The sequence below is a fragment of the Hippopotamus amphibius genome, chromosome 1, assembly GCF_030028045.1.
Source record: "Hippopotamus amphibius kiboko isolate mHipAmp2 chromosome 1, mHipAmp2.hap2, whole genome shotgun sequence".
In the NCBI taxonomy this organism is placed as follows: Eukaryota; Metazoa; Chordata; class Mammalia; order Artiodactyla; family Hippopotamidae; genus Hippopotamus; species Hippopotamus amphibius.
Genome location: NC_080186.1, coordinates 213304707 through 213448132, shown reverse-complemented (window position 1 = coordinate 213448132; position 143426 = coordinate 213304707). Strand labels below are relative to the sequence as shown.

Genomic DNA, 143426 nt, shown 5'->3' with positions numbered 1-143426 from the left:
CCAACAGGCACATGAAAAGATGTTCAACATCACTAAGCATCAGGGAAATGCAAATCAAAACCACGAGATTCATCTCATCTATTAAATGGCTATCATCAAGAAGACGAGACAATAGGTGCTGGAGAGGATGTGGAGGAAAGAGAACCCTTATACACTGTTTGAATGTAAGTTGGTCTAACCACTATGGAAAACGGTATGGATTTTCCTCAAAAACTTAAAAATAGATCTACCCTAAGGTTCACCAACTCCACTTCTCAGTATATACCAAAAGAAATGAAAATAAGATTTCAAAGCAATATATGCACTCCCAGGTTTACTGCAGCATTATTCACAATAGCCAAGATATGGAAACAACTTAAATGCCCAATGGATGCATGGATTAAAAAGTTGTGGTATATACACACAATGCAATATTATTCAGCCACGAGAAAGGAGGATCTCCTGCCATTTGCCACAACATGATTGGCCCCTGAGCATAAGATGCTGAGATAAGTCAGATAAAGAAAGACAAACACTGTGTGATATCACTTATATGTGGAGCCTAAAAAAGTCAAACTTTTGAAAACCAGAGTAAAATGGTGGTTACCAGACGATGGGGAGTGAGGGGATGAGATTGCTGCTGTTTAAGGGTACAAACTGGCAATGAGAAGTAAATAAGTCATAGAGATCCAATGCGTGGTACAGTGAATGTACACAATATTGTACTACAATCATCAAACTTGCTGAGACTAAAAATTATCCCAACCACTAAAAAGAAATGATAGTTATGTGATGTGATAGAGGTGCCAAATATCACTGCAACAGCAATCACATTACAACATACAAATGTATTAAATGAACACCTTGTATACCCTAAATTCACACAATGTTATATGTCAAATATATTCAACTTAAAAAAGCAAAGTGAAGTAGTGAAAATCAGGAAGCACTTGAGAGAGGCTAACCAAATGCCAGATACACACCATGGGAATGGACTAGCAGGTAGGGTGCCCTCTTCCCCAAGTCGCAACCTGGGACTTTTGAATGTTTATACTCAACTTTAGCACAGTGACTCAAACTCCCATGAGAGTGCCATTCAGGTTTGTAAGGTCCTCCTTTGCATTTTATTAACACCTCTAGGAGTCTGAGCAGCCATCACTCACCAATGAAGATCCATTCATCCCATTGCCTGTCCATCCACCTCCTGGCTTCTCACTGAAATCAAGTGTCCTGAGGGCATGGGAGGTGTGACTGGGCAAGAGAAGAGGCGCATCACTGTGGGAGAAAGACTGTGCCTGGTAGACTCCCACCGGGCACGGGGAGAGTTCCTGGGGCAGCAGGAGAGTGCTGAGAGAACCAGGAGACAGCCCCGGGGCCTGGAGACAGGGGCAGAGAGGGAGGTAAAGCACATTTCCCTCCACCCAGGAAAGAAAGGAAGCTCTTCCCTCTTCCCTCTCAGGTTATTATTCCTATATAATATTATCAGAATTAATTAAAGATACAAATTACAGGGACTTCCTAGGTAGCGCAGTGGTTAAGAATCCGCCTGCCAATGCAGGGGACACAGGTTCAATCCCTTCTCCAGGAAGATCCCACATGCTGCGGAGCAACTAAGCCCATGTGCCACAACTACTGAGCCTATGTGCTGCAACTATTGAAGCCCACACGCCTAGAGCCCATGCTCTGCAATAAGAGAAGCAATGAGGAGCCTGCGTACCACAATGAAGAGCAGCTCCTGCTAGACGCAACTAGAGAAAGCCTGCGTGCAGCAACGAAGATCCAACGCAGTCAATAAATTTATTTATTTAAAAAAAAAGAATCAAGTACATCTTTGTGAAGTAGTCTTGCAGAAAAACAAAAACAAAAGTAATAAATCTGAATCTGATCAATTTTTTAAAAAAGATACAAATTGCAAAATCTTAAGTTTATAAGTTCAATTTAAAAATATCATTACTTGGGGAAAGGGTGGAGGGATAAATTAGGAGGTTGGGATTAACATATACACACTACCATATATAAAAGAGATAACCAAAAAGGACCTACTGTATATCACAGGGAACTCTGCTCAATATTCTATGATAGGGCTTCCTAGGTGGCACAGGGGTTAAGAATCCGCCTGCCAATGCAAGGGACACGGGTTCGATCCCTGCTCCAGGAAGATCCCACATGCCGGGGAGCAACTAAGCCCGTGCACCACAACTATTGAGCCTGCGCTTTAGAGCCCGTGGGCCACAACTGTTGAGCCCATGTGCTGCAACTACTGAAGCCCGTGCTCTGCAACAAGAGAAGCCATGGCAATGAGGAGCCCGTGCACCACAGCAAAGAGTAGCCCCCACTCACCACAACTAAAAGAAAGCCTGTGCACAGCAAAAAAAGACCTAACACAGCCAATTAAATAAATAAATAAATAAATTTATTTTAAAAAATTCTTTAAAATATTCTATGATAACCTACAAGGGAAAAGAATCTGAAAAAGAATATATACATATATACACATATATTTATAACTGAATCACTGTGCTATACACCTGAAACTAACACATTGTAAGTTAACTACACTTCAATTTTTTAAAAAGCTTACTACTCTGCCACACTCTTATCAATATGCAAATCTCCTTAATACTCTATAGCAAAATTTATAATCATTTTTAAACTTTTGATTGTCTAGTCCCATTTGCAAACTTAATTAAATTTCCTTAAGCATTTAAAATTGCATTTATAGGGGCTTCCCTGGTAGCACAGTGGTTAAGAATCCACCTGCCAATGCAGGGGACACAGGTTCAATCCCTGTTCTGGGAAGATCCCACATGGCTCGGAGAAACTAAGCCTGTGCGCCACAACTACTGAGCTACGCTCTAGAGCCCGTGAGCCACAACTACTGAGCCCATGTGCCACAACTACTGAAGCCCTTGCACCTAGAGCCCGTGCTCCACAAGAAGCAAATGCAATGAGAAGCCCCACTCGCCTCATCTACAGAAAGTCCACGTGCAGCAACGAAGACCCAACGCAGCCAATAAATAAAAATAAATTTAAAAAATAAAATAAAATTGCATTTATAAATTTAATACATTAATCTATAACATAATACTACAGTAATGTGCAATATACTATAAATAGGTTTAAATTTCACTTATAAATTTAATTTTTCTGTCATTTGTCTGACAAAACCTACCTAAGTAATTCTTGTAAATATAACAAACTTATGAATACTGTGGATCATAAGGTATCTTAACCACCTATTATTCATATTCAACCAAATCCTCCCATACCTTTTAACTTAAAATTACAAGTCTAAAAGCAAATACTCAAATATACATTTTTTATTGAAATCACAAGTTCAATTTATTAAATTCTCTAATATTCCAAATTCTCTTAAATATTTCAAGTACTTTAAATACCACATAGTCAAAGGTAATTTCCAAACACCACACAAAAATATTGGGATAATGGGTTCAACATCTCTATGTTTCAGTTTTCTCAGGAATAAAAGACCCTTACCCGATAAGGAAACTACACTGTTTCAAGAAGTTTGGGGTGAATTCAGTGGGCTGAGGTTGTTTATTAGCCGAAGATTTGGGGCTCTGGACACTGAAGGGGATTTTTCTCATGACCCCCAAGGGAAAGCTGAGCCTTCCTATAGACCCAATGTTATTAGGGACCCCAAGTGTATGCCCTCCAAACCGGGGTGCCTCGTATCCCACTCCCCTAGACTCATGTATAAATGACCTCGTTCTCAAGCTTCCTCACCTCTAAACCAGATTCTCTTTTTGTTGGAAGAATCTACAGTAGCCATAAATTGTGTTCTCTGTGTATAAAAGCGTCCCTCATAAGGGAAAAAACAAAACCAACAAAATACAGCCCAGTGACAACACTCATAGAATTTTTTTTTTTTTTTATTTTGGAGGAGTCTGGGAAATGCATCCTCAAATCCACATCAACGGCTGACAGTTGTTCTAGAGCACAGCCCATTTCTACGACAGAAGGGACGGTCACTGCACCTTGGTGCAGTCCTCTCTGGCTCCGGGGCCATCACGTATAGCAGGCTGCAGCATCACCAAACAGCCTCAACCCCTCTGAGGCAATAAGCTCAGAGTCCACCCTCTGCCTGAACGGAAGGATTGGGGGAAAAGGAAATATGAGCAGGAGGTGTGTCGGTGTCTCACAGTGCTACCCCACCACATTCGGAATATCCTCAAATGTTGGTGATCTAAAGAGTAGGATCATCTTTGGGTTTCTGGGGCCCACGTGGAAGAACAAAATAGCCACCAGGGATACTGTTTGGGAAAGTCTGACTTAATCAAGGAATGAAACGGGAGTTGCTCTAGAGGCGTGGTGTTGGCCAGAGGAAGAGAGAAAGGATTCCAAGGCTGGTAGAGCAGAGGGGTGCCAGGGTCTGGAGTGGTGGGGTTTGCCCCACTCCCAGACAGCAGGAGAAGATGGAGGAGCCTCTGACGGGGCATCCGTGGGTGGCTGTGGACTGGACACTTAGCCCACACCCTGAGAGCTCTGGGGAGCCAAGCCTGCAGGGACAGACAGGCCTACTGTGAGGAGCATTACTGCAGCCACCAAGAAATAGCGCCTCCGTGCGGTGGAGGACCAGATCCCCACAGGAAGATCCAGTGGCTAAAGAGCAATGGTAGAGGGGGTGACCAGCAAGGCTAAGGCCCCAAGTCTCATCCTCTGAAGCCATATATGCCCAGGGAACCTGAATGATGGGATGGGAGTGAGGAAGGAGCCCCAGGAAGAACCGACGTTGGAGGTCAGCTGGCGGAGAGGGCAGGGGGCCAGAGTGAGAGCAGTGGCATCTGCTCAGCCCCAGCAGAGCGGAGCAGATAGAAGAAAAGCCAGGGAAGGGAGGACACGAGGGGCAGGGCCAAAGGGATCTGCGCTCGGAGGAGAGCAGTGGGCCACAGGGAGAGCAGGACCACCTCCACCACCCACACTTCCAACTCCAGACGGTGTTTCTGGTGACGCTGTCCATCCAACTCCATTCACCAGAGGCAGAAGCAGGCAGCCCCAGACCCACATGCAGAAATGGGGAACCTGCAAAGCTTATATACTATCCTAAAGCAAAACTCCTGCACATGTGCTGTTTCTATAAGAAGGAATGGAATACAAGTCAAGAACGTGTCAAACAAACCAATGAGCAGTTTAAGTGGGTTTAGCAGAATATTGCCTAAAAGAAGTATAGATGATTAAATGATATAATGAGAGCAATTACAATGGAAACAAAACAAACAGCCTTGATTTGAACTCCCAAATCACACCACCAAGGCTGGACCCCAACTCCGTTTCTTGAACCACTGCAAATCAGACGGGGATTATTCAGCTCCTACTGTTTAAATTTGTTCTTAAAATTAAAAACTGCCTGTGTTGAGACCAGGCCCCACCCGTCACGCTAGAAATTCCACACAATAGCCCTTGAGCAGAGGCCTCCAGATGGGTGGCTGGATGGTGGGGCTGGGTCGCAGTCCTGCTCTGGGGGGTAACCCTCAGAAGTCACAGTGGTGAACTAACACACACGTTTCCCCTCCATGAAGTTTAACCTGCAAACTTATACACGATAAAGCACAACGGGAATCACTGTCGGGAACATGTGTATCCACAAAGAAGACGTGTCCTACTAAGTGCGAACAGCTGTTGCCACGTTTCGGGTTTTTGTCTAAGTGCTTGTTCATTAATTGCTTATTTTATAGCATCCGGTAAACAGTAGCAGACATTCTAAAGTGTAAGAAAAATTTATGGAAGGAAATTTTTCATTGAAAATTTTCTCCATTAGCTTATTTTTTTTAATGTGGAATGTATTTTTCATTGTATGTATAATATTTTATGCCACATAAACAGTTTTATCCACTTCACAAATGAAGTCCCTCCTTGTTTGACAGAAAGTAAATCAGATTTGCCCAGTTGGTACAAGATTAATCACTGGGACTTCCTAGGTGGCGCAGTGGTTGAGAATCTGCCTGCCAATGCAGGGGACACAGGTTCAACCTCTGCTCCAGGAAGATCCCACATGCCGTGGAGCAACCAAGCCCGTGTGCCACAACTGTTGAGCCTGTGCTCCAGAGCCTGTAAGCCACAATTATTGAGCCCATGTGCCGCAACTATTAAAGCCCACATGCCTAGAGCCCATGCTCTGCAACAAAAGAAGACATTGCAATAAGGAACCCCCACACCACAATGAAGAGTAGCCCCCGCCCTCAGCAACTAGAGAAAGCCCATGTGCAGCAACAAAGACCCAATGCAGTCAATAAATAAATAAATAAATTTATGGAAAAAAAAGGTTAATCATTGATTTTGCTATGGTGGTAGGCATATGATGGGTATATTCATTCCATACACTGGATAAGATAAATATACACATATGATTCTTTAACAAAAATACATAAAAATCCATGGAATATAAAAATATTTTGTCCAAAAATAAAGTTGACATAGACATATTAAAATTAACTTTAAAAAAAAGCCCCCCACCAGGGACTTCCTACGTGGTGCAGGGGTTAAGAATCCACCTGCCAATGGAGGGGACACAAGTTCAATCTCTGCTCCAGGAAAATTCCCACATGCCACAGAGCAACTAAGCCCTTGTGCCACAACTATTGAGCCTATGTGACGCAACTACTGAAGCCCACGCAGCTAGAGCCTGTGCTCTGCAACAACAGAAGCCACCACAATGAAGAGCAGCCCCTGCTCACTGCAAATAGCAAAAGCCCATGTGCAGCAACGAAGACCCAATGCAGCCAATAAGTAAATAAATATATATTTTTTAAGAATATCCAAAAGTCTTTCTGATTAAATTAGGCAAGGAAGTTGCCATGAACTGAAACAAAAATTACAGGCATAATTATTACTCTTGGTAGAGACTTTATAATATAAAATTAACTAAGTTTATGGTTCTGAACTGAGTAGATACAAATCCTTTCACTTTTAATGAGTTATTCTCACGAATCCACTCCCCTCCCACACCTCTTGCACCAGAATTCTGAGGATTGAGGTTTGAGAGAACTAACATCTCGCAAGTCCCTTCTCACTCTGTGTTTCCGTGAGCTCCTGGAGAATGAGGACTGTGCAATATTTATCTCCATACTCTTCCCTCCACTCCCCTCCAGGGGCCTTCACTAAAGTGTTTGTTGAATTGGAAAAGCCAGCAACTACATCTAGCAGTTGGCTTCAAAGTCCTGTCTTTCTCCATATAAACCACTAGGTGGCAGCAATCCTCTAAAAATACCCCTATTCTGAACTGCTCTTTTTATTTTTTACTTCTTTGTACTTTGAAATTTTATTTATTAAAATATTAGAAACACTTAAGAGCAAATTATCTGAGTTTTTGTTGCTGTTGTTTGTTTACTTGAGGTGCAAATATATAATTCATTTTTTAAAAACTCTTTATTGGAATATAATTGCTTTACAATTTTGTACCAGCTTTTGAGGTACACCAAAGTGAATCAGCTGTATTTATACATGTATCCCCATATCCCCTCCCTCCCGCGACTCCCTCCCACCGTCCCTGTCCTGGCCCTCTAAGGCATCACCCATCATCGAGTTGATCTCCCTTTGTTATACAGCAACTTCCCATTAGCTATCTATTTTACAGTTGGTAGTGTATATATGTCTATGCTACTCTCTCACTTCGTCCCAGTTTCCCCTTGGATCCCCACCCCCCGCCCCCCCAATCCTGCGTCCTCCAGTCCATTCCCTGCACCTGCATCCTTATTCTTGCCCTGTCACTGGATTCATCAGTTTTTTTTTTTTTTAATTCCGTATATATGAGTTAGCATACAGTATTTGTTTTGCTCTTTCTGGCTTACTTCACTCTGTATGACAGTCTCTAGGTCTATCCACCTCATTACATATAGCTCCATTTCATTCCTTTTTATGGCTAATATTCCATTGTATATATATGCCACATCTTCTTTATCCATTCATCTGTTGCTGGGCATTTAGGTTGCTTCCATGTCCTGGCTATTGTAAATAGTGCTGCAATGAACATTATGGTATATGTTTCTTTGGGGATTATGGTTTTCTCTGGGTATATGCCCAGGAGTGGGATTACTGGATCATATGGTAGTTCTATTTGTAGTTTTTTAAGGAACCTCCAAACTGTTTTCCATAGTGGCTGTACCAACTTACATTCCCACCAACAGTGCAGGAGAGTTCCCTTTTCTCCACACCCTCTCCAACATTTACTGTTTCCAGATTTTGTGATGATGGCCATTCTGACTGGTGTGAGGTGATACCTCATTGTGGCTTTGACTTGCATTTCTCTGATGATGAGTGATGTTGAGCATCTTTTCATGTGTTTGTTGGCCATCTGTATGTCTTCTTTGGAGAAATGTCTATTTAGGTCTTCTGCCCATTTGTGGATTGTGTTATTTGCTTTTTTGGTATCAAGCTGCATGAGCTGCTTGTATATTTTGGAGATTAATCCCTTGTCTGTTGCTTCATTGGCAAGTATTTTCTACCATTCCGAGGGTTATCTTCTTGTCTTGTTCATGGTTTCTTTCGCTGTGCAAAAGCTTTTAAGTTTCTTTAGGTCCCATTTGTTTACTCTTGATTTTATTTCCATTATTCTAGCAGGTGGGTCAAAAAGGACCTTGCTTTGATGTATGTCATAGAGTGTTCTGCTATGTTTTCCTCTAGGAGTTTGATAGTGTCTGGCCTTACATGTAGGTCTTTTATTTTTTATTATTTTTTTTATTTTTTGGGGGGTACACCAGGTTCAATCATCTGTTTTTATACACATATCCCCGTATTCCCTCCCTTCCTTGACTCCCCCCGCCCTCGAGTCCCCCCCCACCCTCCCCGCCCCAGTCCTCTAAGGCATCTTCCATCCTCGAGTTGGGCTCCCTTTGTTATACAACAACTTCCCACTGACTATTTTACAGTTGGTAGTATATATATGTCTGTGCTACTCTCTCACTTCGTCTCAGTTTCCCCTTCACCCCCCGCCCCCTCCCATACCTCGAGTTCTCCAGTCCATTCTCTGTATCTGCGTCCTTGTTCTTGTCACTGAGTTCATCAGTACCATTTTTAGATTCCGTATATGTGAGTTAGCATACAATATTTGTCCTTCTCTTTCTGACTTACTTCACTCTGTATGACAGATTGTAGTTCTATCCACCTCATTACATATAGCTCCATCTCATCCCTTTTTATAGCTGAGTAATATTCCATTGTATATATATGCCACATCTTCTGTATCCATTCATTTGTTGATGGGCATTTAGGTTGCTTCCATGTCCTGGCTATTGTAAAGAGTGCTGCAATAAACATGATGGTACAAGTTTCTTTTGGGATTATGGTTTTCTTTGGGTATATGCCCAGGAGTGGGATTACTGGATCATATGGTAGTTCTATTTGTAGTTTTTTAAGGAACCTCCAAACTGTTTTCCATAGTGGCTGTACCAACTTACATTCCCACCAACAGTGCAGGAGAGTTCCCTTTTCTCCACACCCTCTCCAACATTTGTTGTTTCCAGATTTTGTGATGATGGCCATTCTGACTGGTGTGAGGTGATACCTCATTGTGGCTTTGACTTGCATTTCTCTGATGATGAGTGATGTTGAGCATCTTTTCATGTGTTTGTTGGCCATCTGTATGTCTTCTTTGGAGAAATGTCTATTTAGGTCTTCTGCCCATTTGTGGATTGTGTTATTTGCTTTTTTGGTATCAAGCTGCATGAGCTGCTTGTATATTTTGGAGATAAATCCTTTGTCTGTTGCTTCATTGGCAAGTATTTTCTCCCATTCCGAGGGTTGTCTTCTTGTCTTGTTTATGGTTTCTTTCGCTGTGCAAAAGCTTTTAAGTTTCTTTAGGTCCCATTTGTTTACTCTTGATTTTATTTCCATGATTCTAGCAGGTGGGTCAAAAAGGACCTTGCTTTGATGTATGTCATAGAGTGTTCTGCTATGTTTTCCTCTAGGAGTTCGATAGTGTCTGGCCTTACATTTAGGTCTTGAATCCATTCTGAGTTTATTTTTGTGTATGGCGTTAGGAACTGTTCTAATTTCATTCTTTTACATGCTGCTGTCCAATATTCCCAGCACCACTTATTGAAAGGCTGTCTTTTTTCCATTGTATATTCTTCTCTACTTTGTCAAAGATAAGGTACCCATATGTGCTTGGGTTTACCTCTGAGTTCTCTATTCTGTTCCATTGATCTTCCTTTCTATTTTTGTGCCAGTACCATACTGTCTTGATCACTGTGGCCTTGTAGTATAGGAACTGCTCTTTTTTAACTAAGACAACTCCTGAAGTTCATTGAAAGTAAAATAACAACTCCTATAGTTTATTTAAAAATTTTACTCTACCCCTAGCACTATGTTAACTGCTAATAGTTCAGTGCTTAAGAACTCTTATTTACCAAAACATACAACTAAACAAAAAACAGGGAACTCCCTGGTGGTCCAGTGGTTAGGACTTGGCCTGGAAGCCACTCAGTGAGGCCAAAAAAAAAAAAAAGGAAAAAAAAAAGCATGAAACAATCTAAATTTGAATTATCGCAGTTTAGGCTCGCAATGAGCACTGAAGCCTCATTTTCTTTGGTTTCCTTTAGGAATTGCCTAGAGACTTTTCCCATGTCCTTCAGCCTAAACTCACATGAGTGTCTTCTCTGGTGAGCCAAGCAAAGAGCCGTTTATCCAGCCGTTCATTACTCATTCGTTCAGTCCCTCATTCATTCATCAAACACCCAACAAACAATTACCACGTGCCAGGCACTGTGCTAGGCTCTGTGAGGGCTACAAAAAAAATACACACATCCTGTTGGCTTCAGTTCAGGTCTCTGTATGAGTGAAAGTCATTTTCATCCTAGGACTGATCATAACTGTAAGTATAATTTATTTTAGAATTAGATAAACCTGAAAGCCAACTCTAGATTCCCTTGCTCTTAGACTATCTATAACACATTTGTCTGCTTGAAGAAACCCCACTTACTTAATCCTGAGAGTTCTTAGCTGGGTCAAAAGAGCCTTGTCCTAAATGTCCCACCAGGAAGGATCTTCCAAGGAGCAGAGGGCAGCATCCCAGGCCAGGACAGGTGGCTTGACAGAAACTGACTGAGTCAAAAACTATTCAGCCTACACAGTGTTTTCATTGTTGTTTGGTTGGTTGTTGGTTTTGTTAACCTGAGCAAACATTTAAACACGGAAAGAGCTCACATAAAAATCTGGATTTCCAGCTTCTCTCAAAACATCAAAAGCTCTGGCCACACCATCAGCATTCCTGCCCCGGAGCCTCAGTGAGGGCCATGTCTTCCAAGCCCCACTCAGCCCTCTTCATTCATTAGGCTCCTGCCTGGCTGCTGCAGGTGACCAAGTCTGAGGCCCTGGACTTGCCACGTCCAAGGCAGTCTTCGAGGCCGGCTGGGAGTACGGGGGAGGGTCAGACTCTGGCCCCTGGCTGACAACTTGTCCAGTCGCTTGTCCCCAGTCCCACAGCTACTGAACCGCTCAGGTTGGGCTCTAATCCAGGTGTCCTAACTCCTTGTTCCCAGTAGGGTTCCACAGAAAACAGAAGGCGCTCAAATTCATAACTGAGAAGAGACTAATAAAGGGGCTATTTCAGAAGGTGGGGGCAGGCTTCAGGAAGCCGAAAGAGAGAGTACAGTGTCCCTTCCTCTGTTCTCCGCCCCCTCCACCCACCAAGCAAGAGAGGGGAGCTGCTCGCACCCCACCCTACCTCCCGTGACAGAGCAAGTGGAAAGAGTGGTCACCACGTCTGGAGAGAGTGGGGCACAGTGAGCGCAGCCAACGGGACCTTGGGTAGCGGGGTGTGGCCACGCCCAGCGCCTGCAGAACCCCATGCAGGAGCCAAGGAGATAAGCAGCCCACCCTCAGTCTCCTCCCTGTCCCCAGTCACTCTGACTTGGCCAGAGCCAACGTGCCAGGGGGTCCACTGATGCGGCTCTCCAGACAGAAAGCAGAGGAAGGGCAGGGGGACGTGGGCCCCCCTCCTGACCCAGGACAAAGAGGAGACCCCCTACTCTTACTCCACCTTAATTCAGCTCCACCACACGGCCCTCCGCCCCCAGGCGTCAGACCGAAATATCACACACCAACAAAGACAGGGAGGAAAAAGACTAGTAATAACAGTAATAGCTTGACTAGAGAGCATTCCAGACAGCTTGTACCCAGTACCTCTAATCCTGACAACTACCTGCAAGGACGGAGGTGGGGGGGAGAAGGGGGGTAGGGAGCGAGGAGTCCCTTTTTGTAACTGAAGAAACCAGGCACAGAGTGGTAAAGGGACTTGGCAAAGGACACCTACGTCATAAATGGCAGAGGCGAGATTCAAACCCGGTGTCACTGGCTCTGCAACCTGAAATTTTATATAGTTACAGAAACTATTCATCCGTTGTGCAGAAAAGAGTTAACAGAGCAGGTCTGAGATTTCTATCCTAAGAGCCTGCTTGTGCTTGCAGTTTTGATCATGAAGAGATGTTGAATGATAGTTTTTTATATATATATATATATACATCTACTACAAGGACTATTTGGTTATTCTGCTTTATTCTGTTTATACAGTGAATTATATTTTTAGGTATCTTTTAATATTAAACCATTCCTTTAAAAAAAAAAAAAGCCTGCTTGCCAAGTTGGCCATTGGTTGGCACCTGAGAGCTTGGGTTTGGGGAGGGCTGCCTCCATTCCCAGAACAGATACGTGTGGCCCATATGGTACAACGTGGCTTATGCCGAACACCTGCTTTCGCTCTGGGCACCTGGAGCTTTAGTGCCTGCTGGGCAGTGTGCTTACATGCCCGGCCCCCAGGAAACATCTAGATGCTGAATCTCTAATGAGCTTCCCTGGTGGACATTTCACATGTGTTGTGGCCACTCCTTGCTGGAGGGAATTACACATAGTCCTCTGGGAGAGGAATCTTGGACGCTTGCCCCTGGTTTCCTCAAGATTTTGCCCCATGCACCTTTTTCCTGGGCTGATCCTGCCTTGTGTCCTTTGCTGTAATAAATCATCACCGTGAGCTGGACTGCATGCTGAGCTCTGTGAGTCCTCTAGCAAGTCGCATCAGGCACCTGTCACCAGCAGCTGAGTGAGGCTGTGGGGCTGGTAGAGTGCAAGACCAAATGAAGTGCTATTTCTGCATCATTCGGGAAGAAATAACAAGAAAGCGTGAACCAAAGGTAAGAAAAGCTGAGGCTAATAACTACAAATTGCTTGTAGAACCGGAAGAGCAGACTCCAAGTGGAGACCACGGAGATCAGACACAAACGGCGAGGGGCAGAGACTTCGTGGGGTGGCTTATCTGGCTAGCCCTGCACCTGGAGAAGTTTAAGGCAGAGGCTACGACTCCCAATATCTGCCCTATCCTCCTTTCATAGGCCTATTTTACCTGGAACATAGATGCTCAGAGTAAGTTTACCTGTCCCAGATGTCCTTATAATTGGGTGTGGTCATATGACTAAGTTCTGGCCAATGGCACATAAGCAAAGAAAGAAAATATATGGTAGCCTGGGAATCTTCTTTTAAAGACAGTTGATGTTCCCCTCTTTATTTTCTCCCGCCTCCTCTGGAATATGGATGTAATGGCCAGAGCTCCAGAAGCCAACTCTGATTGAGGAGAAAGCTTTGGGAATGGAAGTGTCATAGCAGAGAACAAGATGGAATTGATACTGTAAAGTCACACATTGGCCCTAAAATTTCTACATCTGGGCTTTCTGAAAATGGAGATTTTTGAGCTGTTTATCTGGGGCTTTTCTCTTACTCCCAGTTGACTTTAATTCTCCCCAACACAGAAGATATTCAGGATGGGCAAGTGTTTATAAACTTACGCATCCAAAGCCATAAAATCACCAGATTTTATATCTGAATGGTCATTAGGGACCATCTTTTTCAATCTCCCCATTTTATAGCTGGAGAAACGGAGACCCAGTCACCTCTGATGTGTCAGAGTTCCATGGCAAGTTAGGAGCAGAGCTGGGACTAGATCCCAGGTGTGGGGACCTGCAGGCCCAGGTTTTCCCTTCTGCTACGAGAACCGCCTCAGCTAGGCCAGGTCAGAGGTGAGGTCTGAAAAGTTGCTCCCCTCCCGGGCACTCCAACAGAAAGTGCTAACAGAATGTACATGACAAAATTCCAGAGGTCGGACTTCCTGGGTAGTGCAGTGAGTAAGAATCCGCCTGCCAATGCAGGGGACACGGGTTTGATCCCTGCCCCAGGAAGATCCTACGTGCCGGGGAGCAACTAGGCCCGTGAGCCACAACTATTGAGCCTGCGCTCTAGAGCCCGTGAGCCACGACTATTGAGCCCATGTGCCACAACTACTGAAGCCCACACGCCTAGAGCCCGTTCTCTGTGATGGGAGGGGCTGCTGCGGTGGGAGGCCCGCACACCACAATGAAGAGTAGCCCCCACTTGCCGCAACTAGAGAGGGCCTGTGTGCAGCAACGAAGACCCAATGCAGCCAATAAAATAAATTAATTAATTTAAAAAAATGCCAGAGGTCTCCTGGGAGGCCACCCCACCTCCTGTTTTGATGGAGAAGACCCAGCAGTGGGAGGTGGGCATATCCTGGGACTTTGGAGGCCGCAGCTTTTCTTCTCCACACCTTCCTGTCACCCTCAGCAGACTTCATACCTTCCTCTCTCCTTGGAGCTCGAATTCAAGGCTACCGGGAAGGCCTCTGACCCATAGGGTGCATATGGAGCAGGACCCAGCCTGGACTTGAGCCCCACCTGTGCCTCCTTGGCCAGCTGCCTTTATGAAGCACACAAAACCAGCAACGTTATGCAGCTGACCCTTGAAAAACACAGGTTTAAACCGTGTAGGTCCACTGATACATGGGCTTTTTTCAATAAATACGTACTGCAGTACTATGCAGTCTGTGGTTGGTTGAATCTGCAGGTGAAGAACCACGCAATAGGCAGGGTCGACTGCAAAGTTATACTGGATTTTCCATCTGCGAGAGAGTCAGCAGCCCCAACCTCCGCGTTGTTCAAGGGTCAACTGCACAGAGGCCCTGGTCAACCTCAGGCGTGAGAAAGCTCAGTGGGCTCCATCTTGCTTCCCAAAGCCCACTTGGCCTTGCTTACATCAGGGGAACTTACGTTCCTACTGAAAAACACTGTGGCAGGTGCGTCTGGTGTCCATCTCTCTCAGCATTCCTCACTCACTGATGTCAAACTGCCAGCACCTGCAGCACTGTGTTTCAGAGCCTTCTCTGGTGCTGCCACCACTTTTTCCACCCATCGCAGGCTGGGGGTGCAGGGGAATTAAGAGCCCCAGGAACAGGGTCCAACCAGCCCCTCACCTTGGGGGGAATGCCCCTGAGGTGTGTGTTCTCTGTCACCCCCACACGATGAAGCTCCAGTCGCCTCAGTGGTAGTTGCCTTCCTGTCCCTTCCTCGCTCTCCACTCCCCCACCTGGGGTTCCTTCCTCTCCAAATAAACAAGCTGTACTCAAATCCTTAACTCAGTGTCTGCTTCGGGATAAACCAACCAGAAGTAAACCTCCCTCCGCACGAGCGCACTCAGATGTTACTTGACCCAGAGTTAGGGAACCTGAGGCTTGAATGGATGCCCGGTGCTCACGAGCGGGCACACACACACATGTAGAATGTGACTCTGGAGCAGTCATCCGGAAGACATCCACACGCCTCAGCCACTTCGCTGGGCTCCACTGCCCCTCCATGAATAGCCCAGAGGTCCAGGAAATAAAAGGAACACTAGAACAATCAGGGCATAGTGGTACTGGATCTCAATCATCTTTTTAACCCCACCCACCATCCACCATCACATCCAGCCCACAGACCTCAGTGAGTGCTCATTAAATATCTGTTAATCACAGAAGCAGTGAGAAACAGGCAACTTCTGCCACACAACACCCCATCCCCAACTCACAACTATATCATCTCTCTGGGCACCAAGGGTGATTCCCCCACCCCAATCTGTCTGCACATAACAGTGCAGAAACTGCGCTTGGTGTTTTCAAGCTATTCTTCTGCATCTTCAGAAGCGTGTGCCAGGAACATGCTCTTGAAACAGCCTGCTTGTTCATATGCACATTTCCATTTTAGCAGGCGCAGCTGTCACTCCTGCTGGAGGCCTGCTGGTCTCACCCTTGCCACCTGCCCAGGGGGGAAATTTAATTCACAGAAACTTAGAGTGCCTCCTAATTCAGGGATCCTCTCAAGAGCTTCCCTGACAGTTGTCATCTAGCTATTTCATGAATATGTCAAGTGACAGGGAACTCACTACCTATAAGCTTTTGACCTGATAGGCTACATGAGGTAGACTATCCTTTCACTGGAGCATTCTAATTATAATAGTTTTGAAAAACAGACATTCATTAAACATTCACTATATGCCAGGTGCTATTAAAAGTGCTTTACCAGACTTTCCCAGTGGTCCAGTGGTTAAGACTCCATGCTTCCACTGCAGGAGGCACAGGTACGATCCCTGGTCAGGGAAGTTCTGCGTGTTGTGTAGTGTGACCAAATAAATAATAAATAAATAAAAGTGCTTTGCCTATGTGAACTCATTTAATCACCACAGCGACCCCATAAAATAGCTGCTATTGTTATCATCTCCACTTCGCAGCACAGAGACGTTAATAGCTTGCCCACAATCACAGAGCTGGCAATCAGCAGAATGAGGTTTCAAACCAAGGAAGTCTCACCCCAGAGTCCTCCTGTATTGCCTTTTTTTAACTCGGGTTAGAAATCTCCCACCATATAACTAAGCCCTTTTAGGTCCAGATCTTTGTGAGATTGTGATGAAAGCCAAGCACCCTCCCCCTCCCTTTGCTAATGTGCGTATGAACACATTTTGCATATAATTTCAGGGAGTCAACCCACCCCAGCCCATGGCACACAGGCTAAGGACCACCGCTAACACACCAACACAGAAAATTTTGCATTTGCATCTATTTGAAAGTCATTTGAGGAGCTTTTCTACATCCAATGGGCTTCCTCATGTTTCTCCAGACTAAATTCTCCCAGTTCCATATGAATGTTCAACCCCCCCATCTCAGTAACCAAAGAAAAATTTAAATAATAATGAGATTTAAACAATAATGAGTGATATTATGTACTTTTAAAACAAGCAACAATACAGAAAGACTTGAAAATCATGTGCTTGTGGGTTGTACTCATTTGCTGCTGCTGACATTGGACCTGTATCCACTACCTTTAGAAAGAAATTTGGCAACATACAGGAAGGAGTGCTGAAAACGCCCACAAGCTTTAGACTTGACAGTTCACTCCCAGAATCTATTCCAAGACAATGATTTATGTGGAAATAAGAGCCATATGCAGAAAGATATTTACAGCAAACTTACCTCTAAGAGCAAAAAGAGAAAAAAGGAAAAACTTAATGCCCTAAACAATGGGAAATTATAAGTATTAACATAATGGAACATATCAAACAATGGAAAGCATTATAAAATTATATTCAGAGAAAAAAATGCGACAAAGAATGCCCTGATTGTCGTTAATTATGGAGTGATAAGGCAGGAATGTCCAGAGAGTTTTAATTAGCTTTTTCAGTGTCTCACTCTTAAAAGGTGAGAGACCAAATGATGAGAATAAAAGCAGCTCACAGGGATGAGAGAGAGAGGGGCCATGAAGGGATCAAAGGAACACTTAAAAGAAAAAAACTATAAATAATAGCCTCCTTCGGAATTCCCTGGCTGTCCAGTGGTTAGGGCTCCACGTTTTGACTGCTGAGGTCCTGGGTTCAATCCCTGGTTGGGGAACTAAGATCCCACAAGCTGTGTGGCATGGCCAAATAATAATGATAATAATAATACCCTCTGTGAAATATGAAAAGATACATGCTATCGTCCAAATATTTGCATCCTCCCTAAATTCATATTTTGAAATCCTAACCTCCAAAGATGATAGTATTAGGAGGTTGGGTCTTTAGAAGATGTTTATATCATGAGAGTGGGGCCCTCATCAACAAGATTAGTGCCTTATAAGGAAAGGCTACAGAGAGAGCCCAGCTTCTTCCACCATGTGAGGACACAGGGAGAAGGTGCTGATATGAGCCAGGAAAAGGGCCCTCACCAGAAGGCAACCAGGCTCGCACCTTGATCTTGGACTTGCCAGCCTCCAGAAGTGTGAGCAACAAATTTCTGTGGCTTATAAGCCACCCACTAAGTGGTTTTTTGTTATAGCAGCCAGAAGAGACTAAGACAATATGCATCTGTGAGACAAGAACAGAATGCTATTTTCAGGGAGGGAAAGGAATAATCAGAAAACAGCAAAGAACTCTTGGGAGTTAGGATTCTGATAGCTAAAATTATAAATTCAACAGAAACTCTGAAAGATAAAATAAAGGAACTCTCCAACAAAGGGAACAGAATAAGTAGACAGAAAAATGGGAGACAAAAGGTGACTAGTCTGGAAGACTCAGCATCTACCTAATAGAAGTCCAGAAAGAGAGATCAGAGACAACTTCCAGGACAGGGAGTTTAATTAGCCAAGCCAAAGACATATACCCTACCCACAGCTGGTCATGGAGGGGAGGATCTGGCCCCTCTGAGTTCTTTAAAGAAAGGGCACTGCCTCCACTACAACTATACCCAGGAGTATGGTCTCCAGGAGAAAAAGTAGTAAGGTGCTATTAGGAAGCAAGGTTTAGATAATGGACAGCCCAAAACTACAAACATCACTACACAGGAACATATGTTGACTCCTAGCAAGCAGACATTCTTCTCTAACTGCTGATAGAACACTTTAGAATCCTATCAAATGCAAGATCTCCCATTCTAGATCTTTTTTTGTATCATCATAAGAAGATTTCTTGTGTGTCCTACGTGCCAATTGCTTCATATAGGTTATCTCATTAAAGCCTTACAACAAAGCAAAAAAGAAAATACTCTTAATATCCCCATTTTACAAATGAGGAAACAACCATCCAGAGAGGTTAGGAAGCCAGTTCACCCATCTAATAATAAGGAAAGCCAGGATTTGAACCAAGTTCATCTGATCATGGAGTCTGCCCCCTCACCCATATACCACAGGACTTGATATGCCTCTCTCAAAAAGGCTTCCCAGTGCTTTCAGAGATCCAGATGGCCCACCTTACTCAGGACTCCAGAGAGGATGTAAAGCAGCTCATTAAATGGCCCAGAGCCTCAGCAGAGACATGTACCAGGAGCATGCAGCTCAGCACCTCAGCTCAAAAAGACTCTGGCATCCCTGGTCACCCACAGGAGTGCCATGAGCCTTCACCAGGCACTTTCTTTTTTTCTGAAATATAACATTGTTAGTTTCAGTTGTACAGCATGATGATTCAATTTATATTTGTATACATTGAAAAATGATCACCACAATAACTCTCATTACCATCCATCACCACACAGAGAGACAAGTGTTTCTTCTTGTGATGAGAAATTTTAAGATTTACTCTCTTAGCAACATTCAATATGCACTACATTATTATTAACTATAGTCATGAAACATTCTCCAGGATAGATCACATGCTAGGCCACAAAAAAAATCTCAGTAAATTTAAGAAAATTGAAATCATATCAAACATCTTTTCTGACCACAATGCTATGAGATTAGAAATCAACTACAACAAAAAAAAGCTGCAAAAACACAAACACGTGGAAGCTAAACAATAAACTACTAAACATTCAATGAGTTACTGAAGAAATCAGAGAGGAAATTAATAAATATCTGGAGACAAATAAAATATAGCAATCCAAAATCTATGGTATGCAGCAAAAGCAGTTCTAAGAGGGAAGTTTATAGCAATACAAGCCTACCTCAGAAAACAAGAAAAATCTCAAATAAACAATCTAATCTTACACCTAAAGGAACTAGAGAAAGAAGAACAAAAGCCAAAGTTAGAAGGAAAGAAAATCATAAAGATCGGAGCAGAAATAGATAAAACACAGACTAAAAAAATAATAGAAAAGATCAATGAAATTAAGAACTGGTCCTTTGAAAAGATAAACAAAATCAGTAAACCTTTAGCCAGACATCAATAAAGAAAGAGGGCCCAAATCAGTAACATCAGATACAAAAAAGAAGTTACAACCAATACCACAGAAATATGAAGGACCATGAGAGACTACTACGAACAATTACACACCAATAAAATGGACAACCTAGGAGAAATTAAATTCCTAGAAATGTACAATCTCCTAAGACTGAACCAGAAAGAAGTAGAAAATGTGAACAAACCGATTACAAGTAATGAAACTGAATCAGTTTTTTAAAAGAGACAGAGATAGAACAAAAAACTTCCAACAAACAGAAGTCCAGGACCAGATGGCTTCATAGGTGAATTCCACCAAACATTTAGAGAATAGTCAACACCTATCCTTCTCAAACTATTCCCAAAAGTTGCAGAGGTAAGAATGCTTCCAAATTCATTCTATGAGGCCAGCATCATCTTGATACCAAAGCCTGACAAATATATCACAGATAAAGAAAGTTACAGGGCAACATCCCTGATAAACATGGATGCAAAAATCCTCAACAAAGTATTAGCAAACAAATCCAACCATTCATTAAAGGATCATACACCATGATCAAGTGGGATTTATCCCAGAGATGCAAGGATGGTTCAATATTTGCAAATCAGTTGATGTGATACACCACATTAACTAAAGAATAAAAATCATATAATCATCTCAACAGATGCAGAAAAAGCTTTGACAAAATTCAACATTCATTTATGATTAAAACTCTCAACAAAGTATGTACAAAAGGAACATACCTCAACATAATAAAGGCCAAATATGATAAGCCCACAGCTAACATAATGCTCAACATGAAAAACTGAAAGTCTTTCCTGTAACATCAGGAACAAGTTAAGGATGCCCACCCTCACTGCTTTTATTCAACATTCCAAAACCATACCTAGTATTGGAAGTCCTAGCCATAGCAATCAAACAAGAAGAAATAAAGGCATCCAGAGACTTCCCTGACAGTCCAATGGTTAAGACTCTGCACTTCCATTGCAGGGGGCACAGGTCCAATCCCTGATTGGGGAACTAAAATCTCACATGCTGTGTGGAGTGGCCAAAAAAAAAAAAAAGGAAAAAAAGAAAGAAAGAAAGAAAGAGAGAGAGAGAAAGAGAAAGAAAGAAAGAAAGAAAGAAAGAAAGAAAGAAAGAAAGAAAGAAAGAAAGAAAGAAAGGAAAAGAGAGAAAGGAAGGCATCCAAATTGAACAGGAAGAAGTAAAACTGTCACTGTTTGCAGATGACATGATACTACACATATAAAATCCTAAAACAAAAAACCTACTAGAACTCATCAATGAAGTCAGTAAACTGTCAGGATACAAAATTAATATATACAAATCTGTTTCATTTGTACACACTAACATCGAACTATCAGAAAGAGGAATTAAGAAAACAATACCATTTACAATTACATTAAAAAGAACAAAATACCTTGGAATAAATCTAACTAAGGAGGTAAAAGACCAGTACTCAGAAAACTGTAAGATACTGCTGAAAGAGATTGAAGACCACACAAACAGATGGAAAGATATACCATGCTGATGGATTGGAACAATTAATATTGTTAAAATGAGTATACTACTCAAGACAATCTATAGATTCAGTGCAATCCCTATCAAAATATCAATGGCATTTTTTTCACAGAACTATAGAAAATAATTCTAAAATTTGTAGGAAACACAAAAGACCCCCAAATAGCAAAAACAATCTTGAGAAAGAAGAACAGAGCTGGAGATATCATGCTCTCTGATTTAAAACTATACTACAAAGCAACAGTAATCAAAACAATAAGTACTGGCAAAAAATAGACATGTAGATCAATGAATCAACAGAATATAGAGCCCAGAAATGAGCCCACACGTATATGGACAATTAATCAACAACAAAGAAGACAAGAACATAAAATGGGGGAAACACAGCCTCTTCAATAAATGATGCTGGGAAAACTGGACTGCTACATGCAAAAGAATCAAACTGGACTACTCTCACACCATGCTCAAAAATAAATTCAAGATGGATTGAGACTTAAATGTAAGACAGGAAACCATAAAACTTCTAGAAGAAAACATAGGCAGTATGTTCTTTGACATCAGTCTTAGTACTATTTTTTTTTGGATATGTCTCATTAGGGGAAGGAAACAAAAGCAAAAATAAACAAATGAGACTACATCAAACTAACAGGCTTTTGCATAGTGAATGAAACTATCAACAAAATGAAAAAGCCACCTACTGAATGGGAGAAGATATTAGCAAGTGATATATACAATAAGGGGTTAATATCCAAAATATACAAAGCACTCATACAACTCAACATCAAAAAAACAACCCAACTGAAAAATGGGCAAAGGATCTCAATAGACAATTTCCCAAGACTTACAGATGGACAATAGGTATGTGAAGAGATGCTCAACATACTAATCATCAGAGAAATGCAAATCAAATCCACAATGAGATATCACCTCACACCTGTCAGGATGGCTATTATTAAAAAGACAACAAATAACAAGTGTTGGCGAAAATGTGGAGAAAAGGTAACCTCTTGCACTGTTGGTGAAAATGTAAATTGGTGCAGCCACTATGCGAAACAGTATGGCGGTTGCTCAAAAAATTAAAAATAGGACTACCATATGGTCCAGCAATTCCTCTTCTGGGTATTTATCCAAAGGGAAAAAAAAAACCACTAATCAGAAAATATATATGCACTCCTATGTTCAATGCAGCATTATCTACAATGGCCAAGTTATGGAAGCAACCTAACTGCCCACTGATGGATGAATGAATAAAGAAGATGTGATGTATATATATACAATGGACTATTACTCAGCCATTAAAAAAAAAATTGCCATTTGTGACAACATGGATGGGCCTAGAGGGTATTATGCTAAGTGAAATAAGTCAGAGAACGACAAATATTGTATGATTTCATTTATATGTGGAATCTAAAATCAAAACAAAAGTAACAAAACAGAAACAGAGTTGTAGATAAGAGACCAAACAGGTGGTTGCCAGAGGGGGTGGGGGAAAGAAAGAAATAGGAAATTAAGTGGTATGAACTTGGGACTTCCCTGGTGGTCCAATGGTTAAGACTCTGAGCTCCCAGTGCAGGGGGCCCAGTTTCCATCCCTGGTCAGGGAACTAGATCTCGCATGCAGCAACTAAGACCCAGTGCAATCAAAATAAATAAATAATTCATTTTTTAAAAAAAGATCTTGCAAGCCACAACTAAGACCTAGCACAGCCAAGTAACAAATAAATAAATAAATAAATAAAAATATTTTTTAAAAAAAGAGGTATGAACTTCCAGTTTCAAAGTAAATGTCACAGGTATGAAATGTATAGTGTGGGTGATATAATCAAAAATTATGTAATATCTTTGTATGAGAACATAGAGTAATTAAACTTATCATGGTGATCAGTTTGAAACATTAAATCAGATAGAAATAGTAAATCACTGTGTTGTATAACAGGAACTAACATAGTGTTGTAGGTCAATTACACTTCAAAAACAAACATACAGGGACTTCCCTGCTGGTACAGTGGCTAAGAATCTGCCTGCCAATGCAGGGGACACGGGTTTGATCCCTGGTCTGGGAAGATCACACGTGCTATGGAGCTAAGCCCATGCTCCACAACTACTGAGCCTGTGCTCTAGAGCCTGTGAGCCACAACTACTGAGCCCATATGCCACAACTACTGAGCCTGCACTCTAGAGCCCGTGAGCCACAACTATTGAGCTCGAGTGCCCAACTACTGAAGCCCACGTGCCTAGAGCCTGTGCTCCACAAGAGAAGCCACTGCAATGAGAGGCTGTCGAAGAGTAGCCCCTGCTCGCCACAGCTAGAGAAAGCCTGTGCGCAGCAATGAAGACCCAACGAAGCCAATAAATAAATAAATAAATAAAATTTAACCCCCCCCCCCCCCCAAATGAACTCCTAGGAAAAAGAGACCAGATTGTGGTTACTAGAGGTGGGGTTGGGGGAGTGGTGGAGGTAGTGGAGAATTGGATGAAGGTGGTCAAAAGGTACAAATTTCCAGTTATAAGGTAAATAAGTATTAGGAATGTAGTGTACTACATGGTAAATATAATTAACACTGCTATATGTTACATATGAAAGTTGTTGAGATTAAATTCTGTTTTCAATCACAAGAAAAAAATTTTTTTCTCTCAATTTTGTATCTATGAGATGATGGATGTTTCACTAAACATTGTGATAATCATTTCATGATGTATGTAAGCCCAATCATGCTGTATACCTTAAACTTATATAGTACTGTATGTCAATTACATCTCAATAAAACTGGAAGAAAAAAAACCATAATTACCATGCTGTACATTACACCCCCATGACATTTTTTAACTGGAAGTTTGTATCTTTTGATCCCCTTCACCCATTTTACCCCTCCCACCCTCACCTCTGGTAACCACCAGTCTCGCCCCTGCTTCTCACGTCTCACTCAGGCTGCCTGCCGGTTTGCTCACACAAGGGACCAGGAAGCCCTTTTGTTTCCCAGCTGGGAAGCCAGACAAAGCAGAAGCGCGGGAAGTTCTGAGAGCCCCCAGACAGCTGACACTTCCTCCCAAGAAGCAACAGACAAGGCCCCAGGGCTTTACCAGCATGAGAGCAGCTACGCAAAGAGGACGCTGATGTCCTTGTCTGAGCCCGTGGAAGCTCCCATGGGCACAGGCTGTGGGTCGGTTGGAGACACCCCTCGGAGGACCTGCCACTGTCTTTTCTGCCTCTCTCTTCCTTGTTCCTTTCCTTCAAAATGCTGGCCTGAACAGAGCAGCTCTCAGCACTTAGGACACATCTATTCTAACTCCATCGAATGTGAGCTCTCTGTAAAAGTTCCTGAAATGGGTCCCAATCTCAGGCCACAAAGCCAGGTGTGCAGAATATACACACTTTTTCTATCAATGAATTTAAGTTGTTTGATCCCCATGCCACATATGTGGCAGAAATATAATCTCAATTTGGAATTTACCCACTGCTTAAACCTAGGATCTTGTCAAAGTCCCCCTAAGCTTCGAGGGACGGGGTCTTCAGTGTCTTCTGGTTGTCCTTGTGTCTGGATGTTCCCACATATTGTCACTTACTTTGTGCCCCTCACAACTGCAGTCTCACCATCCAAACATCTCCTATTGCCACTGGAACAAATTACCACAAACTTAGTAGCTTAAAACAACACAAATACATATTAACTCACAGTTTCTCTAGGTCAGAAGTCCAACACGGCTTTGCTGGAGCTAAAATCAGGTGTTGGCCAAGCAGGGCTTTTATCGGAGCTCTTAGGCAAGAATTGTCTTCCAAGTGCATCAGGTTTTTGGCCCAACTCAGTCTGTCCTTTGTAGTAAGGGACTGAGATCCCCATTCCCTTGCTGGCTGTCCGCCAGGGTCACCCCTAGTTCCTGAACACTCTCTCTGAGCCTTGCACACGGACCCCTCGGCACCAGCAAAGAGGCAGCAAATCCTCCTCACCTTTGGAAAGTCTCTCTCTGACTTGGCATCCGCTGCATCTCTCTGACAGACTCTGCGTTCTTCTTCTGCTTGATTCCATTGGGCCCACCTGGGTAATTCAGGCTGCTGTCCCTATTTCAGCTGATTCGTTACCTTAATTCCATCGGCCTAGTCCCTTCCCAGCTGTACTAAATTGGTGCTTGATTGACTAACCAGGAGATGGGAGAATGGCTCAGGGAAGGGGAAGGGATCTTTTCAATTTCACCTACCACACAAACCCTGTGAGGGCACCCCCGGAAAGGGATGCAGCTTGACCACCCTGCATGCCCACTGAGGCATCATTTGCCCCCACAGCCCCTGGAACATGAGACCTCATTTCAAGGTCACAGTCCTCTTAAGGCTGAAGATATGCTGCTACTGTCATGGCCATCTCACGAAGGAACTTGCTCTGCTCTGAACTGCACTGGGACGGGAAGCTCTGGTGGCCAAAGTGTCACCTCTGCCTGAACACACCACACAAGCCGCTTCCTCTTTCGGGTCTCCTGGGGCTCTTTCTAGTTCCCAGGACATAGGACATCAACCCCTCACTGTAGGAACCCCATTTCTGTACTGTCATTGCTTTCCTTCTTCCTCCCTTCCGCCAATTTTCTGTTTCCAGTGAAATCATCCTCTCACCAACCCCCCCAAATCCCAAATGCTTTGGCTACATCTAGAGTCCTATCCATTCAGGAATGGCTTTAGGCTTTTAGAACCTGAGGTCTGGGGACTTCACTGTTGGTGCAGTGGTTAAGAATCTGTCTGCCAATGCAGGGGACATGGGTTCGATCCCTGGTCCAGGAAGATACCACATGTTGCAGAGCAACGAGGCCCGTGCGCCACAGCTACTGAACCTGTGCTCTAGAACACGTCAGCCACAACTACTGAGCCTGCGTGCTGCAACTACCGAAGCCCGTGCACCTAGAGCCCGTACTCCACAACAAGAGAAGCTACTGCAGTGAAAAGACCCTTCACCACAAGGCAGAGTAGCCTCTGCTTGCCACAACGAGAGAAAGCCCTCGGGTAGCAACAAAGACCCAAGGCGGCCAAAAAAATAATAATAATCCTGCTTTCCTCTCTGTTACACTGTTACATTCCTCACCTGGGGCCAAGGGGCTTTAAACAGCTGCTTTAAAGTTCAAGTATGGAGGGCGGGGTGCAAAGGGAGGGAGAGGGACGCCAAAGCTGGGACTATTTCAAATGTTTTCCTGCCACTCTCCGGGCCTAGCCTGTTCTTTAAAATGCCCTCTGCACGTGGCCCATCCCAGGAGTCCAACCTTGGAGGCTAAGCTGGAGCCAGCATCTCCCCTGCTCCAGGCTATGCCTTCAAGTGCCCGGCCAGGAGGGGCTATGGGCAGCTTGGAGGCCTGCACCTTCTTGTGAGTCTTTTTTTTCACTCTTCAGAGCCTAATTCAGAGGTCACCTCTCTATGCGGCCTCTCCTTCCCTTCCCTACAGGTACTCACTCCCTAGTCTGGGCCCCCAGAGCTCTTTGGCTTGTTATCGACCACACGGCTGGAGTTCAGCCCAGGTTAAATCAAAACCAACCAAGATCCTCAGAGCAGACTCCCTCCACTGGTATCACAAGTCTCAGCCCCTCCCTGCCTCGGAAATGCCACCACGGCTTCCTTTAGGAGCTCCTCATCCTCTCTCTGGTCCCCTGAGTGTCTCCCCTCCGCCCCCCACCCAGGCTCCTGAGGCTCTGGCTGTCCCACTCGGCTCCGCCCAACACAATGCACAGCTGCAAGGGCTGCCCCGCAGGACGGTGCAGAGGCTGGGACTCATGACTCTGAGGATGTCATCACCACCAAAGTTCAAACCAGACACACCCTGAGAAGGGCCTGCAGGGAGACCCAGCGTGCCCAGGGATGCTGGAGGAGAGCCGGGCTTCTGCGACAGCTCGGCCTCCAGGACCTAGAGGAGGTTTCCAGGAGGGGGCAGCAAAAGGCCCTGCAACCCAACCAGGCCGCCCCTTTCCCCCACCCCACCCAACACCCATAGAGGCCTCCTCCAGGGCCCAGGGCTTCTTGGATGTCCTTTCAATGTCATGGCAACGCACTCTGACGAAGAGGGCTTGTTCTCAGGATCAGACTGGAAGAGCAGAGAGACCAAGTCACAAGAACCCTCGGCCTGGATGAATGCAATGCTGTGCCCAGGCCCCCCAGGAAGGACTGCACTAGGCTCAGCCTCTCAAGCTAACCATGCCAGAAAGTCCACGGGCAGAAGCGAACAGGCAGGGAGGAAAGTCCTTCAGATCAACATAGTTTCACTGATCTTCTGGCCAGCACTGGGCAAGGGCCAGTGGAATTTTTATTTATTTACTTACTTTTTGTTGTTGTTGATCTGTAAAATAGGTTTTATTATTCAGGAACATTTAGGAGAGTGCATAGTATCAAAAAAAATACTCACGTATTATTAAAACATTCATCTTACACTGAGCAGCTATATGACAGCTCCATTTATATCTATCACGTGCGTATATACAACCCATTACTATATTGGAAGGCTGACCTGGATCAAACATTTAAATACTGGTGATAATGTCTTGTCACTCAAGCCACAGTATGTATGTTATATTAAAGACTCCTTGAATTCTGCAAGAAGCAAGCCTTCCTGTCTATTCTGACCTCCCCACACTTATTTGACCTCTGAGGCATTTTTGCCATGAGGCACTTACTAATAATATTCCATAGAACTATGGTACCTAGGGCCCTACTTTGGTTAAAACCACAGAACAGGGCTGCAGTCACCTTAAGACTTGACCGGGGCTGGCAGATCTGCTTGCACGTGGCTACTGACAGAGACCTCAGTCCTTCGTCACAGGGGCCAGTGGAATTTTTTAAAGGAACATAATCCTGGTCTTTGCCCTCAGGGAGATTTTGCTCACTGAAGAGAACCAAGACTGTCACCTAAGTCGACGAGGCAGGACACCATTGTGGGGTGGAAGAAGGCCTAGCACACGTCAAGTCTCTGTGTAATGGAACGTGAGCCGAGCAAATAAGAAGGAAGAGGTGGGGGGCAGGAGTCACCACAGACCGTGACTCTGTTCCCTAGGGCTCCTGTAACAAAGTGCTGTCAACTGGCTGCCTTAACCCATGCTTGATGTCTCCCAGGTCTGCAGAATGGGTCTTGGAAATCAAGGATCCTTCTGAGGGCCATGAGGAAAGGATCTGCTCCAGGCCTCTCTCCTGGGCTGGCGGATGGCCATCTTCTCCCTGTGTCTCTTCACATCATCTTCCCTGTGTATGTTGCTGAGTCCAAGCTGGTTCTGCTTGCCGCACGACAGGCCAATGAATCGGAGACGAGGTGTTGAGGCAAGGAATACGACTTTATTCAGAAAGCCAGAAAACTGAGACGATGGCAGACTAACGTCTCCTAAAAAACCATCTTATTGGGCTCTGGATGCCAGTTTGTTTTACAGAATCAGAGAGGGAGGGGCTGTGAGGAAGTAAGGTGAAAGGGCACCCGTCTTACAAAAGATCTCCCGGAATGACCAGCCTTGGGTGGGCTGAACAGAGGCACTTTAGTTCAACATTTCAGGCAGAGGGGCAGTGTTCCCTGGGGCAGGCTATCGTGTATGATTACAATAACAAAAGCAACAAAAAGCAAAGGTTAAAGTCAAAGAAACAGATCTAACATGGATTCCGATTTAGCTCTACAGGGTAACATACACATATCTATGTCCAAATTTCCCCTTTTTATAAGGACACCAGTCATATTAGGGCCCACCCTTGTAACTTTATTTTAACTTGATTACCTCTGTAAAGACGCTGTCTCTAATGGGGTCACATTCTGATGTACTTGAGGTGCGGACGCCAATATGTCTTTTTTAGGGGACACAATTCAACCCATAATAGGTGGCTTCAAGGAGGACTTAAAAGACTTGAAAATGTTGCCCCTTTGAAAGATCAGGTCCCCCAGCACAGGTGGGAATTTTATGATTACTGAATAATTCCCCAGGAAAGTAATTTCAGGATTTGCAACTGTAGGAACAACAGGGCCAGAGGATACCATGTTGGGCAGGCTTTCTTCACGCATGTCCCAAGCATGGGGGCAACAGAATCCTGGCCCCAGCCGTAGGCATTGGTTGAGGCCAAGCCCTCAGATTTTCCCACCAAAGGGGAAATCTTCTGGGATCCACATGAGGACCATAGTGGAGACTGGTTTAGAGGGCAGCAAGCAGTCAGAGTAGCCTAAGGGGAAGGGAACCTTTCTCCCTGTTTCCACACCTACAAACAAACACAGGAAAAATCAGACACCTCCTGCTGCCCACTTGGATGGCTATGGGTCCAGGACACAGACAGGGTGGAGGAAGGAGAGCCACTGGGCCTGGGTCTTACATTCATGAAAGGGCTTTATTGTAGGTTTTCCAAATGTTATTTCCAAATGTTTGTTACAAGCTGAGCTGTATTCTCCAAAAATTCCTAACCCCCAGGACTAAATAAAGACCCCCAGAGGCATTATTTTACATTTTCCAGATAGAAATAGGGTCTTTATTTAGAAATAGGGTCTTTAAAGAAGTTAAAATGAGGCCATGAGGGCAAGGAAATGCTGACAGTCTGACAACAACAAGGAACTGAATTCTGCCAACAGCCTGAATCAGCCTGGAAGTGGATTCTTCCTTAGAACCTCTAGATAAGAGCCCAGCCCAGTCAACACCTTCCGTGACCTTAAACTGGAAATATAATCAAGCCTGCCTGGATTTTATGATCTACAGAACAGTAAGATAATAAATGGAATTTGTTAAAAAAAAAAAAAAAACATGAGGCCATCAGGGTGGGCCCTAATCCAATATGACTGGTGTCCTTATAAGAAAAGGACAACTGGACACAAACACACAGAGAGAAGACCATGTTACAACGTGGGGAGCAGATGGCCAATCTACAAGCCAAACAGAGAGGCCTCAAAGAAGGCAACCCTGTAGATAGACACCTTGATCTCAGACTTCCAGTCTCCATAACTGTGACACAATTTCTGCTGTTTAAGCCACCAACTTCGTGGTACTTTGTCACGGCTGCACTTGCAAACTAATACAATGTTAAATCTATATTCACGTGTTTTTAAATATTAATTTTTAAAATTAAGTATTTTTTAAAACACTATAACATTTAACCTGTTTTGTTTTTTTTTTCTCCCCCAGCATTTTTAACGTATTGGAAACTACCACCACCCCTCCTCAAAAAATAAGAGTGAACCAGAACTCTGTAGCTCTGAGCAGCCCCTGAGAGAATCCAGCAGTCCACATGGCAACTCTCTGGAGATCTGGAAGGATGGTGTGTCTGGACACAGACTTCATATCTGGCCCGAGAGCCAGCTGGCACCATTAGGCCGAGAGAGCTCTGAGCTCTCTCAGTAGCTGGCAGCATCCCAGCCTGCCTCCTCCCAACCACCCCCCCAAAACCATCTGGAAAATGAAAATAATGCCTCTGCTTCCTACCAGGCTCGAGAGACCCTGCGAGAGACAGGGAGAGATTATCTACTAAGCCCTCCACATTCCTAGAGAAGGTTGCCCTGGAGTGGGCTCTTGCTAGGCCGCCTTTGCCCTGAATAGCAGAAGACGCTCATCAAGGGTTCTCTCCAGCTGCCCAGGCCTGGCCTCTGGAGCCGCTTCTGCTTTGAGCCCACCTGACTGAAGGCGAGGCTCTGGCTCCCACCCGTCAGGGGTGTCCTCTTCCTACCCCACCCCTCTTCCCCTGCAGCCCTTCTGAGATGCAGCCACCTGAGAGGTGACTTCGGCAGAGCTAGCAAAGGCAGCTGCGTTCTTGAGTCACCTGGGGGTTTGTGAGCATGCAGAGTCTGGTTCAGCAAATCTGCCCCAAGGCCCTGAACTTCTGCCTTTCCCCCTGGTGATGCAGATGTCACAGGTCCGAGTGGAACAGCGCTAGACAATGCAGCACGAGGGAATCAGAGTCTCCAATGCGTCTGGCAGAGGTCTACACTCCCAGTCAAGCAGCATGACCCTTGTTAGGAGGGAAGCATGATGCTCTCCCTGGCAGCTCTGAGGGGGATGCAGGTCCACGTGAGCGGCTGCCCAGCCATGTTTCCTCGCACTTCAAGGTGGGCACACGACCCCCAAGTCAAGGCAGTGGTTAGCAGGTTGGCAGTCCAGCACCAGCAATTCACCCTTAAGTTAGGAACCTGGGAATCCACAGGCGGGCAGAGCTGTTTGGGGGTGCCCCTGAGAAACAACGCAGCCCCTCTCCAGATGGGCTTCTCTGCACCTTCCCTCCCTCCAGCGGGCGCCGGCCAGGCCCCATGGTGGATTCGTTCTGGGTAATTGCACTTTTCCTGGCAGGGCTTCCAGGCTCATGAAATTCATCTCTTGCCAAAGGCAGAGGATCAGCTGGCAACAGAGAATGTGGGCTGCAGCTAATTGGGTGCAATCATTTTCTTAATGACATCTTTTTCCCTCTAATTGTCAAAAGCCTGCAGCAACTCATCTTAGAAAATTTAGAAAACATTGAAAAATAGAAAGGAATAATCCTGCAATTCCATGATTCCAAAATAATCCATTTTAACGTCTTGAAAAATGTCCTTCCAATTTTTTATGTGCTTAAGCGTCATTGGTATACAGCTACACATTGGGCTCCCCAAATTCTTTGAAAGCATGATTATTTTTTCAAATGATAACATTTTATTATAGAAAAGGCATCCCAAATGTAGGATTTTGTAAACACTGGTAGGTGAACAAGCGCAACTTTGAAAGTAAATACAAAGTAAAGAGGCAAAAAAATCTACAAGCATTTTGCCTTTAAGAAAGAATGTAATGTTCTCCTACAGAGGTGATCCCATCCAGAGCATGCATGTGGCTCCACCTCACATAAAGGCATCAGGTTTACTTTCTGAACTGTGCCCAGTTTATCAGTTCCAAAATGATGGCAAGAAGTGGCATTGACTAAATCTCTAAGAGCGATTCTTAACTTTCTATTGACTGTTACTTGATAAAGGCTTCCCATCACAACTTGACAATTTAAAGCCTGTGCTCTGGGTGTTTTTACTTTCAAAAGGACCTGCTGGAACACCACCCATCCTTCTTGTGCTTATTCCACAGTATTTTCATAGACCTGGATACATTAGGTATCACACTGTTCTCTCAGAATTTAGTTCAAAATATTATCGGCTATTGCATGTCGTGCAACAAAATTCAGCTACTTTCTAGTTTTCTTACCTTTTTTTTTTACTGTCATTCTTTTAATACCTTTTCTCCACTTTGGAGAAACCATTAAGCAATCTCACCAGAAAGTCTGATTTTCAATAGCTACATAATAGTTTCCCCAGATTGATTTTCAGCAAATTGAAGGCAGACTTGTTCTTTTCCATATTCCTAGAATTTGACAAACAGTAGGTGTGCAATGAAATTTTGTTGAATAAATGAAACTTTCCTGAGTTTGTTCATTGCATAAAAGTCTATATACTTTTGCTGTCTTACGTTTACTTCTTTAAAGGTATCAGTATGCTAAAATTTGATGAATATAATTTCAGGGACTTCCCTGGTGGTCCAGTGTTAAGACTCCATGCTTCCGCTGCAGGGGGCACAGGTTCGATCCCTGGTCGGGGAACTAAGATCCCACAGGCTGTGCGGCTCAGTAGAAAAAAAAAAAAAAATTCAATCTCTTGAATCTCCGAAGGCTACAAAAAATACAGAAGCCAAGTGCACTTGCCCTCTGGAAGCAGGGCCATCCAGAACTCTTCTCTGGCCCTTTAACAAACCTTCAGTGGGATTCCCACCTCTGCTGACAAATGGGGAAAATTCTAGAAAGGAGGGACATCTTTTTGATTGGGGTGCTTAACAGATTATTCACAAAGTTAATTCAACATTGGAAGGGATAGAAGATGTCAATTCCACACAAATGTAAAAGAAATCAACAGTCTGGCCTCATGGAAACCCATGCTGGGGAAGGCTGGGGCGGATGGGAGAGGAGGGTAGCGCAGAGCAGAAAGCCATTTCTTGGCTGCAGCAAAATGCAAAATCAGGCCCCTTCCCTTTGGCCCTCCTGCTCTCTGTCTTGTCTCTCCCCTACCTGGAGAAAAGCAAACTACATTCAATCACCTTTTCAAATTCTAAAACCAGGCTTTCCTGTCCGCATCAGGGCCAGGGATTTTCTATTCCCTCTTGCACGGAGGGTATATAACCTGAGTCTTAAAGTCCATAACATCAATAGCTTCTTGGAAAGGAATAGAAATTAAAATCTAGCCTCCTCTAGCTGAACAGAGGGTAGAACAGGCCCCGTCAGTCCAGATCACCACCAGCCCAGAGGAAACGTCAGTCCATATTCCTTACTTCCTTCACTGGGATTTGCATGCCAACCTCCACACCCTGTGGGTGAGGCTGGGAGTGAGAGTTGGTGCTCACCTGCTTTCTCCCACACCTTGCACAACAGCTCAGTAACAGAATGCAGAAACTGGTGGCTCACCTCCAAGTGGATGTCATACACTCCTCCAGTGGCCCTGAAGCAGCCAGCGCTCAGGTAGCAACCCGTCCCATCATTCACTCACTCATTAACAAACATCCGCAGAGCCACGCCTGCTGTGGCCTGGAGGGGCATGCCACAGGGGACTACGGGACGAGAGGACTCGGGCTCAGGGAGCCCATTGCTCAGTCCACCCCTCTGGTTCTGGCCACCCAAAATGGTAAAGCCTTAACTACAATGACTAAGCATGTGTGTAAGAATTTACTAAAAGGGAAGATGGTATAGGGAACTGCTTAAGCCAAGACTCGGGAGCAAGACACCTGAGTTCCAGGCCTCCCACTGGCACTGAGTCTCTGTACAACCACAGATGGGCAATCACCTTTCTGAGCCTCAGTTTCCTCATCTGCAAAATAGGCTAATACTAGTACTTACCTCATAGAACTGATGGGAGTTTTAACTGAGGGGATGCACTTAGTCTGGTACCTAGCCCATATTAAGCAGTCAACAATATCAGAAATGATGAAGGTGTGACGCTGATGATGTAAGACACGGATTAACAGATAATTACATAGGGCCAACTGACCCCCAATTTCAGTGATTTCTTTCTCTGATTTTCAGGTTTTCCTCAATCTGTCAGCACACAACGTAATTCATCCTTGAACTATATGCTCCGTGAGGATTTTGCTTAAAGCAAATAGGGTGTGTTAGTTTCCTGTGACTGCTGTTATAAACAAAAACAAACAGCCACAAACTGGTGGCTTAGAACACAGAAATTAATTTTCTTGCAGTTCTGGAGGAGAGAAACCTGAAATCAAGGTGTTGTCAGGGCCCTCCACACTCTAGGCGACAATCCATTCCTTGCATCTTCCAGCTTCTGGTGACTATCAGCATTCCTTGGCTCGTAGCTGCATCAGTCCAATTTCTGCCTAGTTGCCACATCTCCTCTTCTGTGTCTGTTTTCTCCTCTGTGTCTCTTATGAGGACACTTGTTACCCACCTAGACAGTCCAGGATGATCTTCTCATCTCAAGATCTGTACCTTCATTACTTCTGCAAAGGTGACATTCACAGTTTCTGAGTAATTAAGATATGGACATATTCTTTCAGCCCACTGCTCAGAGTAACTAAGAATGTGAACTTTAGAATCAAATTGACCTGGATTCAAATACCAGCTCCACCACCACTAGCTAGTTGAGTCACCTTGATTAAATTATGTAACACTTTTGAGTCTCGGGTTTTGGAAACCATACCAGTTCCTCAGGGTTGTTTGTGAGAATTAAATAAGCTAATACGTACACTCCCTCTGTAAATGGTACTCCCTCTCATTAATGGTAGGTTTCCCTACGAGGCTGCACGCTCCCAAGAGTGGGCAGCATCTTGCTTTGCTTCCTTCACAGGTCCTTCTAGCACAAGTCTGCCAGAAGTCCATCCTCAGTGAAGATGGGGTGAGAAATTGGCTGAACAAGCGACCTAGGCAACCAACATCACCAATGACATGAGATCCTACAGATGACAGGAAGTTGGGTTCAAGTTCTCCATATCCGAAGGAGGCTGTTAGAGGGGTCCAACCTGAGCATTGCAGGGCCCAGATGGGTGGGCTTTAGGCAGAGAATGGGACCATTTGGCAGGCATGCACCTGGACTCACTCAGCCCTGTTCTTATCATTAAAAAAAATCCCTCCCCAGTGACATCATTCCTTGGAGTGGGGCAGGGAAAGCTACTCTGACAAAGCCCCAGAATTTCATAAACAGATCAGAATCCCAATTCCTAACGAGGGGCACTTTTCCAGACCAGAACTGGGAATTCTCCTACTCATGTTCCCTGTCCCAGAAAGGCCACTGGCATATGACAAACATTTCACCACATGTGAATAACCCAGGGAGCTTACTTAACGCAGATCCCTGGCCCCTCCTCCACTCCCAGACTGGCTGAATGAAACTTTAGTGGGGTGGGGCTAGGAACTAACCATTTCAAACATGCCACTTAGGTAATTCTGATTCACTTGGAGAAAATCATCCATGATCATCAAATTATAATCTAACCAACCCATCCCTAAACATGGGCTTGATCGCCAAATGCTCTGTTGAAGAACTAATAGGTCAAACTATAAAGGGTAAGAGTTTGGGAGTCAAATAGGATTGAGATTCTAACTGAGGTCCTTCACATAATAGCTGTGGGACCCTGGGAGAACTATGTCTCTGGCTCTCAGCGTCCAGTTCCGTAAAGCAGACCAATATACCTCTCAGGGCTGTGGTGTTGATTAAATCAGAATTATATAAGGTGCCAGTACATACTAGGTTGAAGCAGAGACTGCCACTGTTCACCAATCCATTTCCTCTTCTTCATTAATACACAGCTAGACTACATCTCCAAGCACCCTGACAGTCAGGCACGGCCATGTGACTAGTTGTCACCAAGGGAATGACTGTAAGTGATGTGTGCTTCCACTAGTCAGAGGCCTGAGGAACAGTTGCATCTCCTTCACGTTCTTTCATCTTGCACCAACTGGATGTAGGTGACGGGCCTAGGGAAGCGGGAATCTACGATATGGAAGAAGCCTAGGTCTCCAAATCACTGGGTAGAGGAAAGCCATCCACCAACCAGAATACCTGCCTTGGACCTTTTTTTTTTTTTTTTTTAACCAATGAGAACTAAGTCCCTATACTTCAGGGATCTATTTTTTTACAACTAATGTACAGGTGGTCAGAAAGTGTTCATCTTCTTTCTCCACCTTCAAATAATAATTACACATTACCCAGAACTGGTTCAAGAGTGTATCTCCACTCAGAATTTTTTTGTAGTACAAAACATGGGGTAGACAAATTCTAAAGACGGCCTCTCTGAGATTCCTGTCCCCTGGTAATTCATTCAATTACACACTAATCTAGATACTTCTGTGAAGGAATTCTTCAGATATAATTAAAGTTCCAACTCAATTGACCTCAAAATAAGGAGATTATCTGGGTGGGCCTGATCCAGTCACAGGAGTCCTTTAAAAGACAAAAGGAGAAGGGTGAGAGTGGAGTGTGAGAAGTCTCTGTACGCCCTTGCCGCCTTGGAGATAGAGGGCCATTTGAGAAGGAACTGAGGGTGGCCCCTGGCTGGCAGCCAGCAAGGAAACAGAGACCTCAGACCTACAGCCACAAAGAACTGGATTCTGCCAATAACTTGAAAGAGCTTGGAAGCAGATTCTTCCCAGAGGTTGCAGATAAGAGCCCTATCTAGCCAACACTTGGCTTTCTGGCCCTGTGATACCCTGAGAAAAGAACTTAACCAAGCCCACCCAGACTTCTGACCTGCAGAACTATGAATAAATTCATTTGTGTTGTCTTCAACCACTAAATCTGTGATCATCTGTATAGCTGCCACAGAAAACCAATACATTTTCTAAGTCTCTTTCCTCATCTGTTTTTTCAAGAATTCTGTGGGGACGGGGCAGAAAGTAGGTTAGGTGACATCCAGGCATCCTTCACATTTGCTCCGTCCATTCGAGGTCTCCGTTGTATATGAGGGAGCCCCACGGCCCTACGGCACTTGGAATCCGATGGGAACGTGGCACAGTCTGGGTATTTGTTGCAGCTTTACGAGCAGACGATCCACTCCCCATTTCACCAGCCCCCAAATCCAAACCTTAGAAGTGGCACTGCTGTCAAAGAAAACAAAGTTTGGGGAAGGGATGTGCCAGCCCACAGTGCTGGCCTTCGATCTCGTGGAAAAGTTCCAAGCCTGATGAATGTGGAGGATCCGGCATTTACCACTGTTCTCCAGCAGCCCTGGGTGTTATGGAGGCCTACTCTCACCACATCTCCCGGAACCCTCCTGGCCTGATGCATATACCCTTATTTCTGTGTCTCTTATCTTAAAACACCCCCCAAAAGCAGAACGTGTTCCCACACACATTATGCCCTTGACCAAGATGAATTTAATAAATTTTTAAAAATTAATTATTTATTTTATTGGCTGTGTTGGGTCTTTTTTGCTGTGCGCGGGCTTTTAGTTGCGGTGAGTGGGGGCTACTCTTCGTTATGGTGCGCGGGCTCCTCATTGTCGTGGCTTCTTGTTGCGAAGCATGGGCTCTAGGTGCATGGGCTTCAGTAGTTGCAGCACATGGGCTCAATAGTTGTGGCTCACGGGCTCTAAAGTGCAGGCTCAGTAGTTGTGGCGCACGGGCTTAGTTGCTCCACAGCCTGTAGGATCTTCCTGGAGCAGGGATCGAACCCGTGTCCCCTGCATTGGCAGGCAGATTCTCAACCACTGCGCCACCTAGGAAGCCCAATAAATTTTTTTTAAAGTAAAGAATCATCATAAGATGCTGATATACAAATGGACAGTGGCCAGACTATACATAAAAATAGAACTCTGGGCAATTCCCTGGTGGTCCAGTGGTTAGGACTCGGTGCTTTTGCTACCCATGTCTTGGGTTCGATCCCTGGTCAGGGAAATAATATCCTGCAAGCCACGCAGTGCAGCCAAAACAAACAAAAAAAGAACTCTGGCCTACAACATGCAGCAACCGGACCAGGAATCCAAACAACAACCCTTGTAGCAATGGACTCATAGTGGCCAGGACTTGATTAATAACTGATAGCTTCCCTAATTTTTGCCTCCACTTCCAATTTAGGACTAACCAGAGAAAGCTAAACAAGCACCTTCACCTAATCACATGGGATGCCTGCATCTAGCTAGCCTGCCTGCAGTTTCCTCATGGCAGCAGCTGCCAATCAGAGCATAACTGAAATCTTCCCTTTTCTCTACTATAAGGCTTTCCAACTCCTTTGCCTGCCTTTGAGTCTGCCAAGCACTAGGGTTGCTGGCTGACTCCTCTGCTACACAGCACGATCTGGAGAGCCTTTGCTTGTCCTCTTTCGGGTAGTCTTCGTTTACATACTTATTTTTCAAGCAGATTTAGGGCTTTGAGACATTGTGGGAAAACATTCAGAAATCTTGAAAATGTTACTAAAAGTAATTAAAGTATGTGGGCCGAGTGACTGGATGCAGGATGTCCTGCTTGAGCAGTGGAGGAACTAAGGGTGCTGGGCGTGGAGGCTGTGGGGGCATAGGCTACCGTGGAAACAATATTGACCCTCTCTGGGGGCGCAGCCCCTTCCTCACTTGCACACCTCATATCACCCTGTTTGGCCCCGGAGGATGGCTGGTTAGCCAGAGACGGGTAAGATTCCTCAGGGGAGGAACAAGCTAAGACAGGCATGGTCGGTCGCAGAGGGGCCAACAGGGGTGGGGCACAGACACTTACTCCTTCTGAGAGAGGTCTCCTGCCCCCAGGGCTGCTTTGCTTTCCACGGGCCAGCTCAGATCTGGACCCAGGAGGCAAACAAAGATCACTGCCCCCGATCATGTGAGGCCTTTGTTTGTTTACTTCAAAGATAACCTTGATTGTGGGAGGAAACGGGGAGCATGAGAACCTCAGGTTATCTTGCTTCTGGAATGCTGAGAGCTCAATAAAAGCAACGTGGGATGAATCAGCGAGGCTCTTGATCCTAGAGGTCTTGAGTCCGTACCCCCCCCCCCCCCCCCCCCCCCCCCCCCGGCCCAGGTCCCATCTTTCTCTTAAATCTGTGTCTGTGTTTCTTTAAGCTTGCGGCACCCATCATTCGCCCCATCGCAGAGCTGGTCTCGGCAAGACACAAAGAGATGTATTGATTGTTTTTAGTAATGTTAAATTATTCACACTAATTTCAATAATAAAAGGAAGATTTCGTATTAGGCTATAGGAGTGTTTCGTGGAAACTCAGGGTCAAGAGAGCATCTGGGCCACATGAAGATCCTAGAACCAGAGTCTGGAAAAGCCACCATAGCTCTCTGTCTTGCATCTTATCTCAGAAAGTTTTCTCTGCCTTATCTTGTTGCAAACAGAAATCTCTGCTTTTCTGGTCCACAAGGCAGAAAACGTGACCATGAATAGGGCATGTGTTTAATGGTGCTTGTCCAGGCAAGGGGGCGTTATCTGCAGGGAGATAACTCTCCTCCCTTCCTATTTTCTCTTCTGTCTCTGTCCTGATTGCAAGCTCCAGGGAAAGCAACACAGACCAGGCCCCTGGGTCTCGTGCCATCTTAGAATAGTTCACCAACTATTCTAATTCGACATTCCAGCATAAAATAACTCATCCTAGAATAGTCCCCAAGCCCACACCCAGGTGGCGAGTGGCTGTGGGCAGTTTCTGACCACGGCAGTCAGGAGCCTCTCCCTGTAACCCTTTGAGGGGAAGCGGGGATGGGAACAGCTCCAGGGAGAATGTGGGGCAGACAACCCGACAGGGGTTCACTCCATTCCCGATGGCACAGGGAGACGGCAGTTACGTGGTGTTAGATGCTGTGCCTCCCAGCATCACGAACCGACAGGGTCTAGGCACTGATTTTCCTTGGGAAGACATTCATGCATCTACGTAACTAACAGCAAGCGCCCATCCCAGCATTACGCTAGGGGCTAGGTACACAGTGGTGAAAAAACCCATCGTCTCTGCCCTCTTGGAGAGGAGGATACCACCACATACATGGAAAATTACAATACGGTGAAGAGTATAATGCTCAGTCTGTAGCTCAAACCTGCACAGGGGTGGGTCTGAGGAGGGAGCTGTTTTGAGACATGCTTCCTTAAAGAGCATGACATCTGAAGGGAATCTTGAAAATCAGGGATGTTGGTAGAAATAAAGGAGGGAAGAATGTTCCAGGCAGAAGCAAGTTGCACTGTCACAGAAGGGCATTTAGGGACACTGAAAGCAGTATAGTAAGGTTGACACGAGGAGTATTAGGGTAAGAGCACTGGGAGGTGGACTAGAGAGGGGGTCAGACACCGGGTCTGAAGGGACTTGAAAGCCATAAATATACGACGAAGGCAGCGGGCTCCTTACACGGGAGTGACCTAGATTACCAGATGTACGTCCCTGCAAGGTCGCCATGGCTGGTAAAGCACTGGGGGGTCTCTGAAAATGGAGAGACCCAGCTGTGCAAGTTGTTGCACTAACCTTGGGGCTCTACGGTGAAAGCTTGGAGATGGAGAAGAGCAAACTGATTCAAGAGATGGCACCACGTGGATCAAGAAACGGCCACGCAGTGGACGAGGTGGTGGGAGGACGATATATGAATAGTGTTATGATTTGAAATAACGAAAGGAAGACTGGGAGAGGGATTGCTCCCATCACCATTTACTCGGCAGGATCACAGGCTGAGTCATGAGCCTTCCTGCAAGCCTCATCTAAAGTCTGTTCAGCTCAGAGATTCTGTCTGAGCAAGGAGGGGCCTATGAGTCAGTCACTGTCCCTGTGGTCTTGTTCGCTTTCGTGTCTCCGAGAGACAAAAAGGAAGAGAAGAGCACTTCAGGATTATCATTAAGAAAATTCATTTAAATATACTGAAAAAGCAAAGTGGTGGGGTAAGGGGGAGAACTGAAAATCTGATTTCATCTCAACCACCAAGAAGATCTGGGATAGAAACAACCAATTAGGCAGAAATCCAATTTGGATTACAAAAAGCTAGTTCATCAGTAAGATCAGTACTGACTGTAAAAATCAGAAGCAAATGAAGAGTCAATTAAGCACGAAAGCTTCGCTGTGATAATATGCAATGGGATCCAAACTGTACTAAGTGTAACTTTCCTGCCAAAGAGAAATATCATCTTCCCTGGTGGCAAAAGTCAGAATTTTATGACATCAGCCAGAAGACCACAAAAGAATGTATCTTGGAATACAAAATGCCTCTAAGCCATCATGAGACTATGTTCTCCCCGCCTAACTAACTAACATTCATCATTTACGGAGGTACACATTTAACAAACACATTCCATTCCACAGCCGCACTCTTTCTAAGCTGACTGGTTGGACAGAGAGATACCTAAGACACAAGCTCTCCAGCATACATTTTTCCTTCTATGTTGTGAGATATTAAAACACTGTTTTACACACATCACTCTTCCTATATTAAAAACAACAAATAAGTTATCCACTGCCTTTTTTGTCCAAATAAAATTTATAAATTTTAATCTGGCTATGAAAGAAATTTTAATTAAAATGTTAAAATTTTAATTTGGTTTCAAAATAAATACATATTCATTATGGAAATTTTCAAAGAAGAAAATTAAAATCACCATAATTCCAATACCCAGAAGTAAGTTAAGACACACTGACATCATGTATGACGGGGGGAAAAGTAAACTGTAAAAATATTAGGGACTTCCCTGGTAACACAGTGGTTAAGAATCCGCCTGCCAATGCAGGAGACACGGGTTCAATCCCTGATCCAGGAAGATTCCCACATGCCTCGGAGCAACTAAGCCCATGCACCAGAACTACTGAGCCCATGTGTTGCAACTACTGAAGCCTGCACGCCACAAGATAAGCCACTGTACTGAGAAGCCCGAGCACTGCAGTGAAGAGTAGCCCCCACTCGCTGCAACCAGAGAAAGCCCATTAGCAGCAACAAAGACCCAATGCAGCCAAAATAATAAATAAATAATTTTTAAAAATATTTTTAAAATCTCCTTATTCCTCATTGTAGTAGATTATATTATTGTTCAGAAACTCAGCTGCCCCGCCCTGGAGGAGGGTAATACTTCCCTGTCTCATTGCATCAGCCTTGGCTATAACTTGAGGCATCTCTCCTTGTGGTAAGATTATACATCCCCACCCTACTGACCTCAAGAGTGGCCACAGGACTTGCTTTGATCAATGCAGTGATAACAGAAATGATGTGTACCATCTCTAGGAAGAAGCTCTGGGAGTCACCATGTGATTCTGCCATGTTCTCTCTTTCTTCCACGAGACCAGTGTAGAGGAGGAAAAATAATTTTCCCTCTACTCTTCTAAGCCCTTAGCTGAGACCTCTGCAATAAAACAGATTAACAAAAGAAAAACACATTTACTAACATGCATACCTCAGGTATATATGAGAGATACCCAAGGGAAAAATGGCCCCCCAAAGTGGCTTAGAATTCACTTAAATACCATCTTAATAGAGAAAGGAAGAAGGGGATGTAGGCCTCTTAGGGGAGAGTAAATGATTTTTAGGAAAGATGAATGGACCCTTAGAAGAACAGATGGGAGTTTGTGTTGAAGTCTGTCTGGGTGTGGAGTCAACTTCTGGTCTCTTCTGGTTGATGAAATTCCCAGGGAAGGGATCTGTGACTATTGAGTTCCTTCGGAAGGATCTGTCTGTAGGCAGGTAATGGGATTCAGAGAGAAGCCTCTCACAGCATTGCTCCTTACTTACTATAGCTCAAAACAATCAATAGGCCAAAGTGGCATATTTGGGGGTGGCATGTTTTGCTACCCTTCATTCTATACCTCATGTATACATGCGAGATGTACAAGAAAAATCAGTAACTCTCAGAAGTAGCTTGGAATTCAGGATTAAATACTATCTTCAGCTAAAGACAAAGGAAAAGTTTGGGGGAAGCCAATAGGAGGCGGTAACCAGGAAAAGCATGGTGAACTAGACTAAGGTTTACCATGCAGATTTAAGCCAAGGTCTTCTCCACGGAGAAGGGTCCAAAGTTGTAAATTCCCTGTGTCCATAATGCCTAAGCTAGTCTCAAGCAACATCTTTTAAGTTTCCCAACTCCTTGTTGCAAGTCCAAATTTCCAGAGAGGCTGATTGCTCAACTTAAATGGGAAGTCCACTCCTGAATGAATTAACTGTAGCTATGACAGTTATGTGCAAAGGAAATAGCTGCTCTTGCTACAACCATGAGAACAGTTCCCAAAATATGGAGAGAGAAATGCAGGGTTGGGGTGCCGCTGTGAAGACAAAACAACAGGTGAACACTTTGGGAGCATTTTCTCTGAGTGTGCGAGCACGCATATGTGTGCTAACCAAGTCCCTCTCCTCTCCTTGACCGAATGTTAGTCAGGCTCCTCTCTTCTTGACTAGACCTCAGCTTTAGCCTTCTACATCCATCCTGTCCTTGCCAGAACAGGATGACACAGCCTAGTCTTACGTAGCAAGACTCCCTACCCTTGATATCTGTTCAAGTTCTTCATCCCACCACTGTTTGATGTATAAGTCCTTGTGTGACTCATAAACTGGGTTCGCCTCTTGGTGGGTATCCAGCCAAAAGACACAACCAAACCAAAGATTGAGAGAAGGAAGGATGTATTATTACTTGCAGCAAGTAAGGAGAACACCAGGGATCTTTCCCAAAGCAGTGTCTCTTGAACAACAAAACTGGGTACGTTTTAAGCTAAGGAGATATGCATATTCATGAAGGGGTGTGAGCAGAGGAGAACTCAGCACAGAAGGGGGGCAAAGGTTGACAGCTTCCAGGCGCAAGTTAATAGAATTCACGAGGATCAGAAGAGGTCAACAGCATTGTTCCTTAGGTTCCAGTTAATCTGATGGTTGAGGATTCCAGGGGGTTTGAATTCTGTAAACCAACTCAAGAATGTGCTTCAGGCTAATCTTTACCTTTGAAACAGAACTGGGGGTCTTTACAACTGATATTATCTCTGATAAAGTTAGATTATCTCCTTGTCCTGGTAGTAACTGTTTTTACCTTCTTTTTTTTTCCCCTTAATATCATTAACCCCTAACCTATCCCTCTGCAAGAGCAAGCACTGTAGCCAGGCTTAGATCACAAAATGGCTTAGGCCTGAAATGGCCTCTCTTATGTTAGTAAAGTTATGTCTGATTCTTTCTCTGGGGGGCCCCTACCCTATCTGCTTACACTTGGCCTGCCTTTAGCAAGAATCTGTCCACCCTCAATGTATCCTCTTATAATTTTCCATTTACTGGACCCCATTCCTCTGCTTGTTGGCTATCAACCCTCACTTGTCCTTGTATTGAGTTGAGCCTGACCTCTCTGCCCCATGGCAAAACCCCTACTGAATTGACTTGAATAAAATTTTACCATGTTGTGTGTTTTTTTTGGCCACAATGTGCAGCATGCGGGATCTTAGTTCCTCAACCTGGGATTGAACCCGGGGCCCCCACAGTGAAAGTGCCGTGTCCTAACCCCTGGACTGCATGGGAATTCCCAAGTCTTACTGTTTTAACAAGTATCAGAATAATTTTTTTCTTTAAGAGTTCACACATGCAGGATTTAATCACACTGTATATATGGTTTTCTAAGTTATTTTTCACTTAACAACACATTGAAACACATTCAATGAAATATTTTTTCAATAGCACTATTTTAATAATGACTTATCATTTCTAAGATGCCACAAGTAAAATGTGGCCTTGAAGTCAAGATAAATTCTCTTATTATGATCTCAGAAAGATTTAAGGAAGTGCTTCTCAAATCCTCCTAGCTAGACAAAAGGTTTCTAAGACTCTTAAGTATGTCTCCTAATCTCAGCTAGATAAAAGGGCTTCTGCAAGAATAAGGGTATTAAAAAAAAAAAGAAAAAAGAATAAGGGTATTGTCACATAGCACTCTGACCTGTAGCCCAAAGTAGGCGAGGGGGGTGTACCTGAAAAGATTGGTTGGGATGGTTTTATCTAATGTAGTGAATCCCAGTAAGTCACACAATGTTTTTAAGAGAATTGAACAAATGAAAGCACCACCAGCTTGTACCAATAGGGACAGGGACAGAGACAGTTCAAAGTAAAGCCACTGGGCTCCCAACCACGTATGGGCAGGAAGCAGGCTGAGCAAACTATTCAGCTACAAATCGGGCTCTTTTTTAAGGAAAAAGAAGGATGACCAGAAGATGGAGCTAAGAACCAAGTCAGGTCCTGTTGTGGATGATGCTTCCAGGGGTGGTTCCTTGGATGTTGTCCTGTGGGTACAGAGACTGGAGAATTAAAAAGACAAGTTATCTGCCTCCCATGAACTTAAGGGCAATGTGAACAGGGACAGGATAACTACAATAGATAATCCCTTTCAAAAGGTGGGGATGAGTATATGTAAAAAACAGTGAAATCTGAACAAGGTTTGTAATTTAGTTGACAGTTAATAGTGCCAAGTGCTGGTAGGTCAAGTTAGAGGAGGACAATGGACTCAGCAAAATGAAGGTTACCAACGACTTTGAAAAGCAGTGTCTGGAAGAGGTGTGTGTGAAAGCTCTGCTGCAGCAGGTTCCATTCAAGAGTGAATAGAAGAAATGACTGCAATGGTAGAAGCATAGCTTTTAGATCTTCCTGAATCTGAATTCCTACACAAAAGCAGAGCGAGAGGAGAGCACAAGCAAGACCCCACGGACAATATTCACAACAAATAGTCGTGAACCTCAAAGCACAAAAGCTAGAAGAGCTGAGCAGTATCAGCATTTATGTTGGAAGAAGCTGGGGGGAGGGGAGGGGGCGCTGACATGTTCATAAGAGATAGAAAGTAGGACGGTGGGCAGTGGTTGCCAGGGCCTGGTGGGAAGGCAAACAAAGAGTTACTGTTCAATGGGTAGAGAGTTAGAGCTTTGCAAGATGAAAAGAACTCTTCTGGAGATTGGCTGCACAACAATGTAGACGTCTGCCAACTAAAGGTCTACAAGGATTAAATCACAAGCCGCTCTGACTGCTGACCTTCAACACCCCCTGAAAGGAGTTCAGGGTGGAGATCAGGAAGGAGGCACGGAGGGCTCTGGGAAGAACTGACAGAACAGGCCTTCAGACAGTTAGATATTTGCAGAAGATTTTATGAGCCAATTCTTGCATCTCCTCATATCTAGAAAAGCACTACAATCTTTCATGGTGATGTCTGCTCCTAATATGTCCTACTGACCTTCCCCACTACCTCTTTGGAACAGTTCCTCAGAGCTATTTGAAATGCTGTCTCCCAGGCTATAGTTCTCATTTTGCCCCAAATGAGACATACCTTACAACTCTCACACTGTGCATTTTTGTTCAGTCAACATGTACTTAACACTGCTGACTGTACACTAAAGATGTTAAAATGGTAAATTTTATAAGACACACACTATAAAAAAAATTCAGGATACTAACGTCACATACAAATGAGGATTAGAAGTATCAAGATTAAATCCCATGCAAAGGCCTTTTGTTAAAAAAAACAAAAGTATCACTCAATACTACTAAAGAAATTTTAAAAAGCCTATGTAAATGAAAGATACACTCATATGTCAATTCTTCCTAAGTTGATCTAATGACTCAATGCCATCCCAATCGAGGGAACTGGAAGGTTAATTCTAAACTTCAGAGGGAAACACAAAAGACCTAGAACAGCTAAATCTTGAAAAAGAAGAACCATGTTGGAGAAATCACACCACCTTCTTTAAAGATTTACTCCAATTCTCATATTTAATACAGTGTGTCATTATCATAAAAATAAGAAAAAGGAAGGAGGCTGCACAGGCTTTCAGCGAGAAAGAAGGCAAAAAGCTTGGGTTTTCCTGTTTGTATTTTCACTCTCTAGAACCAGAAAAGACTCTATGAAGCTTAAGAGAGAGAGAATTAACATCTGAAGACATCTTGGGAAAACAGTACCTGGAGGACTTTAATTATAAATGTATTCAACAGAAGAGAGAAAAGACAACATAGTTTTTAATTTTCAATTTTATTAAAGTACAGAGTTAGCAAGCTTTGAGTTTTCTACCTAGGAAAAGACTGGTCAACTTCAGCTGCTTCATAGAAAAATTAGCATTCAAAAAAACAAATATAAACCCATAGTTGCCTTTGTGACATAAAGGAAAAAAATAACTATTTTAAAAGTTACCAAAATTCCAACCATGTCTGAGACCATTATAAATTTCAAACAGCAGATTTACCACACATATTACATTTTCGAATTCTAACATAGCAAAACATAACCACATAATTTGGCTACATCTAATTATTTCTGAAAAGTTAAAAAAAAAAGTAACAAAGTTATGACTACAAAACTTTTGTAGTTTTTTTTTCTTTGCAAAGTAAAAAGACCTTAAATCTTTAATAAAGGAAAACAAAACGATCCTTAAATTTCTTATAAATATCTCTCAAAACATATATTACCCATCTGCTGCAAGTTTTCTTTACCTGAGAGAATTTCCCAGGATCCTTCGCCACAAAGGATTACCTTAAAGACTTCTTCCAACATTTTACTCACATAAATATGATTAAACACCTACAGAAGTGGATGTAGACAAATGCATTCTCAATCCACCCTTCCCCAAGTAGGTTTTTGCTGAAAGGATTTTGCTTTAAAAAAAAAAGAACACCTCTTTGGTAAAAGCCAAATATTTCCTCCTTTCAAAATGAACGCCTCTGCAAACGATTTACTGAGGAAAGGGAAAAAAAAAGAGAAAGAGAGGATGATCTTTAGAATGGCTGGCATTAATTCAAAAGATCTGCGTCCTTCAAAGTAGGTCCAACACTAGAGAGCGCATCCCTGCCTAAAATGCAAAACTGGATTAAAATGTCTCAGGCTCTACAAATGTATTAAAGATGGCAGGAAACACAGTTCAGGACAAAGCCAGAGGGATTTAGTAAATTAAGGAGAATACCCTACAGAGAATGCCATGAACCCAGGGGCACCGGCACTGTCCCTGACTAAGGGGGGCCCAGCGTGCTCTCTGGACACGTGGGGTCTTGGCTCAAGGTCACACTCTTCTTGGTTATAGCTAGAACCCCTTCTCACTTCCAAGAGGGGTAGGACATGAATGCACACCAAAATGAGATGCTCTTTAGAAAGGCAGTCAAAGGAGAAAAAGGCCTAGGCAGCTTAAATGCACACAGGCTCTGGAATTCCCTTTGCAGGGTAACAGGAAGCACCAACGGCAGTAAACTTCTGGCCAAAATTAAATACGCACACAACCTTAAAAAGGCAGAAGGTGACAATTTGGGGGGAATTAGCACTGCACAGAGGTCATCCATAATGGAGTCGCCTCTGAACAACTGGAAATAAACAATGGGGTGTGAGAGCTGACCATTCCTCATGAGCACCAGAACCCCCAATGCCCAGCAACCCCACCCTCCATCAGCCCACATGCACATGGCCCATCTACTTACTCTACAAAGAAGCTCCAAAGAGATCTGGTGAAGAATTCTTTCAAGCCATCTCCCAAGAAACCATGAGGACAAAAGCAAAACCAACGGATCGGTATTAAATAATTCAACCCACTAAGGACAAAGTAGGGTTTCCAAAGCCTTTGACAAAAAAGTATCAGATCTTCAGTCAGGTGACACACCTAGACATACACAGGGTCACTCCCAGAAGAATCCCTTCCCCTACTTAAGTGTTTTCACTCATGAAAATTGGGGGGTCGGGGGGAATTTCCACATCAGATGAACAGCATAGAGGAAGCATACAGTTTTAAAAAATCTTCACCTCTCATAGCTAAAGGAGTCTGACCAGCAGCTTCTGGAAATGCACTCTTTAAAATCATGTATAAAAAGTTGTAGGAAGCAAAAGTCTATTATTTTAAAAAGATTATCAGTGATTTTATCAAATGAACATCATCCTTACCAGCAACTCAAAGCAATTGGCACGTTTCCAGTTTCTTAAAACACAAAAATGTAGGTTTTTTAAACCCATGAATGCTGACTTACCACCTGAGTATTGTTTATTCAATTAATAGTCACTAAAGTTAATTTCTTATTTATATGCCCTCAGTCCTCAGAGAACCTCCACATCTTTCTTGATCATTTCGATAAACCTGCTTACATTTTCAGTTGAGAATAAAAATCAGAGTGACTGTAACTCTCCTTCCTGTGTCAGACCAGCCTTCAGAAAGGAGCATTATTAGGGCACTGAGTCTTAAGCAGCTGGAAAATGTGGGTTGGCTGTGGGGGGTGGGTGGCTAAGGAAGGAAGCCTGGCCACTGGTAATGTCCTTTCCTTTGTGTCTCCCTGAGTTTCTTTCTGCATAGAAAGGGCCCAAGGAAGGCCGGCTAAGGGCCTGGTCAGCTTGACCTTGACCTTGACCTGCCAGAAGGGCCGGTTCTAAAGTCACACAGCTGGCTGCCAGACCCCGCTAGACCCCAGCAGGAAGAAAACACAACGAAACCAGTGACTGACAGCACCTAGACTCTGGACCTGCCTCTCCTCCCGGCTTACCCGACGCCCCATGTCACTGCACCAGCCACTGCAGTGGCCTCTGCCAGGACGCTGAGACACACACAAGCCCACTTTCTCCACCCGTCCAACCCACAGAGCTCCCACTCCCACTGGCTTAACTGCGTGCTACACATGGTGGCCATTCCTTTTGTGCCTACAGAAGATCTTTGGACCACTGAGCCCAAAGAGCTCCTGGTCTGAAAAAAACCTGATAAAGTTTACAAAACAAGGCTCTCTCACACACACGAGTGCCTTTAAAAAGTGAATCTCCAATACTGTAAATAAGGCAAGTTCCTGGAGAAATCATCCGTTGTACGACCCTCGCCTCTCCCCCGCCCCCCGCCCAAATTTTTTGACAGGAGGGCAAAGGACTGAGTAGAAATGAAGAATTAGACTAATTTCCCAGGCCAGCATTCTGGCATACTGGAGTCCAGCTTAGGTGGGACTCAGTGCCTACAGCAGGGCACAGAAAGTACAGGCCAAATCTTTTCATCCTCAGACCCTCTCAGCCAGGGTGCTGAGAGGATTCTTTCCATCCGGCATGAAATACTGAGAGGTGCGTCCCCAGCGTGTCTCCACCGGGCTCTCTAACGCACTTTCCACTGCGTAAACCCTTCCCTGGGTGAGAGCATCAGCACTGAAAATGGACGTCTTGTTGGGCAGCTGCCTAGAGTCAAATCTCTCTTCGGTATCACCTTGGAAGTACGTGTTGTGGAAATTTCTGTGGCTTTTGCTTACGGCTCAAATACCTCCCCACCCACCTTTTCTCCTAAGTATATCTGGTCACTTCTACAACTTGTATAATTGGAGGCCTTACCTGGTTAGCCTGTGATCCTCACCTCAGCAAATCTACCCCCAAAATCATAATGGACGTTAACGGTGTGCTCACATTACAGATCTGGAAAACAAAAGCCCTTTTGCTTTTATCACTTCAAAGGCCTCAAATGGAAGAGAAACTGGCTGACTTCAGTAAAGGAAAGAGGGGTGCGGCAGGCTTCAGTCAAGAAGCAACGTCCCAGGTAAGGTCCTAAAGTATCATGACTATCAATCCACAAACAAGTAAGAACAACAGCAAAGGAGACACAAATATTGTCCTATAATCATGTAAGGAACACCATGAGCGAGAGTCATACTATCGCAGTAACTAGGATCAGGTAGTGATAATCTGGTAGGGGATCACGTGGGTGGTGATGACAAATTGTGCTTTTTCACATTATGACAAAGATGCTGAACCCAGAAGGGATGAGGGGACCTCCGGGAAGGGCAAGGGCAGAGTGAAGTCTGTGACTGCCAGCATCACAACTTCAAAGGGAAACATTTGGGGGCTGGGAGGAAACAGCACAAGGGTGGAGTTAAAAGCAGGTGCTTCCTCTTGTAGCCAATAAATACCAGGGAACCATGAGCAGGGGTCCCGCAGGCCGAGGTGTGGGAGAGGGGTCTGCCTTCTGCCAGGGGCTCAGGGCTCTGGATTTTCTCATGTCTCTTTACTTCAAGGATAGGAATAATAGGCCACACAATGTAAGCTTTTATCCCTGTGATAAGATGTACCCCAAACTCAGTTTTGGTAAAAAACATGCAGAAGGAAAATACCAGCCTAAGTACTATCCCAGTTTTTAGGGGTGGGACACATAGAAAATATATGATCACTCAGGATCAGCTTGGGGGAAAATTCCAGTTCTTTTGGGACAAACTGGTAGCTTCTTTTCAAATTTCAGAATCAAAAAAAGCTAATCAGGGGTTTTTTGTTTTTTTTCCCTCGAAGTTTTTTAGGCCCAGTCAAGCCAGGCAGGGGAATGCCAGCTTGTCACAAAGTACCAGTCGCTGCTCAGATTCCTGGGATGTTTGTTCAAAGGACATCACTTCCAGCCTGCAGGCCCGCTGAACCAAGGAGACTGCTCGGATCCTCACACAGAGAAGTGCGGAGCAGGTCGACAGAGGGGAGCGACCAGCGTACCCAGGTATAACAGCACGCATATCCAGCAGGAAGCCATTTTGACCCAGAAGATGGACCAGCTCCCGCTGAAGAAGGTTTCAATGTTGGCACTTTCATAGCTGCGGAAACAAAGAGACCCAGCCGTGGTCAGAGCACGGAGAGAACAGGTGGTAAGAAGGTCTCTCCCACCAAGTGTGTCACTCCTTGATTCCACTCCCTGTGGCCTCTTTTTTCCCTAGAAACTCTATTCAGATGTAATTCACACCCATTTAAAGTACATAGTTTTTATTATATTCATAGACTTGTATAACCACCACCACAATCAACCTTAGAACATTCTCATCACCCCAGGAAGAAAGCCTGCACCCTTTAGCTGCCCTCTCCTTTCCCTCCTCCTGCCAGCCCCTGGCATGCATGTATCCACTTTCTGTCTGTATGGCTTTGCCTATTCTGGACGTGTCACCATGCGTGGAATCATGTGGTCTCTCGTGACTGGCCTTTTTCACTCAGCATACTGTGTTCAGGGCGTACCCAGGCTGCAGTACGTGATGGTGCTTTACTCCTCTCTGTTGCTGAGGAATAGTCCATTGTGCAGATACAGCACCTTTTGTTTCTCCATTTGTCAGCTGATGGACATTTGGTTCCTTACACTTTTTGGCTATTACGAATGATGCTGCTACGAACATTTGTGTACAAGTCTGTGCGTGGATATATGTGTGTTTTTTTTTTTTTCCTCCTGGTCACATCATTAGGAGTGGAATTGCTGGATCATACAGTAACTCTGTGTTCAACATTTTGAGGAACTGTTTTCCAAAGAGGCTGCACCATTTTACCTACCAGGAGTGAGAGAGGGCTCCAGTTTCTCCATATCCTTGACATTTGTTATTTTCTGCCTCCATCCTTTCTTAAGCTTCCCAAGCCAAACTTTTCCAGGAGTTCTCCAGGTATCACTGGGAAGCATTAGAGGTTCTAATGCCCTCTTCCCCCTCTGGATATTTGGGAAGAATCTCCTCAGGGACACGCTCCCCATCACTCTATTTGAAACTGCTGCCCGCGCCATCCCCACGCCCACCAGGGACTCCTCATTCCTCTTCCTGTTTTTCTCCCCAGAGGCCATCACTGTCCAACTTGCGATATCCGATGTGGAGTGCCGTCTGTCTTCCCCATTAGAACATGGGCCCTGCCACCCACAGCAGTGTGGCCTGGAGGAGCCACTCACCTGCTTGTTGTATAATGAGTGTAAATGTCTATCCTAAGTTATTCTTATGTCTATCTTAGGTATGTCATAAAGTACAACACATTATGATCCAAGAGAAACTTTGAATCAGTCAAAGAAAGATCCAAAAGGAATCAAAAAGAATCTCCATATAGTGACAGGGAAGTCAGGCCCATCATGTAAGTTTAAAAGCAAAACAAAACAAAACAAAAGCCCTCAAAGGGAAATATGTGTAATCACATTTATGCTTTTAAAAATTAAATAGGCGTATAAATGCACAGAAAAGCATTGAAAGGATATATACCATATAGTTAGCAGTGGTTATGGGGTTGGCGGTAGGGGAGCCACTGTTACTTTTCATACTTCCATGTTCATTTTTTTTTTGAAAAGATGTTTCAAACTTTTGTAATGAAAGTGTTAAAAAAAAAAGTAGAAAAAAAGAGTATGTTCTCTTTGATTGCTTAAAAATTCCAAGTTCTTCCTCCATTACTATTACTATGTTTTCAAGACTGCCCATATGCCATTTACCTCCCATTTGCTTAAAGCTGCAGTAAGCATCACCAATTCCCAGCGTTAAAAGCATGCTGACAGACTGCCAGGAATTCAGACGGTTCCTGTGAAGGTGAGTACAGCAGCGCTTGGAGAAGTTAGTCGACTCCAAGAGATGTGATCTTCAGGCCATAAAGAAGAGGATGTTTTTAAAAGATTTTTTTTTTTTAACGGCTTCTAAAACATCTAAGACAACGGGCCACTCACTTGAACCAGTTGGTGACGGTCATCATCACGTAAAGGGAGGCCAAGAAGAACACAAAGTGGAAGTAGGCGTAGCTGTAGACGGTGCTGCTCTTCTCATCGTAAACGACCCGCGGGCCCTCTTTCACTTTCTGCTGCTCTGCAGTGTCTGTGAGCCACAAAGCAAGCACAAGCCCAGTGAGTGGACACTCGCATGCCTACCCGTTTTCCCAAAGCCACACTCGCTAATTTCCGTCCCAGGGGCTGTTGAGTAGAAAAGCTGTCAAAAGCTATTTGTACCCTCAGGCAATTTCATCTATGCCATAAGCCCCAAATCCCCACCTCACCCCAGAACCCTCTGTAACAGGATGAGTTACCTAATGTCACATTTATTTTAACAGAAGAGAGCCCACACAAAACTTACTATAAGCTCAGAAGAAAGTGAGAGAGCAGAGCAAGAGTTCGCAAGCCCCTGGGATGCTCCAGTTCATGAAGAAAAGTAAACTGGACGAAATTTTCCAAATTTTCATTCCTTCAAAAACTGTACTGCCTGCTTCTTGAAATCTCACTGTGTAATGTAACTTATATAAATATGAGCCAAAATATAGACTGTTCCTTGCCTGCCAGAATATCAACATAAACAAACCACAGCAACTCTTGGGGAAGAATGTATAAAGTATGTAAACAATAAACCAGCCCTGGAATAAAAGTTTCCTCTTGCCACTCAACTTATTTGCGCCTGAATTCCAAATGCCTACAGACTAGAGCTACAGGTCTGCAGGGCCACGCAGAAGGAGGCACAGAAGGAAAGTTGTCTACTTACCCTCTCCACCAGAGCCGAAGCAAAAACAACACCGGGCTACCTGCCAGGGCAAAACCAACAAAGTCAGGTGGCTTGCTTTCTGCTTCCCTAACTCCACACTGGTTGAGAATTAGAGGCCACCTATGTTCCAGATCTTCCCCGTCTCAACAATACCCCAAGCCCTGAACTGCACGCTTCATTCTTTTGAAAGGTTCTAAGTGTCTGTTCTTCCCAGACGCTCTGGGGGCTGGTGATGGGAAACACAAGGACATGGAGGTGAGCCATGCAGATCCCCTTCTAAGATGCTCCCTGAATGCTCTCTCAGCTACTGAGAGTCTCTAGATGGCAGCTCCAGGCTTTGCCCAGCTGTGAGTCGCCCTGCCCTTGAGCGAGCCCTTCCTTGGCAACCCACACGGAATAAGCGCTCACGGCAGGGGTGTAAAGGCACAGCCAACGACCCCTGGGGAACAGCTCTGATGGGTCATATCTGCTCTGAGTGCCCATGGAGTGAGCAGTGGCTCTGTTCAGCCGTCAGTGCCCTTCGACTTCACCCTCTGCCTCCTTCCACATGCGTTTCTCCCTAATAAATATCCTGCACATCAGGTCCTGCCTTGGTGGCTTCTTCTGGAAAACTCAACCTGGAACCCAAAGTGAAAGAGACAAGGTCCCTGTGCTCATGGAGCTCACTCCTGGTGCCCTGCTCCACTTGCTACTTCATGAAATCCTCTTCAGTGCCTGGAGCTGGGATCACTATCCTGTTTACATTTGAGGAAACTGCGGTCAGCAGGTTTAAAAATTGGCCTGAAGTCACAAAACTAGCTTAGCGACTGGGCTGGGACAGGAACACAGGGTGGGAACTCCAAGAGGCCACAGGCAGGATATGATATCTAGGAGATGGTGGAGCCGACAGACTCAGAAAGGGTAAAATTAAGGGACCTGAAGCCAGGAGGCCTACCCACATCTCATATTAAAATCAAGCTCTGAACTGGCTGCTTTATGGGGGCAGGAGTGCCAGGGACAGTGAGGGATGGGATGCTTTCCTTTGAAAAGTCTTTGTTTCCTTCAAAATGTTGTACCATGTTTCTGACCTACTTAAAACAATAAACAATTTTTTAAAAAAAGTCAGGTTATGAAAAATTATTACATGATTCCAAAAGGACTCTGGTAAACAGAACAAGAAATACTACCCACACCAAGACAGCCTGGGAAGTGCTGCGTCCCCGGTACCTTCTGGCTGAGAAGAGTTTTACGACAAAGGACAGAGAGCCAGGGGCAAGGACATGGGAGCTTGAGGCTTCATCCCATTTATACACCTCAAAGTCAAGCCCTTTTTCCTTCCTGCAACAGGGAAACTTGTCACAGAGGGATTGGCCTTGACAAAATCTGGGATCAAGTGATACAGTCGAAGATTCACTATTTCATTCAGTGGGCCCAAGACATGCTATGCTGGGGTCCCAGTTCTTCTGAAGCTTAAGTTACCACAAGAAATGGCTGTCTCTTTCAAAAAGTATATCCAGTGACACATGAGGCAAGGAGTTAACAAACCAACTTCCATCCTGCGTGCTCTCCTGTTCAGAGGGAAACAGTGGGGCTCTTTGCTTGGAATGAGAAGAAAAACATCCTCTTAAATCTAACTCCGAGACTTGCTGTTCTTTGCACTTTAACTGTGTACACACAATAGGGATATTGAAGGCAGAGCCGTCCAACCTCAGCAGGGGGTCACCCAGTCAGTGGTGAGAACAACTGCCTGCCTTCTAGAGCCATTCTCTTCTATAGAATAAGCAGTAACCTATTCAAACTCAGCACAGTTTTCTCCTTCTTCAAGTGACAGAGCTGGTGAATGTTACTGGCAGATTGACAACCCTTCATAATGGTCCACTATCTTCAGGTCAGGTGCAGGGAGGACCATGCCCAGAGACCCGGCTGCAGAACAAAGTGCCCATATCTGGACAGACACCAGGGCTCTTCCTCCACGCAGGGAAAGCTAGGAGAATGCAGCCAGAGGTCAGACACCAGGAGAGTCAGAGGCAGGGCCAGCAGAGAGCAGCCGAATCTTGGGCAGCGGTGGTTAGGAACACAGCACAGACTCTGGAGTCAGAGTGCACGATTTACACGCTGGCAAATCCGAAGTTTAAAGGACTTAACTTTTCTGTTCCCCCCCTCCTCTGTAAAATGGAGATAAAACCCTGCTTGGGTTTCTTTGAAGATTAAATGAAATCACAGATGTAGCACTTAGAACACAGCTAGTCTTAGCCATCACTAGAACCTCCTGTTCTTTCCACTCTTGGGGTCAGGGCTGAGTCTCTTCTGCCTGCTTCCATTGGATTAGAGCTTATGTGACCTTGGTGGATGTTCCACTGAGGGCCCAAGAAAAAGACTTTTGCACAAGAAAGAAAATGACGGACATTCTGCTAACCGAGAGGCATCTACTGACCCCCGTTTACGTCTACTGTTCACCATTCTTCACCTCACGAAATGCCCACCTGCTAAAGCTGCTGCAGTTAACAAGCTCACGTACAGACAGTGCCCAAGGGTGTGGCACAGAGCACAGGCTCGTTCCTCCCCTCCTCCTTCCAACAGCTCCCATATAACCTCATGGTAGTGTCACGTATGGAGAGCACAGAAGTACAGACTAGAGGAACGGGCTAGAAGTTAAGAAAACCCCCACGCATTCTGTTACGACAGAGGACGAGAGAAAAGAGCAGCCCGACAAGCTACCCAGGCATCTGGTAGGAGCGAGGCAGCTGGATGCCACACCAGAGGCCAAACCTGTTGGAGGAAAATCAAGGATTTATTTTAATCCTGTAGTATGTTCGGGATATTTCTTTTTCTGTAGGAAAATAGGATTCCTTCCTGAGGAGGAAAATGGGATCATGGAATGCAGACCACTGAAGATGCAAATAAACACATAAAAAGCCCTCTTGAAAAACAGGTCTTCTGAGATGAAGCAGGACAAGAAAAGGCAATGAACTTACTTCCAGTTCGGGAGCCGCGTACCGGCCCTGCAGAGCATCGGAACTCGATCTGGTCGTCGATGTCAAACTAAGAGACAAACAAATAGGTCAGCAGAGCATATTAACGAGTTGTATCATATCGAAGGAGGGAAGAGCCTCTTGGCCAAGGCTCCAATGAGCCTCATTCTAACCTACAGCTCTGTTTAAATAAAATCTACTTTAACATCCCACCTTATTCCAAAATTGGCGGACAGATTTGATAGCCAATATTTTTTTCCACCGATTGCATTAGATCATTTTATGAGAAGAGAAGTTTATGGGTAAAAAAAAAAAGTTGTTTTTTGGTCCTATTATCTTGGTTTTCACTGTTCATTTCTGCTTCTCCTCCCTCAAAGGCCAAAATTTTCAAATTTCACTTTTATCTTTCCCCTCCCTTTGACTAGTCTCACTTAGAAGGGATCAAAAGCAATGAAAAACTATAAATGATGATAAAATGCAAAGGGCATGAAAAGCAAAGGTCATCACTATTTTCAGTAATCAGCCTTTGGCAGAACAAGGTCTTCTGTTTGGAAATTCAGCATAGAGTAGCTATCAGTGTGATTTAAAAAACTTCTTCCTGCCACTTTTCCCATGCCTAGAGAGGTAAAATGTTGTAAAATCTGGCTTATGGGGGTTTAAAAAAAAGGTATTTTTCCAGGGGTTGGGGGGGAAGGACTATTTTAAGCAAATAGAAAAATATACAATATATATGAATAATCTTTACAGATTCATTTAGCAAACATTTACAGAAAGTTTGCCATGTGCCAGGCCCTATTCTAAGCACTGGGGACTCAGTGAAACACACAACAATCCCTGCCCTCCTGCAGCTCAGGCACTAGCCTGGAGGGGGGATGGGGAGGGGCGTGGCTAGTGGAGAGGAAGGAGTTAGCCGACTGGTTTCAACCAAATAAACCACAGGAGGCAACACTGCTGTCTCTGCTTATTCTCATCCTCTCTCCGGAAGAGAGACGAGATCAATGAGATGCAAATAAGCCATAAAAAGCTTTCCTCATAAAAAGGTCCTCTGGGATCCAAAAAGCATTGCTTCTTTTGTTGTCCACGCAAATCCAATGGCCTCACTTTCATTTCTGCTTTGAACAGATGGATGTTAATGGAGGCCCACTCCACTCCCACTTCCTGACGTTGAACCCGGTCTGAGGAAGGACAGGAACAATTGCCAGTGGCTGTGCCCCTGAGAAACACACACACCTTGCTCCTGCACTCACGGAAGGGCGTGCTACATTCTGCGTGTGTGAATTACGACTTAATACAGGATATCATCTCCATGGGGGAAAGGTAACTTAACTTTAGGAAGAGATCAATATCTGGAATTTTCATCTGAAAGATATTTATTCCATAAAAGGGTTAAAATAAATATGCCATGTCATAAATTCTTGGGAATAAAATGGTTCCAGAAAAGCAAAGCTTTTGATCCTGGCACCTCTGCCGCTTCACTTCTATCATCAGAGAGCACTAAAAGGAAAAGCTTTTGTTCTTACTTCTAAAAATACCTATAATCAGTTCATCATTAGTGACATGTGACTTCTATAAGTAGATGTTACCGTAAAATTAGGTCTTTATTCAGTCATGGCCTTAACCCACAAAACACTCTTCTCATAATTATTGAGAAAATATTGTTTTTACAAACTCTTTAAAAGCCTAGGAAATTCTTATTGTCTGCACTCCGCTATTACTAGGGCCCATCTGGTCTGCACAAGATAACAATTCCCGGATTATCCATAACCTCTTCCTTTCCAAGGCTAAGGCCTGAGTGACTTTAACCCCGTACTTCCTGTGGGGGCGGGAGGAGCCTGACAGCATTTGTTCGGGACAATGCTTCACTGGACAGAGAATGTCTAATCACCTTATTTGTTTACTATCTCAAGCCCTCACTCAGCAAAAGCTAGTAGCATCTTGCAGTTGTTGTGACAACCAAAAAAAAAAAAAGGAAAGAAAAAAGCCTCCCTGCTACCCCCAACCCCTCCCTACCTCTGTCATGCCTAGAACCTCGCATGTACAGGAAGAATGACTTGCAATGCAGACGCCCCTCAGCACCTGCTTCAGTTGTTTTGGAATCGGCCAAACTCCACTAGGTCACAGAAAATCTCTAGGCAACGTGCCCAGACTTTCCTATTGGAGACCACAGATTCTGCCCCTGACAAACCGATAGGGCCCTTGAGAGAACCCAGGACTATTCTCAGCCTTGGTGTAATCAAGTTCAACCATGTTCCCAGTGTACTGTATAGCTGGTGACTCAGCTCCCAGAGGAACCCAGAGCTGGTGGGAAGGGGCCCTCAACATGCCCCTGATGCCGACACAAGGAGATTTCTAGCTGGAAGGTTAGGGAGGAACAGGATTCCCAAAATATACTCCCCCCTTCTTAAATAAAGCAGTAGGTCCAGGACACCCCCAAAGAACAGATAACCCTCTTTGACGTGCCAACTTTTCTTCATTTAAACCAATCTCTCCAATGCCATCTTACCAATCTTCTACCTATTTCCATATGGTCTGCCATATTGCTGTGAATATCCCATTTTGAACTAGCAAGTTGTTTGACCTTTATTAAAGAGCCTTCATCCAGCCGACTGTTCCACCTAAGTGAAAAAGGACCTCACTCCAAGTCATCCCGGGGGGAAAAAATGACTACGAACCTGTCTCTCCCAATACTCCAGCAAAGGAGCTGTAAGGAGAAGTTTCCTGAACTGGGGGAGAAATATAGGAGTAGTCTCCACATCCCAGTTTTCCTTATATGTACAATAAGGGAACTGAACTTTTCTTGGGGGGGCAGGGAGGGGTGGCGCACAGCTTGTGGGATCTTAGTTCCAACCAAGGATCGACCCTGGGCCCTCGGCAGTGAAAGCGCAGCGTCTAATCACCGCCACCTCCGTGCAGCAGCGCTGATCCCTGAGCAATCAACTGCCATCACCAGGTGGTGTGCGCGTGCCACGCGTGACATCAACACCCCAGAGCTGCCTGGATCCCCCCCATCTCCGCTCGGTGTGGCCGCTGTTTTGTCTCCTCGTTCCCTTGGGCACTATGGGTTTGCAGTTTGATCGCCAGCATTCCGTAACGTTTGTTACTGGCATTTAGACAGATGTTAAGGAGCAGCTGTCAGCTTTGAAAGGTGTTATCTTCTGGGAATATCAGACTAGACCTTACCAACCTCAACTACAGTGCCTCTGAATTCCAAAAGGGGCAACGGTTTTATTCATCATTTCTCACTCAAGGGCGGCAGTGAAAATCTAACACGGTGGAAATTCCAAACCACAAACCAACACCGCTGGTGGCAGTTCTATCAGCACATTAAATGGCATTTTTTTCCATCTCTTCCACTGATGGGCCTATAGCAAATCTAAGCCCTATTTTATCTAAGGGCACAAACATTTTTTATCAGGTGGGATTAGGCATCAGCAACTCACAAAAACATATGATTTTATTCTATCAAATATCTTTACAGCTTTTTTCCCGCGATAATACAAACAAAAGAAACACTAGCTCATTGTAAAAAAAAAAAATCCAGAAAAAAAAAAAAGTTTTGCCTAATACCACCACTCTTACAAGCTTGGTTTATCTCCTTCCAGGAGTTTTTCTACATGTGTAAATTCAATTTTATTCTAAAAATGGAATATTCTACAAGTACATTTATAGTTTAATAACCTGCTTTCCCCTCACTAGATTTGCCAATATTTTTTTTACATACCGATACAGAAAAAATGTGAGCGACAAATCATAAAAATAGCCATGCTGCTGACATTTCTCCCCAAAGCCCAACAATAACAGACTCAGGAAGGAAAAACTTACTTAAGAAAGGAAGGGCTGAGAATCAGGATTAAAATGTGGGTGGCCTTTATGGTTTTCCTGAGAACATTCATTGATGAGGGGCCGAATCAGTGAACAAGTATGGAATTAATAAAAATGCAAGGCCAGAAAGTGGTTGCCACGGTCCTTTCTGCTGCAGCCAGGAGAGGCTGTCACTACGTCACAGACAGGCTGAGAGTCGACACTGCACGCATCTGAAAGCTTGATGCATGACTGTGAACACGTGCTTTATAAAACTCAGTTCTCCTGTCTTCGTCTACGTCTGTGTCGGCTGGTTACTCTCTATGGCATTAGGGGGTGTTAGAAGCTCTATGAGAAAACACCAACGTGCTCAGAGAGACATTCTATTTATACAAGCTATCACCCCCAGGATGGTTCAGTTTCGGCCAGAGGAAGACTGCCATTGCCTGTGACTAGTTGAAATTTTTAGATACTGAAATATGACAAATGAAACGTAAAACACAGGAGTAAAACCTAAACATGAGAGAGTTACTGTCAAAGGGAAGCTTGATTATCAGTGAAATATGTACCTGGAATAAGAAACTTATCATTCCTATCCTTTACTTTTCTCCCTTTGACATCTTTTACAGATTTTAAAGGTGGAATAAACCCCACCCCGTGCATCTGATACACAACCTGCTTATGTATCACATCTACTTTTGGAGGAATGACTTCGCCTCCTTAAGAGCAATGTGGCTTTTAGCATAAAAGAAAAGGGATGTTTCCTGTCTTTCCTGGACCAAGCACAAAATGACTGTGTATGGAGTACTTTGTACTCTTTCTATCAACAAGAGAACAAATGGTTTTCCGTTGGAGTAGAAAGTTGCCAAAACATTCTGGCACATACCACCTCTTCCTCACTTTGTGCTCCCTTACCCTCAAAAATGCTTTAGCAAGTAACACTCAACCCTCTTTTAAAGGATTCCAAGTGCCATATATATTTATTTAAATGCAAGTTAGGCAAATGAAGTCCAAACACCTAGATTTCATGCTGTGATACCACCTTTTCACTTCAGGCTACATTTTCCCTCTTCCTCAGATGGTATTTACTTGGCTGCCTCACACCGCTAAAACTTATTTAAATTTTCCTCTTGTACTTTTAAAGCCTGCAAAGATGGCTTCACGTAACTCCTGAAACTTACCATGAATATAAGATGCACGCACACAAGAGAGTGGTACCCAGTCCAGCAACCAAGTTTTTGTCCCTGTACAGGTCCTGACCAAAGTCAGGCACACAGATGGTGACGTTCTTCCCGTGTTCATCTAGAACTTGTGAAGAAAAGAGAAAGGAATCACAGCCAAATCAGAAAAGCCCGCTGTAACTCAGGGATGCATTCACTTTGGGAAAATTCAGGCAGCGCACAATAGTGAAGACTCAGTACTGGGAATTTCTCTACCATCCATCTCGACTCAGACTAGATCATTGCTACTGTCCCACCTAGGCAGCCTCTAAGGACAAGACCCTCGGGTGCCAGCTTAGTGCTAAAGGGGTCTTCAGTCCCAGGACTTTCTAAGAACCATGCTCTTTTTCAGTATTATTGAAACAACAGTAAAAAGTAAAAACTTAGATCATTTTTCAGTTGACTGGGCAGCAGATAGCATGCAGATAACTGAGAGCATCTTCTGTGTCTATCCACCCTGGAGGAGTTGTCGAGACTATTCAACAGCCTAACAGGAACCTGCAGGAACTGCCGTCTGGCCGACAGCCTCCCACCCAGGTGAGAAGTCATTTTACTGTGGTAACAGGATGGTCGTGACTTCTTTCAGGCTGTAACCTGGGAACTTCCTCAAGTGGTCTGGAGTTTTAAAAAATTATGAGAGGCTACATAACAAAGATTGCTATCATATTACCATGACTAGTCATTTCCCTTTTTTTTTTTAAGCTCTCTATTGGAATATAATTGCTTTACACTCTTGTAGTCGTTTACTTTTTATCTAACACAGAGTCTTCAATTTTGAACACTCAAGCTGGGTCTGTTTGCCAACTCTGCCCAAAAATAAGGAACATAAACATAAAATAACAGGCTAGAAACCATTTTACAAACATGCACATTCTAAGAGTTTGAAGCTGGACTAAAAGTGTTCCTGGTGCTCCCGCCTGAAACTGTAAACTTAACAGCGTGTGCTGTGGTTTAAGGAATCTTTACTCTTAGGCCAATGAAAATTTTCTTTACAAAACTGACCAAAATATGAACTTTGCTGTTTAAGCAGTACCACCCAAAATTAAAAATAAAAGTTTTTTTCTGTATTTAAGTGATACCTGCCATTAAAAAGAAAAATGTTGTAACCAAAAACCCCATTGAGTTAAAACCAGAAATTAATACATAGTCAAAACACTCATAAAAGTCTTAAATAGACTAGATTTAAATAACCTTAGAGTCAAGATGGAGCTTTTTTTAAAAAAAAAAAAAATTCTATCCAGGATAAACTATACTTAATATAAGACCTACAATTATATTCACATTGTACTATAAATAGCTATAAAGGCAATGCCCATACACAGTACATACGTATGCTAAAATTTTCAAATTATCTTTGCATTTGTTTTCTAAATTTAAAAAAGGAAAACAACTTCAATTTTCTATTCTAGAGAAAAAAGTACATGTATTTAACCTGATGTATATGAGATAAAATGTACCCAAAGATACACACTTATGTGTACATTATATATACTTCTGTGTACATGAGTATACATTTATATATCACAAAAGTGGTAACAATGATGAAATATAATGAGTTTGGAAATCAAAATAAGAAAATTTGGTCCTTTACTGGGTAAGCTCAGGGGCTCATATAATAACTTATAATAGTGCTTTCATAGTTCTCAAATATTCATTGCAACCACTCTACAAGAATAAGAGGTACCCTTTATATAGCACCTACTACATGCCAGGAACTGTACACACACACAGACACACACACACACACACACACACACACTCACTGTATTTTTCAAAACCACCCTATAAAAGAGGAATCTTATTTATCTTCTTAAAATAATTAAAATTCTTATTTTAAAGGTGAGATATCTAGGAAGAGAAAAGTAAGTAACTTTATACAAGTTACTTAAGTGGCAGAATCACTCCCATGCTCTTTCTACTCTCTCTGTTACAGTCAGAGAAATGATCACCTAAAGAAAAGTAAATTAACAACTGTCTAAAAATAATTTTAAAAAATAGAGCAAAAAAATTTCTTGAATATTTTTGATTATTTCTTGAATATTTGAGTATCTCTGAGCAGGAAAATGCAGATTAGGCCTAAAAGCAAACTCAATAGCCCTCCTTAGTTCACGTCCTGTACAGCAGACAGACTCAGGAGAAGGAAGTTTTCATGTTCATATCACGTGCTGAGGATGTTATTTAGTGAAGAAGTCCAGATCATCTATTTTGATGTATTGCATCCCTGATACTTAAATGACAGCTCATGGAGACACAGTCCTCGCTCCACAGAAGACAATATTCATCCTGCAATCACAGACTCCCTAACAAGACCAGCTTACCTACTTCTACAGGTTTGCTGGACAGAGCTGAGAATGTGAGATACGTGACGTAGCAGCTGATGAGACCCGACTGCAGTAATCCAGAGTGCGGCTGTCCTGTAGAATGACAAGAGACTGTTTTAAATCAATGATGAGAAAGCAAATGTGCCTAAAAAAATAGGTCTCCCCCAAATGATATCCCTTGAACTTGGAGCCCACCCTTAAAGGTAAGAAGAGGTACGTAATGTGTTTCTCAGATAACACTAAAATACTTTTGGGGCGGGAAGGAGTGATACACTGAACCTATCTGCTGTTTTAGAGATGCCAAGTTCTGCCAAGTTCTTTCCCAACACGTTACTTTCATAATAACTACAGCTGTACAGAAACATACTGCCTGGTCTCCCTGAGGCTCATAATGTTAGTTCTTAAATCACAAAATCTCCAAAGAAAATTTACCATCGTTATTTGTGAGATCACATAGCTTAGTGGAGTAAATGATGGATTTTATAGGGAGGGCCTGGATTCCAGATTTTACAAGGCCATCAGACACTCACAGTCCATGACAGTGGGAAAAAGCTCTTATCTGTCAATGGACAAAAAAACCTTGGGAATACCAGAGTTGGTCCAAGCCAAAGAAGAAGGCTGTGGGACTCAGCATTCATTGGGAAAAGGGTTTCAATGTTACAATATTTAAACTATTTGGATGGTTGAGAGTAACCAATATGTGATAAAAGGGATTTATCCTTAATTTTCAACCACCTGCAGACATAAGGGGTTTAATTTTACCCAGTCTTCCCCCTGATTAAATTTATTTCCAGAATTATAATTATTAAGTTATAATGACCAATAAAGGTTAAAAAAAATAGGCCCTTTTATAGTGTTGCTCTTTGGCATGGGAATCAGACTCAACAATTAATGGCATTAAACCAAATATTTCAAAATATTATAACTATTTCAAAAGGTAGGATTTAACCCAAAGAACATTTTAATCTGAATACTAATAATGTTTTAGGAAATTCTTAACTGATCAATTAAAGGAACTGGGGGAAGTTCAATTTCAATAATGAACGTCCGTCATCTCCTTCTTTTGGCTTTGAAACAACCATTAGCAAGATCAGGCTCATAGGTTTCTGTTGACTTTGCTAAGGACTGGGATCTGAGAAAAGTTAGCTCCCGGGGGCCAGCTGCTGGCTGAGCTGGGGTTGGATTTGCTGCTTCCTGACTCTGGGACCTTGCTGTCCCTGATTTGTGGTCCACAGGGGTCTCACGTGAAAGATGAGCCCCAAAACAGCTCCTTCCGGAGCCTTCTCATTCACTCAAGTTTTACAGAGATTACAGGGAAGAGCTAAATATCCGCTGAAGGCATTTTCCATTGAAAGCCTCCTTGCAGTCCGTTATTTACTAATGGCAACATCTATCTCCTTATTTATTGATTTCATTACACTCAAATCTTTGACACGAGGCAGGCATGACTATCACATTCAACCCAGTGTGGGATATGAAGAGGATACTGGAGTCCCACCATTCCTATTGCTGAGCCACCCACGGTGAATTAAGCAATGATCATACTTTCCAAAATGAGGGGGTGGGGGGTGAGTAGAACATCTGCTTAAATACATTGTAATATGAATAAGAAAGAATGGAAAAAAAACAGTGCTTACGATTCTGGACAGAGGGTGAGATGGCTACCACTGAAATAAGCAGACACAGGCCTCCGTTGACCCCCAGGAGGATTTTATTTTCCACGCAGCCATCTTTCTGTGTATAAAACACTGCCATCAAAATCAAGCCTCCCGTGGCGATGGAGTACATGATGAGGGTCACCAGGGACAGAGAGGCATACCACAGCTTGTTGCTGGCTGTGCCTGCGGTCCTGTTTCTCCAGGAAGTGGAGAAGAGGAAGGGGAGAAAACACAGGTCAATTGATTCTCCCAAAGCATCTACCATCCCTCAGGCATTATTAGCTAATGCTCCCAGGCCCCAGGCCATCGTAATGAGTTATCCAGAGGACCTATCATTTTACCAGCTAGAAGCTAGAAGGTACAGGTAAATATGCAAAAACCTCTTGGCTCAAGCTTAGAATTTTTTCTAAACACGGAAAAAATTCCGTCTTTGACATCAACTAAAGTGAATACACCACAGACTTTATTCTAGCGTCCCCATTCTGGATGTCAATTCCTCTGGGACAGGTTTTGGCGGTATTAAAAAGTGGCTCCTTGCTGGAGTTCTCTTTGGGGAGAGGAGAGGAGCAGGGAGAGAAAGACAGCGGTCAAGAGCAACTGCAGTTCTTTAATCTCCCCCCAGCTCCACCCCTAATGCGAAGAATGGGATTGCCATGTTCTGAAGGTGGGAAGATCATAGAAGAGCAGGTTTGGGGATGGAGGTTTGAATATTGGGAAGTTAACCTGAACCTGCCAAGTTGGACATGCTGACTAGACCTCCAAGTGGAGACACTGCCAGTTGGATAATATAAGCCTGGAGTTGAGGGGAAAGGTTAGGCTTGAAGATTTAACCTTGGGAATCTAAGCATAAACTGTTAAGCAAGTCCTTCTTAGACTAATAACACAGCCCAAGAGACAGCTGGACCCCACCTACACACTGTGCAGCAGTGTTCACCTTTTTCTACATTATCTGTTTTCTCTCCCTGCCATCGATTACCATTGGCTCTTTCCTTTCTCTAGTCTCATTTTCTCTTCAATCTGCTGTGTGCGCCTTCTCTGTTAGAATAACTCCGTGGTCACTGGAGCGCTTGGCTTGGTTTCAGGAATATGAGGGTCCTTATCATGTTGGCCTTTCCTCCCTGTCTTGTCTCTGGCTGCAGCAACTTCTTCACCATCGAAACACTGTAGCTGGGTTGCTTGAATACTTCCAGCTTTGGGAAGACATTAAGCGAATTGCTTCCTCTGTGAAGGTTTGTGAGAACGTGGTTACCAAGGGCAGTGGAATCCTAAGGCAGATGACGGTGACTCGGTCCATCCCCTTGCTCTGTCTTCATTTAGCGTCGATAAGCACGCTTTTCTTTGTTCTGAACAATTTCTGTAGATTGTTAAACCACCGCATTTCTCCCAACCCTTTATTAATGTTTATATAAACTAGAGAGCACATTAACCTCCTCTTTTAGATTCTTTATTATAAATCCCATTAAAATTTTTACTCTTTTCCCAGCTGATTTTATTTTTCACTTTTTTGGGGGTGGGGGGGTGGGGGGGTGGGCTGTGCGGCGCGGCTTGCAGGATCTTAGTTCCCTAACCAGGAATCGAGCCCAGGACCCTGGCAGTGAGAGCGCCGAGTCCTAACCACTGGACTACCAGGGAATTCCTCTCTTCACTTTTTTTAAATGTCAGACTTTGTCCCTTACCTGGATCATCTCCCACTAGTCTCCTTACTTACACCTATAACCCCCCTCTCATCTTTTCTCAATTTAAAATGTGCATTAGATTCTGTCCCTCTAGCGCCCTTCCATCTGCCACAACGGCCCCAGAAGCCCTTCATGATCTGGCCCAGGACCATCTCTGATTTCATCTCTTGCACCCTTCCCTCACCACCGGGGTCCAGCCACAGCGGATGTCCCTTTTTTCCTTAAACAAGCCAGCACAGTCCTGCCTTAGGGTGTCCCCAGCTTCCTTCTCCCTCACGCCTTATCATGAACGCCTTTCCTGCCTTGCTTGCCCCAACTCCCACATCCTGCTTTCTTTTTCTCCAGAGCACTTTTTACCATTGAATGTATTACTTATCTGCTTGATAATAAGTTGATTATCTAACCCCCTTCCACCCCAGAATGTAAGCTCCACAGAGCAGGGCACTGTTGTGCTCACTGCTGCCCTCCTACTGCCAAGTGCCTGGTAAAGCACAGGGGCTTAACGAATGTTGGTGTGAGGGCCGTCGACTGTTAGAGAGTAACTTGATGCAGCAATGGTGGCAGAGTGGCTGAGGCGCCTGCTGCTCCAGACTCAGCCAGTCCTCCTGATGACATCTTCAACAGACAGCCCGAATAAGTGCCGTGACTTATTTGTCATCATAATCTCGGGGCCTGGCACACAGGTAAGACTCCCAAAATTGTGAATCAATGCTCAATGAGAAGCACGTGGATGAAGATTAGAAAAGGACCAGGCAGCACGGCAGAGGGTATGGGCACAGAAGCAAGTGGGTTATCAGGTTAAGAAAGGTGGCTGGGCTCAGGCTTCAGGTGAGGGTTAGGAGTAAAAAAAAAAAAAAAAACCCAACAAATGTGAATTTAAAATCTAGAAAATGGGTCTTCATTAAAAACACCGAAATATACTGTTTATTTTCTGTGATTTCAGTCTTGATATAGAATTGACGCTTCAAGTCACAAAAACTGACCTAGAAAGTGTTAAAAACAAGACAACAGACTCAAAATGGAGTCACTTATGCTAAGCCCCACATCACCAAACCAACACAGCTTACGGTTTCAGCTCTCCCAGAAATGGAATCTTAAATCAGTCAATCAGGAATTCCCTGATCAGCACTAGTTAGGTCACCTGACTGGTATACCCCTGCCATCCCCTAAAGGTAAGTGACCTCCCAATAACCAACCTGCCTTTCTGCCTTGTACAACTTCCTTGTCCCTGCTCCCTTCTGTCTATAAAAGTCTTTTATTTTGTACAGTTTCTCTGAGCTCCTTTCTATCTGCTAGATGGGAGGGTGCCCAATTTGAATTAATTTTTTGCTCAAACTCTTAAAAAATTTTTAATATGCCTCAGTTTATCTTTTAATAAAAGAACAAAACACATTAAACATCATCCAACCAACAGCATTTTTCAGGTGTGAAAACTGAGGTCAGAGGGGCCAAGTTATGTGCCTCAAGTAAAATAGCCAGAGAGCCAGAGGCATTAAAATCTGCAGCCTCCTGGTGTCCAGGCCCACAGTCTTTATATCCCTACTGCCTTTGGGAACTTACCCTTCTCAAGATCTTTACAAAAGGAGAAAAACAAAGGAAAAGGGAAGAAAAATTTTGGTTGTTCTATGAAGAGTGATACGAGTATTATATTTTCTAGACTAACCTTGTAAGCAAGAATCTGTTAAAAAACACACCAAAAAAAGACCCCTAAATTAGACGAATTTACATAAAAATAACAATATTTGCACATTTCCTAGCTTAAACCTAATTTTAGGCAGACCAACTGACTGTGGCTCTGTGGACAAAAGGGATTTTGTTGGGATACTGGCCTCAAAGCTGGGACAACAGCAACATCAATTGTTGCAAAGCTCTTAAGTCATTCCTATTGGGTGGTTTCTGGGAAGTTTTTAAAGCAATCAAACTCTTCCAAAATGCCTGTTAAAACTTGGCATTGATAATTAGTCCCAGAAAATGGCTTCAGAATCAAAACATTCAAGTCAGAGTAAAGAAGCACAAGTATTCTCTAGAGAACATACTATTTAATGGGCAAATCAGGCACGCAGTATCAAAAATATTAATATTTTACCATGAAGTTCCTTATTCAAAGTTTATTTGCAAAAATTTTAGAAAAAGTTTAGGGTGATGTATTTATTTTGTCTAATAAAAAATTCAGAATGAAAGTACATTAAGAATCATCAGGCAATTCCCTGGTGGCCCAGTGGTTAGGATTCTGTGCTCTCACTGCCGAGGGCCCAGGTTACATCCCTGGTCTGGGAACTAAAAATCCCACAGGCCACATGGTGTGCACCCTCCTCCCCCCACCTCACCCCCTAAAAAAAAGAGACAGAGAGAAAAAAAATCAATGGAAAGAATGATATTTAATCAATTAAAATGCATTTTCAACTTATTGTGCATGTATCTCCTGCACAATTGAGAAAACGGTCACATAAAACTATAGTCAACCATTTGACTTATCTTTAGGAAAATTTTGCTGCCTCAAAACAAGATCTAGTAGAAACCCAAACATACAAGGTTACAGGGATGACTCAAAATGCAGTACAGCATGCAATAATAAACTTATATATGTACTCCTATTACTTACATAGGTACTCAGACCTAAAAATCTGTATTATCATAGAGATTAAAATTTGAGGGGACTTCCCTGGTGGTCCAGTGGTTAAGACTCTGCACTTCCAATGCAGGGGACACAGGTTCAATCCCTGGTCAGGGAACTAAGATCCCACACACATGCTGTGCATCACAGCCAAAAAAAAAAAAAAAAAGGTATTTGAAAAAATACCACAACATGCCTGTAATGCTACATGTATGACTATTCAATGTGCTGCAAACATTTTTTTATTTACTTTTTAAAATATTTTTATTTATTTGGCTGCATTGGGTCTTCATCACGGCACGTGGGATTTTCACTGTGGAGTGGGCTTCTCTAGCTGCGGCGCATGGGCTTCTCTAGTTGCGGCGCACGGGCTTCTCTAGTTGTGGTGCGCAGGCTTAGCTGCCCTTTGGCATGTGGGATCTTAGTTCCCCGACCAGAGATCGAACCCGTGTCCCCTGCATTGGAAGGTGGATTCTTAACCACTGGACCACTAGGGAAGTCTCTATAAACATTTTTAAACTGGCATTTGGGTGCTTACTCCAATATTTACCAAATAATAAAATGATTAACACTAGCTTTTCACTCAGGCATCTCATGATTTGATCTTTAAAAACCAAACCAAAACTACTTCCACTACTACCAAGCTGAGGAATATAATCAGGATGAAAAGTGTTTTGAGAGAATTTGGACAGTACATTTTGTTTTGTCCAAAATAAAAAATAAAATTCACATTCACATAGAACTTTCACATCCCCCCGCTCCCCCACACAGTATAAAATAATGTGATGCCTTCAAGGTCTACAAAATTACAAAAACCTTACTGGATATAGTAGGCAGTTATTTTCATTCATATTTTATAAGCAAAGTAAGACAGAGTACTTAAGAGCTTTGCCAAAAGTCACAAAGAGAGTCAACTTGGCCTTAGTGCTGAAGGAGCTGGACCCTCATCTAGCTGTCATTTCCTCAATGTGGCTCAGCAAGGAAGAAAACAAGCCATTAATAGTTCGGCATTTCCCATGTATTCTAGGATGTGAATTCTATTTCCAAGGCACTTAAAAAGGGTCTGTATTTTTTTTTTTAAGTCAGGGTGGCTTTCTAAGGTAGCACAACAGATCTTCCTAATGAAGGGGCCCTTTCCCTCTTAGGCAGTTGAGAAAGAACAAAAATTTCTTTTAAAAAGGAAAGAACTATTCCATGAAATATTCTTTGCAGAAAATGAACCTCCAGCTCCAAAGCACTTTTTTCCTTTTAATCTCCTAAGGATGGGAACCTAAGATAAAGCCTTCTCAAATTTTCAGCCACTAACACAAACACGGAGCCGGGGCTGTGAGGTGCCAGCAGTGGGGTCAAGTGTGGCTAAGTCTTAGAGCCCAAATGAGAGGGTACAGGGAAAAGAGAGCCAAAAAATGAAAAATGCAGTGGACAAAGGAAAGGTAGAAAGCAGAGAAAAACAGTATGGGAGAGGAGTAAATGAAGAGGTCCAAAGAGCAGGAGGGAAGGGAGAGAAACAGCAAAAATTGTTTTTGATGTAAGCAGACTGCTAATCCCTGGCAATACAACTCAGGGGAGAGCTTCTACCAACATGGGGCACTTTCTCTGAGACAGAGAGTGAGCTCACTGGAAGCTCTCCATAAAGGCACATACCAGTTCTTGTTCCATTTATGTGCAAACTCCACAAGCAAGAGGAGCTGGATGCCTATGAAGAGGAAGCCTCCAACGGCTCCCACATAGCGCCAGGCTGTAAAAAAAGACCATTGGAAAGAGATGAGGAGATTGTCCCAAGTGTTTAACTCAAAAGAGAGTAAGGACTACAGTTAATTTTTACTGCAGGCTCCCTGTACACATTTAATTCCCACAACCCTACAAGGTGGGTACTACTATTACACCCACTTTACAGATGAGAAAAACTGAGAGTCTACGTAAGCTGACCAGGTCCCATAGCCAGTAAAGGGTGTGGTTGGGATGTGAACACAGGCAACCTGGTACCACAGCATCCAAGTTTCACCTCTGTGTTATAAATAAATGCTAGATATCCGAACAGATGCAGCAATTCATAAAATCAACAACAACCCCCAATTTAAAAGTAAAATCACACACTACCAGAAAAACCAAGGATTCAAATTTTACTGGCTAGAGACCCACCAATGTCCAGTGAGGAAATGAGGTTCAAACTGGGGGCCATGGACTCAGGTTCTACTTCTAGCTGGGCCACAAAGAAGCTCAAACTGTGGATGAGCACATCACATCTCTGGGTTATCTATAAAACGACCGAGCTGTGCTAGAGGACGGATAGCTAAGTCTCATCCCATTCTAAGTATATTGTCCTAATGTATACAGGGACCTCGGTGGGGACTAGATAACTAGTTACCAGTATTTTAGGTAAAAAGACAACTTAGATACAACTTCCTTAAGGACTACATAAAACTAGGCTGGACCCTGATATGTGGCTATTTGAGGGACTACGGCTGTTCCTTACTCACAATGTGAATATTTTGACTATTTTAATTAGGAAAAGTAAATCCATTTGGGTTTGAACAGTGTTTTGAACCTCTGAAACTCAGGCTTTTTTTTCCTCCCTAGCTCATATGAAGAAGAACCCCTTGTTTCAGCTATGATTGAATGCTTCATATTAAAAAATTTTGGTAGGTTCGATCAGTAAGGAATATAATTCAATGTTATAGTGTCACATAAGGCAAGTTTAGAAATAGCCTGGAGGATGCCTTTCTTTCCTTTTTTTTTTTTTAATAAATTCATTTATTTTTATTGGCTGTGTTGGCTCTTTGTGGCTGTGCGTGGGCTTTCTCTAGTTATAGAGAGTAGGGCTACTCTCTGTTGGGGTGCGCAGGTTTCTCATTGCGGTGGCTTCTCTTGTTTTGGAGCATAGGCTCTAGGTGCACTCGAGCTTCAGTAGTTGTGACTTGCAGGCTCTAGAGTGAAGGCTCAGTAGTTGTGGCTCACGGGCTTAGCTGCTCCGCAGCATGTGGGATCTTCCGGATCAGGGATCGAATCCATGTCCCCTGCATTGGCAGGCGGATTCTTAACCACTGCGTCATGAGGGAAGCCCCATGGAGGATGCCTTTCTTACCCCAGTATAGCTGTAGCAGATTTAAAGCTGCCAAGAAGCCCTGGGTTTGTGTGCAGTGCTCAGAAAGAACAAGGTCTCTTCTCCCTGGGTCACGCTGACATGCTAAACGAGTTCTCGAACAAGTTTTAAGTGCCTCATTTTCCCTCAGGCCAATAACCTTAATTTCAATTCTTCAAGGAACAGAGCAACTAAAGGTCCTCTCATCCCTCCGAGGGAGGGAGACGTTGAGGTTGGGGAGGGACAGAAAGTAGAGAGGTGGGTGAAGTGTGGGCAGATGAGGCAGGATTTTTTTTGTTTGTTTTTTGAGTTACAAGAAAGTTAGTAATCTAAACTATCAAAAGCACCATGGACTACACTTTTGAAAAAGTGTATAAAGTGGGTAAAGACACAATAAATAGATATCCCCAATACCCCATTTGTACCATTCAGAAAGGTCTCCTGATCTGGAATGAAGAAGGCTCCTGAGCACATGGCCCCCAACAGCAGAAGTTTAAAGAACCAAAAGCTGGAGGGGAAAAAAAAAAAAAAAGAGGAAATGTATTTAAATGGTATTCAAGGAAGGACAAAAGACCTCTTAGAAGGTAAGCGTGTCAATTCACGATTCTGTTCTCTCCAAATGGAGGGGAACTAATTAAGTAACTGGATGGAGACTGCCTTTTCCCATAATTAGACAGACTCGGCCTCTGATTGTGCAAAACCATTTTGTTGCAGGGGTGAAAATGACCTGGGGGAAGGTCTTGGTATAAGAAATAAACTCTATTTCTACTGCAGGTCTCATGACCGCACCAGGTGTTACAAATAGAATCCCAGTTCTTGGGCCACTGTGTAGTGACAAGTGTTAAGTTCCACCTTCCCTAAAATCAGTGTCAACAATTTCAACTAGAGGAAAGCAGTCAGAGGGTTGGATGAGTAGAGAAGGTCCTGGAATGTTGCTCTGAATATAAGGGAGGAAGAAATGGTCCCCACGAAGACTCACCCGTTGTGAATGTAGGCTCTACAGCTTTTACTGTTGTTGATATTCAAGGTCAGGAGGCAGAATATAAAGAAGAAACAGGCCATTCCAAAACAGACTCTGTACACCGCAGAATACCCCACCAGCTTCTCACAGGTGTCACCAGCTTTAATGCCTTTACAAATATCTTCAAAAAAAGGGATCTGAAGACAAAAAGTAATTTGTTAAAACTAGGTAAAGAAGGGCTACCATGGAGTGTTCTTTCAGCCTACAAGTTAAAATCCAATGTGAAATACACCATGTGCAGAGAGAAATTAAGACTGAGAAGTCTCTCTTCCAAAGAACTTTTTCTTTCTCTAAGTCGTTTTTAAAGTTATAGTGCTTATAACATGCCACTCCGCCTTCACTTGCTCCTAATGAATTCTGAAATCCAGCATCAGAATTTTTTAAAATTATACTTATAATACATGGGTATATTTTTATTTACTTATTTATTTAGGTAGGCTGCGCTGGGTCTTAGTTGCAGCATGTGGGATCTTTAGTTGTGGCATGCAGGCTCTTTAGTTGCAGCATGCGAGCTTCTTAGTTGCAGCATGCATGTAGGATCTAGTTTCCCGCACCAGGGATTGAACCTGGGCCCCCTGCAGTGGGAGCGCAGAGTCTTACCCACTGAACCACCAGGTAAGACCCATGGGTATATTTTTCTTGAAATGCATAAATACAGAGAATAATTTCACATAAGCCATTATTTATATAGGATAAGCTCCTGACCTGGAAATGAAATCAATGGGTCAAGTAGTATCTACATCTTAAAATTTCAAGAGATAAAGTCACATCACACCTTTAAAGGCTGCATTTATATCCCACCAGTAATATTTGAGACTGCTCACGTTCCCAACCTGACCACCCAATTTAAAGGTTAAAAACCACTATCTTGTTTCAATGTCCATCTTTCTCATTACTAGTAAGGTTCACATCTTTTCTTAAATTTATGGCTACCTGTATTATTCTGTGAATTGGCAGTTAATTGGATTTTTTCTTGATCCACTGGAACTCTTTATTAACGGACCTTAATCTTCTGATAAATGTTGACAATGGTTTACTCTAGTACAATTAGAAGGTTTTAATGCACTTTACCAGAATAATTAAAATCTTACATTATGAGAATAAGCAACATGTTTCTATTAACGTCAGAAGATAAAGACTATTTTATTGAAATGTCACTGTTAGAAAAAAAAAGGAAGAAAAACTTGCTTCCTACCAACATCAAAGCCGAACACTCTTCAGAACAGAAAATAAGTTAAAAATCATATTACAGCCTTTACTCACAAGACAAAAAAAAAAACCCAGGGGAAAAAAATGACACAAAGCTAGAGGTAAAACTGAAGTATGATAATTTAGTTTCTTCTCCAGAAAAGATCCTAAAGAGACAATAACAACGGAGGTTATTGAGATTTCCATAAACAGAAGGAAGACTGAAGTTCATCTTCCTCCAGGAGGAGTCCCTCCCTCAGAAGAGACCTGCAATCCTTACTGCACCTGAATCTCAAACATGCTTTTCCACACAAGTTTCAGAGCCTCTAGCAGGAAATAAAAGCTGCACCCATGTGAGTGGTACCAGTAATAAGGAAGTAATATTGCTTTGAATCTGTAAAAGGAGGCACCTCACCACCTCACTTATTCTGTTTTATTCACATGGGATTTATTGCTCTATAGCATTCATTCAACTCTTTTTTCCCCCTCCCTCCTCTGTTCCACTCTATCAGCAAAGCTAATCCCTGCCACACACCGCCCCCCACACTCCCACTCCCACTGTAATACATGCATGTCAGCATCCCTTTCATCTACACCAGCCCATCTTTCCTGGTCAGACTCTTCTCCACCGCCCTACCCACACCCACTTCTCTCTTCCTCTCAAATCAGTTCAAGAATGCTACCGCCAGCAGGCCTGAGAGCCTATCCCATCATCCCCCACAAATCCCCCTCCCCCAAAACCCCTGTTTCCTGCCAGAGGCCCTTAGGCTCATCAGAGGGTGATTGTGTGGCACTGCACATTTCTTCCAAAATAAAAGTAGGCAGACAGCCCCCTGCTCCAAATACTGAGCCCTGCTTTATGCTCTGTGGGTGACTTAGTCATTTAGTCTTCAGTACATTGTGAATATTTTTAGGCAAAGAACCTCCACGTTGAACAAGCTGGCAGGATTTAGCAAGGAGAATTTGCTCTGATTAAATATTTGCTGTTCCAAGCTCCATCCTAGTTTTAGAAAAAGAAAACATACATCACACACAGATTCCACACTGTGGGGTGAAGGGGACGGGCCTGCTAAGGGTGTTACCTCTTAAGTCTGACTCTGGGCATCCAAGGACACCGCATCTGTGTCGGTTCTGTGCAGACTCGAGGGCAAGGGGTGTCCTCCCACCCCTCAAGAAACCAAACTCAAAGCCACAAATTATCAGTGAGAATAAACAGTTCATGTGGACTTCTAACCCTACCTCTACTAACTTGGCAAATTACACACTTTCGCTGCGCCTGAGTTTCCCTATCTGTACAAGGAAATATTACTGCCTTTCATCTCATGAAGTTGCCCTGAGAATTAAATCAGTGAATCCTTGTTTAAAATGCTCATCACAGTTCCTAATCCATGGTGGCCATGAAGTAAAACTCCTTAATTCTAACGTATTATCTATTTCATAAAAAGAACTTTTCAGGGAGGGAGCTGGGCACATTACATGAACCTCTGATTGCTGGATGCATTCTTTTTTTTTTTTTTCAATCTATCTGTCTAGCTGCGCCACGCGAAATATCTTCACTGCCAAGTGCACGATCTTTTGTTTTTAGCTGCGGCATGCAGGAACTTTAGTTGCAGCATGCAGGATCTAGTTCCCTGACCAGGGATCCAACCCGGCTCCCTGCACTGGCAGCGTGGAGTCTTAGCCACTGGCCCACCAGCTGATGAATTCTGATTTAAACAAAGGGGGAGATGAACAGCTTAGTACTCAGTAGATATTCTATTCACTTTACCAAAGGATGCATATTGAAAGATACAGTTGGGCCTCTGTATCTGCCAGTTCTGCATCCACAGATTCAACCAAGCACAAATGGAAAATATTTAAAAAATTTTTTAGGAAGTTCCAAAAAGCAAAACTTTAAGTTGTCATGTAATAGCAACTATTTACATAGTATTAGATATTATAAGCAATCTAGCGATGATTTAAAGTATATAAGAGAATGTGCCTAAATTATATGCAACGCCATTTTATATAAGGTATCTGAGAGGGTCCTAGAACCAGTCCCCCACGGATACCAATGGACAACTATACTGAGTAACTTTCAGGAATCCTTCCCTGGCACATATATACAGGCATACCTCAGAGATACTTCGGGTTTGGTTCCAGATCACTGCAACAAAGTGTTGCAATAAAGTGAGTCACAAATTTTTTGGTTTCTCAGTGCATATAAAAGTTATGTTTACACTATACTGCAGTCTGTTAAGTGTGAACAGCATTATGTGTTTTTTTAAAAAGCAGTGTATACCATAATTAAAAAATATTCTATTGCTAAAGAACACTAACCATCACCTGAGCCTTCAGTGAGTCGTGGCAGTAACATCAAATATCAGGGATCACATAACAAATATAATAATAATGAAAAAGTTGGAAATATTGTGAGAATTACCAAAGTGTGACACAGAGACATGAAGTGAGTAATGCTGTTGAGAAAATGGCACCGACAGACTTGCTCGATGCAGGGTTCCCACAAACCTTCAATTTGTAAAAAAAAAAAAAAAAAAAAAAAAAAAAAAACAAAACAAAACAAACAAAAAAACACACAGTATCTACGAAGTGCAATAAAGAAAACCACAACAAAATAAGGTCTGCCTGTGTGAGAACTGAGTTCTAAAAAACAGTACTCACTACTTGCCTTTCAGAAACCTAGTCACCACCCAAAAGAAAACATATCTGAACTCCCAAATCAGGGATGACATTTTGAAACATCAACACAAGTATTAAGCCCAAAGAGATGGAAGCTAGAAATTCCCCATATTGTCTATATAGGAGAGATGCTACTTATGCCCCCAAAACAATTTCAATCTCAGGCACATAAATATAAAGAAGCAATAGAAGAGCTATAAAAGGCCTACATGTCTAGTTGGCCAGGGGCCCACAAGCTGCAAACTCCAAAATATAGAATTTGGGAGTGGTTCTTACAGAAATGAAGAGGAAACGAAGCATCATGTTCCTGTAATTAATATTATAGGTATTATTTGGGAGAGATGAGAAAATGGCGTATTAGCAAAAGCGAATGAATCTTACAGTTCATCATATCAAACTTTTACGGCACTGAACGAAACCGAGCTGCAGAGAAAGCTTTGAGCAGCTGAGCAGGAGCAATATTATAAAACCTAGAAGAACTAGATCTGCAGGTTCTGTTTAGTATCTCTTACGTGAATTTCAGAAACCAGACCTTCTCCCCTTTCTGATATTCCACTTATTTTCAAACTTTCTAAGACCATTTCTTTTTCTCTGTAGAAAAATTCCAGTATCCATGACAGTGATGCCTGTCTGTTACCCACCCACTGGCAGGAGCTGCAAAATAGGGAACGCTAAGATCAGCTTCCATCCTCTCCTTGACGACCTCTAGCAGCCAACCAAATTTCTCAGGAAACTATTACCTTTGAGGCCCTTTTCGGGTTGTGAGGGCCAAAAAGCAATTAAAACAGTAACAATCAGTTTTCACTTCTCTTTTGTTCGGGTTTCTAAACATTTTAAAGAAAAAAGTACACTGTGTCATTATTAAAAGCCAGAAGGGGAACTAAAATTCCACGGAGCCTAGCATTATTTGACCCTGCCACCTCTGCAATCAGGAACTTAACATCCCCAAATAGTAACTCCCCAGAACCTCGGAAGCATGCAAGACAGAGACCGAGACTAGTTCTCACAGCTCCTCCTCCACCATGAGCGTTCTGTCAGGATCAAACCACCACAAATATGATTAGACAGCTAGAAAACAACTTCAACCAAACTATCTTTTTTTTTTTAGCTCTTTATTGGAATATAATTGCTTTACACTGTTGTGCCAGTTTTTGCTGTACAACAAAGTGAATCAGCTGTATTTATGCATATATCCCCACATGCCCTCCCTTCCATGACTCCTTCCCACCTTCCCTATCCAAGCCCTCTAAGTCATGACCCATCATCGAGTTGATCTCCCTGTGTAATGTAGCAGCTTCCCACTAGCTATCTACTTTACATTTTAACCAAACTTTAAACAATAAGCTTTCAATCCAAACAAAACAACTTGCAGAGAACTGACTAATAAGGCATGAAGGAGTCTTCCTCAGAAAGCAAGTGGGGATCAGCTAACGTCAACCTGCCTAGGGAATTAGGTAATATGAAGGCAGAATGTACAAACAAGAACCACGCCAGTTACTAATCTTGAAGGAGAGACAACAGTTAATCCCAGAAAAACTCATAAATCTTCCATGAGCCAAGAGCAGTGGGGATTGGGACCATGGAATAGACAGGTTCCGTGTGCTGATTTGAGGCGGCCTGTGAGGAAAGGCAAAGGAGCCCAGGACTAAGATTCCCGGTTTCTAGCTTGGCAGCTGGTTGGATGGCGGCCCAGCAGTGGATAAGAATCACAGGAGAAGAGCGGTTTCAGGATGGTGGGGCAGTAATTCACTTAACGACAGGCTGCCAGTATCAAGGAGAAATGTGGGCAGATGGCTGGGCAAGGGTGTGGTGCTCCAGAAAGATAGTAGGACCAGAGAGAAGGACTTGGTAGCGACCAGCAGAGATGGCAAAGGAGGCACTCAGTGGAGTAAATAAACTCACCTGGAGAGGAATGCAGGCGGAGGAGGGGGAGGGAGACAGAGGTGGGACTAGCCCAGAACTCTGGGGAATGCAGACATTCGGGGACTGGGAAGAAGGGGAAAAAAAACAAGGAAGAAATTGCAAAGGAACAGAACCAGAGAGAAGTTGAGGGAGGCTTATAAGAAGCAGAGTATGTCAAATACTGACAATATGATGATGACTCAGATTGGATTTGGCAACAAAGAGTCATTTGGGGGCAGTGATCAGAATATTCTCTAGAGCAGAGAGGGGCAGAAGCCAGACGGATGGCTGCAGGCTGAGGAGAGGAGACAGTCACGGGGGCTGGGTATGGTGGCAGGAAGTGAACCCAGCAGGCCTTTCACCCCTGCTTCCAAGAAATCTAACTGCAAACATGAGACCAAGCATCATTCTAAAATATATTTATTCACAATCATACAAGTAATCATAATTACATTTCTGATGCCAAAGAAATTGTAAATTACAACAGATACTGAATCCCCTTGACCACCACTGCTCGAACCCTAACCTGATTGCTTCTCAGAGGGAACCACTGTCACACTTTCATGTGTATCCTTCTAGGCCCCTTGCTTATTCCCCACTCATTAAGTCTCACAGATTGTTGCGTGTTCAACAAATAATCTATTTGCATCTTTATTAACTACTATATAGAAATCTACAACCCAGACCAACTGTAATTCGGTTTCCATAAAGAGGATTAAATGTCTAAACAAGCAGAGCCATCTAGACAGACCACTTATCAGTGGGAAGATGTGCTTATGGCCTAAGCGACCACCAAATTAGCGAACTTCTTCTTGAATGAGTGAACCTGGAACAGAGTGGTGACATATCATATGCAAATCCAACTATGCTCATGGCTGTTTTCCGTAATTATTAAAAGCCCAGGGAAATTAGAGTTTACATGTGTATTTTTCAACCCACACGATATATTACATAACTGTACCTACAGGTATCAATCACAGCAGAGGGTTTGACCATCCCATCGTTCATTCATATCTACTATGCACAGGTACTGTTCTAGATTATGGAGATTCAAGCAGCGACTAAAACAGGTTAAAAATCCATGCTAACAAGGAGCTAACTTTCTAGTGAAATGTTGTATACACAGAGCCATGTGAGCTCTGCTTTATGGATATTTCAGGCATTTTCCTGGTTTAATTTCCACTATCCATGATTTTGCCTTAGGTGGGACACAAGAACCCAGTATCCTCCAAATATGGAACGCTACCAAACCTATACCCTCAAGATTCTGAAAGCCCCCAGTCTCTTGTTCCCCAATCCTAGTTCGGAGAACCCAGCCATGCAGACATTTCCGTTTCCGGTCCAGCAACCTTCTCATTTTACACTGGACCAGGAATTGGGGACCTCCAGGAGCAAATAACTGGGGTATCCACACACTCATGTTCTCCATTCCCACTTCTTCTCAATAACCAAAATGGCTACACAGAAAAGAAGGGCTGATTATTTTTTACCTGTGAGTAATTCTTTTGTTTGTTTGGTTTTTTGGTTTGTTTTTGGTTTTTTCTGGCTGCTGCACACAGCACGCGGGATCTTAGTTCCCTGACCAGGGATTGAACCTGTGCCCCTTGGAGTGGAACCGTGGAGTCTTAACCGCTGGACAGCCAAGGAAGTCCCTACCTGTGAATGATTTACCATGTATGTCAAAAGGCCAGGAAGGGTAAGACATATTGTTAAACGTGTCACACTAAATATGTTGCTTTGCTCTTGCCTAGTCAACGTAGTACGTAGCTCACACAGCCTGGTACCTGCAACTTAAATGAGAGCTCCGGTACCCTCAGCACAAAGTTTAGGCCATTCAAGTTTCCCCTTTAGCGGGAAGGGGAGAATGACTGTCTATGACATGCATAGGGCCACTGAGGTCTATCACGGGACAGCAAAGCAAAGGACAGCCTGTGAATCAAACCCAGCTCACTCCTGTTTATGTAAATGAAGTTTTATTGGAACACTGCCACGCTCATTTGTTGGCATTTTGTTTTGGCTGCAGAGTTGAGGACCACAGGGTCCTCACAGCTGAAATGTTTACTAGCTAGCTCTTTACAGGAAATGTGTGCCCAGCCTAAGACCAGGAAGCAGAGCTGAGGAGCGGCGCTGCACTGATGAAGAGTAAATTAGCATCTCAAAGGCAAATGACAACTGGTGATGATTTATTCTACATATCAAAGGTCAAAGGAACAGCAGAGACCCACTGGCTCAACTGGTCTTGTCTTCTGAGTGTCCTCCCTTCTCCAGAGCACTCACTGCTGTCCCCAAAATGGGACTTGTGCTTTAAGTGAATTAAATCATACATCTCCCTTATGTCATTTTCAAAGCTGCAGCTTCAGGATTTTATTTGCCTACAAAAAATAGCTTTGTGGAGGGGGTGGTAGAGGACACGTCTGTGAGTTCAATGTTTTTTTGTGTAGGTCAGAAGCCCTCAGTGCAGAAATAAAACCTCACATCTGTTTTACAAACAGGGCTTGTGGAACCAAAAATAAAACCCACACTGATGAAAGCCCGCATGTTGAAAGATATTTTTAGACTTAATTTTAAGACTGTAGAAACAGCCTCTGAAATTTAAAAACCACACCCCCCAAATACCCAATGCTCCTTGTGATTAAGCTCAGTCTGCTTTAGAGGGTAACACACTTCAGCCCATTTTACAAACCTACCTCACCTCAGCTTCCAGTGCCCCATAAGGATGGGGAGAAAGCATTCCTGAGTTCTAATGTGACTCCAAAGGCCAACAGAAGGGATAGCTAAGCTGACACCACCATCTCCAATAATTGCTAATGGAATTCAGATTATTTTTAACTTTCAAACACAACCACATCCACATGTGGCCTAACGCTGGGGGTGTCTTCTGTATACACTTTCCACCTGAGGCCCAGTTCTCTAAGGACAACTGTATGTTACTTAAACCCACATCCCCTGCACCTGGCACAGTGCTTGGCACTTACATAGGCAGGAAAGGAGGGAGGGAGGAAGGAAGGAAGAGAGAGAGGAAGGAAGGGAGGGAGGGAGGAAGAAAGGAAGGAATCAATTACATGGCTTAAAAGATTTTAAAAAAGATTTTTAAAAACATGAACTCAGATTACAGTTTAACCAAGTAACACGATCACCCTTTAAATTCTGTTATCAAGTATCAAGACTCAACTATTCACAATATTTATGTTTCCTGCTCCCTCGATCTGAGGCTACGGTTGTGTGCTGTGCCATTTGTCTGTTCCCTCTGGCCCCGTTTTTATAACGACAGAGCTGTTTCCAACCGTAAGCTCTTGTCTGTCCCATTTATCTGCAGAGAGCTCCAAGGCCCCGTCTACAGGCAGTTGCTTAACAGATGCCTTTGATGATGACAGAAAAAAGGGTTAGGAAAACTTTCTCACATCTGATCATTGTCCCCCTCCTACAGCTGGATGGATCCTGAAATGGAGATCCTCTTAACATCCGACGCTCCCCCAAAAGCTTCTGGGTAACAGATCCTCCAGACCAAGGACAATAACTATTGTTTCTTGTCTTCTGGCTCCTGGCAAGCTCATTATTACTGGACAAAGCTCAAACCACTTTGTCTTTGGTTCAGACTCAAAAAGGCTCTCCGCAGGGTTTACATTAGTTCAAATCACAGCCTGTAGAACCAAACTATTTCCCACCACTGTCTTCTCTGAATTCACTGAGTGCAGGAGGCTGGGGCCTGAGCCGTGAGAGAAGCAAGGTATGGGAGGGCTGCGGGGACTTTCTCCAGGTGGTGTTATGTCTGGATGGAATTTAGACCTAAGATAAAACTGTTTGGAAACATGTGTCCCCAGAGTCACCCCAACTTAGAGGGGAGGGGACCCAGAAGATTTAAGAGGTAGAACCTCACTGCCAGCACACCCCAGGGAAACTCTGATCAGGCCACGGTGAGAATTTTCCCTTTGTGTCCTACAAAGAACTTGAAGTTCAATGGCCCAGACCCACCTTAACCTCAGATACATACCTGTTGGTACGCTGGACACATATAAGGTACAACAGCAGCACAGCGAACTCCACTGCTGTTCAGAAACGAGGACTTCTGAAAAGCATTCTATCTCCGCTGGATTAATAAAAAAATACTCCAGAATCAAATAACTGGATCAGCACTTTTTTTTTCTCTCTCTCTAATTCAACACTTTTTCTAACACAAAAACATAAAATGCCAGCTGAGAATGGAGAGTTCTGCTCCCTAGAACTTCAACGCACGATAGCAACACCCGACGCTAGGTATCAGGTTCACAGTCCTCTTAACATTCCACCAGAAAACGGCAAAATCAAAACAAAAGCCAGACCTTCCAGCTTCAGCATGAATACCTGTCATTCTATGCTGGGACAAACTACATGGTGTTTGGGATCAAAGTGGAATATTTTTCATTGCTGCTGTTTGTTTACTTTGAAAAGATGGTCACACCAAACACAACTTGAAGGCAGGTTGTATTTCACATGCAAAGCCACTGAATACATAAATACGAGATTTGTGGTTGCCCCTGTTTTCTACTTCAGGCTAACCATCGTCCCTAGAACCCAGCTTCTGGCTTTACAAAGGGAAGGAGGCAGGTGGGGGTGATAGGCTAAGAAAACCGCTGAGGGCCCGAGGTGGTACTGTTTCCCGAGGAAATATCTCTCCATTATCACCATCACGTCCAGAAGAAAGATTAGGAATCAAGAGGAAGGATAAATTTCTAAGCCTTCTCCTGCAACTTCTGTGAACATCTGAGCAACGGTCAGACCCAGTGGTACAAGCCAGAGAGGCAGCCCTGGCCGGGAAAACGCAGTCCTGGGTCCTCATCCCAGCTCTACCTGGTGTCCGGCCTTGGACAAGCTACCTCACTGCCCTGGGCCACATCCGCTCACCCGTCAAATGAGGGGGTTGGTTAGGATTATAACTTAAGATTCTTCCACTTTAAAATAATGGTTTACTCAAATTATACTCTAAAAAGAGAGTAATCTTTTCTCTGCATAACATTTACCACCACATAGGATCTGCTGTCTCTTCACTGGGCAGAAAGAACACTTATAAATGGGACCTGCATCTTTTTTTTCCATTTCTTATCTGTTTAGCTAGATCTTTTAACTGGTAACTTTGTTTCATGTATTTTTTTTAATCCCCTGTGACTAGCGTGGGAACCGGAGGGCTTTCCCAAAACCAATACTTACTCTAATGCTTTCATATTCCTAATACTGCAGGTTAAAAATAAACAGTAGAGTAGCTCTTTACCAAATTTCAGCATCTCTAACATACTGTATCGAAGCTCTGTCAACTCTAGCAACCACCAAAACATGGTTAAATGTCACTGTGAACCGACCGCAGGGTGTACTCAGGAGAGCATTTTGAAATCTAAGTTGTCTCTAAGGAAAGTAGCTTCTGTGTTCATCTATAGTCACTATGCTGTGGGGACTCCAGAATCTGAAAATGGAGTATCATGTGGGAGACACACAAGTACAAACAGCATCTTCATGGGGTCACCCGTGGCATTAGTTACCTGGAGAAAGAAGTCTGAGGGAGGTGAACGTGTGAAGCTGGGGACATGGGAACAACCCAAGTCTAAATATGACATCTGGAACGGGACATCAGGGAGCCTGGTGGGGTCGCGTCAGGACAGTCTGAATGCAGAGTGGAAACCCTACACTTTTATGACCTCTCTGCGGAAAGTATGTGTCAGCACTGGACCTAGAAAAAAGGGGGAGAATGGATCTGTCCCCAGCACTATCCTGAGAAAAGTGTGCCCCAACCGGCAGATAAATATTAGGAATAACCAAAGCCAGAAGTGAAAGTGCTGCCCCAGGGAAAGCAGGCAAAGGAGAAAGGCTCAGGCCACGGGATGACCACGTCGCTCGGGGGTGGAGGCGGATGGATAACCAGATGTGGATGTGGCCTCCGAATAAGCCTGGTTGTAAATAGTCCTTCTTCACTTCATTTTCATCCATCTACTTTCACATAATCGTATGTTAATATCGCTAATAGACATGAATTTCCCATTACCACATCTCCTCCTCCTCCTAATGGAGAGTGAAAATGACTGAGAAATACAGACCAAAGATAATGTATATATCACCTCTAGGGAATGTGTTAAGAGAGACTGGATTTTCTGAATAAATAGAGAAAAATCCTTTAAGCCCATCCTGCTACCTCTGTTCCAAGGGCCTAAATCCACAGTTGGCAGCCTCAACATCCATCCCTGTTCCCCTTCCCTGGCAAATTTTGGACTTGATGATAACTGTAGAAATTGTGATTAGAACACCTACTTAAGATTTTTTACAGGGGCAGGGGTGGGGCAGGTGATGACTGTAACTTGGGAATGTAACTGAAGGAAGGGCCAGATTTAGATCCAATCAGTGTCCCACCTCCACCTGACATTAGTCCTGAAATTGAGTGGGCCACTGAGTCCACTGGACCAAAGTGACCAGAACGATGTCTAAACAGTGACTTGGATAAAAACGCCAGATTCCAGCGTGCCAGGGGTAGAGTGGCTACGGCAGAGACAGGTTTCTCGGGCCCTGGCCTGGGGCTGTGCACACAGATCTACACAGTCCACTCGAACACACTCAGCGACCTCCCTACTACCCACCAGCAGGGGCAGGTAAGAAGCCTGGTGTCCATTCTGACATTTACAGCCTTTTCCAAACTTGTGAACTCAAAGAGTTTAAGCTTTTTCAGGAGTTTCAAATCCAAATGCTATTCTTGGGGGGGGCGAGAAGTATGGGTAAATGTAAGGGACCTTGATGTCAGTAAACATCCTGTGATGGGGCCTGTGGTGAGCTATAGCATGTTAGCCCCTTCTGCAGGCAGCCAAATGCACAGTAAAGCCAAAGGCACATTAGAAAAAAGAAAAATGTGCTGGCCAAAAAAGAGCCTGTGAGCCAATTTAACAATTCCTGGGCTAGGGGATTTCCAGGCCGAGCTGAAATCTCTGAGTGTGGCACTGGCTAACGGCTGGGGCTGGGGTGTCAGGGCTTCTGTCATCAAGGGCTGGCTTTCATCAAGTCCAGGGAGAGAATGGAATTCAGGAACTGCTTTTAAGACACTGAGGAAACTGCAGCCCTGAGCCCCCCTCACACCTCTGGGTCCTGTGAGATCTCTGCCAATGTTCCTATGAAGCCCACTCCACCCTGCAATATTATCATCCTGTGCTGAAAAGAACTGAAAAGCTCTTTTCATTCAATCATAGGAACAGTGCAATCTCCACATTCCTACTCACTCAGAGGAAAACTGACCCAAACCCACCAGCAGAAAATAATGTATAAACGTCTCCAAAATAGATTAAGGCTACAAACAAAATGTAACACCCTTTAAAACAATTAAAGGAACAAAAAAAGATTGCTATCAAAAACAAGATCCAAAAAAAAAAAACCCCAAAGATCATAGTACCTTCTCTCAATGCAAAGAAAGATTCTTCAAAATTTAAATTTCAAGCAAACACAATACAACAACAACACAAACACCAGTCTTCCACGATGTGAAAGATGTGTTTTGGTTCTGAAAAAAAACCAAAACAAACAAACAAACAAAACGCAAAGATTCCACAGTCTCAGGCACTACCTACTACCCATGTCAATGAATCAGAGCAGTGTGGGGACCAAGTGGAACACAGGATGGAGAAAACGGATCTGAGATGCTTCAGCTTAGGGACCTTTAGGGCTCTTCTTACCTTGGCCTGGCACACAGCTCCCAGGGAGGAAGCCCTGCGGGCCACATAGGAGCCCTGTCCGCCCTTTTCTAATGCAGACTTAGTCTTAAGGGCCCCTACCCCCCAAGAAACAAGAAGAGCCTTCCTTCCTCCTCCCTCCCAAAGGCCGGCACAGCTTCCCAGGATGCTCAAACCTCCAAGTGTCATCACCGGCCTCCACAGAGAAGTTACATCTTGATTTAGTGGTGCCGGTCAGGAGGCTTAAATCTCTCGCCCATTTTGTTGTTGCTATTCTACATTCTAAAATGGATTTTTAATCCCCACAGGCATCAAATATCTCAAGACTGTTCCTGCGTGAATTACACGATTATTGACAAGAATGACCTGCAGTAAAATGGATGGTATGTTCTGAGATGGGAAAAATGCTCCAGGAGAAGACCGAAATCACGCCCAATTCAACCAGCACAGCAGAACCAAAGTTCTCATGGGAAAGAGGAGTTTCCCGAGAAGAGACAGGATGAAGTCTGGCCCGGCAGCTCTTTGCAGTTCCCTCTCGCTCAAACTACATCACAGGCTGTGTTCTGAAGCCAAGGCAAAAACTGAAAATAACTGAAAAGGCACGGCCTTGTGTTCTTAACCCACACACCAAGGGCCCGCATGGCTCTGGACAGAGCCCCAGCCACTGCGCACAAAGGCGAGGATGCTGGGTGGGAGGCAATTACACACTCCCATCAGGGCCATTACAAGGATACTGCTTTCTCCTCTTCCTATCACACCCTCAACCAATCCCACAGGCCAACAAGGAGGGGGCGAGGACTACAGCAGAAGCCCAGCGTGTGTCCCCACAAGGGGACCTTTCAGTGCCCACCCTCGAGCACAGCCTGAAGGTGAGGTCAGCCTCAATTCTATAGGCTGAGAAACAAGCTGACTTTGTCACCAGCTGGCTGGCCCCCTGTGAGGCCTTAGAGATGGGAAAGGGTTGGTTTCGCCCACAGGGACCTCATTCCCTATGCAGAAAGCCCAGCCAAACCATTTTCAAATAAGTACATTCAGGGAACAGACACAGAAACATTTACAAGAGCCTCTGTGAGACGTCAGGGTTGCCCCTTCCCTCTCTCTCTCCCTTCCTCCCTCCCTCTGCTCTGACCCCAAATCACACTGCGCACACACCACTGCTGGGCTCACCTCCCTAAATATCTCGGCCTGTTTCTAAGGCAACAGCCTCCTACTCAAGAATCTATAGTGGCTTCCCATTTACCATGAGACCATGGCCAAATGCCTCACCTTAGCACTGAAATTCCTGCAAGTCATTTTACCTGCCCGTGTCTCTCCTTCCTGTCCTTCTACATGTGCCTTGTCCTTGTTCTACCTACAGAGCCTAGTCACTAAGAACTCAGTCAGCCTGGGTTCAAATCCCAACTCCACCACTTAGAGCTGGAGACCTTGGGCAAGGTACTTAAATGACTCAGTGCCTCAGTTTCCTCATCTGTAGAGCAGGGGTAATACTGCTCAGGTAAATACAGTGGTCGTGAACTGAGATGATACAGGTAAAATGCTTCTAATAAAACCTGGCACGTGGTCTCACCCGATAGATACTAGCAATCAAAATATTCACTACGGTCGCACAAGTCACCTCTTCCACGAAGCCTTCCCTAGCGACACCAGTCAACACCTTCTGTTTCATTTCGTTTCCTTCCTTCCTTTAAAAAAAGAAAAACATCTTTTGTTTCCTAAATGTTGTATGAACAGTCAGAAGTGATAGGTACTGACTGGAGTCATTAGGGACTGTTCCATGAGGCAGGTTACTTGGATGGTCATCAAATGTTAACATTATTATTATGAAAGTCATATCCTAAAATATGTCCTGTGGTTCCCAAATTATCTTTACCTCCAGTAACAATGTTTCTGATGTGCTCATCTCTAAGCAGTACTATATATTTGCAGTTTCAGATTGTGTTTCTGGGATCCAAAGCCTAACTCTACGGAGACTGAAAGCTTCTTAAGAGCACCATGGACACCCCGGCAGTTCCTACCACAGTGACACACGGGGTCCTTAAGCCAATGCTTGTTCATTTAAAAAAGAGAACATTAAGTTTTCTGAAAAGCTAAGGTAGGAAGTGGGAGATTAAACAGACCTTCAGGATAAGAGTTAAAATCTACCCTTTCAAGTATTCCTCTTCTCAAACTTCTTGTCACAAACATTCAAGATTAAACCGTTAAACAAAGTTAAGAGGAAGAGATGAGTGGCAAACACCACTGAGACGGAGGAGGACCTGGTGTAGCCGAACAAGGCAGTCCTAGCCCTTGGTCTAGGACTTGGTTCCAGTAGGACCGCCCTGACCTCGCCCCTCCTTGCTCTGCTGGGCTCCAGGAAGATGCAGTGCTGAGCGCTAAGTCTGTGGGGCAAGTGGGGGCTGGCTGGCTCGCCTTTCTTCTCCCCCTTTCCCTCCAGGGAGAGCTGCCGCCAGAGAACATGCCCGCAGCTCTTCCTGGCAACCCGTGCCCTGCAGAGGAAGCGCTCCCTGGCTCAGGTGAGGTCCCCAGGCGGGTCACGTCTCACTCACTTTGGAGTTCAGCCCACTTCCTTGCAGATACGAGTCACACTGTCTTACATCAGCTTTTGGGGGGATCAAGGTGATGTTTAGCATCTACCTGCTGACACTGCAGTCTTTTTTGTCAATTTGTTCAGAACCTGAGAGGGGATCATCAGGCCCACTATGAGGATATTCCAGAAAAAGGCCCTGTATGGGTCTCAAGCAGCATCAGGTACCAAGGATACCGTTGCAGACATTGCCCGCAAAATGGCTAGAACGAAATCCATCCCTCACCCCTGAAGACATGCACCCTACTCGCCCTAGAGCCCACTCCTTATCACCTGTGGGATTATCTAGGTTCTATCATACTTCCCATACGGGCCACATTAAGTGTTTACATAACAGCTGCCACCAGAGACACTGGCAGCCATCCTTAGGACAATGGAAAAGCACGAAAGTCTACAAGAAAAGACTACACACCTCATCAGGAACAACCATCAACAAGGCTAAGACCACACACACAATCTTCTCCACCAACAGCATCAGATGGCATCTGTCCTACATTATCCTACAGATCAAGATGGTGAGGTGTTCGCTCACTTGGAAGGAAAGCACGGAAGAAGCTTCAGGAAGGCTCAGGGAGAGCAGGTATAACCCTAAACTCCCCTGGGGTGGGTGGGCCCCACTCTCTAAACTGCATGTTTCCCACACACCCTCATCAACCGTCATCGGTCCTGGGAAGAGGACTCACGTGCTCCCTCATCTCGCTGGCCACGGTGTTGGACATCATGATGCAGCAGACGATGACGACCAGGATGAAGTAGAGCGCGTACATGAAGCGGGTGCTCCGGGACTGGCGGATCTTGGGGCAGCAGCCGCAGCAGAAGGAGCAGCCAGCATTCCCACAGCAGCAGGCAAACTAGGAAGCGAACACAAAACATCCTCTCAGAGCCGCTCTTTTACAAACCTACTGACCCCAGACCTCTGCGGGTGAGCTGCCATTCTCCCGTGGCGTCCTGCCCATAGGACATACATGAACAGTTGAGTGTGTGAACAAAGCTTTTGCCAGAATTGGTCTGACATCGTCCTTAATAAACAGAATGGCTTGGGAGCTGCCCAATAATTAAACAGAAACGGCACACTGAAGCACTGTGATCACTCTTAGACAAAACCAACTGGGGAAGAGCAAGAGAAGGAACCAAGGACTAGGAAAAGGACTAAGTGAAGTGGAAAGGACGGGAAAACCAATAAGTTGGGCCCAATAAAGGGACCTGTCAAAGTCCATGAGCCAAATCATGAACTGTATGGGCGGGGAGCGGGTTACTTGAAGCACAAAAAGCACAGGGGCCTCTTACATGTGCGTTGTTGACCAGAGCTTCACTCCCATAAGGGTAGGCTTTAGGCTAATGAGTGGGGCAGGATTGGGCTTCACTGGTCTGTGCAACTGGACATAATTTTATTTGAGAATATTAAATAAAATACAGAATAAGTTTTCAGGTTTGGGTCTGGTGTTAATTTTTTTTTCCTCCTTAAAGAGTTTGTTTTTTTAAGAGTAGTTTCAGGTTTATGACAAAATTGAGGGGAAGGCACAGAGATGTCCCATATGCTCCCTACTCCCATACATGTATCGCCTCCCCCATGATCAATATCAGTCACCAGAATGGTACATTTTTTTATTTTACCAAGGATGAACCTGCATTGGCTCATAATCACCCCAAGTCTGTGGTTTACCTAAGGGTTCACTCTCGGTGTCGTATATTCAACAGGTTTAGATAAATGTACAATGACATCCATCATTTTGGTATCAGAGTATTTTCACTACCCTAAAAGGACATTAGATCTTTAGTAAGTACAGGGTAATAGAACACAGTGCTGTTAAAAACTCAAAGTGTTCAGCCTGCCTGGGTTTGGGGCCTGGCTCTGCCGCCTACCAGCTATGAGCCATGAGCAAGAGCAAGTTACTTTTCAAGACCCAGATTCCTCATTTATTACAGTGAGGGTGGTAACAGTACAAAGTGTACTTGGTAGTCGCTTGGACAACCTAATCAGACACACCTGGTGTTTGGGGGGGATTTCTGTTTAGCAAATAGGGAATAATACTAAAGAGATTACCAAAAACTATAAATAACCACCCAAACTAGATGTATTAACTACATATAAAAGCTAAAACCTAACAATGCAATCTCTTAATAATGACTTAGGAGGAAGTTCAGAGCTTTGCATGGCTTCAAAACAAGCATCAATTAGATAGAAGGCTAGACTATAAACATCACTTACAGTAAGAAGCGATTACAGGTACAAAACCACAACAGGCTGTAATCATAATGACGTTACGACAGATCTTGGAAACATAATGCATTTCCCAAGTTATTTCATCTACTTCATGAAACCACCACTGTTGGAGCCCTTTGTCATTCTACTTGGTACTATTTCTTTACTTAAAATTTCTTCAAAAAGCAAACCAATCAAAAAATGGGCGGAAGACCTAAATAGACATATCTCCAAAGAAGACATATAGATGGCCAACAAACACATGAAAAGATGCTCAACATCACTAATTATTAGAGAAATGCAAATCAAAACTACAATGAGGTATCACCTCACACCAGTTAGAATGGGCATCATCAGAAAATCTACAAACAATAAATGCTGGAGAGGGTGTGGAGAAAAGGGAACCTTCCTACACTGTTGGTGGGAATGTAAATTGGTACAGCCACGATGGAGAACAGTATGAAGGTTCCTTAAAAAAGTAAAAATAGAGTTACCATATGATCCAGCAATCCCACTCCTGGGCACACATCCGGAGAAAACCATAATTCGAAAGGATGCATGCACCCCGATGTTCATTGCAGCACTATTTACAACAGCCAGGTCATGGAAGCAACCTAAACGTCCATCAACAGAGGAATGGCTAAAGAAGATGTGGTACATACATACAACAGAACATTACTCAGCCATAAAAAGCAATGAAATAGTACCATTTGCAGAGACATGGATCAACCTAGAGACTGTCACACAGTGAAGTCAGAAAAGCAAATATCATGTAATATTGCTTATATGTAAAGTCAAGAAAAATGGTACAGATGAACTTATTTGCAAAGCAGAAATGGAGTCACAGATGTAGAGAACAAAGTTATGGTTACCAAAGCGGGGGAGGGGGATGGTGGGATGAACTGGCAGACTGGAATTGACATACATACACTACTATGTATAAAACAGACAACTAATGAGATCCTACTGTATAGCACAGAGGACTCTACTCAATGCTTTGTGGTGACCTAAATGGGAAGGAAATCTAAAAAAGAGTGGATATGTGTATACATATAGCTGATTCACTTTGCTGTACAGCAGAAACTAACACAACATTGTAAAGCAACTATACTCCAATAAATATTAATTTTAAAATTTCCTAAGGTACATTCAGTTTTCTAAGCCATTTTTCTCAGGACTCTTCTTGCCTCATAAAGCTGGGCCACTGCTTTGCAAGACAAGCTATTCTATGGGGCTGAGCTAACAGATCCCACAAGTGGAAACCGAACACTGCTGCCTGTGTGGTGTTCTTACAGGCCACCTTCCTTTACAGTCCACTCTTCCATATTCTCTGTCCCTGATTTTATCGATCCCTTTCCACTCGTATGCCCCAATTTTTCTTTTCTCTCCCTCGCCCGCTTCCTCTTCTCCCCTCCCACTGGCTCAGCTGGCTTCTCTCCCAGCCCTGCCTCCCTCCTCCTGTGCCTGCCAAATTCCTTCCTGACTGCCTCATTCACTGGTTGCTAACTCTTTAAGCTCTATAGTCTTAGATAACCAGTTTTACTGGTATTTCAAATTCATATGTGATCAAATATTTATTCTATTTGGAAAAAGAAATATTTAGAAGCAGTTGATACACCCCATGATAGAACTCACCCACAGCGGAATCAACATTTGCACTTACTGTCTCCACAGAGGTGGAAATGCACAGATACAGACACAATGTGAGCCTAACTGGTCATTTAATGACAAATAGGGACAGAGGAAAATGTGAAGAGAAAATCATATTGGTTTAATCCTATCATTAAAGTCATGGATCACTGTATGGATCTAATTTTTTAAATTCTCCTTATTTTTCACTTTCACTCTACATATAGTGTTATGGTATTTGTATATGTGTATACATATATATATATATATATATATATATAGACGTGCACATATATACACGCACCTAGTATTAGAATCAAATAGCAGTGCTCAACTAGCCTAAAAGTTATTTATCAAAGCAAACTATGCCAGTCACCAAGGGTAACGTGCATTATCTTAAGCTGACAATGATACGGAAGTGGAAATTCAAAACAGCATCCAAACAAGCAATGTTACATTAGCATCGAGGAAAACCTCACAGCCCTGCTGACTTAACACTTCCTTCTGGAAGAGCATAATTTAGAATAAAATGCGTTTACCTTTTATTCCCTGCCACTTACAGCTTCATTACTCTGAGCATGTCCCTCCCTTAATCTTCACCTTCAAAACTGGAGAAATCAACTCCTGGCCAGCCTAACTTCTGGGACTGTCACAGTCACAAGCTTGGAGAGAAGTGTCTGTGTCTTGTTACTGCTGACTCCAGAGCACCTAAACCTTTCACTGAGCAAGTCAAGGTATAAAAAACAAAGGCAGAATGTACAACACCAAAAATGAACCTTAATGTAAACTATGGACTTTAGATGACAATGACGTGTCCATGTAGGTTCACTGCTTGTAACAAATGTACCACTCTGGTGGGGGATGTGAATAACGGGGAAAGCTGTGCGTGTAGGGGGGTCAGGGGGCATATGGGAAATCTCTGTCCTTTCCTCTCAATTTTGGTGTGAACCTGAAACATCTCTTAAAGTCTATGAAAAACAAACATAGGAACAAAACAATGCCCATCAATGGCTCAACAAATGGATGCTGAATGAATAATATAGTCATAACAGCAACAGTCCTCAAATAAAAGGGCTGACAATGCCACTCCATGGGCCAAGGGCACAAGTCATGTGCTGCACTCTGAATTTCTCACACCCGCATTGTATCACAGAGTTCATTATTAAGGGCTTTAATTTGTAGATAACTGCACACAATCTTTTTCCACAAGAAATCACTATACATTCAAGAGGGATCCAAGACAATCTTTTGGGAGGATGACGGTTGCAATTTTGTAGAAGTTCATCCTATAGGTACACTTACACAAGGGCACAGAGATTCAGATAATGAGAGGTTGCTCATTAAAAGCATAAAAACGGGCTTATTCTCCAGCTACACAGGGACTGAGCAATGAATTATGGACTATCCACACAACAGGATAGAGTTCAAAGGAATAAGTCAGGGTTATGGGCTTAATCGTGTCCCTACCCCCACCCCTCCAGTCATACGTTGGAAGTCCTAATCCCCTGCATCTCTGAACATGACTATATTTAGACAGAGGGCCCTTAAAGAGTTAGTTAAGATTAAATAAGATCACTGGAGTGGGCCCTAATCCAATATGACTGGTGTCCTTGTAAGAAGAAGCAATTAGGACACAGACACACACAGAAAGAAGACCATGTGAAGACACAGGGAGAAGACAGCCATCTACAAGCTAAGGAGAGAAGCCTCCTTCATCTCGGACTTCTAGCTCCCAGATGTGTGAGAAATTAAATTTCTGCTGTTTACACACCCAGTCTGTGGTACTTGGTTATGACAGTTCCAGTAAACTAACAGTCAGTATGCCCGGATATTTTATACTTATGCACATCTGTACGTGAGGAATATGTGTGTGGATACAAAGACCACTAACATGGATCACCTGGAGAGTGGGCCTAGATGTGGCGAGGAAAATAAGACAGCTATGTCTCACTGTTCTCTCCTGTCTGGGTTTTTACCATGTGCATGTACTAGTCTCATGATTAAAAAAAGAAAGCGGACTATTTAAGTAATTAAGTTTCAAGATATTGATAAAGAAGTATTTGCAACATGGCATTGACTTGTGTGATTTCTTTCTTTCTGAAGAAACATCCCCTCCCCAAAACATGCTGAAAAAGAAAAACTTCAAAGAGGCGTTAACACCCTCTATCTAACTTCCTTCAAAATAGCAATAGCATGAATAGCAAAGGCTTTCGGGGCAGAGTCCAAATGAAAGGATAAGCCAGCCTCTTGTTGCTACCTGGAACTGGGCCTCCCCCTTAGTGTTTTCTTCTCCTATCTAAGGGGCGCGTGTGCACACACGCACACACACACACACACATTCCACAATAAATAAATACCAGTCTCCCTCCTTGCCCTCCCCACTGGCCTTAGGCTGATTCTTCTTCTAAGGACTAATGCCAGGTACATGAGGAAATGATCACAGAAGCAAAACATGAGCTAGGGCTAGGACTGATAGTAACTTTCAGATTCTTCTTTTTGTTAAATTAAAAAGCACAACTCCTTTATTACCTAGAATTCCCTGCTGACAACACCACCAACTGGAAATAGCAAAGAATCAGGAAGAAAGCCGAAGAGATGTCACAGAATCAGCGCAAACACACACTGTATCTTGTAAGAGTTCCCCTCTCCCTCTCTCGGGTCTTATTTTCACAGTTCCAACAGGCTTGCCCACTGGTGGAAAGAGTACAGGTCTGAGAACCAGAGGGCCTGGATTCTAACTCTGTGCAGTCCTGGGTCTTGGTTTTCCTTACATGCACATTGAAGGAGCCTAGACAGATGATAGAAGGTAGGTAAACAGGTTTCATCTCGTGCTCAACTCATTGGCAATGGCGGTCTTGAGGTGGGTTCTAAGGCTGAGTGTCTCAATCCACAGGGAGAATGGAAGGACCAATGAGCACCATGTGCCAGAGGTATGGTGGCACCCAGGCTACAGCCCGGTCATCCCTGCAAGAGGTGATCTGATCCCCACCATCCATAAATTCTTAGATGTCGAAAAATGACCTGCAAGAGGCAAGCACACGGGGTTAAACCCAAACCAAGAAGAAAGAGAGAAAAGTCGATCAGAAAGAGAAGAATTAAAAAGTGGAGCAGTCAAAAGATCTTCAAGCAGCCATGGGTTCTATGAGCCTCACTCCACTGCTTCTCGGGCTTCCTTCTGCGATGCTCAGCTCCCCTGGCAGTGAGATAACACACTCATCTCAGGCATCCCATTACCACGGGTTCCCTTTGTTCCACTCAGGGAGGCAAACAAGCTGCGCAGGACACTTCTGTCGCAAGAATCACCCCAAACACGGGCCACATTTTTCAGTTTCACTGCTTTAGTCTGGGGGAATGCAGATCCCTCAGCAATGTGGAAAACATGAATTCAGTCAGACTTACTCCTTGAGAGCTCTGGACAGCCTAGTTAGCTTTAGAACATCTAAACTAAGTTCAGACTGCAAAAGGAAAGAACGCTTCAAATCTGACACCCACCTTCATTCAGTCCCTTTTCCTGACTTGGAAATGCAGGAGCCCTAGCAGAACTGAGGAAAGACTTAGGAGATTTTCTGTCAACTACAATAATTATAATATTGTCCCTTAATAAATGGTGAGGAGGCAGGGCAGCTGTGGGGAAGTTCCTAAAAAATTGAAGTTGTTGAAGCTGTTAGAAGCAGAACCCAGGTGTTCCTGTGCGAGCTGGGGGGGTTATAATATTAAGGAAACAGAAGAAAAACACACAAGACATAAAACCAGGTTCAAAATATTTTAAAAAAGTAAACAGTGCTATCTCAATTTTGGTTTCCACATCCTTCAGTAACACGCAATGCCATGTTACAACCCACTTTCCTTCCTTCTCTTTTGAGATCTTAGGATTATCTGTGAGTCACCAGCGGTCAGCAGAGAGGTAAGGAACAAATGATTCTACTTCGATAGCAGTATTTATTTAAATTCTGGACTCCACAACCAACCTTTTGCAACTCATTCTCCTCACTTCAGGCTCAGAAGCAGTTTCCCACTGAGCTTATACAGACCTTTTCCTCCATGACAACCAGGAGGCAGAGGGAGTGGTAAATAGCTACCCTTGCCACCATAGTGCCAGGCGCTGCCCTTCACCAGCAGCGATGCAAGGGCATGATGCGACGTGAAGGCTAGGAGCACAAGAACACACAATTCCTCTCCTCAGTAAAGGAGGACCTCACTGCACAAGAAATACAGGTGGCAGGTAGTCGCTAATTCACAAAATGATTGTGTTCTAGAAAACAACACATATTATACATCTGTTAGTAAGTTGGTTTGTTTGGGGCTTACAGTGGATTTCTCCCACACAAAAGAATACAGGGCAACCTAGCAATGCTTACTCAATCCATAACAATGTTAGCTAACCAAGCTAACATTTATTAATCCCTTGCTCTTTGCAAGGTACAACAACTTTTATCACTAGCTGTTGTATCAGTGGTCCCCAACCTTTTTGGCACCAACGACTGGTTTCGTGGAAGACAATTTTTCCACAGATTGGGGGGTGGGGAGAGGGATGATTTTGGGATGATTCAAGGGCATTACATTTATTGTGCACTTTATTACACTGTAATATATAATGAAATAATTGTACAAGTCACCATAATGCTGACGGGGGCGGAGCTCAGGCAGTAATGCGAGCGGTGAGAAGCGGCTGTAAATACAGACAAAGCTTCACCCACTTGCATGCCGCTCACTTCCTGCCGTGCGGCCCCGTTCCAGTCCGTGGCCTGGGGGTTGGGGACCCCTGTGTTATATCACCCCCACTTGACAAACCTGGGGAGTGGCAGAGCCAGGGTTTGAATCCGTAGGCTCTTTGCCATTCTGCTCTACTCGCTGCTGCTATATAAAGAGGCACTGGACAGACGTACTGGCCTGAAACCTTGGTTTCCTACAGAAGGGAAATCGGCTGTGTGGGAAGGAAGTGGCAAGTGAGGAAGCAGTTTTTCTCTGCTGCCCTCAGGGGTACAGGAAGTGTTCAACAAACATCTGAAGAAGGCCATCTCCCTTTGTGTGCCCCTCCTCTCTGTGGGCAACCTCTGCTCTCAGTGCATCTGGATGACTTCAAGCAGCTCAACCACTTCCATCAACAAGCTCCCCACTCCCCACCAAGTCCTACCCCACTTTCAAAGTCGTACCCTAATCCTATGGAAATAACCAGGCCAGTCATTCACTCAACTAGTGGTTATTACACTACATACCTATCTGTGCAGTGTTAATTCCTGGGAATGCAGCAATAAACAACAGACCTTGTTTCTACCCATCATACATGTAAGACTGACCCTACGGGGCCTCCCCCTATGGGGCCTTCCCAGGGCGGGCCTCTCCCCCAAACCCTCTGCTTTAGCTTCTCTCTGAAGTACCTAGATAACACTATCTAATGCACATTCCTGAGTTGTTTTGCAGATGTGAAAACCTCCACCAAACGGAAGACATTAACTACTTGCTGACCATGAGCACGTAGCCCCCAGACCTACCGGTGCCTAAGGACTGGTAATGTTAATCCTGTGACACAGCCCTGTTACTCACCATCAGCCAACCAGAGAACTGTGCACGTGCTAATCACATACCCTGTGACCCCCTTCCCTCACCCGGCCTTAAAAAAGCTCTGCTGAAACCCTCCGGGGAGTTCGGCGTTTAGTGGGGGCACAAGCCACCCGTCTCCTTGCTTGGCCCTGCAGCAAACCTTTCTCTGCTCCGAAGTGCAAAGCTGCAGTTTGCTTGGCCTCACTGTGCGTCAGGGACATGAACTTGCGCTAACATAACATGTAGTTTAGAAGAAAGGAAACCTGGATGTTCCTTTCTGTACTAGAAGGAGTACTGATCACTGCAATTGGGGTGCATTCATATTAGGGAATCCAATGCACCCAATGAAATGATTATAGAAGAAGAGTTACCACCATGGGAAGATGTCCACACTACATTATCTGAAACTAGTTAACAATACAACAGTATCGAGTACCATAGCATCTGAGGTAAGATTATATCAAGACACAGATCTTCAATAACAACAACAAAAAAACAATCTAGAAGGATATACCAGTATGTCAACGGGAGCTAACAGAGTTGTAGGATTATGAGTGACTATGCTTTTCTGTATCTTCTGAAATCTCTGCAACAAGCACATGTCTTATAATTAGAAAAAACACTTCAAGTTTCTATTTTGGAAGAGAACAAAACAACATTTCTGTTCTGCTTATAGGTGGTAAGCACTCAAGTATTTGCTAAATGAATCAGCCAGCAAGTAAATGAGATCTACGTCTGCTATGTGATTGGTAGAAAACACCCAGGGTGAACTATCACTGTGACTGAGGCATAAAACTAGAAAATTCCTATCGTGCTGTATTTTTAAGTATGGTTAAGATGGTAAATTTTGTTTTTACCTCAACTTAAAAATTCTTTAACCCTTATAATGTTTTTGGAGTTTGTTATAAATAAACCTCTACTTGCTAGAATTTGAAGCAAACAAAATGAAATGGAAAAAATTAAATGGCTACCTAAGAGCTCGAGTTGAACAAGAAGCTGTGTATTTGGCCCAGATTCAGTCTTATGTTTCCTTCATTTCGGGTTCTTAAGGTTTTTCTCTTTTGAGTTCAGTGAATCCCTTAAAACTCCAAGGGTTTCACAATCCTTTCTCCATAAGTGTAGCGATGGGTTCTGGAGGCTTGTCAGAGAGGAGTTTGGGATTGGTGGCTTCTCACACACGTTTCAACATTCTAGAACGTGCTGGCTTCAACAGCATTTCCATGAAAAGCACTGTCAAGGGTCAGTGTCCTTCCTTCATGAGCACTGAGTACCCACAGCCACTGGGACCGAATCTGAACCCGGCAAGGACAGGCCATCAACACCCACCAAGCCAGCACTGGCTTTTGGGTTACAATGAACCTGAACAAAACCGTTCCCCTTGTTGGGAGTCTCTTTCTCACGAGGTTAGGGTTACTTTCAGCACCAAAAGAATGCTGATCGAGTTCTCTGTCCTCAGACAGCAGTTGGATTCTTTGAGTCAGTCCCTCACACCACCCTCCGCTTATGCATCTTCTAAAAAATACCACACTCGATATACTTTAGCAGGTTGGTGGAGAGAATCTATAAGGTTTAAGGTTAAAAGGTAAACTGACTCCACTTTCTGGCAGTTCAACAGAAAACAAACACCGGTGGGAGATATCCTTTAGAGCAAAGTGTGTCCAACTCAGCACCATTGGGGGTCCCCTAATTCTCTGTGGGGGTTCTCCAGTGCACTGGGGCACGTTTAGCAGCATCCTTGGCCTCTGCCCGCTACATGCCAGTAGCAACCCCCTCCCCTTCTCCTTCACGAGTAGAGACCATCAGAAATGTCTCAGACAACTGCCCTCCCCCGCAACCCCCTCCCAGCCCGCCCCATGTTTCTCCGTGGAGCCAGGCTGTCTGGGTTCACACCCAAGCTCCAATACAGCCTGGTTATGCGGTCTTGGGCCAGGACTTTACCTCTCCAGGTCTCAACTACCTCACTGCTAAATGGGAATAAAAACACCTACTTCACAGTGTTGTTGTGAGAACTAAATGAGTCAGTTTAGGAAAAGCTCTCAGCACAGACTCTAACACAGGGTACCCCGTCCCTTCCCAAGAAAGCCACCTGTACTCATCATCCACATCATCATAGTCTTGTCCCTCCTCCCCAGAGAGGCACCCTCTCCTCAGTCCACCAGGTAGATATGCAAAAAGGTGAAGATGGGAGGGGTGATGGGATCAAATCATTAATATCTCACATAACAGTGCTTTCATTTTCTGCTCTAATGTGGAGGACAAATACACCTGTTGAGGAAAGAAACTTTTAGAAATAAAACTCCTGAGATGTGAACCCAGGAGAGCATCCGAGCAACGTGGGGAAAAGCCATCATGTGTATGGAAGCACTTCCCACGTGCCCTCTTTATTTCCACTAAGGAACAAACAAGGCAATCAGAACATTCATTTGCACCCACTGAAGCCACAAATACCTGCAGCAGAACCAGGCTGAGAAAATTGAGCTAAGCAAATTCTAGAAAAAAAAAAAAATGGTGTAGGAAAACAAAAGCTTGCAATTCAAAATGGAAAACTGTAGGATGATGGGAAGAGAAGTGCTCATTAGGTTTAAACCCTTTTTAAAAGTCGGTTGTAAGTCTTGTCATCAAAATGAGAGAGGGGGGAAAATCCTGCTTGTTCTACTTCATAATAGTTTATAAACAAGCAGTTAATGAAACACAAAACCCAAAATTTGCCTGATTGTGTCGTGGAGATTATGCCGCAATGAGGAAAGCTGCCAAGCCCTTTCTAAGAGGAGCTTTACGCCAGCCCAGCCCCCAGCCCCTGCCAAGCCTGGTGACAGAGGCCACAGAGCCGACTAGATCCAAGTGCGCCCTGGGAAGGGGAACAGAATGGGTTCATCTCACAGACAGTTCCAGCGGGCATGACCTCAGAGCTCTGGTGGGCCAGTAGTTTCAAGGGGTTGGCAGTGCACTCCTTTGCCCATCAAATGAGATCCCATGTGCAACTCCAACGTACAAAACATATGGATGTGGTACAACACGACAAATGTTCTTACAGATTCACACAACACATATTTACCAATGCTTACTAGTGACCAGGCACTGTTCTAGGAGCTAGTAGTACAGTCGCTGCCCTCATAAAGCTTGTGTTCTAGTCGATTTACATCAAACTCAGCATCCCCCAAATCCTGCCCAAACTGGGCCATGTCACAGCACCTCGGTGGAAAACCTCTGATCCAGTCCAGTCCCCTCATTTTCCTGACTTGAAATCTGAGGCCCAGAAAGGTTCGGTTATTTGACTCAAGGACAAACCTAGTAATGGGCATCAGTGGACCAGCAAAAAACACACCAGTTGAGACACCTCAGCCGTCTGGAGGCAGAGTGAACTAATAACTCAGCCTGTGGGTCCCACACTTCTGTATCCATAGTGCAACCAACTCACAGGCATGCAAAACCACTAAGATACGTCACCATAAGCAGTTTAAACTACACCCCTGTCGACTCCAGCAAGAAGGCAGTAAGCCTCCAAGTGTCTGGTACAATCTGAAAGGTTTCCATCACAACACAGTTAAAGTGATGGCACGTGATGGCTCACGACGAGTCAACCCTCGGGTGGCCTCAAAACTGAAGGCTCTCAAAGCTACAGGCTACGGCTGCTCAGTGCCCAAGCCCCCAACGTGCCTCCCTCCCCACTTCTGAGAAGCAAGCAGCAGGCAAGTCCCTCCCCGCATGCCCCACACAACACACGTGCAGGGTCAACTGCCGGCCCCTCTCCCTCCCTGCCACAGGAAGAGGCCACTCCTCAAGACACCTCGGACCCGTGGCAGCTGACAAGCTGAAGGTGAGACTAGCTGAAGCAGTTCTGTGCAAGGACAAACTCACACGTGCCTCCTGTCCTCGATTTTCCAGCAGTCAGGACTTTATATAATCCTATTCTGTAGGATTCCCAATACGCCCGATACAAGGTGACATTTCAAACCTGTTTTCAGGTAAATTAATAGAAAAATTGGAAACAGGATGTCAGACAACGGCCTCTGGTTTGGAAAACCCCATACCCACATGGCACCAGCCCGCGGGGGCGGGTGCAGGAAGCAGAGAGAGAAAGGCCTGCAGTCGTTCCTGGTTCTCACAGGGACCCTCCGACAGGGTCGCCCTCACCCATCTCTCCCCGTGAAAGCCTGATGGCCACATGAGAGGGCCTGGTGTCACAGCCTCTTCTCAGCGCTGAAGTAACAGTTGCACTGTTTTCCTACAGCTAAGAAAACACTTTCTCACGGTTAATTCTGCCATCCCTCAGTCCCTCAAAGCTTCAGGAAGCCTCCTTCCAGCTCTCCTCTCCGGTCTATCCCCAAGTTTACCTCCTCCTCCCACTTCTAGCTTGAAGAGGAAGGAATGAATAGGTGTTTGCCCTTCCCCCAAGCAAATATCCACAGTGAATTGCCTTTTTCAGTTGAAGAGCTGCCCAGGGACCCAGTGGCTTTTATTAGCAATCCTCCTGTTCTGCACCAGGTCCTCAGGGCAAGGCCAGCTGGCACCAAACCCTAAGTGACAGCGTTTGTGAAGTTGCTTTGATTCAGCAAAAGGCAGCCTTGATGGCAGGGGCTGGCAGAGAACTCACCCACGTGCAGCTCCCCACCCCTGCGACCGCACCCCAAACCTGAGAAACTTCCTCTGAAAGTTCTTAAAATACCTCTGCAAAAAGAACTGAGGCCACGCGTGAGGAGCCCATGAATCATATTTTTTCCATCAAAATATCAACAGAAATGAAAATACACCTCCCCCACCCCCAACCTTCAGCTTCATATTTTTAGGCCATCAGAGCACTGGCTGTGCCAGCAAGTGGGGCAGAGGGGAGTCTTAGGGAGGTTCCCCTGAGAATTCTTTAAGTCACTTCTCAAGCTGGGAGTGGTGTTCCCTCTGCCACTTAAAACTACAGAGAGCCTTTCTACCAGCCCTAGACTGTGAAGAACAGTACCCCGGCATCCCAATCAAATACCACGGACCACAGAGCTAGGCTGACACACACACTCAATGAACTGTTATTGGGCTGCAAGGTAAACAGGCCCAAGGCGTAGGCGGTTCAGGAAATGGACCTTAATTACTGTTATTTGTTCAGTCAAACCTAGTATTTCTCAAGTCAGCTGGGTGGAGTGGATGAAGGGTAGATAGAATAGAGGTTCCTTGCAGGAGTCTGGATCTGTCTTGCCCCTCCTTCCTTCCCCCCAGGGAAATCCAAGGGTCAAGGGGCCCAAGTGAGGCAGATGCCAGGCCTGGGCCAGGGCAGAGCTGACGGACAGTGCCTCTGAAGCGGGAGCCCCCGCCCTCCATGGAGAGACAGGAATCAGCCAGCCCTAGGCCTGAGCGCCCACACAGGCAGCTGTGGGGCAGGAGGGCGAGGGGTGGCAGTGAAGTCAAAGTAACTAAAAAAACCTTCCTGGACCCTGACCTGGTGGTGGTGGCAGAAGCGGGATGACCAGAAAGCTAAGAGTTGCTAGAGCGAGAAGAGCAGGTCTGGTGGGGAGGTGGTGAGAGCACAGGACCACGGACTAGAGCCTGGATGAGGGGACAAAGGACGTACAGGAAGGCCCCCAAACTGACCAGCGCAGAGCAGACCAAGGCACAGACGGCCTCACGGCAAGAGCAGAGTGCACTTGGCAAAAAGTGCCTGAGCTCCGTGGTGCCAAGTGTGGCTCCTGGTCATCACTGGGAGCCCATCAGGTCCCACCCGCACCTACTACTCAGAACTGGAACCTGCATTTAATAAGCTCCCAGGTGATCTGTGGCTCCTTCAAAGTCATACCCAAGCTCAGGGTGAGGGGTTCCCTTCTGCAGCGGCAAGGCCTCCTGTTCCACAGATCTGGAACAAGCCAATGGCAGGTGTGGGTGTGTGTTTAAGGAAGACATGCCACACCCCTAACAGCAAGTTTCCCAGCTCTCCGCTCAGGAGGACTCTACAGGGATGGCACATAGGCAACACGTTTCCAGGGGGATCAAATGCTGCTTCAATACGACAAAGGGATTACGACAGACAAGTATGTGATCCCTGAAAAGACGTCATTAAATAATTTAATATGGGAAAATGCTCACAGACACATCCCTGGGAAAAGACAGAGTAAATACACTAAAATATTAACCAGAGCTGTGACTGTAAATCATCTTTGTGTTCTTTACCTTGTCCTGGTTTTTCCAGATTTTCAACATTAGGATGAATTATTTTATTTAAATTAAAAGAAAATTATGCAAAATTTTAATAGGTGAATAAAAGAGTAGAAATCGTCTGACTCGGAAAAAAGTACAAAGCCCATTTAATTTGCTACCTTCCACATGTTATGAATTTCTGTCTAGCCTTCTATTTTATTTATAAAATTCATTCTTGGGAATTCCCTAGCAGTCCAGTGGTTAGGACTCTGAGCTTCCACTGCTGGGGGCATGGGTTCAATCCCTGGTCAGAGAACTAAGATCCTGCATATACCGTGCAGTGCGTCCAAGAAAAGAAAAGAAACCCATTCTCTTGGGGTACATTAAAAAACAAGACTACCTTGCAAAATCAAAGAATATCAGAAGGGAAGAAATACCATAAAGTGAGTTTCAAGGATAGCTTTATTTAAAATGGCCCCAACCTCACTCTCCAGGTTAAGCCCCCCTAAGACGCTGCTTTGATGTGGGGAACATCCTACTGTACCATCCTCCCTGAAGAAGAATCACACCACCCAAGCAACCAAGAAGGGACCACTGTTTTGATGTGGTTTCTCAGTGGCACGGCAAAGCTTTGCTGACCCATTGTCTCCAGCCATTATTTCTCACCATCACCAGCAAGTTCAGTGTCTACAAGGAAACTTTAGAATTTGTGATATGGTGGTCCCTGAACAGAGGTTTACTCGGTAAGAACAAAACTGGGCCACATGGGGGCCAATCCTCAAACTGTGGCCTCATCTATTCCAACCCCAGAGTTTTACACTCTGTTCCTTTTCTGGCTCCTGTGTCACACGCAGGACCAAAGGGTCTGTCACTGAAATTAAATCACAGCAGTTTTATCCCCTAATCTGCAGGCACAAAATATAATACAGTTATTTTCTTATTTTCTATATTCTTGATGCTCTGGCATCTGGGGCCTAACTGACCCAGGAGGGCTTGCTCCTCTCAGCCCTAGCTAATCCTTAGATATAACAAATAAACCCCCTATAAGTAAGCCTCTCATATGCAAACTAGACAACCCAGGGCTATATTCTGGATCACCCCCTCTATCTGGCTCTTAGGCTCCAGAAAGTAATAGCTCTCTGCCTTGACCCTCCCAGGGCCAGGTACCAGACAGCTAGAGACCACCTCTAGGCCTCAGAGCCCACTGAAACTATTCAAACCAGCCAATTCTAAAAGTGCCTACCCTGCCATGCCTTGCTTTTCCCAAGGAAGCCACAATAAAGGCTCCTGCCCATGCCTTCCCCTCACTCTTTCTGCCTCCTGACTGACCCTGGTGCTTCCCTGCGTGGCCCTGCATGGCATGGGTACCCCTTCAACAAACTATCTTTCCAATAGCAGTTATCTTTTGATCTGTTGGCTTCACCATACCCAAATAACAATAAAATCTACATTTTAAAACAATCCCCCTCCCCCAAATGGCTTCATTTTCTCAATTTCCATCTCTTAATCCCATAGATTTTCCTTAAGCCTTCACCACATGCTCCCAATTATGTATGGGCAGATGGCAAACAGAAAGAACACATCATAAATATTAATAAAAAGCTAGGAAACACAAGATGACATTTAGCTTGCTTTTTCATGAGCAAATATGCTTGGGATTTTATAGGACATATATAATAATTATATTCTGCTAAAAAATCACACCTAGTTCACATCACTAACTTTCTCATGGTGCTCAGTAAGGAACACCATGTTTTACAAAAAGTATCTCACCCCAAGAACAAGTTTGAGAGTCAATGTTTTAATCAAATTAAAACTCGTCTTACAGACTAATTTCCTGGTACCCTTTGGTATCCAGAATAACTTGAAATGAAGCATTCCAGAACAAGAAAAACAAAACACAGAAAAGGGGCTACCAGGAATAAACAGAAACCAAAACATTTAACCTTTGATAATACAATGTGTCCCACTCACCAACTAAACAGCAAGATGGGCTGGACTGGGAGGCATTTTCACCAATGTCCAGTTTTCCCAAAGAAGACCAGGGAGAAACTGGGTAAAAGTAGAGAAAATAGGGTAAAATAGGCAGCAAAAATAAAATTAACAGAAGCAACAGCTACTGACAAGCGTGTACAATCACAATTTGTTGAGCACTTATTAAGTGCAACATACACCTTACTAGATTCTTCATATACGTTAGAGAATGTAATGTTCATCATAAGCCTGTTGTTATCATCAACCTCTATTACAGATGCAAGTTGATCAAATAACAAAAGCACACCTAGTAGGTGGAAGAACTGGGATTTCTATCTCAGTCGATTTCCATGTATCTCCACTTCTTTCTATTTAATGTACAAACGTTTACTGATCAGTGTAACATTTTAATCAGAGCTTCAGAAATGTCCTTCCATTGTATCCTGATAACCAGCCAGACAGGCAGGGAGTGTAGCTTTATTCCCACTACAGAGATGAATGTAAAGCCTGCATAGGTTACCTTACTTCTGGAACTCGTTCTTTCTAACATAGTACCCTGCAAGGATGAGAGTAGTGAACAGCAAAATCCTGAATGTGCAAGGAGAGGAGACTTGTAACTGAGGAAAGAAAGACAGCAGCTTTGCTATCTCAACACTGCCTTGAAAGCACAGGGTGGTTCCATGTGCATGTGTAATATACACCTGCACACTCATATGTGTGTTTGTGCACTTACGCACATGTGCACCTAAGAAGAGCAAACAAAACTCCAGAGACAGAACAAAGCCCCAGAGCCCCAGCCCTACTTCAAAGTGTCCAAATTTTGCAGCAAATTCCACAATTTAAGAATGCAAAGAATTATATGCTGTTCTTCCATCAAAACACTAAAAATTAAAGCTGGGAGTGTCTTCTACAAAATGATCAAGGGATCAATCCAAGAAGAGGAGATAACAATTATAAATATATATGCACCCAATATAGGAGCACCTCAATACGTAAGGCAAATGCTAACAACTATGAAAGAAGAAATCGACAGTAACACAATAATAATGGGGGACTTTAACACCCCACTTACACCAATGGACAGATCATCCAGACAGAAAATTAATAAGGAAATACAAGCCTTAAGTGACACAATAAACCAGCTAGATTTAATAGATATCTATAGGACATTACATCCAAAAACAGCAGATTAAACTTTCTTCTCAAGTGCACATGGAACATTCTCCAGGATAGATCACATTTTGGGCCACAAATAAAGCCTTGGTAAATTTAAGAAAATTGAAATCATATCAAGCATCTTTTTCGACCACAGCGCTATGAGATTAGAAATCAATTACAGGAAAAAAACTGTAAAAAACACAAACACATGGAGGCTAAACAATACACTACTAAATAACCAAGAGATCACTGAAGAAATCAAAGAGGAAATCAAAAAATACCTAGAGACAAATGACAACGAAAACACAACAATCCAAAACCTATGGGATGCAGCAAAGGCAGTTCTAAGAGGAAAGTTTATAGCAATACAATCCTACCTCAAGAAATAAGAAAAATCCCAAATAAGCAATCTAATCTTACACGTAAAGAAACTAAAGAACAGCAAACAAAACCCAAAGTTAGTAAGAGGAGAGAAATCATAAAGATCAGAGCAGAAATAAATGAAATAGAAACAAAGAAAACAATAGCAAAAATCAATAAAACTAAGAGCTGGTTCTTTGAGAAGATAAACAAAATTGATACAGCTTTAGCCAGACTCATTGAGAAAAAGAGGGAAAGGACTCAAATCAATAAAATCAGAAATGAAACAGAAGTTACAACAGACACCGCAAAAATAAAAAGCACCATAAGAGACTACTACAAGCAACTATATGCCAATAAAATGGACAACCTGGAAGAAATGGACAGATTCTTAGAAAGGTATAATCTTCCAAGACTGAATCAGGAAGAAAGAGAAAATATGAACACACCAATCACAAGTAATGAAATTGAAACTGTGATTAAAAATCTCCCAACAAACAAAAGTTCAGGACCAGATGGCTTCACAGGTGAATTCTATCAAACATTTAGAGAAGAGCTAACACCCAGCCTTCTCAAACTCTTTCAAAAAATTTCAGAGAAACACTGTGAAACTCATTCTATCAGGCCACCATCACCCTGATACCAAAACCAGAAAAGATACTACAAAAAAAAGAAAATTACAGACCAATATCACTGATGAATTTAGATACAAAAATTCTCAACAAAATAGTAGTCAACAGAATCCAACATTAAAAGGATCATACACCATGATCAAGTGGGGTTTATCCCTGCCATGCAAGCATTCTTCAATATACACAAATCAATGTGATACACCATATTAATAAACTGAAGGACAAAAATCACATGATCATCTTAATAGATGCAGAAAAGCTTTTGACAAAATTCAACACCCATTTATGATAAAAACTCTCCAGAAGGTGGGCATAGAGGGAACCTACCTCAACATAAGAAAGGCCATATACAACAAACCCACAGCAAACACCATTCTCAATGGTGAAACACTGAAAGCATTCCCTCTAAGATCAGGAACAAGACAGTGATGTACACAGCAATCAGAGAAGAAAAAGAAATAAAAGGAATCCAAATTGGAAAAGAAGTAAAACTGTCACTGTTCACAGATGACATGATACTGTACATAGAAAATCCTAAAGATACCACCAGAAAACTACTTGAGCTAATCAATGAATTTGGTAAAGTTACAGGATACAAAATTAACACACAGAAATCTCTTGCATTTCTATACACTAACAATGAAAGATCTGAAAGAGAAATTAAGGAAACAATCCCATTCACCACTGCAACAAAAAGAATAAAATACCTAGGAATAAACCTAACTAAGGAGGTAAAAGACACTAATGAAAGAAATCAAAGATGACACAAACAGTTGGAGAGAGATACCATGTTCTTGGATTGTAAGAATCAACATTGTGAAAATGACTATACTACCCAAAGCAATCTACAGATTCAATGCAATCCCTATCAAATTACCAATGGCATTTTTCACAGAACTAGAACAAAAAATCCTAAAATTTGTATGGAGACACAAAAGATCCCGAATAGCCAAAGCAATCTTGAGAGAAAAAAAATGGAGCTGGAGGAATCAGACTCCCTGACTTCAGACTATACTACAAAGCTACAGTAATCAAGACAATATGGTACTGGCACAAAAACAGAAATATAGATCAATGGAACAGGATAGAAAGCCCAGAGATAAACTATGGTCAACTAATCTATCACAAAGGAGGCAAGGATACACAATGGAGAGAAGATAGCCTCTTCAATAAGTGGTGCTGGGAAAGCTGGACAGTTACATGGAAAAGACTGAAATTAGAACACTCCCTAACACCGCATGCAAAAATAAACTCAAAATGGACTAAAGACCTAAATGTAAGGCCAGACACTATAAAACTCCTAGAGGAAAACATAGGAAGAACACTCTTTGACATAAATCACAGCAAGATCTTTTTTGACCCACCTCCTAGTGTAATGGAAATAAAAACAAAAATAAATAAGTGGGACCTAATGAAACTTCAAAGCCTCTGCACAGCAAAGGAAACTATAAGCAAGATGAAAAGACAACCCTCAGAATGGAAGAAAATATTTGCAAACTTATCGACAAAGGATTAATCTCCAAAATATATATAAACAGTTCATGTACCTCAATATCAAAAAAACAATCAAAAAATGGGCAAAAGACCTAAATAGGCATTTCTCCAAAGAAGACATATAGATGGCCAAAAAACACATGAAAAGATGCTCAACATCACTAATTATTAGAGAAATGCAAATCAAAACTACAATGGGGTATCACTTCACACCAGTCAGAATGGGCATCATCAGAAAATCTACAAACAATAAATGCTGGAGAGGGTGTAGAGAAAAGGGAACCCTCTTGCACTGCTGGTGGGAATGTAAATTGGTACAGCCACTATGGAGAACAGTATGGAGGTTCCTTGAAAAACTAAAAATAGAGTTACCATATGACCCAGCAATCCCACTATTAGGCATATACCCAGAGAACATCATAATTCAAAAAGACATATGCACCCCAATGTTCACTGTAGCACTATTTACAATAGCCAGGACATGGAAGCAACCTAAATGTCCATCAACAGATGAATGGATAAAGAAGATGTGGTAAGTATATACAATGGAATATTACTCAGCAGTAAAAAGGAACAAAATTGGGACACCTGTAGAAACATGGATGGACCTAGAAACTGTCATACAGAGTGAAGTGAGTCAGAAAGAGAAAAACAAATATTGTATATTAACACATATATGCGCAGTAGAGAAAAATGGTACAAATCAATCAGTTTGCAAGGCAGAAATAGAGACACAGATGTAGAGAATAAACATACAGACAGCAAGTGGGGAAAGCGGGGGGAGCAGGGGGTTGGGGTGGGATGAATTGGGAGATTGGGATTGCCATATATACATTACAAATAAGGAAAAAAATATCAAATTGTACACTTTAAACATATGCAGTTTACTGTATGTCAATTGTATCTCAATAAAAGTTCTTAAAAAAAAAAAAAAAGCTGGGAGTGTTTTAAGCAACCAGGGAGATCCTCCTACCCAGTAATCATCCTAAATAATAATTACCTACCATTTCTTAAACAATTCCTCTCTATCAAGGCACTACATTAGGTGCTTTCGAGACATTTTTCCTCTTTTTTCTTTTTTTTTTTTTTTGCCCACTAGGCATGTGGGATCTTAGTTCCTCAACCAGGGATTGAACCCATGCCCCCTGCAGTGGAAGCTCAGAATCCTAACCACTGGACGACCAGGGAATTCCCTGATTTAATCTTCAAAATAGCCCTATGATGTAAGTATCACAATCCCCATTTTACAGATTAGGAAACCTCAGTCTCTGATTGCAAAGCCCATCAAGATTCTGAAAACTGTTGTTATATCACCACATTCCCAGGAGACCTGGAGTACACTGTTTTGAAGCCTCTTCCACCTGCCCCCATACAGAAACATAAAATCAAAAGAGACCCTAAAGCACCTAATCCACACAAGACCTGAGGCAGTCAGAAGAGCCCATTAGATCTGCATCTTCCTCACTGGCCCTCACTCAGCATCATTCTAAAGGCTTGCTATAGTATAAGAATACGATCAAGGCCTTCAGCATCCAAGTCTCATTGTGAAAGGCTTTCGGCATTGTTTATTCTTCTTATAAGTTGTGGTAGCGGTAGTAATAATTTTTTTAATAATAGAAAATTGTACTGTGTATTTTCTAGGTGCCAATTAGGGTCCTAACTTCCTAGAATAGATTCATTTCATCCTCACAATCCTGTGAGGCAGATAATGATTTACCAGTTTTTCACTGGTATTTTCGTCATCTTTTCACAAATGAGAAAGTATTACTTAATTTTTTTGCCATGAAAACGTACCACTTTTAGAATCTGAAAAAAAGTTTATAAATATGCTGACTTTGAAAGAGTGATGGAAAGAGAAAATAAGTAGAGGAAAGAAGAAGAAGAGAGAAAAAGGAAAAAAAATGTCGATTCCATTTTTTTCACAAGTGAGAAAACTGATGTGGACAGAAGTAAGGCAACTTTCCTAAGGTCCTAAGATGTGAGCTCAGCCAGCGAGGTCCTAACACTCAAACCCAAACCTCTGCGGTGCCATCTTCAGGATGGAGCAGACATCAAGAATTGCTGGCAAGGACTTCCCTGGTGGCACAGTGGTTAAGAATCCACCTGGCAATGCAGGGGACATAGGTTAGATTTCCGGTCCAGGAAGATCTCACATGCCTCGGAGCAACTAAGCCCGTGTGCCACAACTACTGAGCCTGTGCTCTAGAGCCCGTGCACCACAGCTACTGAGCCCAGGTGCTGCAACTACTGAAGCCCGTGCACCTAGAGCCTGTGCTCTGCAACAAGAGAAGCCACCACAATGAGAAGCCCATGCACTGCAACCGAGAGTAGCCCCTGCTCACCGCAACGAAGTCCCAATAAGCCAAAAAAAAAAAAAAAAAAAAAAGAATTGCTGGCATACACTCAGGATAAAATTATATTCTACAGAGAGGGATGATGTTTAAAAGTTTCTAGCAATTATTTTGGACTCTAGTTTAAAAAACAGACACTAAGCATTAAATAGAGTCAAACTGAGTTTGGCACTTGCAGCAAGCCTAAAATCTGAACTGCAATCCAAATCTTCTTTTATCATTAGCCTTCTTCTTTCAACTATTACATTAAGTGGGAAAAAAAAATTTAAGTTGCCTACATTGATTCTGCATGAAATGCCCATTTCTAAACTGTCCCATGATTCACACTTTTCCCACTGCTAACATTAGAATACTTCCCACGCTTTCCAATAGAAATAAAAAGATCATTCTGAACTCTTCCAAATGAATTACACAACAAGATACACAAGCAAAAGATAGAAAATGAAAATTATATTTAGACTTAAAGTAAATTTCATGGTAAGTTTGGAAGAATTTCTTTCCCTCAAAATACTACCTCAATACTTCACATACATAGAAACCTTTTTTTTCTTCTAATTTAACTTCTTGGGATCATCTCTTCAGAGACTGCATAAAACAAAATAGTTTTTCAACCAACCTTTGAAGTTAGCAAATAACTGAAAAGTGATCAATATAAACAAACAAGAATTTGAACTCACCTACATTAAACATTCATAGTTTAAGCCAACACTAGGCAAGAGTAAAAGTAAACAAACAACTGAAACTTGCTCCCTAATGTAGGTAGAAATCCCTTGGCCAGTGGAGCAATGCAAACAGACTTGCTTCCCCACATCAAAGCATTAATGATGACACCTGTAAGGAGGACACGAGACCAGCCACGTAAAATGCTCGGCCCATGGGCCTGGCACAAAGTAAGTGCTGAGCGTTAGCTTGTATTAAATGCTCATTCCATCAATACAAGGTTACTTACTAGCTCTACACCTTGATCACCTCATCTACAAAACAGAGACAACAGTAGTTCCAATATTATAGGATTGTCAGGACAGAAAATGCAGTAAAGCACTTAGAACAACAACGTTAGCTACCAATACTCTTCCTAGCGCCCTCCCTCAGAAAGGAAGCTGAGAGGCTTACCGGCTGGGATCTGAACCTAGTAGCTCCAAAGTAGCCAGGATCTCATTTCCTCAAACTCAAACCTGGAGCTGATGCTTAGAGAGATTTACCTGGCTGCCAGCTCTCTTCCCACTGCACAAGGTACAAGAAGGCAAGGAACCTAAGGGCTTCCTTCTTCTTGGCAGCTCAACCTGCTCCAGGATCTTGCAGCTTCAGCACCCTCAGGCCCATCAACCAAACCTCACATCTAACCAAAAAGTTATTCCCCTTTGCATTTCTGTTTGCCAACTTTTTCCAAAAGGCATTTGGTGGGGGCTAGGAGGGGGCGTTTTACAACTACCTAAACAAATAACAACAACAAAGGCAACCGCTCCCTTTTCTGCAGCACTCACTTCCAAATGCTAGGATAGACTCTTTCGTGTGGACAGTTTCTCCCAACTTGTGAGACACTTACTTTTGTTATGATCCCCAATGTAGCAATGAGAAACTTGGGCTCCAGGAAATAAGCTGCCCGAGGTCACAGCTCATTAAGTGTGAGGACAGGGCCCAAACCCAGATGTGATTTAAAGTCTGCATTCTTAATAGCCTCACCAAACTAAATGTAGAAAAGAAGAAAAAGGAAGAAGGGATTTGCACTTTTAAAAAAGCATAACTGTTCTGGAAAATCCAACCAAAATTCATTTTCCAATTAATTTCATTTATTAAGCAATAACTTATTACATAAAGAATTGGCTAGTGCTCCACCCAGCAAGGAAGTGTACTTTAGTCCTGACAATTCCATGATTCAGGAGCACAGTTTAACTGTGATATAGGATGACTCCAGTTTCCAGGGCCACAGTATTTATACTTTGTGATCTGTATAAATAAAACCACCTCTCATGCCTCCAACAACATCTACTACAGCCCTGTGTAACTTACAATTAGACCTCTGTAAATATTTAATCTCATGATCACACAAAGAAATGAGTCAACCATCTAAGAATGACTGGTCACCAGTCCCCAAACGGCAACCTCCAGCCCACTGACCGACAGTCCCACTGTGTCTAAATCTCAGATGAGTAATTCCTCCAATGTAGGGTCAATTTAAAAAAATTAATAGAATTGAGAGCCCAGAAATAAACCCTAACATTTATGGTCAATTAGATCTGACAAGTGGACCAAGTTAATTCATTGGAGAAAAAAAACAGTATTTTCAATAAACATTTTGCATGTTAGAACTAGACATCCAAATGCAAAAGAATAAGGTTGGACCCCTTCCTTATACCATACACAAAAATCAACTCAAAAAATGGACCAAAGACCTAAATGTATGAGTTAAAACTACGAAACTCTTAGAAAAAAACACAGGACTAAAACTTCATGATCATGGGTTGGACAAAGGATTTTTTAGACACAAGACAGCACAAGCAACAAATGAAAACATAGATACACTGGACTACATCAAAATTTTAAAACTTTTATGATGCAAATGATGCCATCAAGATAGTGAAAAGATAACTCACATAATGAGAAAACATCTGCAAATCACATAACTTACAGAGAATGTGATTAGAATATAAAAAGAACTCTTAATATTCAATTTTTTAAAAAAACCCAATTTACAAATGAGCAAAGGATCTGAATAGACATTTCTCCAAAGAAGATATATGAATGGACAATAAGCACCTAAAAAGATTCTCAACATCATTAGTTTTTAGGAAAATGTAAATCAAAACCAAAATGAGATACCACTTCACACACTAGGATGGCCATAATTAAAAAAAAAAAAAAAAAAAGACAATAATAAACAATAATTTATGGATAAATTAGAACCTGCATACACTGCTGGTGGGAATATAAGATGCAGCAGGCTCTCTGGAAAATGATTTATTTAAAATAGCCATAAAGTGGAAGCAACCTAAACCACCATCAACTGAAAAATGAATAAGTAAAATGTGGCATGCTGCATAAAAAGGAATGAAGTACTGACACATGCTACACCATGGATGAACCTTGAAAACGTGCGAAGTGAAAGAAGCCCATCATAAAAGCCACATATTGTACAGTTCCATTCACCTGCAATGTTCAGAAGACACAAATTCATCGGGTCAAAAAGTAAATCAGTAGTTGTCAGGGCTCTTAGGAAGTTTGAGGGGAAACTGGAACAACTGCTAATGGTCACACAGGTGATAAAAAATGTCCTAATATTAGACTGTAGTGATGGTTGCACAACTCTGTGAACATACTAAAAACCACTGAATTTTTACACTTTACATGGATGAGCTATATGGTATGTGAACTATATCTCAAAATTATTTTTTAAAATTTTATAAAGAATTCCTTTAATTAAAAAAATAAACTAATATAGTCATTTTTAGACAAATAAGGAAGTATCCAAAAAAAGAGGAAACTTCAAATAATAATTTTAAAAGGTTGGATACTTCTGCTTAACAGAGAAGTAAATGCTTGGGCATTGTTCCAACTCCATTTTAAGAATAAAAATAAAACTATGAGTTTTTTGAACACCTGCTAATTTAAACAGGAATAAAGTGTCCCAAAGGGCAAATTCCCAGCACTTCGGAGCTGAAATTGTTCCATGTGATTCTTAAATTATTGGTCAGCTATAAAATGCTTTGTAAAGTTTACATTAAGTACTTCATGGATCTTTCTACATTGAGTCTTCTTAAGAGACTGCACATTGGAAATGGCTGACTCTTAATACTGGAGCTCCCATTCCTCTAACAATTTTCATGTACCAAAAACAGCCCTTTCAATACTTCCTAGTAACCTGCATCCAGCTGTAGCACTCTGACAAAGGCTGATTTGACAGCTTAACTATAATCTTGGCACCCATATTTATAGGTGGCACACTTTTTTTTTTCTAGTTCTATTCACCTCAGTACACTTGAGTCAAGAAAAGTCTACATTTACATATGTAAATTATGGGTAATGCAGATAAAAATAAACTACACCACATATCCTTACCAACTGTGCAACCAAATTGATAATCTCAGTTTCCTGTCTCTCTGGACTCAGGCTGCCACCTGCCACCAGAATTGGCTCTTAACTACTCAACTGAACTGCCTCTAGACTAGCCACAAAACAGCTTACAAAATGCACACTGGAAATATAGCTAAATGAATTCTCTCACCATAAAGCATGCTTTTCCTTTCCCTATCAAACACATAACTTTAACTAGCTTAGCTTAAGCACTCAATCTTAATATGACACTTCTGAGCAACATTTAAAGTAAACTATATCCAAAATACCATCTGTATGTCATTTTGAATGCATGTTATATAAGTCAAGGTGGTGCTGTGGTAGAATCATCTACTTTGCTTATCCGTGTCCTTTTTCATCTCTATATGCACTACTGGATTCAGTCCATTTTGCAGTTCTAAACTATATGAAAAAATTATCAAGGCCAAACCACTGAGTGGTGCTTATCTGGGCAGCACCATCCCATCCCTCTGTGGCCTTGTGGGCTCTTGCTTATAAAGGTGGAGGCAGTGTTTTCACAAAAACTGGTAAGTGCTACTGACACCTGATTGACTTAGGCACTAAATCTTAATGTTATCAAGGATACGCAGGACTCCCTCAAGAGAAAGAACTGCTTCACCCAAAATACCAATAGAACTGCCCCGGGGACCCACTAGTTAAAATCATTCCTCCCAAATGCCACAACTCAATCAGTTATAGCTTTTCCTTTAACTCTTCTAATAATAGCCTTATAGAATAGATATTTTTTTGATCAGGAGCTTCCTATTTTGCTTATAGTACCTCAAGCATCTTTTATCACTCTCAAAGTCTTAGAAAGATCAAGAAGGGGCAATGGAAGGACAGTAGTGAGTGGAAGAGAAGAGGGGCACCTCTCTAAAATCTGCAAATACAGTCAGACTCACAATGAAGGGCAAATGGGTTAAGCATCAGCCTCTTTCAGCACTCTGTGCCCTGCTTTCTTTCTGCCACTCCACAGCAGGAAAATGAAGTCAGAGACTCAGCTTTGCTGGACCTCTAGCTTCCAAGAAAATACAATCCCATGACAACTTGCATCCCTCTCCTCCCCCCATCATAAGGAAATAATTTACTGCTTCATGCTTTTCAAAGCCTGCAGCCAGAAGCCACTGCTGGGTATAACAATTTGCATAGAGCGCCTCATTGGTTAACCAGCTCAATCTAAATGGCCTGATACCCCTTACTCAGCAACCTGCAACTTTCATAAACTACATCGCAACTTGGTAAGAAATAACAAAGCACATTCTTAAAAACTGCTTTCTGTTAAAGCCCATGATCCACAGATGAAGCAGAACTTCCTGGGGGGAAAAAAATCAAACAATTGCTTGGGAGCTTAAGAGAGAGGACAAAAGGTTTAAACTGATTTTACTGCAGCAAAATACAGTGTAAAAATAAATAAATAAATTTAAAAATAAATAAATAAATACCCACGTGAGATTTCAACTATAAGATCATGTTTAAAATCTGTAGCCATGAGCTCTTTGTTGAACTGCTCTGCAAAGACAGATGTCTTCAGAAAAAGCCCAACACCCACGCATTCTCTCTCTTGTCATTTACCAAATGTCCACTGTGTACAGGCCACTGGGGCACAGCAAAGGCCAGGGTAGCAGACCAGGGTGGCAATCTCTGCTGCGCACTGATTAGCTATGTGAACTTGGAAGAAGGCCTGAGCTCTGGGGGCCTGTCTCTTCTTCAATAACATGAAAGGATGGACATGCCACTCCCTTAAGGATTCTTCTAGCTCCAGAAGATAACTCTGTCACTAACAAGGTATCTGAGAATGGTAACCCACTAAAGGATTGACAGGCATCACTCACATCAGAAATCTCACGGTCAGCAGTGAGACTTTCTCTAGCTTGCTGCCAACCAAAAACTTCCCAAGATGGTTCTAATTTCAAACTGCCTGACCATTATCCTTACAAACTATGTGGGTGTGCTAGAAGTTCCAGTAATTTGGCTTCTGACTGAAACTTCTCATGCCCAGAGGTACAATTCCCCTTTGTCAGCATGTCCCAATTTTCAGTTTAAGGTTTGGGTAGACAGTGAGGGTTATCATAACCAGGAGCAGCTGCATCAACCCAACTGTGGTCCTCTACACCCCAGGAGCCAGAGCCCACTCCCACCTTCAACGCTGCCTCTTCTACTCTACAAAACCACTGCAACTCTCTCCAAGATCTGGGCCGACAAGTCATTTAAGCCTGGAGAGGCTGGCAGGAAGAGGAATTCAACCAGAGCTTCCTAAAATGAAGTAGAGCTGTTTCCGAAGATAGGAAGTTCCTGTCTCTGAAGTTGTCCGCTTACTGTAGTACAAGAAATCTGAGCACAATTGGGTAGGAGGAACAGAAGACCCTCCTAGCCACTTCCAGCACCAGCTTTCTGGGAGTTGGTCCAAAGAGAGGCAGGGGGACCAGCTCCTCCCTCACACAGCTAACAGGCATGTGAATTGGCTGGCCTTTCTGAAGGAGGTCTGCCTCATCCAGGGCTTCTGAGCTATGCATTTTATAGTTGCTCTGAGAATACAAATTTGTTCCAACAAGACTGATATGGAAGGGGTATAGAACATCTCCCCCAGAATATGCCACTTTGCCAAAGTTATTAGTTTGAGTTAAGGCACCTGAGAAACAACAGGTGCAAAAAGGGCACTCTGACCTTCATGTTTCTTCCTGAAAGCAGGAGATGAAATTGCCACGAGAGGTGCCCTCCCTGTACTAGAAGGAAGACATTCTTATCAAGGACAAGAAGTTGAGATGGAGAGAATCCTATACAAAGAGACCCTGTTAGAATCATTTTTATCTTCCTTTCACCTCCCTACATAGTTTAGTCATTTTTCAACAATTGCCTCTCTTGGTTCAGTCTTAATATAAAAGTAGGTTTCACTATTTTTGGGGGTCTTCATTTGCTTATGAGGGCTCCCATGTCACATGAAATTTATATTAAATACATGTGTTTTCCTCCTGTTAATCCGTCTTTGTCAGTTTAATTTTCAGATCCGGCCAGAGACCCTAAGAGGATCAAAGAAAACTTTTTCCTCCCCTCCCATGTTAGGGAACTACATAACAGGACGCACAATTTTGTCCGTGAGAAACATATACTGAAGGCAGAACACTGTGCCCAGCTCAACTGAGCTGCATAGAATATATGACATGTACACTCGTTATGAGTCACTCCAAAGCACATCTGGTGTTACAACTTTCCACCCAATTGCAGATAACCCTCCATCCACCACACTTCACAACAATTCACAAGCTGCAATTTTTCTAACACCTGCTTCCACAAGCAAATTTCAGGTCTTTTTCAAGATCAAGGACCAAATTTTCATAGTATTTATATATCTCTTAACCATTTAACATTGGTAAAACTGTAATATCATTTTTTACCAGGTTCCTTTTTTTTTTAATGTGTCACTGACAAAACTTTCGATGCTTGCTCCAACCCCATTTTTCCCACAAGGCCTGTGGTTTTTACTATTCCATTTTGATTAGTGTGATTTTTAGGAATGCATATTCATATTGTGTTATAGAAGGAGCATTTCCAGGGCTCTAACCTAAAGTAAGAGGCATGGGGCTAAAAAAAAAAAAAGATTACATAAGAGTTACTTGAAAGTTCTTTTTTAAACACACTAAACATTTAATAAAGGGTAAACAGTGAAATAAATGTTGACATGATCAATTAAATGTGATATTGCCATTAAAATGTTCTCATTCTTATGCTATGTGGAAGTGTCCATAATGTTGTATGAAAATAAGTTAGGACATAAAACAGTACATAGGGACTTGCCTGGTGGCGCAGTGGTTTAGAATCCGCCTGCCAATGCAGGGGACATGAGTTCAATCCCTGGTCCAGGAAGGTCCCACATGCCTCTGAGCAACTAAGCCCGTGTGCCACAACTACTGAGCCTGCGCTCTAGAGCCCGCGAGCCATAGCTGTTGAGCCCATGTGCCACAACTACTGAAGCTAGCACACCTAGAGCCAGTGCTCCGCAACAAGAGAAGCCACCTCAATTGAGAAGGCTGCACACCACAAGAAAGAGTAGCCCCTGCTCTCCACAACTAGAGAAAGCTGGTGAGCAGCAATGAAAACCCAACACAACCAATAAATAAATTAATTTAAAAAATAAATAAAATAAAACAGTACATAAAGCATGATCTAACATTTTATTTATTTATTTATTTATTTATTTATTTATTTAGGCTGCACGGCTTGTGGGATTTTTAGTTCCCTGACCAAGGACTGAACCCAGGCCGCCAGCAATGAGAGGGCAGAGTCCTAACCACTGGACAACCAAGGAATTCCCGGTCTAATTTAAAACTGGAATGAAATAAAACAAAATACTAACAAAGGTTTGTTCTCTCTGGGATTGTAAATGACAATCATTTTCTTCTTTATACTTTTCTATATTTCCCAAATTTTCTATGATAACTATACATTGTTTTTATAAAGCAGAAAATACTGTTTGTTACTTAGTCATTTGCTAAAAAGATTGAATCAGTGTCTAGTAAACTGACCCACTCTTATCCTTTCTTTAAGATGCTATAATACATACTATAATCTTTATAAAATTTTAAGGAATAAAAAGGCAATAAAGAAGATAGAATACTGAAAAATATTTAATGCCCATCCTATCCCCTCTCCCCAAAAGGTAAGAAAGAACAAAGAACAGAAGGGGAAATGGAAATGACCAACAATATATAGCCTAAAGTTCAAGCATGAATAATTACATTAAATGTAAATGATCTAAACATCCAATTAAAAGGCTGAGATTGTCAGAAGGGATCAAAAAGCACGTCCCAATTGCATGTTGTTTATAAGAGACATTTTTAAATATAAGACACAGATGAGTTGAAAGTTAAAAGGGTAATATGGCTATCAAAGACTTGAAGACAAAGAGCATTATCAGAGATAAAAAGGATCATTTTATAAAAGGATCAATGCATCAATCACCACACAAACCCCACCTTGGATCTCTCCAGAACTAGACTTGCCTCTCCAGAATTTTTCAAAGAAAAATAAAATCCCCATAGATTAGATTCAACAAACTTAAACTGGGGGGTGGGGGGGGGGCGGAATGGGCAGCGTTGAAGGAGAAGGAAAAGAAAAATCAAGGGGATGGGGTCACCTCTACACTAAATTTTGGCAGGTTACAGGAGAACTTAAGAGTACATGAGCTTCAGCATCCTGCAATTTGGGAACAGGAAGTGTCCAAGCCTCTTACCATCCATCAAGGGCCAGCTTCAAATTTGCTCAAGCTATAACCTGCTCCTCCTTCATCTTGGTAACCTGTTCAGATGCCTCCCTAAAATTAACTTCAAACCACATTCCACTGTAACCCCAGATCTCCCACTAGCGACTGGTCTTCCCCTTCATTAACACAGGTCTTAAAAGATAATAAGCTACCCTCCCTGGTTTCAGTTCCTCAGCTCCCCAGTATTCCCCAACTTATAGCACTGTAGCTCCCACTTCCTGGAAACCAAGGCTGCCAAACTCCCCACTCCAGGATTCTTAGTTTCCCTCTCACTAACTTCTAGGTTAGTAAGAAGTGCTCATTACTGACAAAGCCAACAGCTTCCCCCACTCCTTGAGACCCCCCAGGCTCTTTCCCCTCCAGGCAGGGGGTACCCTCACTTAATTCTCACCTAATTTTCTTTTCCCTATTTGCTATAGGGGGTGTCTGCCTTTTAAATGGAGATGTCTCCATTGTTGGTCTTTCCATTTTCAGGCTACATCTGGTTTTTCCCAGGTCAGAAGATGCTTTTCAGAAGCTGAGAAATGCTAAGGACCCTCTTCTAGGAAAAGTGTTCAGAATGCACACAGACATCTGTGTGTGACCACAGGGCTGCATGGAACCCCTAGAACTCATTCCAGGGGACCCAGCTCTTTACATGCTCCTCTGGGTAGGCTCATCTCTCCCAAGGGACCCCCCTGCTGCCTTCCCTTTCCCAGGCAAAAAAGTTCTAAAGCTGAGATACACAAACCTCCATCAAGTCTGCACAATGTTTTGCTCCAGGAGAAATATTATACTCAAGTACAGCCAGCATCAATTCATCAGTTGCTCCTAAGCATGAATGTTGGCCTACTGATTTATATTATGCTAGGTACCCAATGAATATTTATCGATTGACATATAGCTTCTGGGATTGTTAGCTTTTATTTTTTTCAAATAGCAAATAAGTCAACAACGTCCTAGGGTTCTTAGGAAAATGCTACCAAAGCCGGAGAAAATTCATAATAACAGAGCGTCTTATTACAGAGAACGGTTTCATTACTATGGTTACAAAATACTGTCATTGTTTCTGAGAACGCCACCAGAGGAGATCAATGAGCAGGGAGTCTGGAACAAAAGACTGAACTCTTCCCTAGTTCTGGTGAACCACACACGCTAAGGATCAGAGCATTAGGCGACTCAGCCCTCTGTTAAATTACTGAGATACAACGCAAGAAACAAAACACTGGAAAATAAATCCCATAAAGACCTCCCGGGCTTTGTTTCAAAGAACAGTTGGCCAGTTTATAGAAAATGATACTTAAACATACATTAGCCTGATTTTCCAACTCTCCTAGTTATCTTTGCATAAATAAGATTTAAGAGGTTGTGTATATGTGTTTTTCCTACTTTTGTTTTGACTAGACAGTTTTCATGAGGGGGAAAATGCTGTCTATTCACTATATACTGTAACCTTGCTTCAAACCCACAAATCCTTTCAAAATTTATTCTGTGATAAAAAAAAAAAAACCTACCCTAAGTTTTTCCATAACAGCTGCTTTCCTTAAACATCAGCTCAACTTTAATCTCACAGGGCAAACTACAGAAGAAAAGCCAAAAATAAAGTCCTGTTTCCTTCAAAATTCAAACAGATGTTTTATATAATCAAACCAATCCACTTTGAATTTCCTACACACACACTACACTGACTCCCAGGTTATGTTCTAAAATCTTCTAAAATATCATTAATACACAAGCTAGAAAATAAGAGGATGCCCCACTGGAAATGTTTTAAAATTGATTTTAACAGGGTTGCAAAGGTTCACTTTGGACTACTTGAAAGACCTGATCGTTTGGGAAAATCGAGGTGGTTTAGATGAGTAACTTGATCCATATTGCTCTCAGCATCCAATCTCAATAGTAAATTCAACTAACAACAGCAATATGTAATAACAATTCACCAACAATGCTGCTTGACTCTGGATACTGAAAGAACACAAGATCTTTATCTATAATTACCATTATAATTAAAGATACAGGAAGCAGCTTAGTCAAAGGATAAAATGGAATCGTGTCCCATACTAACGTACTAAATTATTATGCCAAAATTTATAAAGGCGAGTTGGTAATTTTACATTTATACCAGGACCATATTGTGGACACTTAACCTAAAAAAAAAACTGTATATTTCTTTCTAATAATTGATATTTATGTTAATCTCTCCCTTGCTTATAGAAAACTAGCAACCTTCTGTTAAATATACTCTTTTTTGTTAAAATATTATGTTCTTGTTTCAAATTATTAGTTGAATTTAGATCAATCTTAATAAGTTTTTTTTTCTATTCCTCTTGGTTTATAGCACTTAACTTTCTTTCTCTGCCCCCTCCTGTGTATTTTAAAATGAAAACCCACATTCCCAGACTGAAATATTTGTTCTCTTTAGTAAGATTCTTTCTGGCTTCAGGGAGAAAAAATTTACAGAGATGTCCTGGGACTTAAAGACTCCAACGATTCAAATTTTTACCTTGAATATCTATTCTTGATTTTTCCTTCTTTTAAAACATCCCCTAAAGAGAAAAAAAAAAGGAATCATGTCCAATGGCTAGTTCTGCAGACAAACAGCGTTACACAAGGACTTCCTTTCTAATGTCAAATTACCATAGATGAACAGCCCACGTACTGCTCGTCCTGCTCTGAAATATAAGTAGACGATGCCATCGTTATTGCTCTGTCCTTTTTAAGGCTTCTAAATGGCGATTTACATTAAAACACCTGAGAAACTGAAAAGTAAGCTGCTGAGTCTCACAGTTAACTCACTCCCGGATATTCAATATCTCTGGGAAATCTACAGGCAATATTCATAAAGAAAACTGGGGTGGGAAGCAAGCACTGGGCAAGGGGGTGTTACCTTTTATCGCATTAGCAGAGAGGTGAGTCGGAGGCTGCCCTCTACTCCCTACAGATTGGCCCTCCCAGGAAAGCAATCCCATTCAGACTTGCCGCAGCCCAAAGCTATTTGTCAGCTGGCCCAGGTCAGCTATAAAGCCACCCAAGAAAACAAATCTGAATGGGCAACCTTCATGCTGACTCTCCACCTACAATGACAACCTTCACTTTCTTCACTGTTCAAGGTCAGTGACACACTTATCTTTCCAATGTGAACTTGGCTAAACTACACAGAGTCATCTCCAAACCACTCTCTGTATCAGCAACAGTTCAACATCAGCACAATCACCACCTTTGTCAGTATGGCAGAGCAACGATGTGGCCACATTATTGCAACTTGCCTGCGTTTTATAAAATGAATAGAAAAATAAAACTGCCAATACTAGTGATAACCACAGGACTCAAATTTAATGCAGCTGAAGCAGAGCACCTTCATACAATGAGAAAACAGAGACTCAAACACCACCTAGACAGATGTATCACATAAGTGACTGTAAAGAAAAAGACCAAAGTTAAAGACGTTGAAAATGGTTGAACTATATTGTCAATGGCATCTAAAGGGGGTGTAGCTGGGATTTTCTTCGTTATTTTTAGTCTTCTGGGAACTGAAACGCGCGCGCGCACACACACACTCATTAATAATAAGCCTATTAACTGACTTTCACACATTTATGTTTACTTAATACCTCTCAAAAAATTGCCATGATTGAAGGTAGAGGACTACACTATTTTCTGGGTATTAGCCCAGAAAACATGGCTGCAAATGAGTGGCTGGTACACTTGAAAAACTTGCTTAGTCACCCTGTAATTCAGTAAAGAGTTGAATCCAACATAGCACCTACAACATAATCCCAACTCTGCAAAGTAAAATCATCTATGTTAAATGCAAGTGACTGTTACAAAATATCAAAATATGGTTCTCTTTAGGTGATGATATATATTTCACAAATACCCCAAACTGTTCAAAAAAACATCAGTCATGGAAAGAACAAACTTTTGTGCCTGGACCTCTTCCAAGGGTGGAAGCAATACGTGATAAAATGAGGACCTAACATTTCCAATCACTATCAACAGAGAGCTGCAGGGAAAAAAATTTGTAACCAAAAGCACACAAGAGGGGGTTCAGCTAGGTCATGGTACCTACTCTGTCTAGGAGGAGAGAGGAAATGCACCCATGCAGTAACCAGGAAACAACTCCAATGCATCAGATAACCGCGTACTAGGTGGTGTGGACAGGTTTTAGGTGCAAGTTCTGAGAAAACTCTCAAAGCATGGGGAAGGTCATTTCTAAGGAAAATGCTTCTTGAGCTTGTTCTTAAAAGCAGAGATTTGGGTTTTACAGAGAAGGGAAAGAAGGACATCTCAGGGAAATCAGTACTTGTATGTAGTATGTAATTTACCTTTTAAAGACGTCTTCATGGATTGTGTGTTTTGTGTGTGTATCTGTTTTAAGCTAAAATCTAGAGGTGATCAGATGCCCTGATGAGGAAGACCCATTCCAGCTGACACTTAACAGAGGCCAACCTCTAAAAGCCTCCTGCATGGGCTTCAGCTACTTCTAACTCCAACGACCCCAAGTTTTGCTAACCAGCATAATGATGAGAAATGGTGAAAACTGCAAGAACTCTCAATACACAGCAACTCTGCCCAAACCCCTGCATGAAGGACTTGACCAAACTTTAACATGGCTTCTAGTAGCCTGAGGCTGCAGCCCTGGGATGACCCAGCTGCCTTTTGCCTTTTTGAGTTCTTGTCTGGAAAAGTTCAGGGCTGTAAAAAGAAATTTTCTGTTTGTTCTAGCCAGCACCTAAGGGAGGCCCTGAGCTCCCTTTCTTAAGAGCATTTACTAAATAGGGCTTACAACTGTGAATCCTTCCTCTGTCCCTGAGGACAGGGACAGATAGACACATTTTCTACAACTCTACAGTGTCTTTCTCAAGGACCGAAATACTATTCCTTTGACATGTAACCATCAGGAAGGATAGGGCCCATCTCCCAGTCTCGGTGGAAGGACAGACTCTAACCTGCCAACTGGCAGAACCTGCTGTCCTCATCACTCATCACCCGTAATCCCGCAAACAAACCTTTGTAGCGTCTCACTTCCCTAACTCACTCCTCCCTATTCCCTCAGCCTCCCTTTAAAACTTCCGGTCACCTGTGCAAATCAAGATGGAGCTCAGGCTCTTTCTGTCAGTGAAATACTGAATAAAATCTGTTTTCACTGCTTTAACTAACGTCCAGATTTATTTATCTTTGACAATGGAGAGTCCCTGCTGGCATTCTGTGGCTTTGTCAATTCACATAACAGATAGTAGAAATAGATTTTCATTGGGGAAAATCTCAGGAATCAAGTAATAAGATCTGGCTGGAGATACCTTGGCCTGGGCATTCCTGCCCTTATATGAACTGACTACAAGGACAGAGTGAGTCTTATGCCTGACAGTGGCACTGTGGGCTTGATCCATCCATGAAGTCCTGTGCTTCCGCAGTCTTGGTCAAGTTCTTCCTTCTAGAAGGTTGTCACATCTGCCTCAGTGAACATGCAAGTTGCGTGTCAGTGCACCAAGGGCAAAGAGCTGGAACTTCATGAAGCTGCAGATCAGGCTGTGTAACTGTCCTGTGCCTGCCTGCCAGTAAATATCTGCACAAGTGACAGAATTTGATCTGAGACTTGCTCTCTTTATAACCCGGACCAGGTTGTGAGGAAGAAGCTAAACCTCTCCCACTGGTAACTCATGGCAACCACCAATATCTACCAAGACAGCCTTATAGCTATGTATTCAAAACTGCCTTAGGGCCCTTATAAACAACAACAATGAGCAACAGTTCCTCCTGATTTATTCACACTGTATTTAGAATAATAAGGAATACCAGTCTCCTTGTTAAGAGCTCCAACTCGAGTCAGGTGGGCCAGTGTTGAAGGCCTGGCTCCACCATCATGTAAACAGTCAAGTTAATTTCTCTCTCTGCACTTCAGTTGCCTCACCTGCAAGAGGAGGCCAATTAGAACATTCCCAGACCCCATAGGGTTGCTGTGAAGAATGAGTGATATAGGTAAAAACAGCACACTTGTGCACATGAAATAAGCTTCACCTATTGTTACTATTATCATTAATGCTTCTACTTGCCTGGAATAAACCCTGCCAAGCCTTACATTCAAATTGCCTTGATAGAAGTGTCTAGATTTTCCAATTACACATCTTACTTCACCTCTGATGGGGATCTTGTTATTTTCTGTAGTGAGCTTCCCCCACACTTCCAGCCCCAACTAGCCCTTAAGTTCCAGGAGAGCAGGGACGCACTTTGTTCATCACCCAGTGCCCAGGGGGGCCTTACCACAGTGCTGGGTACCCAGGTGTTGAGTGACTCTTTTCTTGTGACCTCTGCTTCCATTAGCATCCATTAGCCAACAGCCTGAGCAAAAATCTAAGTATATCGGGGTCAACACAAAAATAAAATGACCTGGAGACTGTCCAGGTGGAGGTGGGTAATGGCCACTAGGATTCTGGGGGTTCCTAACTCTATGCCAAATCCTGTACTAGAGACTTTATCACATGTAATCCTCATAATAACCCTAGGAGGTATTATCATACCCATTCAACAGCCGAGGAAAACTGAGGTTGATTGAAGGTAAGTAACGTGCAGTCACACCAGCCCTCAGTGTCCAGATTTCCCAATTCAAACCCAGACCTGCGTCCAAAGCCCAGGCTCTTTTCTGGGTTATACATTGTTTCTGATGCCAAATTTCTATCTCCAACCTCAAACTTCTCCCAACTTAAATGTTTAATTTATAACAGGCATCTCAAATGTAACAAAGCCAGAAGAAAACTACGGGTTTTCCTTGCCACATCTCCTCCTCCCTTGAAGCCGCCTACCTCACCTCAGTAAGTCGCCATCATCCATTCAGCTGAATCTCTATCGATCCCACAGCCCACTTCTGACTCACGTGAAAGTCCAGCTCTACCTCTAAAACATGCCCAGAAGCAAAGGATATCCCACCGTAAGCACTAATATGCCTTAAACTGAGGTACCGCATTCCCTCCGCCTCGGCCTACAGCAACAGCAGATGGCCAGGATTCAAGCTCCATCAGGAAGCATTCTGGTTCACTGCTGAAGCGGAGAACGGCGGTCCCCAACCTTTGTGGCACCAGGGACCTGTTTCGTGGAAGACGAAGGGTGAGGGAGATGGAGGGAGGGAGCTCGGGATGGTTCAAGCACATTACACTTATTGTGCACTTTATTTCTATTATTATTACATCACAATATATAATAAAATAATTATACAACTCACCACAATGTAGAACCAGTGGGAGCCCTGAGCTTGTTTTCACTTGCCACTCACTGACAGGGCTTTGATATGAGTCTGTAAGCAACTGATTTATCATGGTCTCTGTGCAGTCAAACCTCTGCTCATGATAATCTGTATTTGCAGCCGCTCCCCAGAGCTAGCATCTCCACCTCAGTTCCCCCCAGATCATCAGGCATTAGATTCTCGTAAGGAACACGAAATCTAGATCCCTCACATGTACAGCTCACAGTAGGGCTTGCGCTCCTATGAGAATCTAAGGCTGCCACTGATCTGACAGGAGGCGGAGCTCAGGCGGTAATGCCAGAGATGGGGAGCGGCTGTAAATACAGCCGATTCGCTGGCTCTAACCCTAACCCTGCCGCAACTCAACTCCTGCCGTGCAGCTGGGTTCCTTACAGGCCACGGACCGTGGGAGTCCGTGGCCTGGGGCGGTTGTGGACTCCCGGGCTAGAACACTGCCCACACACAGGAGGAGGCAGTTTAAAAGCATTCACTGAATGAACAGCTCTGACTGCTCTCCCTACCTCCATGCTAGTCCCTGACATAGTCAGGTCTTCACAGCACCCAAAGTGATCTTCTAAGTTTAAATCAAGCCACAGTTCTCACCTGCTCAAAAAATCCTCCAACAGCTTCTCCCTGTAACAGAAATAAAATCCAAACTCTGTCAACAGTAGCTGACAGTCTCTGGTCATACCTGGCCCTGGCTGCCTCTCTACCTCATCTATGACACTTCAGCCTCCTGGACTCACTTCTGTTCTTGAATACCCTGGAAGTCTCCCTACTCAGGCCCTGACATGGGTGCCTCTCCTCCTTTATCAGTCTCAATTCCCAGGGTATCTTCTCAGACAGACTTCCCCAACAAACCTATCCAAAGCCGCTCTGCCACCAGGATCTGTCACAGTACCAGTACTGACTGTTTCATTGCTTACATGCTTATGAAATGCCACCCCCTCCCACCACTCCCCCCAGCTGGACCAATCACTGAGGGCAGAGACGATGTTTCTCCGACTCACTGACATATCTACAGCTCTTGGCACGTAGCTATGATATTGTGATATAATCAGAAATATTTATTTGGTTTTCTGTCCAGGTATGGGAGGCCCAGAAGACTTGTGATTGGCAACTGGAGTGTAGGGGGTGGGGGTAGGGCAGTTTTGTGGGATGAGACCCCTTACCTATGGGATACTACCTCCAGGTAGTGTCAGTACTGAATTGTTGTACATCATGTTACTATGTGGAGAGCTGGGGAATCGGCTGGTGTGTGTGTGTGTGTGGCGGGGGAGGGAGGCGGGGCCCAATATGTTGATGTCAGAAGTCATATAAGTAAAAACAATGTACGGGTGCTCAAAAAATTTTTTTTTAAGATTCACAGACTTAGCTTCTGACGGTGCTGTGTTTTTCATTTTCTTATTTTTATCTTTTATTTTCTTTGGCGCTGTTTTTTAAATGTAAACTTCTTAGCAGCCCCATTCATATGAAATCATAGTGGCATCACCCCCTCCCTGCATTGAGACCCGCCACAGTGAAGCCTCAAGCAGTCCCAAGAAAGAAGAAGTTAACTCTCCTGTGATGAACAGCCAGGATTTGGTTCTTTCCAAAGTCCTGAGAGGGGGATTTTAGAAACAAGTCATGAGACTCTGCCAAAATATCAACCATACTAATAATTCTTTTACAAGACCAACGTGAGTACTGGCAATAGTTTTCAGAGCCCTAAATTACCCGCTGGGAGCCACAAAAAGCCTCAAGGGGCTTTCAAGGGACTGGAGGACAGGTGCCCAAAATATCTGTACCGTAATCACTATATAATGAAGTGTCACATCGTACTGGAACGATCTCAAAAGAACAATGAACGATTTGCAAAGCTTTCTTGAGATTTGGAATATTCTGAGAACACCGTTTTTGCGTCCACTTTGGTCTCCAAAGCCCTGAGAAGGTGTTAAGTATCCTCTCTGTCGCCTTGCTTGACTCAGGGCAAGTCATTCCACCTCAAATTAAAAACCTCAATTTCATTTCTGAAAAGGCCAGCCTGAATGCATGCCAAGTACAGTATTAGATCTCAAACACCAAGCGATAACTTCACACGGCTACTGGAAAGAGGACGGATTATCTACCAGTATAATTGGCGGGTTACAAAAGCCCACAGCTTAACCCCTGCATCAGTTACGGTCTGATCTCTGATTGTCGCAAGGCTGACTGTATTAGGAAGCAAAAACAGCCCGGTATGCCCCCCACCCCACCCCAGTAAGACTTATTTGAGAAAACGCACCCCTAAACTCCGTACAGAAATGCTGATACTCAACATGGCTAGGAAGGAGGGAGCGCGAAGTCCGGAAGGCTTTACCTACTTTTTTTTTCTAACTCTGCAGGAAGGAGTGAAATCAGCGTTAAAGGTTAAAACTCACTACTAATTCTGCCCAGATGCACTACTAACCCGTAGAAGACGCCGATCCCAAGCGCACACAGGTGCTTTAAGATCTCATGAGTTTAACAGGCGAGAGTTACAAAACAGGCTTGGGCAAATTCAGCTGAAAAGGAGGGATGGGCAGGCTCGAGCTCTACCCAGGCAGCCGCGTTTGTGTCCAGCCAGGGTTGGGTTCGGAAACTCAGGAAGCAGGGCTGAGTCTTCCCTGCGCCCAGACCTGAGCACCGCCGTTTGGAAAGCAGTCTTCCAGACATCCTCGAAGGAAGAGAGCCAAAGCTCTAGAACCTTGCAAGATGTCAAGCGCAATCCGCCTGGGCCACACGACCCGAGTTTCGTTCAGGGCATGGAAAAGGAGTGGCTGCCCAAACGCACGTCTTCTCCTGGGTTCATGGGGTTGGCAGAGCCAGGTAGCCTACGGAGCTCAGCACCACACACTGGTGCCCTGGCGAGGAGGCTACGAGCTCCAGAAGCAGCGGGGATCCTCCGCCCGAGCCCTGCCCTAAGCGAAGTTTCTAAGGCCGACCGGGAAGACCTCGGGGTCGCCTCCAGGGCTTTCCCGTGTCGCGCCTGCGCGCCGCGCCACAGGGTTTCCCCGACGGCTGAGCGCCGCGCTCCGGCCCGGGGCACTCACCCAGGCGGCGCAGGGTCACCCGCCCCACTTCGGCGGCGCAGCTGGGACGCGCACCCAGGGAAGCCCGTGGTGCCTCGGCTCCTGGCCCAGTCTCCCGATCGGTCTCCCCGCGCTCACCTGGCCCGCACAGCACTGCGCTGACATCTCGGCCACCGACCACCACCAGCGCGCTCGCCCGCTCCCAGCTTCCCTCTGGCTCTCTTGCTCCCTCCGGCCGCGAGCTTCCCTCTGCGACCCCGCTCACGCCTCCACGCCCCGTAGTCCCAGCTGAACACCAAGCACCGGAGCCTGGGTAAAAACAACTGCCGCCAAACCCCGCCCCGCCGCCGCCGGCCCCGCCCCCGTCTCAGGCCCCTCCCACCTGCCCGCCCCCTCGAGCCGCGGCCGCCCGTAGCCCCGCCCCGTGCCCGCCCCTTCCTGGGTGCACCGCCTCCGAGCCGGCTGGCCCCGGGCTAGCACTTCCGCTGGCGTCAGGCAGCCGGCGGTGGTCATCACTTCCCAGCGCCGCGCTGGACTGCGAGGTCCGACCGCCGACGGGCCGGCGGATATTACCGGGCTCCTGCGGTGGCCTGGCCGCGCTCGGTCCCGGCCCCGGAGGGCGCGGCGCCCCCAATCCCCGGCTCTGGTGGAAGAGCTGGTTACCGACTCCCATAAAGCTTGGAGCCTTTAGTGAGCGATTCTGAGTTTTCTGCACTGAGCCGGCGCAACAGGCCAGCAATAGGGGTGGCCGTGTGCTGGTCTGGGCTCTGCCTCGCGCCAAACTGGGACATCCACGGGATCCCTGTTCCAGAAATCCCTTTATCTCCCTCATCTTCTCAACTTTTGGGAAAGTTCCCTCTGCCCAAGCTTCGAATCCCTGGGCACTTGGCTGTTCTGCCCTGAAGTTACCATGGCGTTGGTGGGGATCCTGGGAGAACCCTTTCCGTACTAACCTGGATATTGATCTATTTTCCAGTCTCTCCTCCACCACGCACATGAGAGCACGTCCCAGCCCAGGGACTTAGTTTGCATTCCTGCTTCTTCTTACCCGACTTCACTAAAAAAGGGTTCCGCAGAATGCAGAGACGGTGCACCTAGTTTTTCTCCCTACCCAGATCTGCTCTCCTCATGGCCACTTCCCCAAGAAGAGGAATTTCTGTTAGTGCAAACTTTGCGCCAAACCCTTTTTACTCCTTAAAATAAGCATTACTGTATATATTTTAGAAATGAGGCAACTGAAGCCCAGATAGATTAAATAACTTGCCCAAAGCTTAACTTAACAAAGCTGAAGAAGCAATACTGGGACTGGAATCCACGTGTCCGATCCCCTCGGGCGTGATACGAAGCTTGACCCTAAGCCTTTGGCAAAGTAGTGTCTTTGTGGGCAGTGTAGGAGGTGGGGACTAAGAGGAAAGTCACATGGAAACCAATCCTTGGATTATGAGCAGCACAGGATCTCCCAGAATTGAGACAGGCTGGGAACTGGGAATGTCTCCTTGAGCCTGGGATACAAAAAGAAATTACAAGTGACTGAAAATAACTGCACACGTGCACAGTTGAGGCAATGATGAGCAATCCAAAAAGACCACAAACTACAAGTTTTTGAGATGCCAGGAGCTAAAGCATGGTGCTGTGCATGATCCCCGTACACGGCACCACCAAAGAGGTGGACTGACCATGTAATGTACGCCTCCTGCCAAACCCACCCGCCCATCCCTGTTGTTATCCTGTTTAGGGACCCAAGCGGCTTCACTCCAGGAGCTGGCAAGGATACCTGTTTCTTGCTTCTGCTCCCTGATGCTGCCGCTCCAGTCCCAATAAAGCCTTGCCTGAAATTCTTCTCTGGCCTCTTATCAACATCTATGGATTAAAGAGTTCAGAATCGCCTAGAATCTCAGCTGCCAGCCTTTAGAAGAAGAGAAATAATGGAGCAGGCCCTATTCAGAGCCATGGAAAGTAATGACAGTTGGCTCCAACTAAAATTAAAAAACAAAAAACAGCATAAACAGTATCAGACCAGTGCAGCCACCTGCTTGGCGGTGGCCTGTGACTCATCACAAACCAAGAATCTCCTGGAGACAGTCTAGTTAGGTTCATTGTTTGCTGGGGTGGTCACTCTGGCTCCACTTCTCGCCCTGGGAGACTACTTCCGCTCCCCTGGGAAGAGCCAGGCAGCTTCTGGGGAGGGGGAAGATGTGACATCTACCTAAGTTTGAGCCTGCTGGGACTACGAGGTCTCCTCACCTGTTAGGGAAGTTGGAGCTCAGGAAGATGAGAACCCTCATCAGGCACCACTGGGTTACAGGCAGAGCTTGTATGCGGATCCAGGCCTCCCAAATCCTGAGCTCTTTTTTTCTAAATTGATGCCAGTGTGGGAGGATTCTGTGACAATATTAACATCAGCCTGGCAAAGAGAGAACACGACTTAATAACCGGAGGATTTGTAGACCGTGCCCAAGGTACTCAAAAAGCATAGAAGCCTGAGCTTCTGGAGCCATAAAGTTGTAAATTTTAACTCCACCAAGAACTGGCTGGTTACCTCTGAGCCTCGGTTTTATCATCTGCAAAACAGGGACTGGTAGTGCATTAAACTGACCCCTATGGACCATGTGGTACCGGGCCTGGCCCTCAAACACACTGACTAAATAGTAGCCCTGACTGGTATTAACAAACAAGTTAAAAAGATGATAACAATCTATGCAGGCAGATTCCTCCTCCCTGCTGTAAGTTCTTAAAGAAATGTGACCATTGTCAACTGAAAGAAAAATGCACAACATAAAGTGAGTTAAATTGTATTCAGAGACCTTACTGTGGACCATAGAGCAAGAGACAGCCGCTCAGATAACTCCAAATTGAGGAATTGCTCCAAAGAGGTAAAGGAAAAGCCAGGACATGTGTGAATTTTTTGCTAGGAAAAAACATGTAGTCAAACATAAAAAGATTACTGCTCATCGCAGAGAACAGACATCTCAAGTTAATTATTTTAATACTTTTCTATGAATGGGAAAATGCAAGAAGCTGGGGTTCTTGAAATTTTTCCATAGATGTGCTTCTTAACTATATAGGGGCCAGGATGTTTTTCCTTAGATACGCATCTTGACTATCCAGGGCAAAATGCAGAATGTGTCCTGTTTTTCTCCATTCTGAAGTCCCTTCAGGGCTCACTGTTGATGGGTGACAGTGGCTATAATGGCTTGATCCCTGTAGAAATGGGATGGCTGGCAACATTTTTTTCTTTACGCTAAATGGAAGGTTTACTCCTTCCCTGGCTCTGAGGGTTTCCAAGTTACTATTTCAGGTCTGGTTGGTAGCATCCTTTGCACCTGTGGTCAGTTAAAAAGGTAGAGGTAATGTCAGCAGACATAAGACAAAACAGTGGCACCTTAATTTTATTTTAAGTACTTTGCAGGCCTTTTCAAGAAACACAGTTGTACACAGTGTTCCTAACATGTAGGTAATTTTACAGTCCATCCTTTTTGATGTGGATTTTTTCAGGAACAAACAGTAATAGACCTGTTTCAATAAGACTGTAGCTCTTGGCAGACCATGTCAAATATTCCCTCTGCAAAAAAAGTTCTTAAATTAACTCAATTAGCTCCTTTTATACAATTTAATTATACACGTATATATTTTATACATATTACAATATGTATTATATATATACATATTATAAGTAACCAGTTTATAATTTGCTTTTTTCCCCTCCTGAATTTGAAGATTTTTTTTTTTTTTTTTTTCCTTTTTAGGAAGGAGAAGCCACTGTTGAGTTTAAAAACACCACTCATTGAACTGAAAACAGTAGTGATATACATAAGATGTTAAAGAAAAAAATATAGTTATACACTTGCTTTTTTTAACTTTCAAATTTAGAAAACTTCCTTACAAATTTAATTTCCAGTTCAAGAATGGCTTAAAAGCCAATAAAATTAATTACTCTAATTCCCTAAAATTTTCTCAGCCTTGAAGAAAAAAAACCCTAGTGATGTACTCTATCGGTATTTAAATATAAAAGAAGAAATTTCTCCAATCTTCACTTATAAAGCTCTAGGGGCCTCAATCTAGTAGTGAAAGTTTAATTAATTTCAGTTACAAGTAAACAATGAAGTATTCCTTTAGAAACAAATAGCTATAAATTTGGGACCCAGGTAAAAAACAACCGGAGTGCTATGGTGCCCCCATCCCACTCCTTATGGTAATTGCACTCTCCTTTATTTCTCTTAAATTAATATGTGTACAATGTTTTTTAAATGTCACAAATATTACAAAACATAAAATAAGAAGTAGCAACTCCCTTCCCCACATCTTTCCTTTCAGTCCCTTCCCCAGGGGCAACCACTTTCAAATTATTTTAGCAGTTTTTCCTTATTACCACCATATATCTTTTTAACATTTATTTATTTATTTATTATTATTATTTTTTCATGTGGCACGGCATGTGGGATCTTAGTTCCCTGACCATGGATCAAAGCCATGCCCTCTGCAGTGGAAGCAGAGTCTTAACCACTGGACTGCCCGGGAAGTCCCAACTCCATATTTTTACATAATATTTTTATGCTGTTATTTCCTGATCTGTGGATCCTATTTATTGTGTATTATCTTTTATGTTCCATGTGGGCTGAAAGCTTAACCCATTGAGCACTTCTGTCTGCTATCTTGCCAATCTAATTATATCACTGCTTTCATAAAATAACATGTAATTAGTTTTCTAAACTATATGTAATTATGGCCAGTAAAAACTACTCATTGCATAGCCACATACTGTATAATAATAGCATTTCTTCCTTGTCTCTTTTTATTTTTCATTCTCGTCCCCCTTTCCTGGAGAGGCAGTGTGTTCTTGTGGTTAGGGGTACAGACTCTGGAGCCAGACCCTGGGATCAGAACTTCACTTTTGTCACTTCTTAGGTCTGTGATTTTAAGCAAGTGACATCATCTCTCTGTACTTCAGTTTCTTCCTCTTTAAATGACGAGGATTAAGAAAAGTATACACATTAAAGCACTTAAACAGCACCCAGCGTGTAGTAAGTGTCTGGAGTTATGTTTGACTCGCATGGTTTTCTTTGTACCTAATATTGATTTTTCTCCCTTTGTCCATCTGATCTGTCATAATTCTTTTCTCCCAGATAATCAACCATGTCACATAATCTATCAATTCCATTTTCCCCAAGGGCCCATTCTTTCTCGCAAAGCTCTCCAAGCTACTGTATCTGGGTCCCTCCAGGCTGCTACTGACTGCCATCCTGGCATTCCCCTTGCTGCTCTCTTCTTGGATATCCGGCTTTCTGGAGTCCTCTTTCTGGATTTACTCCCTTGCTTTGGTGAGCACATCAGCAGCTTGGGACTCCAGCCCCCTTCTTTTAACCCTATATTGACCTTCCTTGACCTGCCCAACTTAAACATTATCTTCCTTTTTAACACTAATCATTCTGTTGTACCTTCATCCTACCTTTAATTCCATTACCTCCAGTCTCCTCAATTTTCTCTCTGCCAAGCATTTTAAGCCTTTCCTTTCCATTGAATCATTCTCAAGCTACAAATATGGTCAGATTTCTCCTAAATTAAACAACAAACAGAAACCTCATGTTGACTCAGTGACCACCCTTTCGTCTTTTCTTTGTCTTAGAACTTCTAGGAAACAATGTGTGGTTCTTTAGTCTCCTGAACTCTCTCTGGCCTGGCTTCCGTCCCTCCAGGCCACCAAAGCTGCAGATTCTGAAGTCACTGGGGCTCCCAGTTCCTGCTCCTCATCCTCCTGTTTGCTTGAACTCCTTCTTAAAATCATTTTCTTTTTAATCTCTTTGTCCAAATGCAGAAAGAAAATTGAATGTTACTCCACTAATTCCCATTTAGAAGAATTTTTAAAGAAATGTGCTTTTATTTTTCCGAATTCAAGTAATGACGACAAATAAGCTAATAATGTGTTGCCTGGTCAAGATATTCAGGGTAGATGCTTTGGGAAACTGGAGAAATCTTTTGTAAGCATCATCAGTTATTTTGTACGTAGAGAAAACTAATGATTCTTCAGCATTCAAATGGGTGCTTTAAAAGTTTTGCCTCAGTATTTTAAAGATTCTCCCTTTAATCCATTTCACATTATTAATTTACTTGACAAGTCCTTTGAGTATAAATAATACAAAGGAAAATATTCCTATGTAAACCCCAGGGAACCCAAATTCCAAGTTAATGAAGAGGGTAGAGGATTGTTCAACAGGTTTTTCAGCATTGCTCAACCCTTCTGGGAACAAATTAATATTTTTAAAGTCCTCTTGGACTAAGGGCCTAGTCTTCATAACAACAGAAAGAATATATATGTATATTCTTCATATGTAATATGTATATATTCCCTACACCCTCATCTCTGAGATGTATCATATACACTCAGATTTTGAGTTACCCTTTCTGTTAAGAAAACTCAGTAGGAATGTTTAGAGAGGCTTTGACTCTCTAACTTAATTAAAGTATGTAGATTTTTGAAAGTTTCCAATTTCTTCTCTTAGAAATAAATATTTGGGTAAATCAGGCAAATAATCATTACAATCACTATTCAATCTTATTATGAACTTTAAAGAACATTTCTGAAAACAACTCATTTCTGTTCTTCTGCATACCAAGGAAAATTATTTTGACTTCTTTTTGGTTTTAAAACTCAGTCCAAAAAACTTTCCATATCCTGATTTCAAGTAAACACATTCAGAAAGGCTTGAGGTTGGAGGGTGGGGACTGGCAGGGGGACAAAAAAGAGAGCAGGCGTCCTTTTCAGTTTTCCTGCTTAATCCATTCTAATTAATTTCCTAAGCAGAAGAGCAAGAGGTGAGCCCATTTCTTCAAATAAGAGCACTTTGTGTTGTCTTATCTTTTTAATGCGTATTTAAAGAGACGCCTGCTGGTTTGTTTTCAATTCTCTTTATAAGATGCATCCTTTGAAGTAAGCGCTTCTTGGAAGTGATTGGTTTTAAAAGAATCATGGCCAGTTAACTGCTTGTGAAACCATATAGTTTCATGAAAATCAATAAAAGGCTTTCATTGAGGGTTTTACTTGAAAGGTGTTTACATTGTTCCGTGAAGACTGGAAAAGTGAAAGAAGCTTCCTGAGGTTTCACAGAAAGACAATCCAGCTTATTTATTCATAATAGGATTTCAGTTACAGAAGAGCATTTAGATTGAACAGTAGGAGAATTTTAAATGGGTGAGAAAATGTAAGAAAAACTTCAAAGAACATTTCATTTTTGTTTCCCTCTTTAATGCGAAAGGAAGGGGAATACACCCAATGAAGAAAGTTAATAACTCTGAAACCCAAATGAAAAGTTCAACAAAACAGCTGCTTTAAATGGGGAAAAAAGGATGCATTTATTGAACTGAAATCCTCAATCAACAATTTTCAATATTTTTCTGTGTTTTCCCCATGCTAATTCTAGCAGGTTGAAAGCAAGATTAAACACTCCTATTCCTTTGCTGTATATAAAAGCAGTGGGCGTCTATTCCATAATTGGACTACATTTTTTTAAGAAGCAAATGGAACCTTAGGCACATTCATTTCTGACCCACCCTTCAAAGTATGAAATCCAAAATGGGTGTGTGTGGCTTGAGTCACAGTAAACTGAGGCAGGGAACAAGCACCATTTTTTTATTTTATTTTTTATTTTTTTTGCTGGGACATAGGGGCAATTAGTAGAAAATGCAGAGTTAAGGCCATGTTGTAGACTTGAAGGTGGAGAGGTAGAGAAAGACAAGGGGAGGAGGAAAGCAGAAGACTGTCCATTGCAGAGAAAAGTCTAGACTAAAATCTCCCCCAAGGAAAACTTTAGATACCAATTTGTGAAAGGCCTGTGCTGTACTTAGTCATGAAGTAGGAGATAGATGGGCCCCAGGCTAGGTATTTACAACTGGCCTGTTCACACCTGCGGGATGAGAAGAAGATGAGCTCCAGGCCAGACATCCATTATTAGCTCCCTGTTTACATTTCCTCAGGCAAGAGACAACTGGGCTCCGGATTACATATTTATGACCGGACTCCCATCTATATTTTGAGATTTGCACTTCAATATAAGAAACAGCAGCAGAAATAGGGTAAATACCTGGACATTTGGGCACTTTTGTGGCAGGGACAGAGAGGGGCTAAACCCTATTAAGAGATCAAGAGGTCATACACTCCCCATCTTTGGGACAATGGAGACACTACACGTGCGTAAAAGCCTTCATGGGGTCAAAAAGGCAGGGGATACCAGGCCATAATGTCTTGCTATCTGTCTCCCAGAGGCCTTTGCGATAGGATCCATCTTAATTGAGGGGGGTGTGCACACCCAGGGGAGGGTCCAGAGGCAAATTAACCCTGGGGTCAAAACAATATGATTGGCCAAGAAGAAGACAAAGACCCGGAAGACTACCCCTTTATAAAGTCCCCAAAGGTGGGACTCTGGGGACTCTCTCTCTGAGCTCGCCCGTGCGTCTTTCCACATGTACTTTGCTTTTCCGATAAACTTTTTTACTTTTCTCTTTACCTTCTGCCTCCCCACCTGAATTCATTCTTGATAAGGCAGGCAAGAACTAGGGACCCAGGCCCTAGTCACTGGCCCCTGTGGTCCGTTGGTTAGGATTCCTGGTCTGGGAACTAAGAATCAAGATCTTGTTTCTAGCTACTGCTTGCTGTTGCTTGCTGCAAGCTACCGCTTACTGCTGTCTGCGTCTGAAATCAGTCTCCAGATTTACCTCCTAGCCCCTGAAAGGGTAATGGTGATGACTTCTTGTGTTCATTCTGTGGTAACTTGGGGAGATTTCCGTTTAGAAGTCCTAGATTTCCTGCTGCTGTTATCTTTAGATTCCTCTGGAACACAGAAACTTTTGGAAAAGTAGGAGACAGAATGTTTTCGCTTCTACCGTAAGAATAGGTATGAGGGTCAGTGCTTGGGAGAAAGAATACCAGTAGATGTAAAGCCTTTTAGCTGTAAGGTTTTTAAGAATGCCAAATGCTGACTCTACCTAGATGTCCCCTGCAACCAGAGGCAGGGTGGCAATCAGTCTGGACTCTGGTCAGAAGGTGGTATCTGTCACCATCTTCCCTCAAGCCCTGTTCCATGGGAATCTCCAAGAGGAGACAACACCTTAACCTTGTCAACTGAAAAAAATGCACAAACTAAAAGTTAAAAACTATGTTTTATTTGGCAGATAAAGCTGAGGACTTAAGCCCAGGACACAGCCTCTCAGATAGCTCTAAGGGACTACTCAGAAGAGGTAAGGGAGGAGCCAGGATATACACGTGTTTTTGCAACAAAGACCAAGTAGTCAGAACATCAAAAGATTACTGTTAATTAAAGAAAATCAGCCATCTCAGGTTAAGGCATTTAGCACTTTTCTATGTATGGGAAGATGCAAGAGCCTGGGCTCACTGAAATCATTCCTTTAGTATTAACTTTGGGAGTCAGTTACACAGGGAGTGCTTGGGGGACAAACAGGCCTTTGAACAGCTGTTAGTTCAGATGGAATCAAAATATTAAGATATGAACTCCTGGGCTTCTGTTTTGCCATAGTTGATACTGGGCCCCTGGGTTTCAGGGAAGTGCCTGA

At 43.4% G+C, this 143426-nt stretch overlaps 1 protein-coding gene and 1 non-coding gene across 4 annotated transcripts; one reads left to right on the top strand and one right to left on the bottom strand.

Annotated features, from left to right (window-relative positions):
• Window positions 1-47266: 47266 nt before the first annotated feature.
• Window positions 47267-134171, bottom strand: SERINC5 (serine incorporator 5). Of its 3 annotated transcripts, none has more exons than XM_057740358.1 (12): window positions 134004-134171; window positions 91520-91687; window positions 74769-74947; window positions 74215-74297; window positions 72352-72445; window positions 66397-66608; window positions 64757-64870; window positions 62400-62526; window positions 57421-57487; window positions 54467-54506; window positions 53668-53812; window positions 47267-51814 (listed from the first exon to the last, which is right to left on the bottom strand). In XM_057740358.1, the coding sequence occupies exons 1-12, from the start codon at window positions 134028-134030 to the stop codon at window positions 51667-51669; spliced, it is 1404 nt and encodes a 467-aa protein (XP_057596341.1). In that variant the 5' UTR covers window positions 134031-134171; the 3' UTR covers window positions 47267-51666. The 3 variants fall into 3 exon arrangements, with proteins under 3 accessions (XP_057596341.1, XP_057596348.1, XP_057596359.1); XM_057740365.1 differs by having other exon boundaries at window positions 64757-64852; XM_057740376.1 differs by lacking the exon at window positions 134004-134171 and adding an exon at window positions 108298-108353.
• On the top strand, window positions 70753-70825 carry TRNAG-UCC (transfer RNA glycine (anticodon UCC)). Its single transcript has one exon. It is a non-coding gene; the product is annotated as a tRNA-Gly (tRNA).
• Window positions 134172-143426: the final 9255 nt, after the last annotated feature.

Excerpts from the sequence above, each read along its gene's own strand:
- SERINC5 (XM_057740358.1), bottom strand. The coding sequence starts at position 134,030 with ATGTCAGCGCAGTGCTGTGCGGGCCAG. Across the intron at positions 64,871-66,396 it reads CTCACCCTCTGTCCAGAATC|TCTCTTGTCATTCTACAGGA; the intron begins GTAAGCACTGTT and ends GATTTAAAACAG. Across the intron at positions 57,488-62,399 it reads GCGTGCATCTTATATTCATG|TTTGACATCGACGACCAGAT; the intron begins GTAAGTTTCAGG and ends TTTGTCTCTTAG.